At 39.1% G+C, this 144,179-nt stretch overlaps 2 protein-coding genes, 1 long non-coding RNA gene and 2 pseudogenes across 4 annotated transcripts in view; 3 read left to right on the top strand and 2 right to left on the bottom strand.

The window, feature by feature from the left end:
* Window positions 1-67,894: 67,894 nt before the first annotated feature.
* LOC148696331 (uncharacterized) lies at window positions 67,895-72,816 on the bottom strand. The gene is made up of 2 exons (XR_015963626.1): window positions 68,051-72,816; window positions 67,895-67,942 (listed from the first exon to the last, which is right to left on the bottom strand). It is a non-coding gene; the product is annotated as an uncharacterized LOC148696331 (long non-coding RNA).
* A 386-nt stretch (window positions 72,817-73,202) lies between these two features.
* On the bottom strand, window positions 73,203-108,485 carry LOC148696330 (uncharacterized; annotated as a pseudogene). Its single transcript, XR_015963278.1, has 4 exons — window positions 108,201-108,485; window positions 76,593-78,956; window positions 75,899-76,487; window positions 73,203-75,436 (listed from the first exon to the last, which is right to left on the bottom strand). The product of XR_015963278.1 is annotated as an uncharacterized LOC148696330 (transcript).
* A 17,902-nt stretch (window positions 108,486-126,387) lies between these two features.
* Window positions 126,388-130,203, top strand: LOC137711622 (protein cornichon homolog 4). Its single transcript, XM_068450878.2, has 4 exons — window positions 126,388-126,730; window positions 127,934-128,115; window positions 129,533-129,655; window positions 129,755-130,203. The coding sequence occupies exons 1-4, from the start codon at window positions 126,659-126,661 to the stop codon at window positions 129,786-129,788; spliced, it is 411 nt and encodes a 136-aa protein (XP_068306979.2). The 5' UTR covers window positions 126,388-126,658; the 3' UTR covers window positions 129,789-130,203.
* A 2,405-nt stretch (window positions 130,204-132,608) lies between these two features.
* LOC148696329 (uncharacterized) lies at window positions 132,609-133,244 on the top strand (annotated as a pseudogene).
* A 9,609-nt stretch (window positions 133,245-142,853) lies between these two features.
* Window positions 142,854-144,179, top strand: part of LOC137709758 (general transcription and DNA repair factor IIH subunit TFB5) — a 1,598-nt gene continuing 272 nt past the window's right edge. The window contains exons 1-3 of the mRNA XM_068448736.2: window positions 142,854-143,028; window positions 143,380-143,442; window positions 143,965-144,179. The exon at window positions 143,965-144,179 is cut by the window's right edge and continues 272 nt beyond it. Coding sequence (XP_068304837.1) covers window positions 143,408-143,442; window positions 143,965-144,142 — 213 coding nt within the window. The 5' untranslated portion in view covers window positions 142,854-143,028; window positions 143,380-143,407 and the 3' untranslated portion in view covers window positions 144,143-144,179. The remainder of the gene's footprint in view (window positions 143,029-143,379; window positions 143,443-143,964) is intronic.

The following is a 144,179-nucleotide window of genomic DNA, read 5'->3' as shown; positions in this document are numbered from 1 at the left end:
CACTGATATTGACGCAGCCGAGCTTCCCTTCTCTTTTGAGGACCTCGGATATTTGTGATACCATTTCGAAGTCTTTTCAGTCGTCTCCCTTTTCGGCCTTACGACCGATGAAATAGAATGTGTCACATGATTAGATGCTTACCTTGACACCAGAGATGCCCATATCATGTATCAGGAGCAAGCTCATGTCACAACACAAATCTCAGTCTCGGTTTCGATTTCAAATGAACCCGAGACCGATGAACGGAACGAGAAAACTCATGTAGGAACATGCTCCGGCGACAACCGAGGAAGGAGAAACTGATACTCCCCATGCAAATCCAGAAGAAGAGGATCCATAAGAAGAAAAAGATCACGACCCGATGGGCCCTTCCGTCTTTGACAACATGGAAATCAGTATGGTCCATGTCTTATCTGCCAATTTTCAGCCAACCGCGTCCCAACCAAATTCCTTGGACGGCGACGTAGTTGTTGAGGAAACCACGCAAGGCAACTTTGTGGCTGTTGAGGAAATCGAGCTCACAATGAAGGAAGATAAGCTCAAAGCGGTTCTCGTCAAATTTTTTCCTCGCTCGTCATTGGTTAATCTCCATTATTTGAAGTTGTTGTATGTTACAACTCATATCGAGGGGTATCCAGTTTCCAAAATCTTTGTCGACTGCGTCACAACGGTCAATATCATGCCTCATGAAGGCACTATGTTGCTCTAACAAAGAACTTATTCCATCAGGGATCACCATGAGTAGTTTCGTTTGCGACAAGTTCCAGACCAATGGGGTACTTCCGTTAGAAGTGTAGTTTCGTTTGAGACAAGTTCCAGACCAATGGGGTACTTCCGTTAGAAGTAAATATCGTAGGTCGCAATCACATAACCTCGTACTTCATAGTCGATTCAAAGACTAAATATAATGCTTTGTGATGCGATATTTATACGCACACAAACTAAACCCTATTTGTGACAATTGTAGTAATGATGTAAGTAGGGATCGTTCTAACCGGGGATTAACTAGGGATGCTAAACACTTGACTCAAATAAATAAAACTAACTTTTAAAACACTAAGACAAACTAAAAGACTCAAAACAAGTTCAAAAGACTCCAAATACTTAAAAACATAAAATAAGACAAATCAAATGATTAAGACTTAACAAAATAGGGGGGGATTGTGGTTGGACGAGATTAAATTAAATGGACAGAATATAATTAAAGGCAAAATGTAAATATGAATGTGATGAAAATATGGATGATGGAATAGCCAAGGGGTTCTTCTCCACACATGTTACACTTGCATACAATATTGATTCTCAGTTGGTCTTTCGATAAGTTGTGAAACTCAACACCCCGGGTTAATTAGGTCCGCTTAAATTAACCGTCAAGTTCTCCTTAAGTCAATGAATTGGATGGGTTAGCGCAACGCAATTCACCACATTCTCCAAAAGTTCTTTACGTGAAAAGCACAATAAAGATACAATCAAAGATCATTAAGCATTATGAAAACTATAAGTATTGACGAGGCATTCGTTATTATGGAATACGCATGAAACTTATGCCAAGAATTCGTTTAACACGATTGTTTATAAGCAACCTCCACTACTTGTGAATATAAGTTCATAACGATTAGGTGAAATTCACTTATATTCTAGCGTCATATTTATGCATGAAAATTAAGCGCGCATTCTTAATAAACATTCATAAATAAGTTATCAATCAAACGGTTAAACAAATTGAATCCACAACTTATGAAATTCCAACGAAAGTTAATCAATTCATATTGCAAATATAAACATAGTTTCGAATCACCCCCTAGCTAAAGGGGGTTTAGTTCCTCATAACTTTGAAATCAAAGAAACACCTAAACATTCCAACAACTCAAACTTGAATTGTATGAACGTTTAGGCCCTCTTATCTTCCATTCCTCATACGTACAAAACAAAGAGAATTAAATTATAACTTTGAAATCAAAGAAACACCCAAACATTCCAACAACTCAAACTTGAATTGTATGAACGTTTAGGCACTCTTCTCTTCCTCTTCGTTGTGGCACAAGGTCTAAGGAGATGTTTAGGGCTTTAGGTGTATGTGGAATGGAGTAGGGAGTGGTTGGAGATGGAAGAATGAAGAGAAAATATGCAGAAAATGAAGGGATATGCACGGCAAGAATGGAGGATTTTGTGTTGTATGTTGTGTATGAAAAAATGAGATCTTCCATGAATGAATGAATGCAAGGGTATTTATAGGAGTAATGGAGGGAACATAACAGCTAGGAGGTGGGTGGAAATGTGGCTGCATGTTTGGTGAATGATTATGAGTGAATGCATGTGACTTGTGGCTGCAAAGAGAAGGAGAAAAGCTGGAATTGCATGTGGAGTGTGCTGAAATGAGAATAGGCCACGGCATGGAGTGTGGGATTAATTGAATTGTGGTGCAATGATGAAGAATGCATGTGGAATGGATGCAATGATGAAGAATGAAAGTTGGAAAGCTGCAGCAATGTGTGTGTGTGCTGGAAATGATGGAAAGGCACGGCAAAGAGTTGTTTTGGGGTTTAAATGGTGCTGTTTTGTATGCCAAGGAATGTCTGATGAATGATGAAGTTTTGCATGTGCTTAATGATTAAAGGGTGAGAGGATGCAGCTGCAATAATGTAGAATGAAAGCTGGAAGTTTGAATGGGGAATGCACATGCAAACAGCTAGGAAAAGTTGTGGATTAGATTAGAAATGTCAAGGTTATGCACGGCAAAGGGTGAATGGGAAGAGAAATGGGAGTGCATGTGGTTTTATGGTTGAATGATTAAAGGGACATGTGGGGTGTAAATGCATGTGGCTTGTTTGTGGTGAGTTGGAATTAGGGGGAAATGCATGTGAATTGATGGAAAGGGATTGGGAATGCACGGCACAAAGGATGGAAAAAGGGTTGAGTGGTGTGTGTAATTGCATGTGTTGAATTGGAATGTGGTTGAATTAAAGAATGGGAGTGCATGTGCAAGGTTGTTGTTGTGATAAGTGATAAGTGATAGGTGTATGGTTATGATAAGGAGATGAGTGTATGGTTATGATAAGGATATGAATGAATGATATGTTAAGTGATAAATGAATGGAAGTGATAATTGAATGATATGTTAAGTGAATGATTATAATAAGTGAATGATATGATAAGTGAATGCTTTAAGTGTTTAAAATAGGGAACAAAGCCCTTCCTTGCATGGCAAGGAAGGGAGACACAAGGAAACACACGACAATGTCCTAAGGTTGCAAGGAATGTTGTTTTTGTGTTCTAAAATGTGTAGGAGTCTTCAATGATGCTTAAACATGAGGTCTTTTAGGATTAACTTTCCTACTTCAAGTCTTTAATTTCGTCCATCCTCTTGGCTCCAAGCATATGATATCCATTCCAATCTCTAATTTGCTCCAAAAGGCTCCAAAAGGCATCCTTTTGCATACCTTGCCCTTAGAACCTGAAAACACACAAAAGAAGCATAAAGGACTAAAATAACTAGAGAAACATAACGTAAATGCACGAGAACAAGCCATTTAAGTCGCATGAATATACTCCTATCAAATACCCCCACACTTATCTTTTGCTAGTCCTCGAGCAAAACAGAAAGAAAAACAAAACAAAACAAAACAAAACAAAACAAGTAAAACACAACCTAAACCTTCCAACAACTGTCTTAGGGATTTCCAATGCACATGACACGTTAAAAATCATCATTCCCACAGATTTTAGTCATCTTCACACTTAAGTACATTCTTAATCATAGTCACCATATACTAGTTCACAATTAAGCATTTAAAACCATGTTTTGAATGTAGTAACATGCCTTAGAGAATTTGCTCAATTCCTTACAAGATATGCACTCGATTTTCACTCAGATTTTCTAACTACACACCCTAATCTAGTCATATGTGAGAAGATTGATGTAAGCATAAAAACGAACACTCACATATATGTATCATAAAGAGAGCAATTTCTGGAGTTAATAAGCATGTTTAGGTATGATCTCATGAATGGAATGCTACTACTTAGATGCAAGAACCAGTGACACCATATGCTCATATCAATTCCAAACTCCACATTATTGAACACATAACGATCAAGATAGAAGTCAAAGGGGTGTAACGGGGCTAGGGTATTGGCTAACAATGAAAGGTGAAGGATAAACAAACATTCTTAAAGCAATAGTGAGCAAAGTATTTGAATTAGGCACTTAGAATTCCCTTTAGAACGCAAAAATCAACTTTGAACACCCAAGGGAAAGTCACACAAAACTTAGGGCCATATTCAACTTTTTGGACCCTTTCTTCAACCATCAACGCTCGTGAGTTCATTCTTACTTATTTTCACTCCTTTTTTTTTTTTTTTTTTTTTTTTTTCTTTTCTTCTTCTTTTTCTTTTGAATCTCGAAACATACATATAAACGTAAGAACAAACTTTTACTCCCCCACACTCATTTTCTTGCATAATGTAACTCAAAAGGAATTCATTTAAGTCATGCTCACTATACTTTAAGAACAAGGGTATAGGAAAGTCCTACTCTAGGCTAGGTAAGGGGTGATGTGGTTAGCAAAGAAAATAGGCTAAACGAGGCTCAACGGGGTTAAAACTAATATATACAAAATATGGGAAGTAAGGCTATTTGGCTATGGTGGCAACTACACAACTTCATCTTGATATATGTTATGCAATTCAATGTCATGCTTTGAATGAAACGGATATAAGTTCTAGCATTTAGTTCTATCATGATACAATTGCATTCTAAGTAGCAGCCAAGCAAGGAATAATGAGATCATGCAACAACTTTTAGAAAACAAAGAATCACATAAAATAACTCTCCAAAGAACGTAATGGCTCGAGTCTCACAGGGTTGTAGCATTTGTTTGAGTTCCTTCCTTCAAGCATGTTACAAAAACGAATTTTTCTTTTATGATTGCATGTGAAGTCATACATTATAACCATAACCAAGCATATACCAAGAGTAAATCAAACTTTTCTCTATGTTTATAACTCTTTTTAACCGTCATGCAATTACAAACCAAATCCTCATCATAACGTTGGAAGGTTCCCTAAGACACAAACACACAAAAACGACTCAAAACACTCTTTTTAAGCTTTTCAAAACATTTTTTTCAAATTTTTATGTGATTTTCGGAGTTATAAAAACAAACATACTAAAACACTCTAAAACAACTTAAAAACATCTTAAAACAGTAAGGAACAACATTTGAAGTTATGGGTGATAAAATCCCACGAATTTGCATCAAATATACTTTAGTTACCCCCCCACACTTAAATCAAACATTGTCCTCAATGTTTTAAGCATAGATTCACACAAAACATAAGTAAACACACAAAAAGCAATTCAACATACTAAACGCAACTAAACATACTAAACATGGCAGAATGTAATTAACAAAGAGAAGAGTTTAGAGACGCAAATCTGGTTATGGAGTGTAAGTTCCATCTTCTCCTTGGTAATTGCATTGAGGCTTTGATCTTTGTGATTCCACAGGCTTACTCTTGAACTGGTTTCTGCCCATCGTTGATTTTCCTTTGTGCTACTTCTTGAACTGGGCAGCAGGATGGTTCTTTTGGTTTCCCCCGAAGGTCTGAGCTTCCTCGTTTGGTCTGTTTCTTTGTTCAATCTTTCCAATTCGTATCGAAAAGGGTTGGAGGATAACTCAGCCTAAGTTTGTCTCCACATGCTTCAATGTATCATTTTCACTTGCCTTACTCGCTCCCCTTTGCAGAAGTGGTCCCTTCTCTGGAAGTGTATCAACCGTTGAAGATGACTACTCGAGAGCAACGCTAGGTAAGCAATCAGGAACAGATTCCAGGCAGTTGGCTCCAGATCGGAAGACTGACTCCAAGTGCCGGCTGATTGCTTCTTTCACTTTGCCATGCGAGTAAGAACAAGGACAAAGAAAAGGACAGGGAAAGAGCATGATATGAGATACTTTTGCTTTAGACCTTGATGATATGAGATACCTTTGCTTTTGAAGAAACGGTGAATGAAGCAGAACATGTATTTGTTGTGGTTGTCTCCACATGCTTCGATCGACCGTTTCCTTCTGCTTCATTTGTACTCCAGGTTTCTGGTATCTTCTTTGGGGGAGAAAAAATTGAGTATTTCAAGAGGCTTTGTTGGGAGTGCGCCTTCAGAGGTGAGAGAGAGTTGGGCATTTTCTTCAGGTTTGCCTTGCCATAAAAGACGAAGGTCGACATATATAGAGATAATATCAAGTGGTGGTACTGTTCTTTTACCCTTGTCGACAAATGTCTCTTCGATATCAGAACGACGCCTCTTCGATTTCTGAGCAGGCGCCCCTTCGATTTCTGAACGACGCGTAGTAGTGCGGATGCGGCTCCTTTTGACAAAGCTGCACGCGTTTTCTGAAAAGCAGAGAAAGCGTCGCCGAACTTTGCGCTTGTCGGCTAAAGATGTGTAGTTGCGGTGATGGCCTCCACGTGTTGTCTGAAAAGCCGAGAAAGCGTTGACTAAATTACGCCGGAAATTCCGGCTTTTTGAATCGGTGGACGCGTCGCCTTGGCTTTTTTATTGAGCTATCGATCACCACAACAAACACACTCTGAAGATTTCCCATTCTTGAAAATCAACTCCGGCCCTTTGAAATTTAACTCCATCCCTTCTCTTTGATCACTTTTGAAAAATGGCAAACTCATCGAACCTTAGCTTGGAATTGAGCCTTAGCAGTGATACGGGCGCGCCGCGTCAAGGTAACGTATGGCGCCCTTCTTTCTTTTCTTCTAACGGTCCTCTCACAGGTGAAGACTCCGTGATGCAGGACGCCACAACAGCTACAATAGTAGCTAGGAACCTCCTCACTCCGAAAGATAGTAGGCTGCTGTCAGGACGGTCCGATGAGTTGGCCGTTCAAGAGTCCCTCGCACTTAGTGTTCAGTGTGCGAGTTCTGTGTCCAACATGGGCCAACGCCTGCTTGCCCGCTCCCGTCAGGTGGAATCATTGATGGCAGAGGTGGAAAGTCTTAAGCAAGAGATCCAGCAGCTTAAGTACGAGAATAGAAGTTTGCATGTGCTTGCAAATAACTATTCGTCGGGCATGAAGAGGAAGCTTGATGAACTGCAAGAGTCTGAAGGTCGGATTCAAAGTGACCGTCAAAGGTTTTCGTCTTTCCTCCAGAGGCACCTTTTTCCTGGATCATCGAGCGCTTGGCCAAGTATTGAGGCCTGGAATGCTCTAGCTCCGATGCCTCCCGCTTCTCTGCCTTCCGCTCTGATGCCTTCCGCTTCGATGCCTTCCGCTCCGATGCCTTCCGCTCCGACGCCTTCCGCTCCGACGCCTTCTGCTCCGACGCCTCGTAGTGGGGCTTCACGTAAACATCCTTTGTGAAGGCTCCATCTTTTTTTTTTTTTTTAATCAAATCGGAGATCAATGGACAACTTTATTTTATTCAGTGTATTGGGTTGCCTCCCAAGTAGCGCTTGCTTTAACGTCTTCTAGCCGGACAATACCTCCGTTCAAGCTTGACTAGGTTCCACGGCATGGAGGGGTACCTCCTCCACGACATGCTCCTCAAATATCTCGTAATAGGGCTTCAATCGATGCCCATTCACTTTGAATTCTTGCTGCGTCCTTGAACTTTTGATTTGCACTGCACCATGAGGGAAACATTAGTGACAATAAAAGGACCAACCCATTTGGAACGCAACTTACCCGGAAACAACCGAAGGCGAGAATTGAACAACAACACTTTCTGCCCAATAGAGAACGTCTTGGCACGAATCATCTTGTCATGAAATGCCTTTGTTTTCTCCTTGTAAATCCGGGCATTCTCATATGCTTCATTTCGGATTTCATCAAGCTCACATAATTGAAGCTTCCTATGTAAACCTGCGGCATCAAGGTCCATACTGAACGTTTTGACGGCCCAATGTGCACGATGCTCTAGTTCGACGGGAAGATGGCATGGCTTCCCATAGATGAGCCGAAAAGGTGACATCCCAATGGGGGTTTTGTAGGCAGTGCGATACGCCCACAATGCATCGTTTAAGCGCAAACTCCAATCCTTCCTTGTAGGCCCCACGGTCTTCTCAAGAATCTGCTTGATTTCCCTATTCGAAACCTCGGCTTGCCCGCTCGTTTGAGGATGATAAGGTGTGGCCACCTTATGTGTGACATTGTATTTCTTGAGCAACGCCTCGATGGTTCGATTACAAAAATGGGAACCTCCATCACTGATTAGCACTCGTGGCATTCCAAACCTTGCAAAAATGTTAGTTTTCACAAAATCTGCAACCACTCGAGAATCATTAGTTCGGGTGGCTTTTGCTTCCACCCATTTCGACACATAGTCCACAGCAAGCAATATATAAAGAAACCCATGTGACGAAAGAAAGGGACCCATAAAATCAATACCCCAAACATCAAAGATTTCAACACTAAAAATGGGGGTTTGCGGCATTTGCTGTTTAGGACCAATATTGCCCGTTCTTTGGCATCTATCACAAGACATGCAAAATGTTCTAGCATCCCTAAAGATGGTAGGCCAATAGAAACCACATTCTAACACCTTAAGTGCTGTTCTTTGAGTGCCAAAGTGTCCCCCACAAGCATAAGTGTGACAAAAGGTTAGAATAGCATTAAACTCAGAATCGTGCACACACCTACGTATAACTTGGTCAGGGCAATATTTCCATAAATACGGGTCATCCCACACATAAAACCGTGCCTCTTTCTTCAATTTATCACATTGGTGTTTAAGTAATTCACTAGGAACATGTTTAGACACCAAATAATTCACCAAATCAGCATACCAAGGTTCACTTACCTTGACGGACATCAGTTGCTCATCTGGGAACGTCTCTATGATAGGCACGGCATCCTCCTCATGCACCATACGGCTCAAGTGGTCAGCCACCACGTTTTCACTTCCTTTCTTGTCCCGGATTTCGATATCGAACTCTTGGAGAAGAAGCATCCAACGAATGAGTCGTGGTTTGGCCTCCTTCTTGGTGAACAAATACTTCAATGCTGCATGGTCAGTATAAATAATAACTTTAGTACCAAGCAAATAAGAACGAAATTTATCTAAAGCAAATACAACAGCAAGAAGTTCTTTTTCAGTGGTAGAATAATTCAATTGTGCATCATTTAAAGTCCGAGAGGCATAATAGATAACATGCGGCCTCTTTTCCTTCCTTTGCCCCAAAACAGCTCCTAATGCATAATCGGAGGCATCGCACATAAGCTCGAAAGGTAGGCTCCAATCCGGTGGAACAATGATGGGTGCCGTGGTCAACAACTCCTTAAGTAGGTTGAATGATGCCGTGCACTCCTTGGTGAATTCAAACGTTACGTCTTTTTGTAGGAGACGGCAAAGAGGTTGTGCAACCTTTGAGAAATCCTTGATAAACCTACGATAGAATCCTGCATGGCCAAGAAAAGAACGAACCTCTCTAACCGAAGTTGGAGAGGGTAAGTGACGTACAAGATCTATTTTCGACTTATCAACCTCAATACCGTTTTTAGAGACTATATGACCTAAAACTATGCCTTGTTTAACCATAAAATGACATTTTTCCCAATTCAAAACAAGGCTAGTTTCCATGCATCTTTTCAAGATTAAAGTAAGATTATGCAATTATCAAATGAGTCCCCAAAAACACTAAAATCGTCCATAAATACTTCAATTATTTTTTCAACATAATCGGAGAATATACTTACCATGCATCGTTGGAAAGTGGCCGGTGCATTGCATAAACCAAACGGCATACGACGATATGCAAAAGTACCAAATGGACAAGTAAAGGTGGTCTTTTCTTGATCATCCGGCGCTATGACAATTTGATTATATCCTGAATAACCATCAAGAAAGCAATAAAAAGAATGACCGGCTAACCTTTCAAGCATTTGATCGATGAATGGCAAAGGGAAGTAATCTTTCCTTGTTGCCGCATTTAGCTTCCTATAGTCAATGTACACCCTCCAACCGGTTTGAATGCGTGTAGGCACAAGTTCATCTTCTTCATTTTTCACCACCGTGACTCCGGACTTCTTGGGAACCACTTGGACCGGTGAAACCCAACAACTATCCGAGATGGGATAGATGACGCCACAATCAAGCAATTTGATGATTTCCTTCTTCACTACTTCCATCATTGGTGGGTTGAGTCGACGTTGGGCTTCCCTTGATGGTTTGGCGCCTTATTCCATGAGAATTCGATGCATGCATGTGGTAGGACTTATACCCTTGATGTCGGCCAAAGTCCACCCTATGGCCGTCTTGTGCTCTTTGAGAACCCTCACCAACTTCTCCTCCTCTTGTGCCGTGAGTGATGAAGCAATAATGACGGGCAATGTGTCTTGCTCGCCCAAAAACACATACTTCAAGTGATTTGGCAACGGTTTGAGCTCAAGTGTAGGTGGTTGTTCTATAGAAGGAAACAACTTATTAGTTGAAATTGGAATTGAAATTGGAATAGGGGACTTACCTTGGAGCCGTGGCAATGACTCTAGGGCTGCCACGGTCTCAATTACATCTTCATCAAAGGCCACGGCATGGGTGTTCAATTGTGTGCCGTGGTTTGTTATGGTGACATCCATGTGATCCTTCATTTCTATGCCATTTGTAATGACCGTTTCAAGTGCATCGCCATGTAATTGATCAAAGTGTGCCTGCGCCAAAGAATCAAGATATCAATAGAGAAACATGAGTGATCATCATTAGGAAATCTCATAGTTTCTGAAATATTAAAATCAATCACTTCCCCATCGAATTCCATTGTTAAAGTGCCTTTAAACACGTCTATCTTAGTTCGGGCCGTCTTCATGAATGGCCTCCCAAGAAGAATCGGCAAGGATGGAGCATGGGTGGTTTCCTCCATTTCAAGGACATAGAAATCCGCCGGGAAGATCAAATCATTCACCTGCACTAAGACATCTTCCAATACGCCCTTTGGATAGGCATTAGATCTATCGGCCAACTGAATAATCACACCATCATTTTTCAATTCACCAAGGTTCATTGAAGCATAAATAGAGTATGGCATGACGTTAATTGAAGCTCCTAAGTCTAACATAGCATGTTCGAACTTAGTTTGACCAATAATACAAGGGATTGTAAAGCTACCTGGATCTTTGCACTTTGGTGGTAACTTTCTTTGTAAAACAGCGGAAACGTTCTCACTTACCCTTACTACCTCTTTATGTGACGCCCTTTTCCTTGTAGTGCACAATTCCTTCAAGAACTTAGCGTATTTGGGCACTTGCTTTATGGCATCTAGGAGCGGGATATTGACTTGAACTTTCCGAAAGGTCTCTAGAATGTCCTTCTCGGCTTCTTCCTTCTTTGATTGCCTAAACCTGCCAGGAAAGGGCACGTTTAGTGGAATAGAACTTGTCAAAGTCGAGTTTGGACTTACCTTAGGTGTGTTGGACAGTTTTGGCACAATAGGGGGCTGCGGCAAAGTTTCTTTCACCCTTGCCGTGGCCTTTATTGCTTGTTCCTCCTCTTCTTGCAGTAACATGTCCTCTTCTTGACTTGTTTTGGATGGCCTTGAGGTGGTTCCGACCTCCTTACCACTTCTCAACATGATTGCCTTGGCAGATTCGAACCCTCCCTTTGGATTGACAATGGTTGAGCTGGGGAGCTTGCCTTTGTCTCGGAATTGTCCTACAAACTCCGCAATTTGCCCAATTTGTTTCTCCAAGTGATCCACCCTTTTGTCTTGGTTTTGCATGGCTTTGGTTTGATTCTCTTGCCCCTGAGACAAATTGGTAAGTAATTTAAGAAGTGTTTCATTTTCCAACGACGTACCTTGATTGTTTTGGGCAGGTTGTGCTTGGTTTGGATTGGGGCCGAATGGCTTGGTGTAGAACCCCGGGGGTTGTTGTCTAAAACCTCCTTGTTGGTGAGGTTGTTGAGGCTCCCTCCACTTGAAGTTTGGATGGTCTCTCCAACCCGGATTGTATGTATTGGAATATGGATCATTCCTTGGTTGATTTTGGCTTGGAAATCCAATGGCGTTTGCACTCTCCCACCCACCATTCTCAATCAATTGAGGGCACTTTTCCGAATGATGACCTTGAATAGAACATACGCCACATACAATCGGTCCTTGTATCTTCATTCCTTCGGCCATCTGAGACATAATAGAAGTAAGATTAGCTAACTGAGATTGAATATCGGATTGAGAACTTACCTCATTCAAGTGTTGCCGTGGGGGGTCCCTTTGCCCAAGTCCTTCATATTGTTGTGCATTTAGAGCACGGTTTGCAATTAGGGTCTTGGCTGCCATAGGTGTTTTGTCCACCAATGCACCTCCCGCCGAAGCATCGAGCATTTGCCTTTCAATGGGAAGAAGGCCCTCATAGAAGTATTGAAGGAGAAGCTCCTCCTTCATTTGATGTTGAGGACATGATGCAACAAGGGCTTTAAAACGCTCGTAGTATGCCGGAAAAGATTCTCCTTGACTTTGTTGGATTCCGCTAATTTTCTTCCTCAAGAGAATGACTTTTGAATAGGGAAGAACTTCTCCAAGAAGGCTCTCTTCATGCTTTCCCAAGAAGTAACGGTCCTGGGTGCCAATTCATAAAGCCAATCCTTAGCCTTTTCCACAAGAGAGAATGGAAAAGCCTTCATCATCAGAATGTTCCCATCGACATTTATGGGTGTCATGCTCGAACAAACAACCTCGAACTCCTTCAGATGCTTGTTGGGATCTTCCATGGAAAGCCCATGGTATTTCGGAATGTGGTGCAACAAGCTTGACTTCAATTCGAATTCATCGGTCTTGCCTTGGGCAGCCGCGGGGTATTGAATGCAAAGAGGGGCTGCATTGGCCAAACCTGAGGCAGAAAGCTCTTTAATGGTTCGATTGTCCACTGCCATGGTTGGTACTTCCTTTTTAACCCAATCCGTGGCTTCCTCTTCTACTTCAGGTTCGGGACTAGGAGGATTAGACTCTTGCAATTTCTTGTTCCTTCTCAAAGTCCTCTCGAAATCACCGTCAAAGTCGGAGATATGCTCACGAACAGGTTGTGAGCTACGGGTCATAAACTAGTACCTACACACAAGAGTAAACAAGATAAGTAATCAACTTAATAGACTTGGCAAAAAAAAACAAAACACATACACACGGTGCAAAAAAAAAAAAAAAAAAAATTAAAACAAAACAGAAACTAAACAATTTAAACAAGACTCAAGATAAGGGATTAGCAAATTTGCCAATCCCCGGCAACGGCGCCAAAATTTGATGCGATATTTATACGCACACAAACTAAACCCTATTTGTGACAATTGTAGTAATGATGTAAGTAGGGATCGTTCTAACCGGGGATTAACTAGGGATGCTAAACACTTGACTCAAATAAATAAAACTAACTTTTAAAACACTAAGACAAACTAAAAGACTCAAAACAAGTTCAAAAGACTCCAAATACTTAAAAACATAAAATAAGACAAATCAAATGATTAAGACTTAACAAAATAGGGGGGGGGGATTGTGGTTGGACGAGATTAAATTAAATGGACAGAATATAATTAAAGGCAAAATGTAAATATGAATGTGATGAAAATATGGATGATGGAATAGCCAAGGGGTTCTTCTCCACACATGTTACACTTGCATACAATATTGATTCTCAATTGGTCTTTCGATAAGTTGTGAAACTCAACACCCCGGGTTAATTAGGTCCGCTTAAATTAACCGTCAAGTTCTCCTTAAGTCAATGAATTGGATGGGTTAGCGCAACGCAATTCACCACATTCTCCAAAAGTTCTTTACGTGAAAAGCACAATAAAGATACAATCAAAGATCATTAAGCATTATGAAAACTATAAGTATTGACGAGGCATTCGTTACTATGGAATACGCATGAAACTTATGCCAAGAATTCGTTTAACACGATTGTTTATAAGCAACCTCCACTACTTGTGAATATAAGTTCATAACGATTAGGTGAAATTCACTTATATTCTAGCGTCATATTTATGCATGAAAATTAAGCGCGCATTCTTAATAAACATTCATAAATAAGTTATCAATCAAACGGTTAAACAAATTGAATCCACAACTTATGAAATTCCAACGAAAGTTAATCAATTCATATTGCAAATATAAACATAGTTTCGAATCACCCCCTAGCTAAAGGGGGTTTAGTTCCTCATAACTTTGAAATCAAAGAAACACCTAAACATTCCAACAACTCAAACTTGAATTGTATGAACGTTTAGGCCCTCTTATCTTCCATTCCTCATACGTACAAAACAAAGAGAATTAAATTATAACTTTGAAATCAAAGAAACACCTAAACATTCCAACAACTCAAACTTGAATTGTATGAACGTTTAGGCACTCTTCTCTTCCTCTTCGTTGTGGCACAAGGTCTAAGGAGATGTTTAGGGCTTTAGGTGTATGTGGAATGGAGTAGGGAGTGGTTGGAGATGGAAGAATGAAGAGAAAATATGCAGAAAATGAAGGGATATGCACGGCAAGAATGGAGGATTTTGTGTTGTATGTTGTGTATGAAAAAATGAGATCTTCCATGAATGAATGAATGCAAGGGTATTTATAGGAGTAATGGAGGGAACATAACAGCTAGGAGGTGGGTGGAAATGTGGCTGCATGTTTGGTGAATGATTATGAGTGAATGCATGTGACTTGTGGCTGCAAAGAGAAGGAGAAAAGCTGGAATTGCATGTGGAGTGTGCTGAAATGAGAATAGGCCACGGCATGGAGTGTGGGATTAATTGAATTGTGGTGCAATGATGAAGAATGCATGTGGAATGGATGCAATGATGAAGAATGAAAGTTGGAAAGCTGCAGCAATGTGTGTGTGTGCTGGAAATGATGGAAAGGCACGGCAAAGAGTTGTTTTGGGGTTTAAATGGTGCTGTTTTGTATGCCAAGGAATGTGTGATGAATGATGAAGTTTTGCATGTGCTTAATGATTAAAGGGTGAGAGGATGCAGCTGCAATAATGTAGAATGAAAGCTGGAAGTTTGAATGGGGAATGCACATGCAAACAGTTAGGAAAAGTTGTGGATTAGATTAGAAATGTCAAGGTTATGCACGACAAAGGGTGAATGGGAAGAGAAATGGGAGTGCATGTGGTTTTATGGTTGAATGATTAAAGGGACATGTGGGGTGTAAATGCATGTGGCTTGTTTGTGGTGAGTTGGAATTAGGGGGAAATGCATGTGAATTGATGGAAAGGGATTGGGAATGCACGACACAAAGGATGGAAAAAGGGTTGAGTGGTGTGTGTAATTGCATGTGTTGAATTGGAATGTGGTTGAATTAAAGAATGGGAGTGCATGTGCAAGGTTGTTGTTGTGATAAGTGATAAGTGATAGGTGTATGGTTATGATAAGGAGATGAGTGTATGGTTATGATAAGGATGTGAATGAATGATATGTTAAGTGATAAATGAATGGAAGTGATAATTGAATGATATGTTAAGTGAATGATTATAATAAGTGAATGATATGATAAGTGAATGCTTTAAGTGTTTAAAATAGGGAACAAAGCCCTTCCTTGCATGGCAAGGAAGGGAGACACAAGGAAACACACGACAATGTCCTAAGGTTGCAAGGAATGTTGTTTTTGTGTTCTAAAATGCGTAGGAGTCTTCAATGATGCTTAAACATGAGGTCTTTTAGGATTAACTTTCCTACTTCAAGTCTTTAATTTCGTCCATCCTCTTGGCTCCAAGCATATGATATCCATTCCAATCTCTAATTTGCTCCAAAAGGCTCCAAAAGGCATCCTTTTGCATACCTTGCCCTTAGAACCTGAAAACACACAAAAGAAGCATAAAGGACTAAAATAACTAGAGAAACATAACGTAAATGCACGAGAACAAGCCATTTAAGTCGCATGAATATACTCCTATCACTTTGCTCGGTCGCGATTAGATCCATCAAACAGGTTGTATTCCATCATCTTGATATCAAGTCCTCATTTTCTGGGATAGAAAATCAGTCATGATTAATTCGGTCGATAATCAGCCGTTCGAAGCTAACATGATTCAGCATATTACTATGACATCCACGTCGACTACATCACCTTACACGGTTTCAACAATGACGGCTGATGTGGATTTCAGTTTAGAAAGCCATCGAGGTTGTTGTTGGAAATATGCCCTGAAAGTCAATCTTTGGAAGAAACCTTTCAGGACAATGAATTGATGTATATATGACTCTTATACATCGGAAGGCAAAGATACTAATTAGGACTATCTCAATGAACAAAATATGTCCTAAATAGTGAATCCATGGACAATGGATCGATGGAAGAAGTAACCTAATGATGTTAGATTACAGAGACCTTCTTCTCATAACCATCATGTCCAAAAAGGTTCCTGGTCATAGGATTGTCGGAGGGATACTGACAATCCATAGACCGGTACATACTATGTCCGCTTCAATTGGAAGGATGGAAAGTTTCATCCCATTCGTGTAGCGACACTAAGACAAGTATGTAGGTGCTCATTAAGGGAATGAGTTCACTGAACACAATCGAACGAGAGTACTTGCATGGAGGTCTACTCACATGTCAAGCAAGTAACTCTAATGGTTGGAATAATGTAAGTAATCCTTTGACCTGAGGCATCGTCGTTGTCTTGTGGTTAAGTACTTAATCTTTGATTATGTTAAAGTCATTCCGTTCGCTAGTGTCCAAGGCATCATTGGGGTTAAGCCACTTAGCCATGAAGGCAAGTGAATGCGCAACAAGGAATCTCTAATCCTCGATAAGAGATGATGAATACTCTAAGATATGATTCGGGAATCTTCGGCCGAAGTATCGAGCGTAATAAAGGAAAGCGTTCCTATACGTCTCAAAGGAATCATATAAGAAGGAATAATCACATTAGGGGTTTGACATTATAAATCCATACCCTAGTAATGTGATTGAGAGTATTGTTTTAGAGAAGGATCGAATTACATTGTAATTCCAACTGAATAGGTTCTCCGAATAACTTCTACATTAGCTTGGGTAGCCATGATATATGGTTAGATGTCACTCATGGCTTGTGAGTTCTTCTAGATGATTAAATGTAGTCATCAAAAGGAAGGTGAATTAAAAGTAAGTTTTAATTCACTAAGTGATTGGATAATCAATTGGATTGGTGCCAATCACCTCACTGCCTTGCTAATTAGAACCTAAAAGATTGTTCACCAATACACTCTTGTAGTGAGTAACTAATGGATGAAGGAAATAATTAATTGGATTAATTAAGTGTTTTGATTAATTTAGAAAGTCTAAAGAAATCATAAAAGCGATAAAGATCGTTTTGGGCTTAAAGAAACGTTCGGGTTTAATTAGGCCCATTGGGCCAAAACCCATTGGGCTTTTATTCAAGCATTGGATGACTTGAAATAATTAAAAGCCCAAAGCCCAAACCAAACACATATGGCCGGCCACCAAGGGAGAGATAGGTTAAAATGTTGACTTGTTTCTTTTGTCTATAAAAGGAACTTTATAACACAAAGTTCATTAGGGGTTTGATGTGTTCTAAAAACAACAAAAGAGAAAAGAAAAGCTCTTTCTCTTGAACACAAAGGGCCGGCCACCAAGGGGGTGATTTAACTAATCATCTATACACCCTTTTGGTTATTCATTCATCTTTCTCATTACAAAGTGGGTGAGGATCTTTAGAGGTTTTCATATCTTTGGAAACTTGAAGAGAACCTAGGAGCACTTACTTTACAAAGTGGAGGAAGCGAGGAGGGAGGCTAGGCTCAAGGAGTTTGAGGAGCAAAGATCTTAAAGGTGGTCCATCCTTGGTCTAAGATCTAGATCAAGAGGTATAAAACTAAACCTCTAGTTTGTTCTTCTTCTAAATTTTGTTTTGATGCATCTTATATAAACCTATGCATCTTGAAGGGGATTTGCATGACTATAGCTTTGATAAAATGTATGACATGCTTCCGTTGCTTTCGTATATAAATTTTGAATTGTATATGCATGCTAGTCACTAGAAATCCCACATGAATCTCATAGATTTCCCTTCAGTTGGCGTCAAGACTGTGCACCAGGATTCGGTGAAACTCGGGTTGGTTGACCTCATCATTGAACCCAATGTTTAACACTAAACAGGCCGAGTGACGGGCCGCGGTTTCATCTACCATGGAACGACTACTGGTCCACTAGTATACTATTTCCAAAATCGAATTTAGGTGTAAACCTCGTGGAGTTTCTCGCCGAATGAGATAATGGTCCTTTTCTTTCCTTTGACAGTCCAAGCTGCCCCGGCCAAGCTCAAAGACAATCGGCCCCAAGTCAAAGACCCATTAGAGAAAATAAATGTTGGAACGGCCGATGACCCTCGGCCATTATTTATTAGTTCTTTGTTACCCCAACCCATGAGAATCGACCTTTGTAAGCTACTAAATGAATTTAAAGAATTTTTTTCTTGGAGTTACCATGAGATGCCTGGTCTAAATCGAACTCTCATCAAGCATGAATTATGCATCAAAGCTAGTTATAAGCCTTTTTGCCAACCCCCTCAACGATTCTCGTCCGAAGTACAACTCGGCATAAAAGATGAACTAGTTCGACTTTTAAAAGCTGGGTTTATTAGGACCACTCGATACATCGAATGGTTGGCGAATATCGTTCCGGTGTTAAAGAAAAGCGGCGCTTTACGCATTTGCATCGATTTTCGTAATTTGAATTTGGCAACTCCTAAAGATGAATATCCAATGCCAATTTCAAATTTATTAATTGATGCTGCAACTAATCATGAAATGTTGTCCTTCATGGACGGCCATGCTGGTTACAACCAGATTTTTATCGCTGAAGTAGATGTTCACAAAACTGATTTTGGTTACCTAGGGGCATTCGGAACCTACGAATGGGTAGTTATGCCATTCGGCCTTAAAAATGCTGGTGCCACATACCAACATGCTATGAATGCCATCTTTCATGACTTTATTGGCATGGTCATAGAAATGTATATCGACGATGTGGTAGTTAAATCAAAGTGCCACCGAACGCATCTAGATGATCTTCAACAAGCTTTCCTTCGTATGAGCCGGCATAATCTAATAATAGACCCAGCCAAATGCCCCATCAAGGTGGACAAAAATAAAGCTCGCGCGATCATTGACGCTCTACCTCCGACGACCAAGAAGCAACTCCAATCTTTACTTGGCAAGATAAATTTTCTTTGTCGTTTCATAGCTAATTTGGCAGGGAAAATGAAGGCATTCTCTACACTTTTGAAACTTAAGGATTCAGACAAATTTGAGTGGCGGGAAGACCATCAAGTGACTTTTACACAAATCAAGGTTTCCCTTACAACTACACCTGTGCTCGTACCGCCTCGGCATGGTAAACCTCTTAAGCTATACATTTTAGCGGTCGAGGAGTCCATTGGTTGCCTCCTTGCACAAGACAACGATGTCAGCCGTGAGCATGCCATATTTTATCTCAGTCAGAATCTTAACTTACCTGAAATCAATTATTTAGCCGTAAAAAAACTTTGCTTGGCTTTGTTCTTTGCTGCGTCTAAACTCTGGCATTACATGCTCCATTTCGTCACTCAGGTCATCGCCCAAACCGATGTTATTTGGTATATACTCACTCGACCAATGGTCAAAGGCCAAATTGGAAAATGGACAATGGCACTGTCCGAACTTAGTTTTCAATACATGCCACAGAAAGCAGTCAAAGGGCAAGCACTAGTCGATTTCTTGGCTCAACATCCTTCTCCATATGGTTTCAGGGGCACTAACGTCGAAATCGGCATGGTGGAAACACATGATAATTATTGGATGATGTACTTTGATGGCTCCAATACTTCAGCCTCGGTGAGCGTTGGGATCATCGTTCAATCCCCACATAGACACTGCTGGTATTTCTCTCTCAAGCTCGATTTTGATTGTACAAATAATCAGGCCGAATACGAAGTTCTTATTATCGACCTCAATGTCCTTCATGATTTGAGGGTAGCCAGCGTACTTGTCCTCGGTGATTTTGAACTTGTGATTAACCAACTCAATGGAACTTTCTGTTGCATGAGTTGTACTCTGGCATCCTATCACATGGTTGCCAGCTATTTGGTTGAGTCATTAACTGGTATCATGTTCAAACACATCTCCTGTGGTCAAAACACTAATGCAGACGAACTGGCTCAAATAGCCTCTGGAGCATAACTTTTGGGAGGCATGCTAGGCCGGGCGATACCTGTAACATGACTATTGCACCTGGCCTTGGTTAATCAACAAGTTCTCTAACACGACCACGTAATCTATACACGAGTGATATCTTTACCTTGGTTGTTAAAATGAGAAGATCTTGTAGACGTGTGTGTTGTCGAGACATTACCAGACAACTCAAGAAGGTCAATCATGCGATAAATTTCGTGTTGTATTAGAACGAGTTGTGCCGGAAAGGTGAGGATGGGTTATTGTTATTATGCCTCGCCCCGCAGGAAGCTGCCCAACCAATTACAGAAGTACTCGAAGGAATTTACGGGGCTCATAATTCTGGACGAAATATGTTGTTGTGGCTTCAACGACACAACCATTTTTGGCTGAGTATATTGAAAGATTGTATCGAGTACGCACAAGGATGTCTAGATTGTCAAATCCAAGGGCCTATACAAAAAGTCTCAGCCGAATTACTTCACTCGGTCACCAAACCTTAGCCGTTCAAAGAATGGGCCATGGACGTAATTAGCAAAAGTACACTGTCTTCCAGATGAGCAAAGCATGCATGGATACTCGTAGCAACTGATTATTTCACCAAATGGGTCGAGGCAAAGTCATACGCCGAGTTAACCTTGAGAGAGGTTTGTAGTTTTGTGGAGGAAAATATTGTGACAAGATTTAGTGCACCAGAATCGATCATAATTGACAATGGCACAATCTTCACAATCGATAGGTTCCAAGAATATACGGCGAACCTGAAAATCCGACTCGAACAATCCACACCGTATTACCCACAAGAAAATGGTCAAGCTGAAGTAAGTAATAAAGTTTTGATCGGCATTCTCGAAAAATTAATAAAAGAAAAGCCTGGCATGTGGCATTTGAAGTTAAACGAGGCTTTATGGGCATATCGTACTTCACTCCGATCAGCAACAGGGACGACCCCATATGCATTGACCTACGGGCATGACGCAATGCTACTAGTCAAACTAAGAATAAATTTGTTGTGAGTAGTCGAGCAAAGCAGTTTGCGTAGTATCGAATATAATTAGGCCAAGAGGCAAGAGTTAGAGGGTTTAGAGGAAGCTTGGCTTAATGCTTACAATTTATTGGTAGCATAGAAAATGATTGTCGAACGAGCTTATAATCGACGGGTTCGACAAAAGACGTTCGGCGAAGGTGAGCTAATTTAGCAAATTGTATTACCAGCAGGAACTAAAGATCCCAAATTCGGAAAATGGTCGCCGAACTGGGAAAGACTGTTCATCATCCATAAAGTTCTTAGCAAGGGGGCATACCATCTTAAAGACTGAACCGGTCTAATTCATAAACTACCAATCAATGGGAAATTTTTAAAGAAATACTATCCAGTCACTTGGGAGATGCGAGAATAAAAAGATCATTTCATTAACTTTGCAAAATGGCGTACAAGTGAAATTACAAAGAATTCCAACAGTTGATTACAAAAACCAAAATCCTAAGGAGATGAAGGAAGGTAGGCTTCAAGGGCGGCCTTTAATTCTAACCACCTTACTTCACCCATTGTAACCTCAGCTTGCCGAGTCCTCTTGTCCATCTTCAACTACTCGATCCGCTTTGCGCAAGCTGCGTATTCACTCAAACAAGGTTTGCTCAACTCAAAGTCCTTTGTAAGCTCAGAAGCAATTACGAACCTTCAATTTTGGAGTTCGGCAATTAGACGGTCTAGGTCTGCCAGTTGGTCTTTCTTCACCTTTATTGCTTCAACCTTTGGATGAAGAGCTTCTTGAGCAACCATTACAGCCTTAAAGTCGTCTTCTGCAAGAAAAGCTCTCTCGAAGATATTAACGTATTCTCGGGTTCGTTCCAAAACAGAAGATAGACGAATGACAGCTTCATTGCTCAGTAAGCCATCGGCTACAAGGTTGTTCAAAGATTCTCCTAATGAGTTGATGCCTTTGCACCTGAGGATTTGAGAAGATGAGAGACAGAAGCTCCTGCAGCTTGATAAGGGCATTTGGTTCGACCATTGATGTTAAAGGATCGATTGTTGTAGTAGAAGGACTGGCCATCCCCGAGGAGCTGGAAAGGAGAGCGTTGAGCTTGACTTCCCATGAAGGTTGCACAAAAAGGAAGTTAGTAAAGAAAAATCCAAAAGAATAACAGATAAGGAAGTCATGATAGACCTGCAAAGAGGAAACCTCGGCCATGTTTTCTGGTTCTTTGCTCAAACCTAGAAAACTTAATGGCCGATCCTAGGGTTTAAGAGAGCCTCTTAATTCACATGGCCAATGGAGGCTATCTACATTCGATGGCCACTGAGGTGGCCAAGAAATATAAATAACACCCTTTGGTGCGTAAAATCGTCTGTGAAATAAACAATCAGGCACCTGTCATTTTGATGTTTACTCTTGGTTTAGAATTTTAAAGTAGAAAGTTAATGAAAAGATGATGAAGGTTCTTACAAAAGCCGAAGTGACCTATTGTGCAGGAATGCCGAAGTTCTGATCCTGAGGATGAATTGGCATCTCTGTCGTCGCTTTTGGCGGAACCTGTGGTACCTCTTCATGGCTCGCACTCACCTCAGTAGCTGGAGGGTTAACTTGGCCAGTCGCTTCGACCACCGGTTGAGTATTGGTGGATGGCGGTGCAAGCGGTTGGGGCCTTCTCACTAATTAAGACCCATCGTCTTCATCCTCCTAAAAAAAAAAATTTAGACAATCAACTTTAAGTAGGAAAACATTATAAATTTATACAACTTCTTCCAGGATGACTGTTGCTGGTTCCTTTGGATTAGGGGGAGATTCTTTTTAACCACGCAAGTCGCTTCCTCCGGTGGCAACTGTCGGGCTAACTTCAGCCTAAGCAGTGGCTGGTGTTGACATTACAGGCTATTCGACAGCCATATTGATGGCCGGCTTAATCATCGGATCTCGCTGCACCATGGTCGAGACCTCAATGACAGGAGGAGGGAGAGAAACACCAGGAGCAGTTGCTCTCGTAGTTTGACTAGAGATAACGTGAATCTCCCGCTCCACTTTCTTAGCCAATTTCTTGACGTATTTTTTGGGCTAGGGAGCGTCTCCTGCTGTCTCGGTTTCTGGGCGAGGTATTTTGCTTGGCGGAGCCGGCATAGCAGTTATCGTCTTTTTCACAGGAGGGGCAAGTTTCCTCTTAGTTGCAGCCATTGCCACCAACTCGGCCCGTTTTAGGGTACAACCACCTAGAGACACTGACCTAAAGTCACAATGAGTCTCATAAGAAATAAATAGGAAGAATAAAGAGGAAGGCTACATACCTTGGGCCGTTTCTTTGGATTTTAGAGCAGGGATTTTCTTCGGACGGCCGTCAAATATTTTTTTTACAAGTTCTTTGGCCAGTGTTTGGAAGAAGTCCTTGGTGTAAGTATCCCACCTTTCGGTGAAAGTGTTGGTACACCAGGATTATGAGGTCTTTGGTTGAAGATAAAATTTTGTGCGCCGCTCGGTGAACTCTTTCTCGGCCATTTTGCATTCCTTTTCGAGGAACCAGAAAAGCACTATCGGCTCAAAAAGGAGCGAGATGCAAGGAGTGGTAGGGGCACCCATGGAGATAACCCAATTGGCGAGCCAAAAAATCAGCATGATAAACTTCCCAACTGCCTCTCCAGGCTTCGCAACCATAGGGCAAGTCATGAGTCACGATGATTGACCTCTAGGACTCCCGAAGATCAGTATCCTTAGCTGTTTCCCATGTCGATTGTGGGAGAATGATGGAAGATAGGTATGTCCAGCAACAACAGATTTGAAATTCATCGTCAGATAATTCTTCTAGGCTGAAGAAATATCTAAAAATGTCTTTGGCCGAGTGAGTAGGTATGGGGCATAAAGCCAACTCCAGACCCATAGCTTCAGAGTGGCTAAAGTTTAGGATTTCAAGCTGTAATGACAGGAAGTAAACTTACAGCTAGAGCTGGAAGGCCCATAGTGGCCATTTTGGTAGGCGTCAATTTTTCCCAAGGTTGCTTCGGCCAAGCACCAGGTAAGGTTGGCAAGGACGGTTGGACTAAAAGCCAGGAGGTGACTGCTCGATAGAGCCTTGGCGACAGGCATGTTCTCGGCTAAGCATTTATTCAACTTGGCACAAAAGATATATTTGTTGTACCAGTAGAATAAGAAGGCCCCGTGTTCGCCCTTTTTAAGGCTTTCCCTTTCTGAGCTGGCAAAGTGGGTGATCAAAGTGTTATAGTTGAAAAAGTTCTTATACAAATTTTGCACTTCTTCTTTCGACGGTCTTTGGTCTCCGTTCATTAGGGCTTCAACGACACGTTCTTCAAAGAGTGTCTTTAAGTCCAAGTTGAATTTATACCCAGCAAAAGAAGTATCGACCAATAGGCCAGTTGGAGAGAAGTCAAGTATAACGGTCATGTCCAAAATTGTTGGACTAAAGGGGTTGAGTGGGAGAATCATTGTGTTGGTGGCCGAGCACCAGAAGCTCAATACGGCCATCACGAGCTCTTGGTCCAGGCTCATCTCGATGCTCGAGAGTTTGATGGCATAAAAAATGCCGAGAGCCCTCCATTCGTCGCCAAAATATGGCTTCATCCGATGACTCAGGTAGCCTAGGCTTAAGTGGTTGAGGGCCAAACGCCTTGGGTCCTGGCCGGTTCCCATTTCAGCTAGTCGTACCTTCGGAACAAAGGATTTAGACAATGTTCCGCTAGCATTTCGATGATTTCTTTTGGAACATCGTCCTTGAATAATGGGCCAAGGGTTTGGTGGGAGGCATTTGGCTTATCTTCAAATCGAATGGCTCATCTTCCCACTTTGGCTCATCTTCAAATCGAATGGTTTTGATTGCATTCCTTGACTAATTTGGTAATAAAAATGTCGGTGGCCATTGGAGAAGATGAAGGAAAATGTTGGTTTTTTAGGTTTGAGAACAAATGGTGGAGAGATTTGAAAGCAAAATGGCAAAAATATTTAAGAGTCTTCAGAGCATAAAAGTTGAATGAGGAAAGTTGAATATTTATAGGCATTTTGGTGGGGAGGGGGGAAGATCAACAGTGTAGTATTTAAAATGAAAGATAAAAGCAATTAGAGGATTTGGTAATCATGACGAATGTTCAAAGAATCCAGGTGAAGAGACCTAAAAACTCGTAGATTGAGGATGCACGATTGCGTGTGGTAGCAGATTTAATGGTGACAGGATATTTTGATGGTTGCGTGGTTCATTTATCATTATTGAAGACTGACGAATGAGTTGAGGAATCGTCACGTGGTAGAGCATCTGACAGATTGAGATCATGCAATCGTGCTTCATAAATGCACTTGAGTGGATAGAGTATTTAAGATGTTTCGTTCTTTCAAAGATATGTTAAAGGTTTGATTTCAATTCTTCAAGGTCAAGGCTCGGCCAGAAGTTTTCAAGCAGAAGACCTCAAAAGTGAAGGGGCAATGTTTGGGCCGAAAATAACATTTTTGGGTCGAGCTTAGGTTTATGCTCGGGCCAATGCTTTTCGAAAAGTATTATGGGCCGTCTAGCTGTCATTAGCCATTAAATCAGGTCGACCGAGTCCTATTGTGAGAGGGATTGATTTGGATAAAGGCGAAGAAATCGAATCCTGGTATAACAAAGGGTTTCGGTGATGGAGGCGTTGAGAGCACAGAAATGAATTTGATTTATTATATAGCTTGGTTCATAAACCTATTGCGACTAGGATTGGCTGAATCCTAATCAGATTAGATTGGGGAGTTTTTGTCTGGATACATCTCTAGTTCGTCCAGGCGTAGGTTCGCTGCTATAAATAAAGAGTCGCAGGCAACAGTCAAAGGTCTCAAATTCAACACACAAACTGCCCAGCGCAAACTCTCGCTCTACGCGAAACCTCTTAACAACCTTGAGATTTTTATCTTCTTTTTCCCACTGACACATCTTTAGTTGTGAAGGCAACCGGTGAACATCTTAAGTTTCGATAAACAACATTGTTACTGTAGAATCAGTCGACCGCAGAGCACCTTCAGTTTGGATAAATAGCACTGCGTCGAAGCCGGCTGATTACTTATCCAAGTCTCGGCTGACAGGATTTTTGAGTCTTTGTTGGTAGAGGTCATCTCATTAGCCTTCTTGGCGAAGTAAGGTGTTACAAGTTATTGGGCTTGGCACATTGAATGCTGAATTGTTTATGATTGGATATTCACAAGTAAGTTTTAGAGTTTGGCATTCTGACAGCCGAACGACATTCACCATTAAGACATACATCTCTTTTGAGTACTTGTGTCCATATAGTTTGGTGCCAGTTCGACGTGCTTATACTCTTATGAATATAATCACCGTGATCGAACCCGGCACCAACGATTCATGAACTTCACAGGACTAGCAATCTTGTCTGCCTGCGCGCCACGTAGGCTTGGTAGTTTTTAGGGTAAACAGTACTATACCCAAATTTACATTAGCTACTTTGATTATAATTATTTCTTGTCCTTCATTGTGTAGACACTTCAAGCACAAGCTTCGTATAATGCCAAAACCAAAAACAAAAACAAATCATTCACCCGGTGGGAATGTTGGAATATTGTCAAAGATTGAAGTTGTCATGAACAACACCCTTCTACACTCTACGCCCGATCATGTTGGAATAAAGTACTTTATATTGTTTCCAATTTATTGAATTTAGTACTTTATTTAAACTAAGAGTATTTATTTAATTTGGTAATTTACTTAAACTAAGAGAATCCTTATTCAAAGGACATAAACACACCAAATAAAATTACATAAACATACCAAATAAAAATAAAAAATAAAAAAAAATAAAAAACCTTACTAAATGAACTTAAAAAACACACCATATAAAATTAAATAAACACACCAAATAAAACAAACACACTAAATGAACTTAAGTATCTTGAGCTTGTTTTAATTCTCACTAGTGCTCTATCAAGTCAATTTGCCGAGCATTGTGCATATACGGGTCCTGAAGTGCAGTATATCGTTGAATGAGCCTTTCATTGTAATGTCCATCCCTTTCTAATGGCTCATGTTGCATGGGTTCTTAGGTGGCGTCATGAGCACAATATATTTGTGTTCTACAATTGTTCATCGTGTCTAGCTCATATTCATCAACGGCATCATAATCGTACTCATCTTCCACAATCATGTTATGAAGAATGATGCACGTCATCATGATGGATCGAAACAACTCTAAATCAAACATTCTGGTAGCACCCCTGACAATCATCCAACGAGCTTGGAGGATTTCAAAACAATGCTCCACATCCTTTATACACCCTTATTGACAGCTTTCAAAGTGTTTTTCCTTTGCATTCCGCGGACGTGGCACTTTTTTGACAAACAATGACCACCTTGGGTAGATGTTGTCTACTAGGTAGTATGGCCCGTGGTACTTATGTCCATTGACCCAGTACTTGACTCTTGGTGCTTTTCCTTGCAGGACATCGTTGAACACTGGGGATTGGACAAGGACATTGAGGTCATTTTGAGCCTCCGGAACACCAAAAAAAGCATGCCAATTCCATGTATCAAATGAAGCCACCACCTCCAAAATGATACTTTTTGCTCCTTTTTTGTCCTCATAAGCTCATTGCCATCCACTTGGTCTGCAGAAGCTCCATATGCACTGTTACGGACAAAATAATCGTCCAAGAGATCCGTACCTCATCGTTGCCTGCTTCTATCAAGGTTTGTGATAGGAGCATATTTATGCGACTTAGTTAGCTTGTTTTCTTACATTTATGTTGTTAGTTCTTAGTTATTTTAGTATTTTGAGCTATTTTCGTGTGTTTGTAGGTTCAATTGGCTAAAGTGACAAGAAAGTGCAATTTGGAGCATTTTGGAGCAGTTTTGGGCTTGGAATGGTTAGCATATGCTTGGAGCAAGGTGGATGGACGAAATTGAAGACCAAAGGAGGATAGGAATCTGCTAAAGAGATGGAAGAAATTAATTCAAGACTTGGAAGAAAAGGAATCAACCATAAGAAGGAAACATGAGTCAAACTTCCTTGTTTTGACTTAGTCAATCCTAATATTTCCTACTTATGTTCCTGATAGGAGCATATTCATGCGACTTAAATGGCTTGTTCTCGTGCATTTACGTTATGTTTCTCTAGTTATTTTAGTCCTTTATGCTTCTTTTGTGTGTTTTCAGGTTCTAAGGGCTTAGGGAGCAAGAAAGTGCATTTTGAGGCTATTTGGGGCACTTTTGGGCATGGATTGGATAGCTTAATCATGGAGCAAAGAGGATGGACGAAATTGAAGCCTTGTATGCTCTTTGGGGACATAAAACAAAGGGCCTAGCCCAATCAAACAAATCCTTTGAGCCATGGAAAACCTCTAGCCCAAATCAAACATTCTATGCCATGCAAACCAACCTATTTTAGGCCCATTCTATGTACTTAAACCCTAGCCCTTTAAACTAGCCATATTATGATTTATTCACTTCCATACTCTTCTTTATTCCACATGCATTCACACACATGCACATCATTCGCTCACATTTCCTAGCCATGCATCACTTTAACCCACATTTTCACCCATTTACACACACATGCACTCACATGCATTCACATGCATTTCAAGCACCAAACATTCTTCTTTGCCGTGCCTTTCCCTTCCACTTTCCAACCCTTCCAAATGCAACTTCATTAACACATGCATTCATTATTCATTCACCTTGCATTCCCTTTACATTTCAACCCACATGCACATTTAATCATTCAAACATGCAGCCACATAATCATTCACCCTATCCATTCTATGTCACAAAACAATGTCACATGCACCATTCAGCCATTCACTCTAATTCAACCTAACTTTTCTCTAAACCGTAACCAACCACTCTATTCTATCACCCTAGTTTCATTAATAAACACGCACCATCCAATCCTCTTCCATGTGCAACCATAATTTACACCCCATTCATTCACAAACCATGCAGCCAACACATTCTTTCTCAACATCATTGCCGTGCATAATTCATTACCTTTCCACATGCAATTTCAGCCACATGCATTCCCCTCATAACCTAGTTGTCACTCCAATTCATTACACATGCACTTTAATCATTCAATCACACCATTCCATCCATCCATTCAGCCACATTTTCACCAACAACAAGCATCATTGCCGTGCCTTTCCAGATTTCCAGCATCCCATAATCATTCACACCCCTTTCTCCACATTCCAAACCTTGTGCCGTGTATCCCCTTCATCATTCTAGCATTCCACCTAATTCACATGCCTTCATTCATTCTTTATTCCACTTACACTCATCATCACACACCTTAGCAATCAACACATGCAATCACATGCATCACAACCACAAAGAACCATCCTGAAAACACATTGCCGTGGCCTACTCACAATTCCAGCATCTTCACATGTCTTTCTAGCTTTCCCTTTCATTTCCACCACTCATTCTTCATCATTTCAGCCACCTACATGCATTAATTATTAAACTCTTCATCATTGCATCCAGAAAATGAGCAAGAAAGCTTCCCAAACACATGCATACACACACCATTTCCAGCACACACATGCAAATCCAACATCAAAAACTGTCATTGCCGTGGGATCCTTGTGCTTTCCAGCTTTCCTAGCTATTTTCCACCACATTCCAGCACATGCATGCTTAAACAAACAGCCATATGTTCCCTCCACTACTCCTATAAATACCCTTGCATTCATTCATTCAATTCACATCTCATTTTTCATAGACAACACACCACCAAACTTCCTTTGCCGTGGCTTCCCATCTCTCCCTTATAATCCAAACACCATTCCTCTTCCATTTCAATCATTCCCCAATCCATTCAACACACCAACAACATCCCTTAGACCTTATGCTACAATAAAGAGGAAGAGAATAGGGCCTAAACGTTCATACAATTCAAGTTTGAGTTGTTGGAATGTTTAGGTGTTTCTTTGATTTCAATGTTTAATTTTAATTCTCTTTGTTTTGTATGAGGAACTAAACCCCCCCTTGGCTAGGGGGGGATTCGAAATATATGTTTATGCTTGCATTTTGATTTGATTACTTCTAATTGCGTTTCATAAGTTGTGGATTCAATTTGTTTAACCGTTTGATTGATAACTTATTTATGTATGTTTATTGAGAATGCGCGCTTAATTTTCATGCATGAATATGACGCTAGAATATAAGTGAGTTTCACCTAATAGTTACGAACTTATATTCACAAGTAGTGGAGGTTGCTTATAAACAATCGCGTTAAACGAATTCTTGGCATAAGTTTCATGCGTATTCCATAGTAACGAATGCCTCGTCAACACTTATAGTTTTCATGATGCTTAATGATCTTTGATTGTATCTTTATTGTGCTTTTCACGTAAAGGACTTTTGGAGAATGTTGTGAATTGCTTTGCGCTAACCCATCCAATTCATTAACTTAAGGAAAACTTGACGGTTAATTTAAGCGGACCTAATTGACCCGGGGCGTTGAGAATTAATGATTTATTGAAATGCAATTGGAAATCGTTTTATTATGCAAGTATAACATATGTGGAGATGAACCCCGTAGCTAACTTTCCATCCATTTGTTCCTTCTTTTCTTGTTTCTGTTTTCATGTTTAATTTAACTTGTTATTCAATTATGTTAAACATGTGAAACTAATTTCTTTTTAGTTAGAGGCGAATTTGAAGCCATGGACATATGTTGGTTATGATTTGATTTACTCCAGTTATGAATTCATGAACTTTAGATGTGGGTTACTTTTCTGTTTTGATTAAGAACTTGTTTATGTATGTGGGTTGAGGGTCGACACTTAATTTGCATGTCTAAACTTGATGCTAGGATATAAGGGAATTTCACCTAATCGTTATGAAATTATATTCATGAGTAGTAAAGATCGCTAGTCACGATTGTGTTTAGTAAACCCTAGGCTGGATTAACATGCGTATTCCATAGTTATGAATGCCTAGTCGATGTTTATGATTTCCGTTGAACTTAATGATCTTTGTTGAATGTCTCTATCATGCGTATTCCATGGTTAGGGACTTTGATTAGGAATAATTTGGTTGTAATGCGTATCCCATTCAATCCAATGAATCTAGGGAAATCTGAAAGTTAGTTTAAGCGAACCTAATTAACTTGGAGCATTGTCATTCAACGTTTGTTGAAGTCATAACTGGGAGTCAATTTATATGCTTATGTTCATGTGTGGATAAGGAACCCTCTAACTAGTTGTTCATCATTCTATTTCATTAATTTCGTTTTTAGAATCTGTTTTAATTCCAAGTTTCTGCTTTAGTTTAAATTCATCCAAAACCAATCCCCCATTTATTTTAAAGTGTTAGATTAGTTAGAAATACATTCATATTGTTATTTTACATTTTTGAGTCAAATCCAAGTGATTAACAATCCCTCCTAATCCCCGGTCCAGAACGATCCCTACTTATACATATACTACAATTTGACGAAAAGAGGGTTTAATTTGTGTGCGTATAAATCTCGCATCAGTTCCATCTATCAAAGGGGTTCCTAATCAATTTAGGACACTTAAATATAAGTTCTAGAAGCCTTAATCCCAGTCAAAGAGTCCTTGCCGCACCAAGTCTACCTTTCCCTTTCCTTGCCGTGCAAGGAAGTTCCTTTTCCTTCCCTTTGGATGCTGACGCAAGTCCCTTTCCCTTTTTCCCTTAGGATTCTGGCTTTAATTCTCCTTTTCCTTGTGGATTTGGGGTCCAATTCTTTCCCAAAACATTTAATTAAAGTTATGATCATTTCCCTAAAATATATACCTTGTGCCGCACTTATTCACACATTTATACAATCACATACACAATTCAGCCATTCTCTACACACACCCCCATCCGCATCCTTCCATTCAGCCATCATCCATACCACCTAACATCCATCCACCACAACCTAATTTAACACCCATTCACCCTTGTGCCGCAGCACAGAAGAATGAGAGAAGACCCCTTGGAGCTGTGCTTGCCATTCAAGATTGTTGGATTGTTGGAGTGTTTCTAGGTGTATTCAATCTCTGTTTTCAATGTTTAATTTATATTTTCTTTGTTTTGCTGTGAACATGAGAGGCTAAACTTGTTTTAGCTAGAGAAGACTTTGAAACCATGGTTATATTTGTGATATGAATTGATTAATTCCAGTTGTGATTTGATAAATTGTGAAAGCAATTTACTTAACCGTTTGATTAAGAACTTATTCTTGTATGTTGATTAAGGGTGCACACTTAGTTTGCATGCATGAATTTGATGCTAGAATATAAGGGAATTTCACATAATCGTTACAAACTTATATTCACAAGTAGTAAAGGTTGCTTACCACAATCATGTTAAGTTAAATTCCTGGCATAAGTATCATGATGTCATAGTTACAAATGCCTTGTCAATGCTTATGATTTTCACAAAGCTTAATGATCTTTGTTTGTGTCTCTATTATGCAGTTCATGTAGGGAACTTGGGAAGAATAATTTGGTTGCCGATGCATCGTCCATCGAATTCAATGACTTAAGGAAAATTTAAGGGTTAATTAGTGATGTCACGGTTAATCTGGGGTGTTAAGGTTCATGGTTATTGAAAAAGCAACTGGAAATCAATTTGTATTCAAGTGTGTCATGTGTGGAAAAGGACCCTCTAGCTAGCTAATTATCCATCCATTTACCCAATTTCGTATTAAACTTTGTTTAAGTCTTTAAGTTACTTGTTTTTACTTTAAATTCGTCAAAAACCCAATCCCCTCTACTTTGTTGTGTCAAATTAGTTAGAATCTATCCTATTGTGTGTTTTTAAGTGTTTTGAGTCAAAACTAATTCAATTTTTGTCCAAAGTAAGTACTAGAGTCTAGTTTGAGTCTATTTGATTGTTTTGTGCTGTTTTGAGTCCTTTTAGTTTGCTTTGAGAGTCATATAAGTTTAGTTAAGAGTCAAATTTAGCTACAATCTATCCAATTTGTATTTTTAAGTGCTTTGGGTCAAGTTAAAGTTAGAATTCATACAAAGTAAGTCCTAGTGTCTAGTTTGAGTCTTTTTTATTGTTTTGCGCTGTTTTGAGTCTCTTTAGTTTGTTTTGAGTCATATAGGTGTAGTTAAATGTTTTCTAGCCTAGTTTTATGTTTTAAAGTCAGTTTTAAATAGATTAGCAATCCCTCCTAATCCCGGCCTAGAACAATCCCTACTTGCATCTTTACAACAATTGTCAACAAGAGAGTTTAATTTGAGTGCTAGTTTACATCACATCGGTTTGCAGAATGGCTGGGCCTGTAGATCTGAGCCACAGCTTGGATGACTCGACGAGAATGTGAGGCTCTTTGGCTTCTTACTTCGTCATCTCTCATTCTACGCTCCTCATCCTCATCCTTTTCCATCACATTTTTGCCCACCTGAAGATTGGACATTGATTCCCCTTGCTTAAACAATTATTTCTCTTGCTCATCGATTTTGCATAACATCCTTAAAGAAGACATTGTAAGAAGGAAGCAGAAACTATGAATAATGATAGAGATATTGATTTTGGTGTGTGATTTCTTAGGATGCATGGTAGGTTATATGGAGGAAAAAGAAAGGATTAGATTGTAGATAATGTCATGTGGCATGTCGTCATTCGTTAAAAATCTGATCAAAATCTATCCTTAAAGATTGCAAACAGATTGTGACACGTGGCGCGACGTGATTCGTTGAAAATCTTATCGAAAATCTATCCTTAATGATTCTAAAAAGGTAACGACACGTGGAACGTCGACATTGGATAAATATCTTATCGAAATCTATCACCAAAAATTGTCTTATCGGACAATGACACGTGGCGCAATGAGAACGATTAAAAATCTTATCCGAAATTACAAATAAAATTATTTTGTATTATTTTATAAAATAAAAAATACTAATATTTTATTGCCTATTGTCATGGCTATTCAGTGTATGGATGGACAGGCAAAAGGCAGTTACTGTTCATTGGAGGCTATTTAATAGTGACTTGCCCTAGGGCGCCTTTGCAACACTGGAGTTGCTCTAAGGCAATCCTTGAAAAGTTAAAGGTATAACTTTTGTTCCTTTTAAGTATGAAATTACTCTTGAAGTTCATTTTCTTCAATACTTGCACTGATTCTTTACTTGCTCTCTTGAAATAGGACACTAGAGGCGAATGGACCATATAGCCCAAACAGCGCATCTTTCTCCTCGTCGAGCCAAGCCTTCATAGGTATAATTCTTCTCCATCTTTAGTTAGGTTGTGATTTCTCAAATTTCAGAATTAACCAACACTTTTGTTTTTCTCTAAGCAAAGGTTGGAGCACATGTGCCTTTAATCGGGCAGAGCTCAGCTTCCATCTCTCCAACTCCTACTCCGGCGATAGTGGTGACTCTCACTTCCCAGTTCAATCTAAGGACTGGGGAGATGCTTCACTATGTTGAGGATGACAACACCTCAGTAAGCTCTTTTCTCCTTAAGTTCTTCTAAAATCTCCTCCAGATGATTCCTTAACTTGTATTTATCACTATATTTTTCTTTTTTCAGTCCCTGAGATCCTTGTGGTTTCAGAAGTGACTAGCCCGCAAGCTTCTCAGGCAAGTCTGCCGACTTCTTCCAAGGTTGTAGTAACAATAGAAGTGCCTCATCCTCCCGCTCAAGTTCCACCATTGGTATAAAAGTATTCCTACTTTTGCCTTTTCTTTAGTTTAAATATGAACTGAGATTCTAACTTCTTCCTTTCCTTATAAAACAGGCTTTTGGTGACAGCTTGGGTAGCTCTCCTCCCCTTTCATCAAGCAAGGTTGACCCTCCTCAGCCATCGAAAGCTACATCACCACCTCCGCCTATTCCTGAAGCTCCAAGCTCAACTCAGGTATACCATATTTTTTTCTCAGGTTTTGCTTTAGTTTCAATTGTAGACCATCCTCCTAACTCACTAGCCCGCAGCGCACAAGGCAACTTTTCCTGGGCCTCCTAAGGCTTCCAGGGTCACTTGGATTCCTATCCCTGGACTGAAGAAGACCAACACTGCTGCTACCCTTGCCTCTTCTACTTCTTGCCCTCTTGTTCCAATTCCAACCAAAGCTACCTCAGGGGTTATTGGAGTGATGCCCCTATCACTTGCATCCATACCAGCCACGACCTCCTTGCTCAAACTTGTTAGAGAGTTCGAGCAAATTAGGATCAAGCTGAGGTCCTTAAGATGCCATTCTGAATCCTAGCTTCTCCAAAATGCACACAAAGTATTTAGGGAGTAGATGTGAAGTCCTTTTACAGCTTCCTTCAACCTAAAAGCCTTCCAAGATGTTGAGAAGGCTTTGATTGAGCTATACAAAGCTCATCAAATGTCAAAAGCTCAATTTGAATCCTTCCTCAACTTCTTCGAGAATTTGAGGGCACCGAGGAATCGACACAAGAGGGCTGAAAGGCAATCCAATTTGACATACAAACTCATCCATCCATGCATGTGCATCCTCTGGTAGTATTAACTCAGGCACCTTCTCTACTATTGTTATGTTAAAGTTGAGTAATTGTCTTGGCATTTGACAACGTTTATCTTCCAATAAATGTGGGGGTATCCCCTTCTTAGGGGAGAAGGTCCTAAAACAAAGAGGTTTTGGTCTCCAACCTGGTGTAAACATCATCACTACACTTTCTTGAGTTCTCCTCAGCATTCTGTACTTGGTGGATCGGGATTGAGAACTTAGAGTAGTTCTTGGTTGTCGAGCCTCCTTTAGTAGAGGATCGGCCCTTACATTTGGCCCCCTGCTTGCTTTTATCATTGTACTGCTCCATGTCCTTTTTTTTAGCCATTACCTACTATTTTCAAGGCTGCTCAGGCACTTTGTCTACCTGCTAGGCCTCGTCTCAAAGTGCAAGCTTCTCTGCCAGAGTTAGATCTTCTTTCATGATTAACTCTCCAAACAGTGGATGGTCTACTAGGAGTCATTTTTGGAAGGCTGTGCTTGCTATCGAGTTGTTGCATCTAACTATCTTTGCCTTCTCTGCTTTGAACCTCTTCACCTAGTCGCGGAGCAACTCCTTTGGGTTTTTGTTCACATTGAACAAGTGGTCGGACTTTTTCTTGATCGAGTGGTAGGATGAGTATTCTTTGGTGAAAACTAGGGAAAGATCATCAAAACTCCGGATAGATTGTGGCGGTAGGGTGTGAAACCAATCTTAAGCCTTGCCTTGTAAAGTGGTGGCAAATATCTTGCACATAAAAGCATCATTGTTTCGATAAAGAACCCTCGTGCTTCGATAATGCTTCAAATGCCTCTCTGGGACTTCATCTGATTTGAAGGATGTGAAATGTGGCATGCTATACTTGCGTGGAGGCTCGACCTCCTGAATCTCATTCGTGAAGGGTGACCTGTTCATATTGGTCATGTCCCATCGTAGCACTTCATGGGTTACTTCATTGAGTTGAAATCACGCAATCACTCATTCAAGAGCCTCTCTACTTCTTCCTGAATTTGCTTTTGCTGGGGCAGCGAAGCTCTCAGCTGCCCCTAGTCTTTACCTGCTTGTTTAGGCTACTCTTTTATACATTCGGCTCATCTATGCCGAAGTTACGGTGCACGTGGTATGTTTCTGGCAAACAAGTGATTTCCTCGTAGGCTGCCAGTTGAACTTGAGCTGAATTGAATGACTGTTTCTCTTCTTTGGTCGTGTTGCCTACTCCAATGTGAGGTGGATGATGCTCTTTGCGAGCTTAGCCGCAAATAAACATTTTGCCTGGAAGGTTGCTCATGTTGATTATCAGAGTATGACCTTAACCGTGAGTGTATGCTCGTCTGTGGGCCTAAACGAGGATGCACCCTCTGGAAGTATACGCTATCTCGGGGGCCTAGTCGAGAGTGTACACTGCCGAAACACTCGGTTTGTGGCTGGTCAAGCGGCTGCTTGCCGAGACGCTACTAGAAAGGTTCTTTGTCTGCCTTTGTCCTACTTCTGGACACCTCATCTAGGGCACGTTGCATCTTGGTGCACTGCAAGAACTGATTCACCAAGGTCGTCTGCTGTGCGAGGTCGCTCGTCAACTCTATGACTTGTCGTGACAAGTGTTGTTCGCCATTTGGGTTGGAAAAGCTTAGACAGAATGCATCTCCTTGAGTAGTGGAAGTGTGGTAGACTTCGGGCTCGAGATTTGAGTTAGGAAATGTCAAATCTGCAGAGAAATGTGGTGAAAATGCTCTTAGTTCAATTGTCGGCCCTGAAATCTGAAGTCGAGATGCTTGGATTGCTCTTGGACTGGTTTAGGCTGCTTGGGACACCACGGGAGTGGGTTGGGCCACGAGAGTAGGCTGGATTGCTTGCGGTACATGAAACTTGGAACGGTGTGGTCTGGCCTTGTGGTGCATTGGGTTCGAGCTGGCCTTGGGCCCATGAGACTTGAGCTGGGATTTAGGCCTCTTTGCGCTGGGCCAAGTTAAACTCTTTTATGGCGTAGGCTTGTGTGACTTGGAAAGGCGCAGGGCGTTGAGCCTCTTTTGGCATAGCTTGGGCCTGCATTTCTTAGGTCGTGCGCTGTGCTTGCTGCCCATTGTAGGCTTAGGCTGCGCCAAGAGTTGCCGTGGTGGCTGCTGTGGTGGCTGCCATGGTGGTGCCTCGTGGGGGTAGTGCCTCTCCACTCATCGCCGTGTTAAGCCTCGTAGATAGTCATGGTCGAAATCCTTGAACGTAGGAAGTTTCGTTCGTGGTGGTTTTTGAGTTCTAAGTCATTGTACTTTTCTTCTACGTTTTATCAAAGAATTTTAATAAATAAAAATTCCAAGAATAAAAATGTATGAAAAATCTACAAATAAGGGTGTGGCTAGCCCTATTTGGAGAAATAGGAACGGGCCACTTATGGTGGTGATTTAAGTGTAATTGTAATCAATTAGGCAATTAATCAATGAATTGGGTAATTAATCAATTAATTAGCTAATTAATCCTAATTTGAAAAGATAATTTGGGGGTTACCTTGTGAAAAGATAATTGATGAAATAGGTTATGAATAAATCCCTTTTTGATCACCTTTAACCTTGATTGAACCGTTATTGTATGCTGCTTGCTTGTGGGAGTCCCGGTGCGTATCAAGGTTAATTTTGTCTTTTTATCCAAAAATTCACATGTCGCCTCTATAATTTTCTTAATTATTTTTGGCTACACATAAATAATCCAAAAAAGATCAACAAGCATAATATCGAGATGGATACATCTTCAAAACATTAGACGACAGCATCCAATATGATCGAAGGAAAATCCACACCGTCCATTCCATTGCCAGAATGGTTGAACCCAATAAGGTTCAACATCGATAACGAAACCACAATTGTCCATGCTTACCTTGGCATGCTTCATTCCGGAAATCCAAAAATCCCAACTCTATACGAACTCTGACAGCACCAAGTTTTGAGGTTTGGGAAGTCTCGTTAGAGTCGTCAATGGAGTCTAAAGACGAGTGGCAGACCGTTAGTTAAATAAAGAAGAAAAGGTCTACTAAACGTCTTTTTTCCACAAAATTGACGATGTGATTAAAAGGAAAAGCTCGAAGCAGGCCACCTTTAAAGGATGGAAAAGAAATGAAAAAGAAAAGTCAGAGGAAATCCAGAGTCTCCAAAGAAGAGGAGTACAAACAGCCTTTTAGAGCACCAATAACTCTTAACGACTACCTTATGCCGAAATTCTTCAAAAGTAAAGGAGATAAGGAAGAAATCAAAGATTGTCTCATGACCTTACGTTAAATCCTTGACGATAATGAGGTAGACGAAACAAGCCTTCGTCCTAAACAATGGATTCTATCTGCAGATAAGAGAAGGGATAAAGAGGTAGTCGATTCAAGTAATCACTCTGAAAAAACAAATGCAAGACAGGTTTCAGCCACTACCACAATGGAGCATGCGGTGAAAGTACCAGTTTCAGCCACGAAGACAAAAAAACATGCAAGGGAAGTACTGGAGTCCCAAAATGGTGAATAGGATATTGTCAGCTATCGCATTCCAGCTCTTCTCAGCATATAGGACGCCTTGCAAATGTCAAAGAAGCTTAGGAATGCACTCATCATGGCATTGACAAGACCCATCTCAAGGCTCCTCACGTCCTCGTTGCTAGATTTGCAACACATTCGGCAAGGTACAGGTTTGCCCATTAACCGTATTGGTTCCTCAACCCTCTCCCATAATAATATTTCTTTCAAGCTTAATGATGTTCTTCATTGTTCGGATGCTTCTACTTCCGTGTTGTCTGCTAATCATTTTATGTTGGAGAATAATTGTCATATTACATTGTTTCCAACTTGTTTCTCTATTTAGGATATGGAGATGGGGACGATTCTCTTTTCGGGCAAGAGTAGCAATGATTTTTTGATAGAAGCATATTTATGCGACTTTGTTATCTTATTTCTTTGCATTTACTTCGTTAATTTCCATTTATTTTGATAGTTTATGTTATTTTTGTATTATTGTAGGTCCAGTTGGTAAAAATGACAATAAATAGTCAAATGGAGCAATTTGGAGCAGTCTTGGACTTGGGTTGGATAGCATGCGTGGATAGCATATGGGTTGGACATTTTTGGTGTTTAAATAGTGTTAGACATGTGCTAAACTTTGGAGAAATTAAAGTTGAGGTTTGGAAGACAAGGAATCACACAAGAAAAATGAATCCTAGTTGGAGAGGAACCTTATCTTATCTTATCTTATCCAACCTTATCTTATCTTATCCAAACCTTATCCTACTTTATCTTATCTCCAGCTACAAGGAGGAATTCTTATCACATTCCAACACTTCCTATTTGATTCTAGGAGTCCTAAAATAATTCAAACAACCTAATCTTTTTTCTCTTGGGATTCAACTGTGCCTTTACCGTATATATACACATTATTGCCGCAAATAAGAGAAGAGAAGTGTGCCATGCCTACCATTCATGCATTGAAGTCGCTGGAATTTTCGGAGTTCTTTCTATATTTGTTTTAAGTTTCAATGTTTATTTTAGATTGCTTTTCAGTTATGATGAACATGTGTAACTAAGTTTCTTTTTGGCTAGAGGTGAATTCGAAGCTATGATCATATGTTTTATATTAATTGATTACATCCAATTATTGTTTCGTAAGACATGAATGCAATTTACTTATCTGCTTTATAAAGAACTTATTCTTATATATTTATTAAGGGTGCACACTTAATTTGCATGCAGGGATTTGATACTAGAATATAAGGGAATTTCACCTAATCGTTATGAACTTATATTTGTAAGTAGTAAAAGTCACTAGTCATGATTGAGTTAAGTAAATTCTTGGTAGGAGTATCATGCTTTTCATAGTTATGAATGTTTTGTCAATGCTTATGATTTTCATAGAACTTAATGATCTTTGAGATGTATCTCTATCATGCTTTTCATAGTTAGGGAACTTGAGAAGAATAATTTGGTTGCATCGCTAAGTCCAATTCAATGAACTTAGGAAAATCTGAGAGTTAATTAGTGTTGTTCACAGTTAATTCGGGGCATTGTCATTCATGCTTTATAGGAAGAAAAACTAGAAATCAATTTGTATGCATATGATTCATGTGTGGAGAAGAATCCTTTAGCTATCCTTTCATCCATATTTCATTCACAACTTAATTTACTTGCTGCCCTTTACTTTTGTTTTAATTAAATTCGTCCAAAATCTCCCCCCTCATGGTTTTAATGTTAGTTTAACTTAGTTTTCAGTTTATAAGTTTAGTTTGTGTTGATTAACATCCTTTTTAATCCTCGGAATATAACGATCCCTGCTTATTCATACTACGATTGCATAATTTATAGGGTTTAATTTGTGTGTTAGTTTCTATCACATCATTTTTATCCCTTTTCATCTTCATCACCATTTGCTCATTGTCATGCTGCATTCCTTGGTGCTCGTGTTGGTAGTGATGTATGGCACTCTCGTCTGGGCCATCCATCTTCTCCGATTTTGAAGTTACTTTTCTCTAGGCATCCGAATAAATTGCCCGTTTCTGGCAACCAAACGCTTAATAACTTTGTGTCATTCTTGCCCACTGGGAAAAAGTATTAAGTTACCTTTTTTTTGCATCTTTGTCTGTTACGTATGCTCTTCTTGAGCTTATTCACTCCAACGTTTGGAGTGCATCTAATAAATCAGTTAGTGGTTTTCAATATTATGTCTTATTTGTTGATAATTTCTCTTGTTATTCTTGGATTTATCCCATGAAATTAAAGTATGAAGTTTTTCATATTTTTACTCACTTTAAAGCCTTGGTTGAAAATCAATTCTCCACTAAAATTAAGATGTTTCAGTCCGATGGTGGGGGCAAATACATTAGCCACCAATTCAAGAATTTTTTACTTAAACATGGCATTCATCATTGTCTCTCATGCCTTCACCATCCTAAGCAAAATGGTTTGGCGGAACGGAAACACAGTCACATTGTCGACACTGGGCTTACTTTAATGGCCCATGCATTGACACCTCCTGCCTATCGGGCTGAGGCCATGCATACCACAATTTATCTTATCAATTGGCTCCCCTCTAAGGTATTTGGTCTTATGTCACCTTATCAAAAGTTGTTTCATAAGGAACCTAATTATAGCTTTTTGAAGACCTTTAGGAGTGCCTGTTTTCCCTACTTTAGCCATATAATACTAATAAACTTAAATTTCGTTCTACTAAGTGTATTTCTTGGTTACTCTCTCAATCATCAAGGTTATCGATGCTTAGGCATCTCTACCAATGTATCTTTTTATCACGCCATGTTATGTTTGATGAAGGTTCTTTTCCTTTCAAGGAGATCTTTGGCTATTTTCCTCGATCCTCACATGCCCCGTCTCCTCCTGCTTTAGAAATCACTGGGCCTTTCCCGAGTGCCCCCCGCCAATCCAGCAGCCAACTGGTGGTTGTGTCCCCTACTTTTGGAGACTCATCAACCCAGCCCATCACAACAGGCCCTGCAGGTCTATTGTCGTGAGCCTCACTAACAGGTTCTTTCTTTTGCAAAAGCTGCAACCCAACCTGCAGCTCCTATGCCCATGCCCACAGCTGCCACTGCATCATCATCTGCAACTTCACTTGTTGCGCCTCCTAAGGCCCCATCTGCTGCTGAGCCTACATGTTTTAGTCAAGCCAAAAAATTCTCGGAATGGCGTACTGCAATAGCTAATGTATTTAATGCACTTCAATATGCCGATACTTAGACTCTAGTTCCTCGTACTGCATCTACGAATATTTTTCCAAACAAATAGGTGTTTCGTATTAAACAAAATTTTGATGGCACTATTCAGCAGTACAAGGCTCGTTTGGTCGCCAATGGCTTTCATCAGCAACTGGGCCTTGATTATGATGAAACTTTTAGTCATGCTGTGAATCACACTAGTATTCAGTTATTTTTGGCTCTTTCAGTTCAGTTTAAATGGCCTATTTAGCAGTTGGATGTTCAGAATGCTTTTCTCAATGGTTCTTTGTCTGATAAGGTCTATATGCACCAACCTCGTGGCATTGTCGATCCACAGTTTTCTAATCACGTGTGCTGCCTCCGTCATTCTTTATATGGCCTCAAGCAGGTGCCCCATGCCTAGTTCCAGTGTTTTTCCACTCATTTGAAAGATTTGGTTTTCGTCCATTTATAGCGGATCACTCGCTTTTTACTTAAATTCATGGCACTACTTGCATTTATCTATTAATTTATGTTGATGATATTTTGGTCACCGAGAACAATCCCTCTTACATTGTCACACTCATTAAGAATTTGGGTCTACAGTTTTCTATGAAAGACCTTGGGTCGGTCCATTTTTTTAGGCATAGAGGTGGTCTGCACTCTATCTGGTCTCTCTCTTTCCTAACACAAATATATCACTGACCTCCTTCACTGCACCAAAATGCATGGTGCCAAACCGGTCCCTACCTCTGCCGTCAGTAGGCAACAACTTAGCATTCAAGATGATGACCCTCTGCCGGATTCTACCAATTACCGTAATGTTGTCGGCACCCTCCAATACTTGACTCTCACTCATCCCGACATCAACTTTACGGTCAATCAAGTATGCCAATTTCTTCACCAACCGACTTCCACCTATTGGGCTACTGTCAAATGAATTCTTTGTTACCTTGTTGGCACTGCTAATCACGGTATTACCTACAAGCCTAGTTCACTTCGTTTTACAGCCTTTTCTAATGCTGATTATGTCGAGGATCCCGATGATCGGCATTTAATCGGAGGCTATTGTTTGTATGTGGGTTCCAATCTTGTCTTATGGAGTGCAAAGAAGCAAAATAAGGTCTCTCGTTCTAGCACTGAACTCGAGTATCATCAACTTGCCATTGTCGTTGAAGGAAAATTTATGTCCTAGCTAAGAACATGTAAAGAACATTTGAATACATAGGCAAACTATTAACAAATTAAAGTAGGCATGCATCCAAAAACAATTCATAAAACCCATGACTTTCAAAGCCTAGTATATGGTGAACCATAAGACTCTTTAACAATATTAAAGAGAATAAGAATTTAGAGATTCTTTACCCTTGAAGCTCATCCTTGATTGCACAAGGGATTCACCCAAGTGGAGGGCCTTCAAGTCACCTCCTTGCTCCTTGGATCTTCCTTGTGATTTCCTCCCTTTTAGTGCTTCTTTTCTTCTTTGAGGATTTGAGGATTTGTTCTCCAAAACACCAAAGGTTTGGTGTCTCTAAGTCTCCACACCAAAGATGTAGTGTGAAGATGAAATGGATGACTTAGGGAAGAATAGATTGCTAGATGTTCCTCCCCTAAGTGGCCGGCCTCTATGTAGAAAATGAGAGAATATGTTTCACCCAAATTCAATTAGAAAACCCTAATGTCAAACAAAGCTATAATGTTGATTTTATACTTCATTTCATGTGAGTGGCAAACTTGTAATTAATACAAGTTTGCTACCCCTCACCCTTATGGCCGGCCATATGTTGTTATTGGGCTTAATTGCCCATTTTGTTTTAGTTGTCATACAACTTAAACATAATGGGCCTTGTGGACCAAAACGTTTTTGTGCCCCGAAGCCCAAAACTAACTTAAACGCCCAATACGAACGTTTCGTATAATTAATTAACTATTTAATTAATCTTGACCATTCTTCAATTAAACCATTTAATTGCTTATCCATTTCATATAATTTCTTCACTTATATCCTTACTTGGTGTACGATCCATTAGGTTCCAATTAGCGAGGTAGTGGGCGATGTTACTCTTAACGATCGATTGTGAATTGAAACCACATTTCAATTCTCCCTTAAAATTAGTGTTTGCTAATCTTTAGGGCTTCCACAAACCATGGGTGAGGCCTAGCAGCATGTCATGGTTACCCAAGCTAAGTAGAAGTGGTTGGAGAACCTATCCAGTTACAACTACAATGCAATACGGTCCTTCTCTAATACAATACTCTTAATCACATTGTTTAAGTGATAGTTTGTTTCATGTCTACAATCCAATGTGATACTTCTCTATATGATTCAATTGAATAAGATTTGGAACAAGCTTCCTTAGTCATATTCATATGCTTTGGCCAAAGACTCTCGAATCATATCTTAGAGTATTCTCCTTCCACCATGGAAGGTTAGAGATCCCTTGTTGTGCATTCATATGCCTACATGACTAGATAGCTTGACCCCAACAATGCCGTGGACACTCCAATGGAATGTCGTTGACATAATCAAAGATCAAGGACCTAACCACTAGACATCAATGATGCCTCAGGTTAAAGGACTACTTTGCATATTGCAACTATCGAGTTCTCACATGACATGTATGTTCGAACTCTCATTTTGATCGTTGTTCAGTGTACTCGATTACTCTTTCGAGCACCTATGTGTTTGCCTTAGTGTCCAACACCAAATGACTTGAGACTAGTTCATACTCACGCTTGAGTCGACATAACACATACTAACCTTAGCGGATTGTCAATGCCCAATTGGCAATCCTATGGCTAGGAATGTTTTAGGAATGAACATAAGAGAAAGGTCTCGTTAATTTAACTAACTTAAATCACTTGTCTCTTAGATCAAATACATTCCTTGGATTCCCTTATTGCTTAAACACAAGATACTATAAATAGTGATTAACAATAAGCTTTGCCCTCTATTAAACATATAAAAGTTTAACACAATAAGTATTCCAAAAAGCTATTACATCAAATGAGTGGCTTTGTGGGCATACTTCCAACAATCTCCCACTTGCACTCAAAGCCATCTTCCCATGTATCTAATACCCATCTTTTCCATATGACGGTCAAGCTGGATTTGAGACATTGGCTTTGTCAGTGGATCTGCTACGTTATCGGCTGAAGCAACTTTGAGGATGTTGATTTTCCCCTCGGCAGCATATCTTCTAATGATATTAAAGCGCCTGTCAAAATGCTTGTTCTTTTGATGTGCCCTGGGTTCCTTGGCTTGAGCTATCGCCCCACTATTATCACAGTACAAAGTTACTGGTGATGTAATGGTTGGAACCACTCCAAGTTCAGTAATGAACTTTTTCATCCAGAACGCTTCTTTGCCGGCTTTAGCTGCAGCGACATATTCAGCCTCTGTCGTGGAATCGGCAATTACACTTTGTTTCTTGCTTTTCCAGCTGACAGCCCCACCATTCAGAGTGAATACATATCCGGAGTTGGAACTTCTATCATCGACGTCAGATTGGAAATCTGCGTCTGTATAGCCTTCCACTCGCAACTCTGTCGCTCCTCCATAAACGAGGAACATGTCCTTAGTTCTTCTTAAGTACTTAAGGACCGTCTTGACAGCTGCCCAGTGTTCTAATCCTGGGTTAGATTGATATCGACTAGTAATGCTCACAGCATATACGATATCAGGCCTTGTGCATATCATGGCATACATAAGACTTCCTATGGCGGAAGCATAAGGAATCATATTCATATGCCGTATCTCTTCAGGAGTCTTAGGTCCCATGGACTTAGAAAGATGAATTCCATGTCCTACAGGAAGAATACCTTTCTTAGATTGCTCCATCTGGAACCTACTTAGCACCTTATCAATGTACATAGATTGGGATAATCCAATTAATTTTCTAGATCTATCACGATAGAGCTTTATCCCAAGTACATAAGATGCATCTCCTAAATCTTTCATGTGGAAGGTTTTGGACAACCACACTTTTACAGAAGAAAGTACTGCAGTGTCATTCCCGAATAGTAATATGTCATCTACATATAACACTAGGAATACAACTGCTTCCCCAACGACTTTTTGATAAACACAATTGTCGTCTTCGTTTTGAATAAAACCAAACGATTTGATTTCAGTATCAAAACGAATATTCCAGCTCCTGGAGGCTTGCTTAAGTCCATAAATGGACCTCTGAAGCTTGCATACCTTAGTCTTTTCAGACTTGGACACGAAACCTTCGGGTTGAGCCATATAAAGCTCTTCCTCTAGGTAGCCGTTCAGAAAGGCTGTCTTCACGTCCATTTGCCAGATTTCATAATCATGGTACGCAGCTATAGCAAGCAAAATCCGAATGGACTTAATCATGGCTACAGGAGAGAAAGTTTATTCATAGTCAATCCCTTCTCGTTGCCTGTAACCTTTGGCTACTAGTCTAGCCTTATAAGTCTCCACGTTCCCATCAACACCTATCTTCCTCTTGAATACCCATTTATTTCCAACAGGTACTATACCTTCTGGAGGGTCTACAAGAGTCCAGACCTGATTTTCATACATGGAATCCATCTCGGATTTCATGGCCTCATGCCATCTCTTTGAATCAATGTCAGACATTGCTTCAGTGTAGTCCCTAGGGTCCTCCTTTGTGTCATTGTCACTTAGAAGGTGCAATTCCGCAAATTCATTGTCTAAGCCATACCTCTTAGGTGGCTTACTAACCCGTTCAGATCTACGTGGAGCTAGGGGTTCAGGAACAGGGTTGTCAACATGTCGTGTGCTTGTTTGTGGTTCATCATTAATCTCATTAATTTCCATCGTTTTACTTATAGTTCCTTTGAGAACAAATTGTTCCTCAAGAAACATAGTTGTTCTGGCGACAAAGACTTTCTGGTCGTCAGGATGGTAGAACTCATATCCCATAGTTTCTCTAGGATATCCCACAAAATAGCACCTTACTAATCTCACTTCAAGCTTAGTAGCTTCAAGCTTCTTGACATATGCTTCACAACCCCAAATCTTAATATGCTTAAGACTTGGCTATCTTCCATGCCATATCTCATAGGGCGTTTGTGAAACTGATTTGGAAGGTACTCTATTAAGCAAGTAAGCTGCTGTATATAGAGCGTATCCCCAGAATGTTACTGGTAGATCAGCGGAACTCATCATAGAACGAACCATGTTCATCAAGGTTCGATTTCTCCTTTCAGAAACTCCATTAAGTTGTGGAGTTCCCGGTGGAGTCCACTGTGATATTATTCCACACTCTTTGAGATAATCTAGGAACTCATTACTCAGATATTCACCCCCTCGATCTGATCTTAGGATCTTTATCTGTTTCCCAGTTTGCTTCTTAACTTCATTCTTGAATTCTTTGAACCTTTCAAAAGATTCTGACTTGTACTTCATAAGATACACATAGCCAAATCGAGAGTGATCGTCGGTGAATGTGATATAGTAGGAAAAGCCTCATTTCGACGTAGTAGACATAGGTCCACATACGTCAGTGTGGATTAACCCTAGAATTTCAGTGGCACGCTCTCCTTTCCCAGTGAATGGAGATTTGGTCATCTTCCCTTTCAAGCAACATTCACAAGTACCCATCTGGTCATTACCTAACGGGCGGAAATATCCGTCTTTCGACATCTTGCAAATCTTATCAAGGTTCACATGTCCAAGTTTAAGATGCCACATCTTTTCTTGATTAACTTCTTCTTTAGCCCTTTTGGGTTTTGAGGTATTCCCGCTTTCAATACAGTGCAAACCACTATTCGTCTCTTGGTGAAAAAGTCCCTCTATCATATTACCGTGAGAGATGAGAGATAATACGACCGTTCAAGTATAAAGTGCAACTCATTTTGTCAAACAATACTGAGTGCCCATCTCGTAAAAGCTTAGAGATAGAAATCAAATTCTTTATACATGAAGGAAAATATAAACAATTTTTAAGTTCCAAGACTTCCCCAGAGGGTAGTTTAAGCATATAGGTGCCTATTGCTTTTGCAGAGATTTTAGTGCCGTTCCCAACTCGCATAACTATCTCCCCATTGCGCAGTGTCTTGCTCTCTGCTAGTGATGCGAGAATTATACGCACACAAATTAAACCCTCTTTTTATCAATTGTAGTAAGTATGTAAGTAGGGATCGTTCTGGACCGGGGATTAGGAGGGATTGTTAATCACTTGGATTTGACTCAAAAACGTAAAAACACAATATAAAACACTATACTAGACTCAAAGAATGCAAAACTAAACTTTAAAACACTAAGACAAACCAAAGACTCAAAATGCTTTAAAAACACAAGCTAAATTGATTTCTAACTAAATTGAACAATAAAGTAAAGGGGGATTGAGTTTTGGACGAAATTAAACTAAATGCACAGATTGTAAATTAAAGCAGAATGTAAATATGAATGTGATGGAATTTAATGGATGGGAAGCTAGCTAAGGGGTTCATCTCCATACATGTTATACTTGCATACAAGATGATTTTTGGTTGGTCTTTCGATGAGTTATGAAACTCAACACCCCGGGTTAATTAGGTCCGCTTAAATTAACCGTCAAGTTTTCCTTAAGTTAATGAATTGGATGATTGCATGCGACAACCCAAAGCATTTCCCACAAGTTCCCTACATGAATTGCATAATAGAGATACAAGCAAGAATCATTAAGCATCATGAAAACTATAAGTGTTGACGAGGCATTCGTTACTATGATTGCATGAAACTTATGCCAAGAATTCATTTAACGCGATTGTTTATAAGCAACCTCCACTACTTGTGAATATAAGTTCATAACTATTAGGTGAAACTCACTTATATTCTAGCGTCATATTCATGCATGAAAATTAAGCGTGCACTCTCAATAAACATACATAAATAAGTTATCAATCAAACGGTTAAACAAATTGAATCCACAACTTATGAAATTCCAACCAAAGGTAATCAATTCATATCGCAAGCATAAACATATATTTCGAATCCCCCCCTAGCCAAGGGGGGTTTAGTTCTTCATACGTACAAAACAAAGAGAATTGAAATTAAACATTGAATTCAAAGGAAAAGAAACACCTAAACATTCCAACAACTCAAACTTGAATTGTATGAACGTTTAGGCCCGCTTCTCTTCCTCTTTGTTGTAGCACAAGGTCTATGGATAGGTTTTGGGGTGGTAGTTGTATGGAGGAATGGAGTGAGGAGTGGTGGAAATGGAAGTGATGGTGTTTGGATTGGTAGGAACTCACGGCACAAGGGGGAGTCTTTGGTAAATTTCTCAATATGGAAGAGTGAATCTTTGTGGCTGCAATGGATGCTTATTTATAGGTGAATGAAGGAAGAAAAAAGGGAATATTGCAGCTAGGAGGGAATGAATGATTATGGGTGCATGTGATTGGAATAATGAAGGGGGAATGCATGTGCAAAACAACTAGGAAAAGTTGTGGAAAGCTAGAAATGGGATGGGAGTGTGCACGGCAAGGATTTGTGTTGGGTGATAGGTGCATGTGTTGGCTGATTTGTGGTGCAATGATGAAGAGTTGCATGTGGAATAATGATTAAAGAGTGAGGGGATGCACGACAAAGTGTTTGTGTTAGGTGAATGGCTGAAATAATGAAATGGAATGCTGGAAAGGGTATGAAAGTGCACGGCAATGGTGGGTTGTGTATGTGATTGGGTGCATGTGTTGATGGTTTATGGAGATGCATGTGGATTAAAGGAATGCATGTGCAATGACAGCTAGGTTAAATGATTAAAGGGTGCATGTGGGTTGGAAATGCATGTGGATTGAAGTGGAATGATAATGAGTGCATGTGGGTGAATATGCATGTGCTTTGACAGCTAGGTTGAATTAATTAAAGGGAGTGCATGTGGCTTGGCTGGAATGAATGGAATGCAATCTGAAATGGGATGGAGTGGACGGCAAGGTTGGAGAATGAATGTGTGATGGTGTGATTGAATGATTAAAGTGCATGAGGGTGGAAATGCATGTGGAATAGGTTGGAAAGTGGTGGGTTATGCACGGCAAAGATGGGAATTGTTTTGGTGAATGGCTAAAATATGGATGGAATGGATGGAATTAGGCACGGACGGCACAAAAGGACTAATTTCTGTGGTTGGCACGGCATAAGGGGATTGTCTCCTTTGGTCTTCAATTTCGTCCATCCTCTTGGCTCCAAGCATATGATATCCATTCCAATCTCTAATTTGCTCCAAAATGCTCCAAAAGGCATCCTTTTGCATACTTTGCCCTTAGAACCTGAAAACACACAAAAGAAGCATAAAGGACTAAAATAACTAAAGAAACATAACGTAAATGCACGAGAACAAGCCATTTAAGTCGCATGAATATGCTCCTATCAGCTAGTCCCTGCATCGTATTACAGATATGTTGACTAGCGCCTGAATCAAATATCCAGGAATTGGAGCTCACTGTAAAAGCACTTTCTATGACCGAAATAGTCTCTTCAAAAGTTCGTGTCATAAGGCTCGCAATGCGCACCCTGTATTTCTTCTTCCAACGTTCATCCTTTCCACAATGAAAGCATGTTCCTTTGGATTTCTTTGCCTTCTTCTTATGTAACCTTTACCTTGTTTTTGCATTCTCACTCCCACTGTCCTTTTTGAAACATTTTTCAAATTTACAGCACATGTCAATGATCTCGTTAAAAGTATGATCGAATCTTATTCACTTTATAGTTTACAATAAACTTAGTGAAATCATCCGAGAGATATGCAAGGAAAAAATCTTGGGCCGTTTTGTCAAGTATAATGGTGGGTAGTTTTTTAGGCATGTCGTTAACTACATAACATAACAGAAATCGTATTAGATTGTTGATTAACTACTTGATTGGGTCTTGAATCAAATAGTACCACCCACTATTTTTGGCAAATTCCATATCCCTCAATAGAATCCGAGAGTTATGTTGAACTCTTAGCGGGGTATGGGAGACTCACCATTACCAAGCCCACCTCACGATGATACGATATCGGTTAGCAAAAATAATGATGAGAGAATAACACTTTACTCATTTACAACTCTTGTAATTACCCATCTAGTTTGGCCTCTAGAGAATGTGGCCTCACGATGATACGATATCGGCACCATTGCACTTAGTTAAGTTATTCCCACCATGCTTAGTTCATGAAGGGGTTCAAGAATAGCCTCACAATGATATGATATCGGCCATCCTCGTTGCCTACACTTACCTCATCATATGTTTATGGACTCCTCCTGAGTGTAAGCATGCACTTTGTACTCCCCCATGATAGGGTGAAGCCGGTGTACAAGTCACAAACGATTAGAGCCCACCACGGTGGAAGGCCTACGAAGAAATGTTCAAAACATCTCTCGTTTATCAACTTAATATTCGTTTGTTGAGGGAGTAGTTTTGGGCTACATCAAAATCATTTTAATCATATTAAAAGAACATGGCCCTATCATAACTATTGGTCCAAGTTAATATGATTTAGTAGCATATAATACTCCCACTGTTTCGTTGAAACAAGCGAGACTATATGGAACTACTAACGAACGCATTGCATCCTCATATGGACTATATAGTCATATTAGGTTTTAGGATGATTATGAACCGTTTGATTTGATCCAACACGAGCCTTGTGTTGGACCTTGGGTTTAAGGTAGATAGTTGTTGATTTTAGTTACGCGTTTAATCCAATTAAACCGTTATTTCCTATTGGGCGTTGGACCCAACTATTCCAATTTGCATACATATAAACAAAGAGGAATACATGAAATAATAAGAAGGGCTTATGCCCTTTTACAACACAAATAATGGGCTTATGCCCTTTACAACAAATTGAAGGACTTATGCCCAATACAACAACTTGAATTAATCAAATTACATTCAAATCTACATTACTTAAAACCCAAGCATTCATAATGTAAATCGGCCAATCACATAGCTCAATTATCGAGGCCTTTGGTTCATAATCACCCTTTTCTTAATTAACTAAATTAACTAAGAAAGCAACTTTAAACAACTGGTTTTTGGATCCATAGAATTGATTTAAATGGAACTAAATATAATGAAAATCAAATTCTCATTAAAGAGACAAAACAATTTTTTGTTCTCATTTTGTTTTGGGCCAAAAACAATGACCACAACAATTTGGGTCACTTTGTTAAAACAAAAACTTTTGGGGTCAAAATGCAAATACACAAAAGTATCAAAACTTTATATAATTGCACAAAAGTCCCTCCAACACCTTTTACCAAAGGTGGCCGGCCATAGTGTTGAAAAATTGAAAAAAAATCTAAAGTTTTGTAAGTGGTTTTTGGTAGGTGAGACAAAGGTGACTTTGATGGTTTGTAAGAAAATGTTTTTTTTTTTTTTTTTTTTTTTTATAAAACTTTAAAATTCTTTTAGTCACATCTCACCAATAACTATCACCCACCATTTGAAAAACAAAACTTTATGAAAAACATAAAACTTTTGAATCAAAACTTCAAAACTTTTTGTTCTTGGTAAGAACTTCAAGAAATATGAAGAACATACATGAAAACTCATAATAGCTCCATGGATGTTTTCTTTCACCAAAAACTCAAATTTTCACAACTCAAAAGAGGGTTAATATCCTAGGGTACTTAGGGGGTTCCAAAAAGCACTTTAAAACCATTTTAACAAGCCTAACATGAACCCAAAAAAATCACCCTTTGGATTTGGCCGAAAATCCCAAAATACTTGGCACCAAATTTTAGTTCCAATATTCATGCTTATATGAACTACATCTACAACATTTGAGATGCTAAATTTTCAAACAAAATTTATATTCAAAGCAAGAACAAAGCTTGTAACATTTACAACATTTAAATCACATATTATGAAAAATCACAAAACCCAAAAGGATCCACCATAAACTAGGCCTAGGCTCTGATACCACTTGAAGGAAAATTTATGTCCTAGCTAAGAACATGTAAAGAACATTTGAATACATAGGCAAACTATTAACAAATTAAAGTAGGCATGCATCCAAAAACAATTCATAAAACCCATGACTTTCAAAGCCTAGTATATGGTGAACCATAAGACTCTTTAACAATATTAAAGAGAATAAGAATTTAGAGATTCTTTACCCTTGAAGCTCATCCTTGATTGCACAAGGGATTCACCCAAGTGGAGGGCCTTCAAGTCACCTCCTTGCTCCTTGGATCTTCCTTGTGATTTTTCCCTTTTAGTGCTTCTTTTCTTGTTGTATCCCACATCGCCCGTGAGGGCGTGGTCTTTGGGCCTTATATGTACATGCCTGGTGGTACCCTTTGAGGAGGCCTTTTGGGGCTGCGGCCTGCAAAAACAAAACCGTGCGGTAGCCTGGTGTCTGCGACCTAGTCCAGGCCAGGAATGCCAAAGCGGACAATATCCTCAAGGCGGGAGACCGGGATGTGACAATTTGGTATCAGAGCCAGACTCACGGTCGTGGTGTGCCGACGAGGACGTCGGGCTCCCTAAGGGGGGTGGATTGTTGTATCCCACATCGCCCGTGAGGGCGTGGTCTTTGGGCCTTATATGTACATGCCTGGTGGTACCCTTTGAGGAGGCCTTTTGGGGCTGCGGCCTGCAAAAACAAAACCGTGCGGTAGCCTGGTGTCTGCGACCTAGTCCAGGCCAGGAATGCCAAAGCGGACAATATCCTCAAGGCGGGAGACCGGGATGTGACATTTCTTCTTTGAGGATTTGAGGATTTGTTCTCCAAAACACCAAAGGTTTGGTGTCTCTAAGTCTCCACACCAAAGATGTAGTGTGAAGATGAAATGGATGACTTAGGGAAGAATAGATTGCTAGATGTTCCTCCCCTAAGTGGCCGGCCTCTATGTAGAAAATGAGAGAATATGTTTCACCCAAATTCAATTAGAAAACCCTAATGTGAAACAAAGCTATAATGTTGATTTTATACTTCATTTCATGTGAGTGGCAAACTTGTAATTAATACAAGTTTGCTACCCTTCACCCTTATGGTCGGCCATATGTTGTTATTGGGCTTAATTGCCCATTTTGTTTTAGTTGTCATACAACTTAAACATAATGGGCCTTGTGGACCAAAACGTTTTTGTGCCCCGAAGCCCAAAACTAACTTAAACGCCCAATACGAACGTTTCGTATAATTAATTAACTATTTAATTAATCTTGACCATTCTTCAATTAAACCATTTAATTGCTTATCCATTTCATATAATTTCTTCACTTATATCCTTACTCGGTGTACGATCCATTAGGTTCCAATTAGCGAGGTAGTGGGCGATGTTACTCTTAACGATCGATTGTGAATTAAAACCACATTTCAATTCTCCCTTAAAATTAGTGTTTGCTAATCTTTAGGGCTTCCACAAACCATGGGTGAGGCCTAGCAGCATGTCATGGTTACCCAAGCTAAGTAGAAGTGGTTGGAGAACCTATCCAGTTACAACTACAATGCAATACGGTCATTCTCTAATACAATACTCTTAATCACATTGTTTAAGTGATAGTTTGTTTCATGTCTACTATCCAATGTGATACTTCTCTATATGATTCAATTGAATAAGATTTGGAACAAGCTTCCTTAGTCATATTCATATGCTTTGGCCAAAGACTCTCGAATCATATCTTAGAGTATTCTCCTTCCACCATGGAAGGTTAGAGATCCCTTGTTGTGCATTCATATGCCTACATGACTAGATAGCTTGACCCCAACAATGTCGTGGACACTCCAATGGAATGCCGTTGACATAATCAAAGATCAAGGACCTAACCATTAGACATCAATGATGCCTCAGGTCAAAGGACTACTTTGCATATTGCAACTATCGAGTTCTCACATGACATGTATGTTCGAACTCTCGTTTTGATCGTTGTTCAGTGTACTCGATTACTCTTTCGAGCACCTATGTGTTTGCCTTAGTGTCCAACACCAAATGACTTGAGACTAGTTCATACTCACGCTTGAGTCGACATAACACATACTAACCTTAGCGGATTGTCAATGCCCAATTGGCAATCGTATGGCTAGGAACGTTTTAGGAATGAACATAAGAGAAAGGTCTCGTTAATTTAACTAACTTAAATCACTTGTCTCTTAGATCAAATACATTCCTTGGATTCCCTTATTGCTTAAACACAAGATACTATAAATAGTGATTAACAATAAGCTTTGCCCTCTATTAAACATATAAAAGTTTAACACAATAAGTATTCCAAAAAGCTATTACATCAAATGAGTGGCTTTGTGGGCATACTTCCAACAGTCGTCGCCACCATTTCTTAGTTTTGTATGTTGTTTCGTGACCTTCAGTTACCTCTCCATTGCCGCACTCTATTTTGCGACAATATCAGTGCCATATCCCTTGCTTTTAACCCAGTGTTTCATGCTCGCACTCGACACATTGTGGTGGATTATCATTATGTTCGTGAGAAGGTTGTTCACAAGGAGCTTGATATCTTCACCAAGGGTCTTTCTCTTCCTCGTTTTAGACTTCGGGTTTCCAAGCTTCATGTACTTGATCGTACTCTCAGCATGCGGGGGCGTGAAAGATGGTATCTTCGTGATCTCTTGAGATTGTTTCCTATTTCATCATCATTTCCCAATTTCCTTGTATTATTAAAACATTCCCTTTATGTATTATTTGTATATTAATTATACTTGTAAATCAAGTCATTGTACACTATTTAAATCAATGATAATGCACCCTCCAAGGCATTCGAGGAATTGAGCCAAATTACCTTCTCTTACCTTTGCTATCTTTTCTGCAATTGCTGCTATGCATTATCTTTTATTCTACTATCTACACACATGTTCTCATCCAAAAGCATAGATAGAAAAACAGAGATTGTCGGAAAAATCACACAGCAGAAGAAAGAAAAAACAAAAGGCAAGAAGGAGATACACGGCAAAGACAAAAGCAAGTCAAAACAAAAAGAAAATAAGGGGACTTGAAGGTATAAATCTATTCATTTTTGGGTTTTTTTTTTTTTCCCTAGGTTGTTGTTTCACTTTGTAGAAAAGAAGTACTTTGCTTATCCCATTCCGTAGCAAAATAAAATAGAGATGCGCAATGCCATTAGATGCAGAAGCAGACCCAAAGTTTTCAAATCATTCGTGTCCGCTCTCTCACCGAAGCCTCTCAAATGTCCATCTCTTTGTCATTAAGATCTTGCGTCCTCTCGAGTTGCAACCCAACAGACCGCAACAAAACCACCACATTCTTCTACCGCCACTGTGATACCCAATGGAAACTTCAGCGAAATGCAGTGATTAGATCCAACCAAATTTCGAAAGGAAGAAGCAATTGCTTAGGTGCCCAAAGAAGTTTCGAAGCCGGTTCCTCCGTCTTTAATCCACTTCCTTCGTTATCAACCCATTATGCCCAATGATGGTTTCAAGGCTTGCCGAGATGCAAAGATGAGTTTGAACAAGGTAGTAGCAACCACTGCCTAACTTCCTCAGTGCCCACACAACCGCAACTTCAAAAGGTTTATGGAAACCTGATGTAGCTTCACTCTTCTCTGCCCATTCTCCAAGGTCTAGACAGCCACCCTTCATTCCTTTCTGCCCATCGAAAGTGCCATTTGTGAGCCCAATGACTACATCGTGCACTTTTGTCTCAGCCGACAACAACGGAAAGGGAGCAGCAAACTGGTGACCTTTGAAGACCGCAAGCCCACCGCAGTTTTGTCCTTACCTTTCTTAGATTCTCCTTTAACACGTACATTGCAACCCCTCATCCTTCTCAAAATGTAACAACAACCGCCAACATCAAACGGAAGCCCAAATAGAGGTAGCAGTTGTGTCATGTCTCCAGCCATCATCTCTGGTAGTCTTCCCGAATGAGCCTGTGCACTATGCATCTTAAAGGAGATGGATTTGGTGATGCAATGTCATAGAATGGTGGTCTTCTAGAAGGAGCCTGTGCACCATGCGACTTGAAGGAGATGGCTTTGGTGATGCAGTGTCACACAAAGACAAAAAAGGCCAGAAAAAGTCGGGTAAACGGAGGAGGGGGTCAACAAACAGGCAGCAACAGTAGCATCAACAAAGAAGATTCCTTCTAAGATATGGCAATGGCTCTAACACCACTCTATCGCTGCACCAATTCCTCTAAACAGCTACAACATGTCTAAGCTACTCAAGTACACAAGGAAAATGTGGCCCTGAAGCTGACGACGGTGTTAGCGTTCATAGCCTTTAGTATTGAATTTTATGAAGCTTTTGGGTTGTTTGGGAAGAGAACAAATTACAGAGAACATGCAGCACTAGTGCTGTGAGAGTGATGAAGGTTCTGGTTGCTATTCCATTCACCTCTAACCAAATTTAACCGTTAGAGAAGAGAGAAGAGAGATTCTTCTCTAACAACTTACAACAAGATCAAATCCTAGCCTTAGATTCTATCACCCTATGAGATGATTACACATGTTATAATCTATCACTTAAATCTTAAGCTAGAGAGAAAGAGAGGCCACTTGAACTATGATTCAACGGCTCTCATTACATTCAAATTAAGCCTTATAAAAATAGAATTCAAAAACTCTAACTTTGGCTCCAAGAAATCAGCTCAAAGAGGTTAAGCACCAACACTCCATTCTAACCCTTTAGCCGATTTTACCCCAAGTAGCTCTCTTAGGCAAGCAAATTGATCCTTTAGCAAGGCCTTGTGATGTGAGAATTACTTGACACTCAAATTAAACCCTCGTTTGACAATTGTAGTAGAATGGATAAGTGAGGGATCGTTCTAGACCGGGGATTAGGAGGGCTTGCTAAAACCTTCTAAATTGACTTAAAAACATAAAAACACAATATAAAACACTATTTAATTCTCGAAGAAAGCAAAACTAAAAATAAGAAAGATTAAGACTAAGACTTCAACGAAATAGGGGGGAATTGGATTTGGACGAATTTAAACTAAAATGAATACTTGGAAACAAAACAAATTGTAAATATGGATTTGACGGAAATGAATGGATGGGAAGCTAGCTAAGGGTTCTTTCTCTACACATGATATTTATGCATATGAATCAATTTCCAGTTATTCCTTCATTGAATTATGAACGACAATGCCCAAAATTAACCGTGACATCACTAGTTAACCCTCAAATTTTCCTTATATTATTGGATTGGATGGCATCATTCGACAACCCAAAACATTCTCAAAAGTTCCCTACATGTCATCATAATAGAGATACAATCGAAGATCATTAAGAATAATGAAAACCATAAGCATTGACAAAGCATTTGCAACTATGACATCATGTTACTCATGCTAAGAATTAAACTTAACGCGATCGTGACAAGCGACCTTCACTACTTTCAAGTATAAGTTAGTAACGATTATGTGAAACCTTCTTAAACTTTAGCCACATATTCATGCATGCTAATTAAGTGTCGACCCTCAATCAACAAACACAAATAAGTTAATCATCAAATAGTTAAGCCAATTGCATTCACGAATCAAGAGTTCATAACCGGAATTCATCAATTCATATCACATAAATAATCATGGTATTGAAATCACCCCTAGCCAAAAAGGGTTTAGTTCCTCATAACTTTGAAATCAAAGAAACACCTAAACATTCCAACAACTCAAACTTGAATTGTATGAACGTTTAGGCACTCTTCTCTTCCATTCCTCATATTACAAAACAAAGAGAATTGAATTTAAACATTGAAATCAAAGAAACGCATAAACATTCCAACAACTCAAACGTGAATTGTATGAACGTTTAGGCCATCTTCTCTTCGTCTTCGTTGTAGCACAAGGACTAAGGGATGTTGTTGGTGTGTTGAATGGATTGGGGGATTATGGAAATGGAAGAAATGGAGGAGAAAGGGAAGGGAATGGTGCAGAAAATGGAGAGACTCACGGCTAGGGAGAAGATGGAAGTGTTTGTGGTGTGTTGTGTATGAAAATGAGATTATTCCTAAATGAATGAATGCAAGGGTATTTATAGGAGGAGTGGAGGTGTAAATGGCTGTTTGTTTAATGTGTTTGTGTGGAGGAATGATGAGAAAACAGCTAGGACACATGTGAAAATCTGGAAAGCAAATGGAGTGCACGGCATTGATGTTGGAATTGCATGTGTGTGCTGAAAATAGTGTGTGTATGCATGTGTTTGGGAAGCTTTCTTGCTCATTTTCTGGATGCAATGATGAAGATATTAATAATTAATGCATGTAGGTGGCTGAAATGATGAAGAATGAGTGGTGGAAATGAAAGGGAAAGCTAGAAAAGCATGTGAAGATGCTGGAATTTCAAAGGGAACTCACGGCATTGAAGGTTTTGGTGCATGTGTTGGCTGTTTTGTGTTGTGAATTATGATGAATGCATGTGAGTTAAAGAGGGAGAATGTGATGAAATGATGAAGTAGGAAGGTGGAAATGCATGTGAGATGTTTGGAAAGGAAATGGGAACCCACGGCATTGAAGTTGTTTTGTTGATGTGTGAATGCATGTGACTTGTTTGTGGAATAAAGAATGAATGGTGGAAATGTGAGTGAATGATGTGCATGTGTGAGAATGCATGTGGAATTAAGAGGAGTATGGAAGTGAAATAAATGAATGATATGTTAAGTGATAAGTGAATGGTTTGATAAGTGATAAATGAATTAGTTTAAAGGGCTAGGGTTTAAGTACATAGAATGGGCCTAAAATAGGTTGGTTTGTATGGCATAATGTGTTTGATTGGGCTAGAGGTTTTCCATGGCTCAAAGGATTTGTTTGATTGGGCTAGGCCCTTTGTTTGATGTCCCCAAAGAGCATACAAGGCTTCAATTTCGTCCATCCTCTTTGCTCCATGATTAAGCTATCCAATTCATGCACAAAAATGCTCCAAATAGCCTCAAAATGCACTTTCTTGCTCCCTAAGCCCTTAGAACCTGAAAACACACAAAAGAAGCATAAAGGACTAAAATAACTAGAGAAACATAACGTAAATGCACGAGAACAAGCCATTTAAGTCGCATGAATATGCTCCTGTCAAACTCCCCCACACTTATCTTTTGCTAGTCCTCGAGCAAAACAGAATAAAAACAAGTAAACAAAACGACACTAAACACGTAAAACACAACCTACACCTTCCAACAATCGTTTCAGGGATTTCCAATGCACATGACAAGTTAAAAATCATTATTCCCACAGAATTTAGCCATCTTTACCCTTAAGTACATTCTTAATCATAGTTACCACATACTAGTTCGCAATTAAGCATTTAAAACCATGTTTTGAATGTAGTAACATGCCTTAGAGAATTTGCTCAATTCCTTTCAAGATATGCACTCAATTTTTACTCAGATTTTCTAACTACACACCCTAATCTAGTCATATGTGAGAAGATTGATGTAAACATGAAAACGACACTCACATATATGTATCACAAAGAACGCAATTTCTGGAGTTAATAATCAAGTTTAGATATGATCTCATGAATGGAATGCTACTACTTAGACGCGAGAACCAGTGACACCATATGCTCATACCAAGTTCAAACTCCACAAATTGAAACACATAACACTCAAGATTGAAGTCACGGGTTGTAATGGGGCTTGGGGCGTGTGGATAACAACGAAGGGATATGGAAAACAAAGGTTCTTAAAGAAATAGTGAGCAAGGCAATTGAATCAACTTAGAATTCACTTTTGAATGAAAACTCAACTTTGGAACAAAAAGGGAGACAATTTAGGGCCAGAATTGGTGTTTTGAGCCCTTTCTTCAATCACTCAAATTTTTTTTTTTTTTTTTTTTTTTTTTTGAAACTCAAAACATACTTAAGAACAAGCATTCCTTCCCCCACACTTATTTTCTTGCATAATGTAACTCAAAAGGAATTTATTTAAGTCATGCTCACTATCTTTTAAGAACAAGGGTAAGGACGGTCATATTCTAGGTTAGGTGAAGATAAAGTGGGTTAACAAAGAACATGGGTTAACATGGCTCAACGGGGGTAAAACTTACAACATATACGAAATATGGGAAGCGAGGCTATTTGGCTATGGTGGCAACTACACAACTTCATCTTGATATATATTATGCAAATCAATAACATGCTTTGAATGAAATGGGCATGAGTTCTAGCATTTGGAACTATATGATGAAACGCCTTCTAAGTAGTAACCAAGCAAAGAATAATGAGATCATGCAACGATTTTAGAAAACAAGAAATCACAGATTATACTCTCCAAAGAACGTTATAGGCTCAAGTCTCTCAGGGTTGTAGCATTTGTTTGAGTTCCTTCCTTCAGGCATGTTACAAAAACTAAATTTTCTTTTATGATTGCATGTGAAGTCATACATTATAACCATAACCAAGCATATACCAAGAGTAAATCAAACTTTTCTCTATGTTCATAACTCTTTTTAACAGTCATGCAATTACAAACCAAATCCTTATCATTGTGTTGGAAGGTATCCTAAGACACAAACACACACACAAAAACAACTTTAAAACAACTCTTTTTGGGTTTTTCAAAACAATTTTTCAAATTTTTATGGGATTTTCGAATTTTTAAGACAAAACACACTAAAACAGTTTTAAAACAGTGAGAAACAACATGTGAAGTGATAGGTGATAAAATCCAACGAATTTGCATCAAATATACTTAGTTACCCCCCCACACTTAAATCAAACATTGTCCTCAATGTTTTAAGCATAGATTCACACAAAGCATAAGTAAATACACAAAAAGCACTTAAACATACTAAACATGGCATAATGTAATTAACAAAGAGAAGAGTTTAGAGACGCAAATCTGGTTATAGAGTGTAAATTCCATCTTCTCCTTGGTAATTGCATTGAGGCTTTGATCTTTGTGATTCCACAGGCTTACTCTTGAACTGGTTTCTGCCCATCGTTGATTTTCCTTTGTGCTACTTCTTGAACTGGGCAGCAGGAATCTTTTGGTCTCCTCCACTTGTTGATTTTCCTTTGTGCTACTGGGCTGGAGGATTCTTTTGGTCTTCCCCGAAGGTCTGAGCTTACCCCTTTGGTCTGTTTCTTTGTTCAATCTTTCCAATTCGTATTGAAAAGGGTTGGAGGATAACTCAGCCTATGTTTGTCTCCACATGCTTCAATGTATCATTTTCACTTGCCTTACTCGCTCCCCTTTGCAGAAGTGGTCCCTTCTCCGGAAGTGTATCAACCGTTGAAGATGACTACTCGAGAGCAACGCTAGGTAAGCAATCAGGAATAGATTCCAGGCAGTTGGCTCCAGATCGGAAGACTGACTCCAAGTGCCGGCTGATTGCTTCTTTTACTTTGCCATGCGAGTAAGAACAAGGACAAAGAAAAAGACAGGGAAAGAGCATGATATGAGATACTTTTGCTTTTGACCTTGATGATATGAGATACCTTTGCTTTTGAAGAAGCGGTGAATGAATCAGCACATGTATTTGTTGTGCTGTTTCCTCCTGGGTCATCTGTACTCCAGGCATCTGGTATCATCTTTGGGGAAGAAGAAAGAATTGAGTATTTCGAAAGGCTTTGCTGGGAGTGCGCCCTCAGAGGTGAGAGAGAGTTGGGCATTTTCTTCAGGTTTGCCCTGCCATAAAAGACGAAGGTCAACATATATAGAGATAATATCAAGTGGTGGTACTTTTTACCTTTGTCGACAAACGTTTTGATCCCGCAAATCCGGCTTTTTGAAATAATGGCGCCTCTTCGATCTCTGAACACGCCTCTTCGATTTCTGAGCAGGCGCCCCTTCGATTTCTGAACGACGCCCCTTTGCTTTCTGAACGACACGTGGTAGTGCAGATGCGGCTCCTTTTGACAAAGCTGCACGCGTCTTCTGAAAAGCTGAGAAAGCGTCGCCGAACTTTGCGCTTGTCGGCTAAAGATGTGTAGTTGCGATGATGGCCTCCACGTGTTGTCTGAAAAGAAGAACTCTTTTGACAAAGTTGAACACGTCTTCTGAAAAGCTGAGAAAGCGTCGCCTAAATTACGCCGGAAATTTCGGCTTTTTGAATCGGTGGACGCGTCGCTTTGGCTTTTTTATTGAGCTATCGATCATCACAACAAACACACTCTGAAGATTTCCCATTCTTGAAAATCGACTCCGGCCCTTTGAGAATTAACTCCATCCACCCCATCTCTTTGAACACTTTTGAAAAAAATGGCAAACTCATCGAACCTTAGCTTAGATTTGAGTCTCAGCAGCGATCCGGTTGCGCCCCGTCAAGGTAATGTATGGCGCCCTTCTTTTTTTTCTTCTAACGGTCCTCTTTCAGGTGAAGACTCTGTGATGCAGGACGCCACAACAGCTACAATAGTAGCTAGGAACCTCCTCACACCAAAAGATAGTAGGCTGCTGTCAGGACGGTCCGATGAGTTGGCCGTTCAAGAGTCCCTCGCACTTAGTGTTCAGTGTGCGAGCTCTGTGTCCAACATGGGCCTACGCCTGCTTGCTCGGTCCCGCCAAGTGGAATCGTTGATGGCAGAGGTGGAAAGTCTTAAGCAGGAAATCAAACAGCTTAAGTACGAGAATAGAAGTTTGCATGTGCTTGCAAATAACTATTCGGCGGGCATGAAGAGGAAGCTTGATGAGCTGCAAGAATCTGAGGGTCGAATTCACAATGACCGTCAAAGGCTTGCTTCTTATCTCCAGAGGCACCTTTTTCCTGGGTCATCCAGCGCTTGGCCAAGTATTGAGGCCTGGAATGCTCTAGCTCCGATGCCTCCCGCTCCGATGGCTTCCGCTCCGATGCCTCCCGCTTCTATGCCTCCCGCTTCTGCGCCTTCCGCTTCTGCGCCTCGTAGTGGGTCTTCACGCAAACAACCTTTGTGAAGACTCCATCTTTCTGCCATGTTTAGATACAATTGTAATTTATCGAAAAATCAATGAACAAGCTTTGTTTTATTTACTGTATTGGGTTGCCTCCCAAGTAGCGCTAAGACACAAACAAACACCAAAATGACTCAAATGACTCTAAAAACACATATTTTTGGGTTTTTCAAAAGAATTTTTTTTTTTTTTTTTTTTTTTAAATTTTTATCAAATTTTCGGAGTTTTATACCAAGACACTATAAAACACACTAAAACACTCTAAAAACGCTTAACACAGCAAGAAACAACATTCTAAGTGATAGGTGAATAAATCCCACGAAATTCATGCAAATACAAATTGTTTACCCCCCCCACACTTAAATCAAACTTTGTCCTCAATGTTTTAAGCAGAAAGTCACACCAGAGCAAGCAAATAAACAAATACGAGAAAGAAAGCAAAGTAAAGGCAGTAAAGAAAAAGAAAGGAATAAAAATAAGTCTCTTAAAGGGGTTTCCAAGTTCTTCTCTATTCGGATGCATGGGTTGCCTCCCATGAAGCGCTTTCTTTTACGTCTTTCAGCCGGACGAGTACCCTCTTTTAATCTTCATTTGAGCCCACGGAATGGAAAGGAATGTCTTCCACCACTTGCCCCACACCATGCTCGTAATATGGCTTCAACCGATGCCCATTCACCTTGAATTCTACGCCATTCCTTAAGCTTTTTATGTGGACTGCACCATAAGGTAAAACGTTAGTAACAACAAACGGGCCAATCCATTTAGAACGCAACTTACCAGGAAACAAACGTAGGCGAGAGTTGAAAAGTAACACTTTCTGCCCAACTGTGAAGGTCTTGGTTCGAATCATTTTATCATGGAATGCTTTGGTCTTGGCTTTGTACATCCGGGCATTCTCATAGGCTTCATTCCGAATCTCCTCAAGTTCATTCAATTGGAGCTTCCTATGAACTCCCGCTGCATCTATGTCCATGTTGAAAGTCTTCACGGCCCAATGTGCCTTGTGCTCTAACTCTACGGGCAAATGACATGGCTTACCATAGACGAGCCGAAAAGGTGACAACCCAATGGGTGTTTTGTACGCCGTACGATATGCCCACAGTGCATCATCTAAACGTAAGCTCCAATCCCTCCTTGTTGGTCCAACGGTCTTCTCCAAAATTTGTTTGATTTCTCGGTTAGACACCTCGGCTTGGCCATTTGTTTGAGGATGGTAAGGTGTGGAGACCTTATGGTTGACATGGTACTTTCTTAGCAACGCCTCAATGGTCCGATTGCAAAAGTGAGACCCTCCATCACTTATGATTACTCTCGGCATTCCAAACCTAGCAAGAATGTTAGTTTTCACGAAATCTGCAACCACCTTAGAATCGTTAATACGGGTGGCTTTTGCTTCCACCCATTTAGAAACATAATCAACAGCTAGCAAGATATAAGTGAAACCATAAGATGGAGGGAAAGGGCCCATGAAATCAATGCCCCAAACATCAAAAATTTCAACATTAAAGACAGGGGTTTGCGGCATTTGGTCCTTGGTACCTATGTTACCCATTCGTTGGCAACGATCACAAGACATACAAAAGGTTCTAGCATCCCTAAATATAGTCGGCAAATAAAAACCACACTCTAGAACCTTGAGGGCAGTGCGTTGTGTGCCAAAATGACCACCACATGCATATGTGTGACAAAAGCTTAGAATTGAGTGAAATTCAGAATCATGCACACATCTACGTACAATTTGATCTGAGCAATACTTCCACAAATAAGGGTCATCCCAAACATAGAAACGTGCATCATTTTTAAGCTTATCACGTTGGTGTTTGTTTAGTTCATTTGGAAATTGTTTAGCCACCAAGTAATTCACTAAATCTGCATACCATGGTTCAGCATACCATGGTTCACTTACCTCAATGGATAGCAGCTGCTCATCGGGAAAAGTTTCAGGGATAGGTACGGCATGTTCATGCTCCTCGTGGATCATTCGGCTTAAATGGTCAGCCACTACATTCTCGCTTCCTTTCTTATCCCGGATTTCAATATCAAATTCTTGAAGAAGAAGAATCCAACGGATAAGCCTCGGCTTTGCTTCCTTTTTCGTGAGCAAGTACCTCAAAGCTGCATGATCAGAATAAACGATTACTTTAGTACCAATTAAATATGAACGGAATTTATCTAAAGCAAAAACCACAGCTAGAAGTTCTTTTTCCGTCGTGGAGTAGTTCAATTGGGCATCATTGAGAGTCCGAGAGGCATATTATATGACATGCGGCCGCTTGTCTCTTCTTTGTCCTAGAACAGCTCCTAATGCATAGTCGGATGCATCGCACATGAGCTCGAACGGAAGGCTCCAATCTGGAGGTACAATAATGGGGGCCGAGACTAGCTTCTCCTTGAGTTGGTTAAATGCCGAATTACACTCTTCATCAAACTTGAATGGCACATCTTTTTGAAGCAATCGGCAAAGAGGGTTGGACATCTTGGAGAAGTCCTTGATAAAACGCCTATAGAACCCTGCATGGCCAAGAAACGAACGTACCTCTCTAACCGAAGTAGGAGAGGGTAAGTGACGTACAAGGTCTATTTTCGATTTATCTACTTCAATTCCTTTTTCTGAAACAATATGTCCTAAAACTATACCTTGTTTCACCATAAAGTGACATTTCTCCCAATTCAAGACAAGGTTAGTTTCAACACATCGTTTCAAAATTAAGATCAGATTATCCAAGCAATTATCAAATGAACTCCCAAATACACTGAAATCATCCATGAAAACCTCAATGATCTTTTCAACAAAATCGGAAAATATACTTACCATACACCTTTGGAAAGTGGCCGGTGCGTTGCATAAGCCAAATGGCATGCGACGATAAGCAAATGTTCCAAAGGGACATGTGAATGTGGTCTTCTCTTGATCATCCGGGGCTATCACAATTTGGTTATATCCAGAGTATCCATCAAGAAAACAGTAAAAAGCATGACCGGCTAACCTTTCGAGCATCTGGTCGATGAATGGCAAAGGAAAGTGATCTTTCCTAGTCATGGCATTTAGCTTCCGGTAATCGATACATACTCGCCATCCAGTCTGAATGCGTGATGTGATAATTACTTGACACTCAAATTAAACCCTCGTTTGACAATTGTAGTAGAATGGATAAGTGAGGGATCGTTCTAGACCGGGGATTAGGAGGGCTTGCTAAAACCTTCTAAATTGACTTAAAAACATAAAAACACAATATAAAACACTATTTAATGCTCGAAGAAAGCAAAACTAAAAATAAGAAAGATTAAGACTAAGACTTCAACGAAATAAGGGGGGGGGGAATTGGATTTGGACGAATTCAAACTAAAATGAATACTTGGAAACAAAACAAATTGTAAATATGGATTTGACGGAAATGAATGGATGGGAAGCTAGCTAAGGGTTCTTTCTCTACACATGATATTTATGCATATGAATCAATTTCCAGTTATTCCTTCATTGAATTATGAACGACAATGCCCCAAATTAACCGTGACATCACTAGTTAACCCTTAGATTTTCCTTATATTATTGGATTGGATGGCATCATTCGACAACCCAAAACATTCTCAAAAGTTCCCTACATGTCATCATAATAGAGATACAATCGAAGATCATTAAGAATAATGAAAACCATAAGCATTGACAAAGCATTTGTAACTATGACATCATGTTACTCATGCTAAGAATTAAACTTAACGCGATCGTGACAAGCGACCTTCACTACTTTCAAGTATAAGTTAGTAACGATTATGTGAAACCTTCTTAAACTTTAGCCACATATTCATGCATGCTAATTAAGTGTCGACCCTCAATCAACAAACACAAATAAGTTAATCATCAAATAGTTAAGCCAATTGCATTCACGAATCAAGAGTTCATAACCGGAATTCATCAATTCATATCACATAAGTAAACATGGTATTGAAATCACCCCTAGCCAAAAAGGGTTTAGTTCCTCATAACTTTGAAATCAAAGAAACACCTAAACATTCCAACAACTCAAACTTGAATTGTATGAACGTTTAGGCACTCTTCTCTTCCATTACAAAACAAAGAGAATTGAATTTAAACATTGAAATCAAAGAAACACGTAAACATTCCAACAACTCAAACGTGAATTGTATGAACGTTTAGGCCTTCTTCTCTTCGTCTTCGTTGTAGCACAAGGACTAAGGGATGTTGTTGGTGTGTTGAATGGATTGGGGGATTATGGAAATGGAAGAAATGGAGGAGAAAGGGAAGGGAATGGTGCAGAAAATGGAGAGACTCACGGCTAGGGAGAAGATGGAAGTGTTTGTGGTGTGTTGTGTATGAAAAATGAGATGTCCATGAATGAATGAATGCAAGGGTATTTATAGGAGTAGTGGAGGGAACATATGGCTATGTCATTTGTAGGTGAAGTAGGTGGATGTTGTAGGTGAAGTAGGTGGATGTTGTAGGTGAAGTGGATGTTGTAGGTGAAGTAGGTGGATGTTGTAGGTGAAGTAGGTGGATGTTGTAGGTGAAGTGGATGGATGTTGTAGGTGAAGTGGATGTTGTAGGTGAAGTAGGTGGATGTTGTAGGTGAAGTAGGTGGATGATATGTTAAGTGATAAGTGATAAGTGATATGATATGTGGTTATGATATGATAAGTGGTTAAGTGGTGATGATAAGTGATAAGTGCATGTGGGTTAACTAACGAAGGAAATGCATGTGCAATGACAATGTGTTAGAATGGATGTGTGTTATGCATGGCATGATTGGGATTAGGAAAGGTTTAAATGTCCTAAAACTAAAGAGAACAAGGTTCCAACACTTTGGCTCCAATTAGGTCTTCAATTTCGTCCAACACTTTGGCTTCAAGCATAAGCTATCCGTCCTTAGCCCAAAAGTGCTCCAAAAGTCTCCAAAATGCATCTTTTTGCTCCTTTAGCCCTTTCGACCTACAAACACACGAAAATAGCTTAAAGTACTAAAATAACTAAAGAAACATAACGTAAATGCACGAGAACAAGCCATTTAAGTCGCATGAAAATGCTCCTATCAAATACCCCCACACTTATCTTTGCTAGTCCTCGAGCAAAACAAAACAAAAGAAACCAGAAACAAAACAAAACGAACAAGTAAAACACAACCTAAACCTTCCAACAAACGTCTCAGGGATTTCCAAAGCATATGACAAGTTAAAAATCATTATTCCCACAGATTTTAGCCATTTTTACACTTAAGTACATTCTTACTCATAGTCACCACATACTAGTTCACAATTAAGCATTTAAAACCATGTTTTGAATGTAGTAACATGCCTTAGAGAATTCCCTCAATTCCTTACTAGAATGCACTATATTTTCACATAGATTTTCTGACTACACACCCTACACTAGTTATATGTGAGAAGATTGATGTAAACATGTAGACGAACACTCACATATGTTATAACAAGGAAAGCATTTTCTGAATTTACGATAACGACATGAATATGATCTCATGAATGGAATGCTACTACTTAGAATGAGAACCAGTGATTCCATAAGCTCATATCAATTCCAAACTCCACATTATTAAACACATAACGATCAAGATAGAAGTCAAAGGGGTGTAACGGGGCTAAAGGTGTTTGGCTAAAGAAGGTATATGGAAAACAAAGGTTCTCAAAGAAATAGCGAGCAAAGCATTTGAATTAACGTAGAAATCACTTTTGAATGAAAACTCAACTTTTGATCAAGGGGGAACAAGTTCTTTTTCCTTTCTTTCTTTTCTTTTCTGTTTTTCTTTTACATATATTTTTCACAATTTTTTTTTTTTTTTTTTTTTTTTTTTTTTTCAAAACATACATAAACGCTTAAGAACAAAACATTCTCTCCCCCACACTCATTTTCTTTCATAATGTACTCAAAAGGAATTCATTTAAGTCATGCTCACTATCTTTTAAGAACAATGGTACGGATGGTCCTAATCTAGGCTAGGTAAGGGTTGATGTGGTTAGCAAAGAAAATAGGTTAAGCGAGGCTCAACGGGGTTAAGACTTACAATATATACGAAATATGGGAAGTAAGGCTATTTGGCTATGGTGGCAACTACACAACTTCATCTTGATATATGTTATGCAATCAATATCATGCTTTGAATGAAACGGATATAAGTTCTAGCATTTAGTTCTATCATGATACAATTCCATTCTAAGTAGCAACCAAGCAAGGAATAATGAGATCATGCAACAACTTTAGAAAACAAAGAATCACAGAAAATAACTCTCCAAAGAAAGTAATGGCTCGAGTCTCACAGGGTTGTAGCGTTTGTTTGAGTTCCTTCCTTCAAGCATGTTACAAAAACGAATTTTTCTTTTATGATTGCATGTGAAGTCATACATTATAACCATAACCAAACATATACCAAGAGTAAATCAAACTTTCATCCATGTTTATAATTCTCTTTAACAGTCATGCAATTACAAACCAAATCCTCATCATTGTGTTGGAAGGTACCCTAAGACACAAACACACAAAAACGACTCAAAACACTCTTTTTAGGTTTTTCAAAACATGTTTTTCAAATTTTTATGTGATTTTCGGATTTATAAAAACAAAACATACTAAAACACTCTAAAACATCTTAAAAACACCTTAAAACAGTAAGGAACAACCTTTAAAGTTATGGGCGATAAAATCCCACGAATTTGCATTAACAACATTAGTTACCCCCACACTTAAATCAAACATTGTCCTCAATGTTTTTAAGCTTAAAATCATACAAAGCATAAGTAAACACACAAAAAGCATTTAAACATACTAAACATGGCAGAATGTAAATAACAAAGAGAAAAGTTTAGAGACGCAAATCTGGTTGTGGAATGTAAATTCCATCTTCTCCTTATTGATTTCATTGAGGCTTGATGTTGTTGATTCCACAGGGGCTCCTCCCATCGTTGATTTTCCTTTGTGCTACTCTTGAACTGGGCAGCAGGATTCTTTTGGTCTCCCCCGAAGGTCTGAGCTTACTCCTTTGGTCTGTTTCTTTGTTCAATCTTTCCAATTCGTATTGAAAAGGGTTGGAGGATAACTCAGCCTATGTTTGTCTCCACATGCTTCAATGTATCATTTTCACTTGCCTTACTCGCTCCTCTTTGCAGAAGTGGTCCCTTCTCTGGAAGTGTATCAACCGTTGAAGATGACTACTCGAGAGCAACGCTAGGTAAGCAATCAGGAATAGATTCCAGGCAGTTGGCTCCAGAACGGAAGACTGACTCCAAGTGCCGGCTGATTGCTTCTTTTACTTTGCCATGCGAGTAAGAACAAGGACAAAGAAAAAGACAGGGAAAGAGCATGATATGAGATACTTTTGCTTTTGACCTTGATGATATGAGATACCTTTGCTTTTGAAGAAGCGGTGAATGAATCAGCACATGTATTTGTTGTGCTGCTTCCTCCTGGGTCATATGTACTCCAGGCATTTGGTATCATCTTTGGGGAAGAAGAAAGAATTGAGTATTTCGAAAGGCTTTGCTGGGAGTGCGCCCTCAGAGGTGAGAGAGAGTTGGGCATTTTCTTCAGGTTTGCCCTGCCATAAAAGACGAAGGTCGACATATATAGAGATAATATCAAGTGGTGGTACTTTTTACCTTTGTCGACAAACGTTTTGATCCCGCAAATCCGGCTTTTTGAAATAATGGCGCCTCTTCGATCTCTGAACACGCCTCTTCGATTTCTGAGCAGGCGCCCCTTCGATTTCAGAACGACGCCCCTTCGCTTTCTGAACGACACGTGGTAGTGCAGATGCGGCTCCTTTTGACAAAGCTGCACGCGTCTTCTGAAAAGCTGAGAAAGCGTCGCCGAACTTTGCGCTTGTCGGCTAAAGATGTGTAGTTGCAATGATGGCCTCCACGTGTTGTCTGAAAAGAAGAACTCTTTTGACAAAGTTGAACACGTCTTCTGAAAAGCTGAGAAAGCGTCGCCTAAATTACGCCGGAAATTCCGGCTTTTTGAATCGGTGGACGCGTCGCCTTGGCTTCTTATTGAGGTATCGATCACCACAACAAACACACTCTGAAGATTTCCCATTCTTGAAAATTGACTCCGGCCAATTTTAACTTCATCCTCCCCTTCTCTTTGAACACTTTTGAAAATGGCAAACTCATCGAACCTTAGCTTGGAATTGAGCCTTAGCAGTGATACGGGCGCGCCGCGTCAAGGTAACGTATGGCGCCCTTCTTTCTTTTCTTCTAACGGTCCTCTCACAGGTGAAGACTCCGTGATGCAGGACGCCACAACAGCTACAATAGTAGCTAGGAACCTCCTCACTCCAAAAGATAGTAGGCTGCTGTCAGGACGGTCCGATGAGTTGGCCGTTCAAGAATCCCTCGCACTTAGTGTTCAGTGTGCGAGCTCTGTGTCCAATATGGGCCAACGCCTGCTTGCCCGCTCCCGTCAGGTGGAATCATTGATGGCAGAGGTGGAAAGTCTCAAGCAGGAGATCAAACTGCTTAAGTACGAGAATAGAAGTTTGCACGTGCTTGCCAACAACTATTCGACGGGTATGAAGAGGAAGCTTGATGAGCTACAAGAATCCAATGGTCGGATGCAAAGTGACCGTCAAAGGCTTGCGGCTTACTTCCAGAGGCACATTTTTCCGGGCTCATCCAGCGTTTGGCCAAGTATTGAGGCCTCTTCTTTGATGCCTCCCGCTCCGATACCTTCCTCCCCGATGCCTTCCGCTCCGATGCCTTCCGCTCCGATGCCTTCCGCTCCTAGAGTTTTGCCCAGTAGTGGGGCTTCAAGTAAACGCCCTTTGTGAAGGCTCCATCTTTCTTTGTTTAGCAGTGCCTATCAATAAACCAATCATTTTCTCAATGTTACAATCATAGACTCCCACAATTAATAAACAAACAAAAAATAACAACTAAACAACCTAACAAGGCAGAAACGAAATATCAACAAAGAGAAGAGTTTTTAGGAATCTGGAATTTGAGTGCTTTCTAAGTCTTCCTTTGTTGAATGCATGGGTTGCCTCCCAAGTAGCGCTAAGACACAAACAAAAATGACTCAAATGACTCTAAAAACACATATTTTTGGGTTTTTCAAAAGAATTTTTTTTTTTTTTTTTTTTTTTTTTTAATTTTTATCAAATTTTCGGAGTTTTATACCAAGACACTATAAAACATACCAAGACACTATAAAAACGCTTTAAACAGCAAGAAACAACATTCTAAGTGATAGGTGAATAAATCCCACGAAATTCATGCAAATACGAATTGTTTACCCCCCCCACACTTAAATCAAACTTTGTCCTCAATGTTTTAAACAGAAAGTCACAACAGAGCAAGCAAATAAACAAATACGAGAAAGAAAGCAAAGTAAAGGCAGTAAAGAAAAAGAAAGGAATAAAAATAAGTCTCTTAAAGGGGTTTCCAAGTTCTTCTCTATTCGGATGCATGGGTTGCCTCCCAAGTAGCGCTTTCTTTTACGTCTTTCAGCCGGACGAGTACCCTCTTTTAATCTTCATTTGAGCCCACGGAATGGAAAGGAATGTCTTCCACCACTTGCCCCACACCATGCTCATAATATGGCTTCAACCGATGCCCGTTCACCTTGAATTCTACGCCATTCCTTAAGCTTTTTATGTGGACTGCACCATAAGGTAAAACGTTAGTAACAACAAACGGGCCAATCCATTTAGAACGCAACTTACCAGGAAACAAACGTAGGCGAGAGTTGAAAAGTAACACTTTCTGCCCAACTGTGAAGGTCTTGGTTCGAATCATTTTATCATGGAATGCTTTGGTCTTGGCTTTGTACATCCGGGCATTCTCATAGGCTTCATTCCGAATCTCCTCAAGTTCATTCAATTGGAGCTTCCTATGAACTCCCGCTGCATCTTTGTCCATGTTGAAAGTCTTCACGGCCCAATGTGCCTTGTGCTCTAACTCTACGGGCAAATGACATGGCTTACCATAGACGAGCCGAAAAGGTGACATCCCAATGGGTGTTTTGTACGCCGTACGATATGCCCACAGTGCATCATCTAAACGTAAGCTCCAATCCCTCCTTGTTGGTCCAACGGTCTTCTCCAAAATTTGTTTGATTTCTCGGTTAGACACCTCGGCTTGGCCATTTGTTTGAGGATGGTAAGGTGTGGAGACCTTATGGTTGACATGGTACTTTCTTAGCAACGCCTCAATGGTCCGATTGCAAAAATGAGACCCTCCATCACTTATGATTACTCTCGGCATTCCAAACCTAGCAAAAATGTTAGTTTTCACGAAATCTGCAACCACCTTAGAATCGTTAGTACGGGTGGCTTTTGCTTCCACCCATTTAGAAACATAATCAACGGCTAGCAAGATATAAGTGAAACCATAAGATGGAGGGAAAGGGCCCATGAAATCAATGCCCCAAACATCAAAAATTTCAACATTAAAGACAGGGGTTTGCGGCATTTGGTCCTTGGTACCTATGTTACCCATTCGTTGGCAACGATCACAAGACATACAAAAGGTTCTAGCATCCCTAAATATAGTCGGCCAATAAAAACCACACTCTAGAACCTTGAGGGCAGTGCGTTGTGTGCCAAAATGACCACCACATGCATATGTGTGACAAAAGCTTAGAATTGAGTGAAATTCAGAATCATGCACACATCTACGTACAATTTGATCTGGGCAATACTTCCACAAATAAGGGTCATCCCAAACATAGAAACGTGCATCATTTTTAAGCTTATCACGTTGGTGCTTGTTTAGTTCATTTGGAAATTGTTTAGCCACCAAGTAATTCACTAAATCTGCATACCATGGTTCACTTACCTCAATGGATAGCAGCTGCTCATCGGGAAAAGTTTCAGGGATAGGTACGGCATGTTCATGCTCCTCGTGGATCATTCGGCTTAAATGGTCAGCCACTACATTCTCGCTTCCTTTCTTATCCCGGATTTCAATATCAAATTCTTGAAGAAGAAGAATCCAACGGATAAGCCTCGGCTTTGCTTCCTTTTTCGTGAGCAAGTACCTCAAAGCTGCATGATCAGAATAAACGATTACTTTAGTACCAATTAAATATGAACGGAATTTATCTAAAGCAAAAACCACAGCTAGAAGTTCTTTTTCCGTCGTGGAGTAGTTCAATTGGGCATCATTGAGAGTCCGAGAGGCATAGTATATGACATGCGGCCGCTTGTCTCTTCTTTGTCCTAGAACAGCTCCTAATGCATAGTCGGATGCATCGCACATGAGCTCGAACGGAAGGCTCCAATCTGGAGGTACAATAATGGGGGTCGAGACTAGCTTCTCCTTGAGTTGGTTAAATGCCGAATTACACTCTTCATCAAACTTGAATGGCACATCTTTTTGAAGCAATCGGCAAAGAGGGTTGGACATCTTGGAGAAGTCCTTGATAAAACGCCTATAGAACCCTGCATGGCCAAGAAACGAACGTACCTCTCTAACCGAAGTAGGAGAGGGTAAGTGACGTACAAGGTCTATTTTCGATTTATCTACTTCAATTCCTTTTTCTGAAACAATATGTCCTAAAACTATACCTTGTTTCACCATAAAGTGACATTTCTCCCAATTCAAGACAAGGTTAGTTTCAACACATCGTTTCAAAATTAAGATCAGATTATCCAAGCAATTATCAAATGAACTCCCAAATACACTGAAATCATCCATGAAAACCTCAATGATCTTTTCAACAAAATCGGAAAATATACTTACCATACACCTTTGGAAAGTGGCCGGTGCGTTGCATAAGCCAAATGGCATGCGACGATAAGCAAATGTTCCAAAGGGACATGTGAATGTGGTCTTCTCTTGATCATCCGGGGCTATCACAATTTGGTTATATCCAGAGTATCCATCAAGAAAACAGTAAAAAGCATGACCGGCTAACCTTTCGAGCATCTGGTCGATGAATGGCAAAGGAAAGTGATCTTTCCTAGTCATGGCATTTAGCTTCCGGTAATCGATACATACTCGCCATCCAGTCTGAATGCGTGTAGGCACGAGCTCATTCTCATCATTCTTGATAACAGTTACTCCGGACTTCTTGGGAACGACTTGAACTGGAGAGACCCAACGGCTATCGGAGATAGGGTAGATCACTCCGCAATCCAAAAGCTTGATTATTTCCTTCTTCACCACTTCCATCATCGGAGGGTTGAGACGGCGTTGAGCCTCTCGGGATGGCTTAGTCCCCTCCTCAAGAAGTATACGGTGCATGCATGTGGTAGGGCTTATTCCTTTAATGTCGGCCAAAGTCCACCCTATGGCCGTTTTGTGCTCTCGCAGCACCCTCACAAGCTTCTCCTCCTCCATTACCATGAGACTTGATGAAATGATGACGGGCAATGTTTCGCCTTCTCCCAAAAACACATACTTCAAATGGTCCGGCAACGGCTTAAGTTCAAGCGATGGTGCCTGAACAACAGAAGGTAGCATCTTAGTGGAAACTGAATTTGAAAGTGAGAGTGGAACCTTACCATATTGTTGTGGCAATGACTCAAGGGCTGCCACAACCTCAATTATTTCTTCACTAGAACCCATTGCAAAGAATTCCTCCTCCTTGCCGTGGCCTTGCATTGGCCCAAATCCTTCATTTTTGCGCTCTATGGCCTTAGTGATGGTTGTTTCCAGGGCGTCCTCGTTCAATTCTTCAAGGTATACCTGCGCCAAAGAATCGATAACATCAATGGAAAAACAAGAATGGTCATCAACGGGATATCTCATAGTTTCAGAAATATTAAAATCAATCACTTCCCCATCGAATTCCATTGTCAAGGTGCCTTTGTATACATCAATCTTCGTTCGGGCCGTCTTCATGAATGGCCTACCAAGGAGAATCGGCAAAGATGTAGAATGGGCTGAATCCTCCATGTCTAGGATGTAGAAATCAGCCGGAAAAATTAAATGGTTCACCTGCACAAGCACATCTTCCAAAACTCCTTTTGGATACGCGTTAGAACGATCGGCCAATTGTATAATTACACCATCTTGTTTTAATTCACCCAAATTCATAGATGCATAAATAGAATAAGGCATGACATTTATGGATGCACCTAAATCAAGCATGGCATGTTCAAAACGATTATGTCCAATCACACAAGGAATCGTGAAACTACCGGGGTCTTTGCACTTGGTAGGCAGTTTACGTTGCAAAACAGCGGACACATTCTCGCTTACCTTCACTACCTCTTTGTTTGCCCTTCTTCTCTTTGTATTGCATAGGTCCTTGAGGAATTTAGCATACTTTGGAACCTGTTTGATTGCATCGAGAAGCGGTATGTTCACTTGCACCTTCCGGAACGTTTCAAGAATGTCCTTCTCGCTTTCTTCCTTTTTTTCTTGCATGAACCTGCGAGGAAAAGGTACATTGGGCAGATTAGGACGTGAAGTACATGAATTTGAACTTAAATTACCTGATTTGGCCGAGTTAGGGTGATCTGCCTCAGGTTGTGTCGTCTCTTCATCTACTTTCTGGGTAGATTTGGGATTGTTTGGCTCGGTCCCAACTTCTTTTCCACCCCTTAGGGTGATGGCCTTGGCGGATTCGAATCCTCCCTTTGGATTGACTGTGGTTGAGCTAGGAAGCTTTCCTTGCTCTCTAATCTGTCCAAGGAACTCAGAAATCTGCCCTATTTGTTTCTTCATATCCATCATCTCCTTTTCGTTATTTTCTATCCGGTTGTTTTGATTTTGCAACCCCTGCGAAATAGAGGTTAGTAATTGCATAGCTTGATTACTTTCCAAAGACGTACCTGAATGAGATGATGCCGAAGGTTGTTGGGATTGTTGGGGTGCATACGGCTTGGAATAAAAACCAGGGGGGTTTGGCCTAAATCCTCCTTGTTGGGCAGCTTGTTGTGGCTCCCTCCATTTGAAGTTTGGATGGTCCCTCCATCCTGGATTATATGTGTTAGAATATGGATCGTTCCTTGGTTGGTTTTGATTCCCATAGCCCATGGCATTGGCAGATTCCCACCCACCATTCTCGATTAGTTGAGGGCACTTGTCGGATGGATGCCCTTGAATTGAGCACACGCCACAAACTTGGTGTTCTTGTGCTTTTGGACCAATCACAACCTGAGAAACAAGAGAAGTAAGATTAGCAAGTTGTGATTGAATTTCAGAAATAGCACTCACCTCATTTACACTTTGTTGCCGTGGTGCTTCCCTTTGGCCCACTCCTTCATATTGTTGGGCGTTGAGCGCTCGGTTGGCTATGAGATTCTTGGCATCCCTTGGTGTTTTGTCCACCAATGCTCCTCCCGCTGATGCATCAAGCATTTGACGTTCGATAGGAAGGAAGCCCTCATAGAAATATTGAAGGAGAAGTTCCTCCTTCATTTGATGTTGAGGACATGAAGCTACAAGGCCCTTGAAACGCTCATAATAAGCCGGGAATGTCTCACCATGATTCTGTTGAATACCACTAATTTTCTTCCGTAGGAGAATCACTCTCGAAGTAGGGAAGAATTTCTCCAAGAAAGCACACTTCATACTCTCCCACGAAGTCACAGTTCCCGGGGCTAGTTCGTAGAGCCAATCTTTGGCCTTGTCCATAAGTGAAAATGGAAAGGCCTTCATCTTCAATATACTCCCATCCACATTGACGGGGGTCATGCTCGAACAAACCACCTCGAACTCCTTCAAGTGTTTGTTGGGGTCTTCCATAGACAAGCCATGGAACTTCGGAATATGGTGTAACAAACTGGATTTGAGTTCAAATTCATCGGTCTTGCCTTGGGCAGCCGCGGGGTATTGAATGCAAAGAGGGTCTGCATTGGCCAAACCCGAGGCCGAAAGCTCTTTGATGGTTCTATTATCTGCTGCCATGGCTCGTTCTTCTTCAAAAATCTGATCCGTGGGCTTTTCTTCTACACCTACCGCGTCTTCTTCAAGCCCAGGTTGTGGTGGAGGTTGTGGTGGCTCTTGTTGACTCCTCGTTCTCCTCAAAGTGCGTTCAAAATCACCGTCAAAGTCGGAGATGTTCTCTATAATAGGCCGAGAGCTACGAGTCATACACAGTACCTAAAAAAAACAAGGAAACAAACAAACTAAGAATCTGACATAAGAATGCACGAAAAACAAAAAAATTATAAAAATAAAGACAAGGGATTAGCAAAGTTGCTAATCCCCGGCAACGGCGCCAAAATTTGATGTGATAATTACTTGACACTCAAATTAAACCCTCGTTTGACAATTGTAGTAGAATGGATAAGTGAGGGATCGTTCTAGACCGGGGATTAGGAGGGCTTGCTAAAACCTTCTAAATTGACTTAAAAACATAAAAACACAATATAAAACACTATTTAATGCTCGAAGAAAGCAAAACTAAAAATAAGAAAGATTAAGACTAAGACTTCAACGAAATAAGGGGGGGGGGGGAATTGGATTTGGACGAATTCAAAACTAAAATGAATACTTGGAAACAAAACAAATTGTAAATATGGATTTGACGGAAATGAATGGATGGGAAGCTAGCTAAGGGTTCTTTCTCTACACATGATATTTATGCATATGAATCAATTTCCAGTTATTCCTTCATTGAATTATGAACGACAATGCCCCAAATTAACCGTGACATCACTAGTTAACCCTTAGATTTTCCTTATATTATTGGATTGGATGGCATCATTCGACAACCCAAAACATTCTCAAAAGTTCCCTACATGTCATCATAATAGAGATACAATCGAAGATCATTAAGAATAATGAAAACCATAAGCATTGACAAAGCATTTGTAACTATGACATCATGTTACTCATGCTAAGAATTAAACTTAACGCGATCGTGACAAGCGACCTTCACTACTTTCAAGTATAAGTTAGTAACGATTATGTGAAACCTTCTTAAACTTTAGCCACATATTCATGCATGCTAATTAAGTGTCGACCCTCAATCAACAAACACAAATAAGTTAATCATCAAATAGTTAAGCCAATTGCATTCACGAATCAAGAGTTCATAACCGGAATTCATCAATTCATATCACATAAATAAACATGGTATTGAAATCACCCCTAGCCAAAAAGGGTTTAGTTCCTCATAACTTTGAAATCAAAGAAACACCTAAACATTCCAACAACTCAAACTTGAATTGTATGAACGTTTAGGCACTCTTCTCTTTGATAGGAGCATTTTCATGCGACTTAAATGGCTTGTTCTCGTGCATTTACGTTATGTTTCTTTAGTTATTTTAGTACTTTAAGCTATTTTCGTGTGTTTGTAGGTCGAAAGGGCTAAAGGAGCAAAAAGATGCATTTTGGAGACTTTTGGAGCACTTTTGGGCTAAGGACGGATAGCTTATGCTTGAAGCCAAAGTGTTGGACGAAATTGAAGACCTAATTGGAGCCAAAGTGTTGGAACCTTGTTCTCTTTAGTTTTAGGACATTTAAACCTTTCCTAATCCCAATCATGCCATGCATAACACACATCCATTCTAACACATTGTCATTACACATGCATTTCCTTCATTAGTTAACCCACATGCACTTATCACTTATCATCACCACATATCATATCACTTAATCACTTATCACTTATCATCACCACTTAACCACTTATCATATCATAACCACATATCATATCACTTATCACTTATCACTTAACATATCATCCACCTACTTCACCTACAACATCCACTTCACCTACAACATCCACCTACTTCACCTACAAATGACATAGCCATATGTTCCCTCCACTACTCCTATAAATACCCTTGCATTCATTCATTCATGGACATCTCATTTTCATACACAACACATTACAAACATATTCTCCCTTCCCTAGCCGTGAGCTTCCCATCTCTCCCCTTATAATCCAAACACCATTTTTCCATTCCACACTTCCATCCCCCAAACCAATTATCCCTAGACCTTATGCTATTGTGCCGCAACAAAGAAGGAGAAAGAAGAGAGGAGAAGCCTTGGACGTTTTGGCTATTCAAGCTTGGATTGTTGGAGCGTTTCTAGGTGTATTCAATCTTTGTTTTCAATGTTTAATTTATATTCTCTTTGTTTTGTTGTAAACATGAGGAGCTAAACTTGTTTTAGCTAGGGGAGACTTTGAAACCATGATTATATTTGCAATATGAATTGATTAATTCCAGTTGTGATTTCATAAATTGTGAATGCAATTTACTTAACCGTTTGATGGATAACTTATTCTTGTTTGTTGATTAAGGGTGCACACTTAGTTTGCATGCATGAATTTGGGGCTAGAATATAAGGGAGTTTCACATAATCGTTACAAACTTATATTCACAAGTAGTTAAGGTTGTTTTCACAATCATGTTAAGTAAATTCCTAGCATGAGTATCATGATGTCATAGTTACAAGTGCTTTGTCAATACTTATGATTTTCATAGAACGTAATGATCTTTGATTGTATCTCTATTATGATGTCATGTAGGGGACTTTTGAAGAATGCTTTGGGTTGTCGTATGATGTCATCCAATCCAATAACTTAAGGAAAATCTGAGGGTTAATTAGTGATGTCACGGTTAATCTAGGGTGTTGAGGTTCATGGTTTATCGAAAAGCAACTGGAAATCAATTTGTATGCAAGTGTGTCATGTGTGGAGAAGGACCCTCTAGCTAGCTAATCACCCATCCATATCCCCAAATTCGTCCAAAGTTTACTTAAGTCTTTTAGTTACTTGTTTTTCTTTTAAATTCGTCAAAAACCTAATCCCCTTTATTTAGTTGTGTCAAATCTGTCCTAATTGTGAGTTTGAGTGTTTTTGAGTCAAAACCAATTCTATTTTCGTCCAAGTCAAGTCCTAGAGTCTAAATTGAGTCTTTTTTTATTGTTTTGAGTTGTTTTGAGTCTTTTAAGTTTGTTTTGAGTCATACAAGTTTAGTTAAGAGTCTTTTGATTTTGTTTACGTGTTTTGAAGTATATTTTTACATCTTTGAGTCAGTTTTCATTAGATTAGCAATCCCTCCTAATCCCCGGCCAAGAACGATCCCTACTTGCACCTATACTACAATTTGACAAAAAGAGGGTTTAATTTGTGCGCGTATAAATCTCGCATCAAATTTTGGCGCCGTTGCCGGGGATTAGCAACTTTGCTAATCCCTTGGTTCTTTTTTTTTTTTTTTTTTGGTTTAGTTGTTTTCGTTTTAGTTTCTAACTTAGTGTTGTTTTCTTTGTTTGTTGTTACTTTTGATATTTGATTTAGTTCTCTTTCTTTGATTTTAGGTACTAGAGAAGTAAGATATGGATTTTGCTAGCATTCAAGCTCAATTGGCAAATCTTACTTCTAAATTGTTGCCATATGCCGAAAGGACCACAATGCAGAGTGTCCCTACATTTGGTGCTTCATATAGGCAAGGATTTCAAGCCAATCAATGTCCACAAAGAGATGGGAGGGATCATTCAAACTCTATATGGTGGGAAGATCAACAAGTTCAACGTGAAGCATATTGGCAACCATATGAGGAGTTCTATTCAAGACCTATGCAGCCACCACAACTTCATATGCAATATGCTCAATTAAATTCAAATTCGCCAATAGATTATATTCAAATTCTTAATGAAATAAATTCTTTGGCGCAGGGGTCACAAAATCAAGCCAAGGAGGCTCAACAAGAAGCATATTGGCAACCATATGAGGACTTCAATACAACACCTATGCAGCCACCACAACCTCCCCCACAACAATTCCAATCAAGTTCAAGTATGTCCATGGATAATGATAAAAATTTTCAATTACTAACCTCTTTGACGCAGGACGAACAAAATCAAGACAAGAAGTTGGGTAAATTGGACGAGCAATTTGGGCAGATTATGGAGTTCATGAAACAAATTCAAGAGCAAAGTGAACTTTCCAACTCAACTATTGAAAACTCGAAGGAAGATTTTGAAATCCATAATGCTATCACTTTGGGAAGTGCTATGGAGGTTGGAGCTGACCTAAAAATGTCCAAACATAGCCTAGAAGTGGATGAACAGCTGTTAATTGAGGAGGAGAAAGAAGACATGCACACGGCAAGGGTAGAACAACCCTTGCCGCAGCCCCCTAAGCCCTCTAAACCACCCACCACCAGTAAGGACGTCCCAATTCCATGTTATTCTGATGTTATTCCACCCAATGTCCCTTTTCCTAGCAGGTTTTTGATTCCCAACCAAGAAGAGAGTAAAAAGGACATCGTGGAAGCCTTCCCAAAGGAGCAAAATGCTATTCAAATTCTTGGTGCAACACAGCAAGTTTTAGATGGTGTTGAATTCTTCAAAGGACTTTGTACACCAAGAAGAATGATTCAAGAAAAGGTAGTGGCTGGAAAAGATGTAGAAGGCATCAAAGAGGACATATTTGAAACCACAATTCCCAAGGAAGTTGGATTTTATGACACAGGACAAGTCATAACTTTCGAAGGGGTGTTTATTCTGGAGTTCATTTTGGAGCACACAGGTAAGCCGCCTCCCCGAATTTCAATTTTCTTTTATACTAACATGTGGTTAATGATTCAGGCACCCAATCTGGAATTTAAACTATTATCGGATCATTTCAAGTATCACCGCCCATTCAAAGATAAATTCCATGCCGTTTGATTTTATTTATGTGTAAAAAAAAAAAAAAAAAAAAAAAAAAAAAAAAAAAAAAAGATACTAAACATGGAGAAAGGTGGAGCTTCACAAAGGTTGTTTACGTGAAGCCCCACTACGAGGCGCAGAAGCGGGAGGCATAGAAGCGGGAGGCATCGGAGCGGAAGCCATCGGAGCGGGAGGCATCGGAGCTAGAGCATTCCAGGCCTCAATACTTGGCCAAGCGCTGGATGACCCAGGAAAAAGGTGCCTCTGGAGATAAGACGCAAGCCTTTGACGGTCATTGTGAATTCGACCCTCAGATTCTTGCAGCTCATCAAGCTTCCTCTTCATGCCCGTCGAATAGTTGTTGGCAAGTACGTGCAAACTTCTATTCTCATGCTTAAGCAGTTTGATCTCCTGCTTGAGACTTTCCACCTCTGCCATCAATGATTCCACCTGACGGGAGCGGGCAAGCAGGCGTTGGCCCATGTTGGACACAGAACTCGCACACTGAACACTAAGTGCGAGGGACTCTTGAACGGCCAACTCATCGGACCGTCCTGACAGCAGCCTACTATCTTTTGGTGTGAGGAGGTTCCTAGCTACTATTGTAGCTGTTGTGGCGTCCTGCATCACAGAGTCTTCACCTGAAAGAGGACCGTTAGAAGATAAGAAAGAAGGGCGCCATACGTTACCTTGACGCGGCGCGCCCGTATCACTGCTAAGGCTCAATTCCAAGCTAAGGTTCGATGAGTTTGCCATTTTTCAAAAGTGTTCAAAGAGAAGAGATGGAGTTAAATTTCAAAGGGCCGGAGTCAATTTTCAAGAATGGGAAATCTTCAGAGTGTGTTTGTTGTGGTGATCGATAGCTCAATAAAAAAGCCAAGGCGACGCGTCCACCAATTCAAAAAGCCAGAATTTCCGGCGTAATTTAGGCGACGCTTTCTCGGCTTTTCAGAAGGCGCGTTCAACTTTGTCAAAAGATTTCTTCTTTTCAGACAACACGTGGAGGCCATCATCGCAACTACACATCTTTAGCCGACAAGCGCAAAGTTCGGCGACGCTTTCTCAGCTTTTCAGAAGACGCGTGCAGCTTTGTCAAAAGGAGCCGCATCTGCACTACCACGTGTCGTTCAGAAAGCGAAGGGGCGTCGTTCAGAAATCGAAGGGGCGCCTGCTCAGAAATCGAAGAGGCGTGTTCAGAGATCGAAGAGGCGCCATTATTTCAAAAAGCCGGATTTGCGGGATCAAAACGTTTGTCGACAAAGGTAAAAAGTACCACCACTTGATATTATCTCTATATATGTCGACCTTCGTCTTTTATGGCAGGGCAAACCTGAAGAAAATGCCCAACTCTCCCTCACCTCTGAGGGCGCACTCCCAGCAAAGCCTTTCGAAATACTCAATTCTTTCTTCTTCCCCAAAGATGATACCAGATGCCTGGAGTACATATGACCCAGGAGGAAGCAGCACAACAAATACATGTGCTGATTCATTCACCGCTTCTTCAAAAGCAAAGGTATCTCATATCATCAAGGTCAAAAGCAAAAGTATCTCATATCATGCTCTTTCCCTGTCTTTTTCTTTGTCCTTGTTCTTACTCGCATGGCAAAGTAAAAGAAGCAATCAGCCGGCACTTGGAGTCAGTCTTCCGATCTGGAGCCAACTGCCTGGAATCTATTCCTGATTGCTTACCTAGCGTTGCTCTCGAGTAGTCATCTTCAACGGTTGATACACTTCCGGAGAAGGGACCACTTCTGCAAAGGGGAGCGAGTAAGGCAAGTGAAAATGATACATTGAAGCATGTGGAGACAAACATAGGCTGAGTTATCCTCCAACCCTTTTCAATACGAATTGGAAAGATTGAACAAAGAAACAGACCAAAGGAGTAAGCTCAGACCTTCGGGGGAGACCAAAAGAATCCTGCTGCCCAGTTCAAGAGTAGCACAAAGGAAAATCAACGATGGGAGGAGCCCCTGTGGAATCAACAACATCAAGCCTCAATGAAATCAACAAGGAGAAGATGGAATTTACATTCCACAACCAGATTTGCGTCTCTAAACTCTTCTCTTTGTTATTTACATTCTGCCATGTTTAGTATGTTTAAATGCTTTTTGTGTGTTTACTTATGCTTTGTATGATTTTAAGCTTAAAACATTGAGGACAATGTTTGATTTAAGTGTAGGGGTAACTAATGTTGTTAATGCAAATTCGTGAGATTTTATCGCCCATAACTTTAAAGGTTGTTCCTTACTGTTTTAAGGTGTTTTTAAGATGTTTTAGAGTGTTTTAGTATGTTTTGTTTTTATAAATCCGAAAATCACATAAAAATTTGAAAAACATGTTTTGAAAAACCTAAAAAGAGTGTTTTGAGTCGTTTTTGTGTGTTTGTGTCTTAGGGTACCTTCCAACACAATGATGAGGATTTGGTTTGTAATTGCATGACTGTTAAAGAGAATTATAAACATGGATGAAAGTTTGATTTACTCTTGGTATATGTTTGGTTATGGTTATAATGTATGACTTCACATGCAATCATAAAAGAAAAATTCGTTTTTGTAACATGCTTGAAGGAAGGAACTCAAACAAACGCTACAACCCTGTGAGACTCGAGCCATTACTTTCTTTGGAGAGTTATTTTCTGTGATTCTTTGTTTTCTAAAGTTGTTGCATGATCTCATTATTCCTTGCTTGGTTGCTACTTAGAATGCAATTGTATCATGATAGAACTAAATGCTAGAACTTATATCCGTTTCATTCAAAGCATGATATTGATTGCATAACATATATCAAGATGAAGTTGTGTAGTTGCCACCATAGCCAAATAGCCTTACTTCCCATATTTCGTATATATTGTAAGTCTTAACCCCGTTGAGCCTCGTTTAACCTATTTTCTTTGCTAACCACATCAACCCTTACCTAGCCTAGATTAGGACCATCCGTACCCTTGTTCTTAAAAGATAGTGAGCATGACTTAAATGAATTCCTTTTGAGTACATTATGAAAGAAAATGAGTGTGGGGGAGAGAATGTTTTGTTCTTAAGCGTTTATGTATGTTTTGAGAAAAAAAAAAAAAAAAAAAAAAAAAAAAATTGTGAAAAATATATGTAAAAGAAAAACAGAAAAGAAAAGAAAGAAAGGAAAAAGAACTTGTTCCCCCTTGATCAAAAGTTGAGTTTTCATTCAAAAGTGATTTCTACGTTAATTCAAATGCTTTGCTCGCTATTTCTTTGAGAACCTTTGTTTTCCATATACCTTCTTTAGCCAAACACCTTTAGCCCCGTTACACCCCTTTGACTTCTATCTTGATCGTTATGTGTTTAATAATGTGGAGTTTGGAATTGATATGAGCTTATGGAATCACTGGTTCTCATTCTAAGTAGTAGCATTCCATTCATGAGATCATATTCATGTCGTTATCGTAAATTCAGAAAATGCTTTCCTTGTTATAACATATGTGAGTGTTCGTCTACATGTTTACATCAATCTTCTCACATATAACTAGTGTAGGGTGTGTAGTCAGAAAATCTATGTGAAAATAGAGTGCATTCTAGTAAGGAATTGAGGGAATTCTCTAAGGCATGTTACTACATTCAAAACATGGTTTTAAATGCTTAATTGTGAACTAGTATGTGGTGACTATGAGTAAGAATGTACTTAAGTGTAAAAATGGCTAAAATCTGTGGGAATAATGATTTTTAACTTGTCATGTGCTTTGGAAATCCCTGAGACGTTTGTTGGAAGGTTTAGGTTGTGTTTTACTTGTTCGTTTTGTTTTGTTTCTGGTTTCTTTTGTTTTGTTTTGCTTGAGGACTAGCAAAGATAAGTGTGGGGGTATTTGATAGGAGCATTTTCATGCGACTTAAATGGCTTGTTCTCGTGCATTTACGTTATGTTTCTTTAGTTATTTTAGTACTTTAAGCTATTTTCGTGTGTTTGTAGGTCGAAAGGGCTAAAGGAGCAAAAAGATGCATTTTGGAGACTTTTGGAGCACTTTTGGGCTAAGGACGGATAGCTTATGCTTGAAGCCAAAGTGTTGGACGAAATTGAAGACCTAATTGGAGCCAAAGTGTTGGAACCTTGTTCTCTTTAGTTTTAGGACATTTAAACCTTTCCTAATCCCAATCATGCCATGCATAACACACATCCATTCTAACACATTGTCATTACACATGCATTTCCTTCATTAGTTAACCCACATGCACTTATCACTTATCATCACCACATATCATATCACTTAATCACTTATCACTTATCATCACCACTTAACCACTTATCATATCATAACCACATATCATATCACTTATCACTTATCACTTAACATATCATCCACCTACTTCACCTACAACATCCACTTCACCTACAACATCCACCTACTTCACCTACAACATCCACCTACTTCACCTACAACATCCACTTCACCTACAACATCCACCTACTTCACCTACAAATGACATAGCCATATGTTCCCTCCACTACTCCTATAAATACCCTTGCATTCATTCATTCATGGACATCTCATTTTCATACACAACACATTACAAACATATTATCCCTTCCCTAGCCGTGAGCTTCCCATCTCTCCCCTTATAATCCAAACACCATTTTTCCATTCCACACTTCCATCCCCCAAACCAATTATCCCTAGACCTTATGCTATTGTGCCGCAACAAAGAAGGAGAAAGAAGAGAGGAGAAGCCTTGGACGTTTTGGCTATTCAAGCTTGGATTGTTGGAGCGTTTCTAGGTGTATTCAATCTTTGTTTTCAATGTTTAATTTATATTCTCTTTGTTTTGTTGTAAACATGAGGAGCTAAACTTGTTTTAGCTAGGGGAGACTTTGAAACCATGATTATATTTGCAATATGAATTGATTAATTCCAGTTGTGATTTCATAAATTGTGAATGCAATTTACTTAACCGTTTGATGGATAACTTATTCTTGTTTGTTGATTAAGGGTGCACACTTAGTTTGCATGCATGAATTTGGGGCTAGAATATAAGGGAGTTTCACATAATCGTTACAAACTTATATTCACAAGTAGTTAAGGTTGTTTTCACAATCATGTTAAGTAAATTCCTAGCATGAGTATCATGATGTCATAGTTACAAGTGCTTTGTCAATACTTATGATTTTCATAGAACGTAATGATCTTTGATTGTATCTCTATTATGATGTCATGTAGGGGACTTTTGAAGAATGCTTTGGGTTGTCGTATGATGTCATCCAATCCAATAACTTAAGGAAAATCTGAGGGTTAATTAGTGATGTCACGGTTAATCTAGGGTGTTGAGGTTCATGGTTTATCGAAAAGCAACTGGAAATCAATTTGTATGCAAGTGTGTCATGTGTGGAGAAGGACCCTCTAGCTAGCTAATCACCCATCCATATCCCCAAATTCGTCCAAAGTTTACTTAAGTCTTTTAGTTACTTGTTTTTCTTTTAAATTCGTCAAAAACCTAATCCCCTTTATTTAGTTGTGTCAAATCTGTCCTAATTGTGAGTTTGAGTGTTTTTGAGTCAAAACCAATTCTATTTTCGTCCAAGTCAAGTCCTAGAGTCTAAATTGAGTCTTTTTTTATTGTTTTGAGTTGTTTTGAGTCTTTTAAGTTTGTTTTGAGTCATACAAGTTTAGTTAAGAGTCTTTTGATTTTGTTTACGTGTTTTGAAGTATATTTTTACATCTTTGAGTCAGTTTTCATTAGATTAGCAATCCCTCCTAATCCCCGGCCAAGAACGATCCCTACTTGCACCTATACTACAATTTGACAAAAAGAGGGTTTAATTTGTGCGCGTATAAATCTCGCATCACTCTTCCATTACAAAACAAAGAGAATTGAATTTAAACATTGAAATCAAAGAAACACGTAAACATTCCAACAACTCAAACGTGAATTGTATGAACGTTTAGGCCTTCTTCTCTTCGTCTTCGTTGTAGCACAAGGACTAAGGGATGTTGTTGGTGTGTTGAATGGATTGGGGGATTATGGAAATGGAAGAAATGGAGGAGAAAGGGAAGGGAATGGTGCAGAAAATGGAGAGACTCACGGCTAGGGAGAAGATGGAAGTGTTTGTGGTGTGTTGTGTATGAAAAATGAGATGTCCATGAATGAATGAATGCAAGGGTATTTATAGGAGTAGTGGAGGGAACATATGGCTATGTCATTTGTAGGTGAAGTAGGTGGATGTTGTAGGTGAAGTAGGTGGATGTTGTAGGTGAAGTGGATGTTGTAGGTGAAGTAGGTGGATGTTGTAGGTGAAGTAGGTGGATGATATGTTAAGTGATAAGTGATAAGTGATGTGATATGTGGTTATGATATGATAAGTGGTTAAGTGGTGATGATAAGTGATAAGTGCATGTGGGTTAACTAATGAAGGAAATGCATGTGCAATGACAATGTGTTAGAATGGATGTGTGTTATGCATGGCATGATTGGGATTAGGAAAGGTTTAAATGTCCTAAAACTAAAGAGAACAAGGTTCCAACACTTTGGCTCCAATTAGGTCTTCAATTTCGTCCAACACTTTGGCTTCAAGCATAAGCTATCCGTCCTTAGCCCAAAAGTGCTCCAAAAGTCTCCAAAATGCATCTTTTTGCTCCTTTAGCCCTTTCGACCTACAAACACACGAAAATAGCTTAAAGTACTAAAATAACTAAAGAAACATAACGTAAATGCACGAGAACAAGCCATTTAAGTCGCATGAAAATGCTCCTATCAATGCGTGTAGGCACGAGCTCATTCTCATCATTCTTGATAACAGTTACTCCGGACTTCTTGGGAACGACTTGAACTGGAGAGACCCAACGGCTATCGGAGATAGGGTAGATCACTCCGCAATCCAAAAGCTTGATTATTTCTTTCTTCACCACTTCCATCATCGGAGGGTTGAGACGGCGTTGAGCCTCTCGAGTTGGTTTAGCCCCCTCCTCAAGAAGTATACGGTGCATGCATGTGGTAGGGCTTATTCCTTTAATGTCGGCCAAAGTCCACCCTATGGCCGTTTTGTGCTCTCGCAGCACCCTCACAAGCTTCTCCTCCTCCATTGCCGTGAGACTTGATGAAATGATGACGGGCAATGTTTCGCCTTTTCCCAAAAACACATACTTCAAATGGTCCGGCAACGGCTTAAGTTCAAGCGATGGTGCCTGAACAACAGAAGGTAGCATCTTAGTGGAAACTGAATTTGAAAGTGAGAGTGGAACCTTACCATATTGTTGTGGCAATGACTCAAGGGCTGCCACAACCTCAATTATTTCTTCACTAGAACCCATTGCAAAGAATTCCTCCTCCTTGCCGTGGCCTTGCATTGGCCCAAATCCTTCATTTTTGCGCTCTATGGCCTTAGTGATGGTTGTTTCCAGGGCGTCCTCGTTCAATTCTTCAAGGTATACCTGCGCCAAAGAATCGATAACATCAATGGAAAAACAAGAATGGTCATCAACGGGATATCTCATAGTTTCAGAAATATTAAAATCAATCACTTCCCCATCGAATTCCATTGTCAAGGTGTCTTTGTATACATCAATCTTCGTTCGGGCCGTCTTCATGAATGGCCTACCAAGGAGAATCGGCAAAGATGTAGAATGGGTTGAATCCTCCATGTCTAGGACGTAGAAATCAGCCGGAAAAATTAAATGGTTCACCTGCACAAGCACATCTTCCAAAACTCCTTTTGGATACGCGTTAGAACGATCGGCCAATTGTATAATTACACCATCTTGTTTTAATTCACCCAAATTCATAGATGCATAAATAGAATAAGGCATGACATTTATGGATGCACCTAAATCAAGCATGGCATGTTCAAAACGATTATGTCCAATCACACAAGGAATGGTGAAACTACCGGGGTCTTTGCACTTGGTAGGCAGTTTACGTTGCAAAACAGCGGACACATTCTCGCTTACCTTCACTACCTCTTTGTTTGCCCTTCTTCTCTTTGTATTGCATAGGTCCTTGAGGAATTTAGCATACTTTGGAACCTGTTTGATTGCATCGAGAAGCGGTATGTTCACTTGCACCTTCCGGAACGTTTCAAGAATGTCCTTCTCGCTTTCTTCCTTTTTTTCTTGCATGAACCTGCGAGGAAAAGGTACATTGGGCAGATTAGAACGTGAAGTATATGAATTTGAACTTAAATTACCTGATTTGGCCGAGTTAGGGTGATCTGCCTCAGGTTGTGTCGTCTCTTCATCTACTTTCTGGGCAGATTTGGGATTGTTTGGCTCGGTCCCAACTTCTTTTCCACCCCTTAGGGTGATGGCCTTGGCGGATTCGAATCCTCCCTTTGGATTGACTGTGGTTGAGCTAGGAAGCTTTCCTTGCTCTCTAATCTGTCCAAGGAACTCAGAAATCTGCCCTATTTGTTTCTTCATATCCGTCATCTCCTTCTCGTTATTTGCTATCCGGTTGTTTTGATTTTGCAACCCCTGCGAAATAGAGGTTAGTAATTGCATAGCTTGATCACTTTCCAAGGACGTACCTGAATGAGATGATGCCGAAGGTTGTTGGGGTTGTTGGGGTGCATACGGCTTGGAATAAAAACCAGGGGGGTTTGGCCTAAATCCTCCTTGTTGGGCAGCTTGTTGTGGCTCCCTCCATTTGAAGTTTGGATGGTCTCTCCAACCTGGATTATATGTGTTAGAATATGGATCGTTCCTTGGTTGGTTTTGATTCCCATAGCCCATGGCATTGGCAGATTCCCACCCACCATTCTCGATTAGTTGAGGGCACTTGTCGGATGGATGCCCTTGAATTGAGCACACGCCACAAACTTGGTGTTCTTGTGCTTTTGGACCAATCACAACCTGAGAAACAAGAGAAGTAAGATTAGCAAGTTGTGATTGAATTTCAGAAATAGCACTCACCTCATTTACACTTTGTTGTCGTGGGGCTTCCCTTTGACCCACTCCTTCATATTGTTGAGCGTTGAGCGCTCGGTTGGATATGAGAATCTTGGCATCCCTTGGTGTTTTGTCCACCAATGCTCCTCCCGCTGATGCATCAAGCATTTGACGTTCGATAGGAAGGAGGCCCTCATAGAAATATTGAAGGAGAAGTTCCTCCTTCATTTGATGTTGAGGACATGAAGCTACAAGGCCCTTGAAGCGCTCATAATAAGCCGGGAATGTCTCACCATGATTCTGTTGAATACCACTAATTTTCTTCCGTAGGAGAATCACTCTCGAAGTAGGGAAGAATTTCTCCAAGAAAGCACGCTTCATACTCTCCCACGAAGTCACAGTTCCCGGGGCTAGTTCGTAGAGCCAATCTTTGGCCTTGTCCATAAGTGAAAATGGAAAGGCCTTCATCTTCAATATACTCCCATCCACATTGACGGGGGTCATGCTCGAACAAACCACCTCGAACTCCTTCAAGTGTTTGTTGGGGTCTTCCATAGACAAGCCATGGAACTTCGGAATATGGTGTAACAAACTGGATTTGAGTTCAAATTCCTCAGTCTTCCCCTCTGCAGCCGTGGGGTATTGGATACAAAGAGGCAATGCATTATCCAAACCCGAGGCCGAAAGCTCCTTGATGGTTCTATTATCTGCTGCCATGGCTTGTTCTTCTTCAAAAGTCTGATCCGTGGGCTTTTCCTCTGCACCTACTTTGTCTTCTTCAAGCCCAGGTTGTGGTGGAGGTTGTGGTGGCTCTTGTTGACTCCTCGTTCTCCTCAAAGTGCGTTCAAAATCACCGTCAAAGTCGGAGATGTTCTCTATAATAGGCCGAGAGCTACGAGTCATACACAGTACCTAAAAAAAAAAAAAACAAGGAAACAAACAAACTAAGAATCTGAAATAAGAATGCACGAAAAAAAACAAAAAAAAAATATAAAAATAAAGACAAGGGACTAGCAAAGTTGCTAATCCCCGGCAACGGCGCCAAAATTTGATGTGAGAATTACTTGACACTCAAATTAAACCCTCGTTTGACAATTGTAGTAGAATGGATAAGTGAGGGATCGTTCTAGACCGGGGATTAGGAGGGCTTGCTAAAACCTTCTAAATTGACTTAAAAACATAAAAACACAATATAAAACACTATTTAATTCTCGAAGAAAGCAAAACTAAAAATAAGAAAGATTAAGACTAAGACTTCAACGAAATAGGGGGGAATTGGATTTGGACGAATTTAAACTAAAATGAATACTTGGAAACAAAACAAATTGTAAATATGGATTTGACGGAAATGAATGGATGGGAAGCTAGCTAAGGGTTCTTTCTCTACACATGATATTTATGCATATGAATCAATTTCCAGTTATTCCTTCATTGAATTATGAACGACAATGCCCCAAATTAACCGTGACATCACTAGTTAACCCTCAGATTTTCCTTATATTATTGGATTGGATGGCATCATTCGACAACCCAAAACATTCTCAAAAGTTCCCTACATGTCATCATAATAGAGATACAATCGAAGATCATTAAGAATAATGAAAACCATAAGCATTGACAAAGCATTTGCAACTATGATTGTGACAAAGAATAATGAAAACCATAAGCATTGAAAACCATAAGAATTGAAAACCATAAGCATTGAAAACCATAAGCATTGAAAACCATAAGAATAATGAAAACCATAAGCATTGACAAAGCATTTGCAACTCATGCTAAGAATTAAACTTAACGCGATCGTGACAAGCGACCTTCACTACTTTCAAGTATAAGTTAGTAACGATTATGTGAAACCTTCTTAAACTTTAGCCACATATTCATGCATGCTAATTAAGTGTCGACCCTCAATCAACAAACACAAATAAGTTAATCATCAAATAGTTAAGCCAATTGCATTCACGAATCAAGAGTTCATAACCGGAATTCATCAATTCATATCACATAAATAATCATGGTATTGAAATCACCCCTAGCCAAAAAGGGTTTAGTTCCTCATAACTTTGAAATCAAAGAAACACCTAAACATTCCAACAACTCAAACTTGAATTGTATGAACGTTTAGGCACTCTTCTCTTCCATTCCTCATATTACAAAACAAAGAGAATTGAATTTAAACATTGAAATCAAAGAAACGCATAAACATTCCAACAACTCAAACGTGAATTGTATGAACGTTTAGGCCCTCTTCTCTTCGTCTTCGTTGTAGCACAAGGACTAAGGGATGTTGTTGGTGTGTTGAATGGATTGGGGGATTATGGAAATGGAAGAAATGGAGGAGAAAGGGAAGGGAATGGTGCAGAAAATGGAGAGACTCACGGCTAGGGAGAAGATGGAAGTGTTTGTGGTGTGTTGTGTATGAAAATGAGATTATTCCTAAATGAATGAATGCAAGGGTATTTATAGGAGGAGTGGAGGTGTAAATGGCTGTTTGTTTAATGTGTTTGTGTGGAGGAATGATGAGAAAACAGCTAGGACACATGTGAAAATCTGGAAAGCAAATGGAGTGCACGGCATTGATGTTGGAATTGCATGTGTGTGCTGAAAATAGTGTGTGTATGCATGTGTTTGGGAAGCTTTCTTGCTCATTTTCTGGATGCAATGATGAAGATATTAATAATTAATGCATGTAGGTGGCTGAAATGATGAAGAATGAGTGGTGGAAATGAAAGGGAAAGCTAGAAAAGCATGTGAAGATGCTGGAATTTCAAAGGGAACTCACGGCATTGAAGGTTTTGGTGCATGTGTTGGCTGTTTTGTGTTGTGAATTATGATGAATGCATGTGAGTTAAAGAGGGAGAATGTGATGAAATGATGAAGTAGGAAGGTGGAAATGCATGTGAGATGTTTGGAAAGGAAATGGGAACCCACGGCATTGAAGTTGTTTTGTTGATGTGTGAATGCATGTGACTTGTTTGTGGAATAAAGAATGAATGGTGGAAATGTGAGTGAATGATGTGCATGTGTGAGAATGCATGTGGAATTAAGAGGAGTATGGAAGTGAAATAAATGAATGATATGTTAAGTGATAAGTGAATGGTTTGATAAGTGATAAATGAATTAGTTTAAAGGGCTAGGGTTTAAGTACATAGAATGGGCCTAAAATAGGTTGGTTTGTATGGCATAATGTGTTTGATTGGGCTAGAGGTTTTCCATGGCTCAAAGGATTTGTTTGATTGGGCTAGGCCCTTTGTTTGATGTCCCCAAAGAGCATACAAGGCTTCAATTTCGTCCATCCTCTTTGCTCCATGATTAAGCTATCCAATTCATGCACAAAAATGCTCCAAATAGCCTCAAAATGCACTTTCTTGCTCCCTAAGCCCTTAGAACCTGAAAACACACAAAAGAAGCATAAAGGACTAAAATAACTAGAGAAACATAACGTAAATGCACGAGAACAAGCCATTTAAGTCGCATGAATATGCTCCTATCACCTTGGTGAGTATGTCTGCAATTTGGTCTTCTGTTTTGCAATAAACTAGTTTAATTTCCTTTGCTTGGATGGCTTCTTTGATGAAATGGAATTTTATGCTGATATGCCTAGTTTTCTTGTGGAAAACTGGATTCTTTGCTATTGGTATAGCAAAAGTTTTGTCACACAAAATTGGTGTGCCTTCCATTTGTTCCTCACCAAAGTCTTCAAGCATAAATCTTAGCCATTTTACCTGTGATGTAACCTCTGCTGCACTCATATATTCTGCTTCTGCTGTTGACAAAGCCACTGTGTTCTGTTTGATTGAAGCCCACAAAAACACACCTAAGGCAAGTGAAAACACATACCCTGAGGTACTTCTCATGTCATCCACACTTCCAGTCGAGTTACTGTCACAGTACCCTATCAAAGTGGTTGTCTTCCATTTCACAAACTTAATTCCAAAGTCAAGAATACCCTGTATGTATCTTAATACCCTCTTGGCTATTCCCATATGTTTCTTTATGGGATAATGCATGAATCTAGCTAGAAGTAAACATTATATCTGGTCTTGTAACAATCAGGTATAACAAACTACATACAAGCTTTCTATATTCACTTTCATTTGCTGCCTCACTGCCATCCACCTTGCATAACTTTTCACTCACAGATTCACTGTCATCCACCTTGCATAACTTTTCACTCACAGAAGTGGTGTTCCCACAGACTTGCAATCTTTCATTCTAAACCTTTCAATAAGCTTCACTGCATACTTTGGACAAGGAAGTGATGAAGCAGTCCCAAATCAGTCATCTCATAGTGCCTCATCATGTCACTTTTGAATTGCAATTTTGGACAACTTCTAGTGTATATAATATCATCCACATAAAGTGAGACAATAATAATACTTGAGCCTTCACTAGTCTTAAACATATAGTGTTGCTTCACTTGAAATGTTCTTGAAACCTGCATTGTTGAAATATGAGTCTGTCTCATCATACCAGGCTCTTAGAGCCTACTTCAACCCATACAATGCTTTATACACCTTGGTTTCCTCATTTTCCTTCTTAAATCTTTGTGGCTGCTCTACATAAACCTCTTCCTTCAAAACTCCAAATCAGAAAGGCAAACTTTACATCTAGTTGATATAGGTTCCATTCCTTTTGTGCAGCATGTGCTATTAAGGTTCTAATAGTGTCTAACCTTACTACTGAGGCAAATGTTTAGTTGTAGTCTATCCCAAGCTTTTGGGAGTAGCCCTTTGCCACCAGTCTAGCCTTATTCTTTTGCACAGATCCATCCAGATTCAACTTAGTTTTATAGACCCATATAACACCAATGATTGGCTTGTCAAATGGTTTGTCAACTAGGTGCCATGTTGCACTGTGCCATGATGTCATCGATACTCCTCCATTTCTATGGTGTGTGGTCAATTGCTTGAGAGCCTCCAAAATCACTCTCACTCAGTGGAGTAACAACTTCATTCACTTGAGATGATGTGTCCAAGGATTGACTTGGCTCACAAGTCTCAATTTACTTCTGACCATCATTACAATCTATCATTTGATACATGATGATGCGAAAATAGTTAAGCACACAAATTAACCCTCTTGTTGTCAAATTGTAGTACGGGTGCAAGTAGGGATCGTTCTGGACCGGGGATTAGGAGGGCTTGCTAAAGCCTTCATCTTTAAGATGCTACCATCGACATTGACAGGGGTCATGCTTGAACAAACCACTTCAAATTCCTTCAAGTGCTTGTTAGGGTCTTCCATGGACAGCCCATGGAACTTTGGGACGTAGTGCCACAAGCTAGACTTCAATTCAAATTCCTCGGTCTTGCCTTGAGCTGCCATGGGATATTGAATACATAAGGGTGCGGCATTGTCCATTCCCGAGGCCGAAAGCTCCTTGATTGTTCGATTGTCAGCTACCATGATGGGTACTTCCTCAAAAGTCTCTGCCGTGCCCCTTCCTTCCTCTTCTAAAACTTCTTCTTCAAGGTCAGGTTCAAGGCTAGGTGGGTTGGGCTCTTGCTGGTTCTTTTGTCTTCTCAAAATCGTCGTCGAAGTACAAAATATTCGTATGAACAGGTTGGGAACTTCGAGTCATACACTAGTACCTAAAAACAATGAAACAAACAAATTAGTAACTAATGATAGAAAACAAACGAAAAATAAATAAAAAGAAATAACGAGGGATTAGCAAAGTTGCTAATCCCCGGCAACGGCGCCAAAATTTGATGCGAAAATAGTTAAGCACACAAATTAACCCTCTTGTTGTCAAATTGTAGTAAGGATGCAAGTAGGGATCGTTCTGGACCGGGGATTAGGAGGGCTTGCTAAAACCTCTAAACTGACTTAAAAACATAAAAACAAAGTTAAAAACGTTCACAAAGACTCAAAGGACTCGAAACAAGTTCAAAAGACTCAAAACTGCCTAAAAACACTAACTAGGCAGTTTCTGACTCTAAACACAATTTTGGACGAATTTAAGATTATAGGTTGATTCAAAACACAAACTAAACAGATTCTAAACACTATAGAACAAGAAAGTAAAGGGGGGTTTTGACTTGACGAAATTTGAAATAACAAAACAAGTTATAAAACTAGGCAGATTGTAAAACGAATTTTTGGAAACAAGATGATGGATGGATTAGTTAGAGGTCCATTCTCCACACATGACACATTTGTATATGAATCGATTTTCCAATTGCTTTTCACTGACTATGATGCTCAACACCCCAAGTTAACCATGATGCACTAATTAACCCTCAGATTTCCTTATGTCATTGAATTGGATGATGCATGCGACAATTCAAATTATTCTCCAACGGTCCTCAACATGAATGCATAGAAGAGATACAGTGAGAGATCATTATGCTTTATGAGAATCATAAGTGTTGACGAGGCAATAGTAACTATGAATGCATGATACTCTTGCCAAGAATTCAATTAACACAGTTGTGACTAGCAACCTTCACTACTCATGTTTATAAACTTGTGACGATTAGGTGAAACTCGTTTATAAACTAGCATCGAGTTCATGCATGAAAACTAAATATGCATCCTTAATCAACATACAAGAACAAGTTTTGAATAAAACAGATAATTGAATTGCAATCACAACTTAACAAATCACAATTGGAAGAAATCAATTCATATCTCAAACATGTTCATGACTTCAAACTTTCCCCTAACTAATTAGGGGTTTAGCCACTCATGATTACAGCAAACTCAGAAAGTAATAACAAAGTAAACATTGAAAACAAGAACGAAGTACACCTAAGAACGCCCTAATCTGCAAGCATGAAACGTTCAAGGCCTCCTTCCTCTCCTAATTGCTGCGGCACAAGAGGTTATTGTGAGTTTAGGGGATTATGGATGATGTAGAATGATGGATTTAGGGTTGGGATGGATGTAGGGGACGGCAAAGGTTGGTTTTGGGCAGAAAATATGGAGAATGGTGAATTATGGATGTGTTAGAGGGAAGGGATGAATTTCTGGCGTGAATGGTGAATGAATGAATTCCCCTGTGGCTGCAACAAGAATGTTTCTTTATAGGATTTCAGGAATTAAAACCCTAGGTTATATAGGTAAACAGAAATTAAGTCAAAAGCTTCTAGAAATTGGAAATCAAATCAGAAAATTAAAGGAAAGTGGTTAATAGGTGCGGCAATGGCATAAAACACAATAGGAATGTGTTTTAATGCAAGGAAATAGGAAAGAACTATCTCCCTTGCACGGCAAGGCTTGCATAGGAAATAAGTAAGTGTTTAATTCCCCAAATCCATTCTAAGAATCAGGAATTAAGTTAAATCCCTTTAGAATAGGTAATTGAAATCAGGAATTAAGGAGAAGGGCTAAGTCTTGCGGCAAAGGGAGGAAAAGAAGGGGAAAGTGCAATTAAACTTGCAGATTTTGAGTGAAAGGGAATGTATAGGTGCGGCTAAGACTTTTAAGAAAGGGATTGTGACATAATCTTGCAGATTTTGGGAGAGAAAAGGAAGGTAAGGTGCGGCACAATTTAGGACATGTCTAGGGCTTCTAGAACATGTGATTTAGGCAACCAACATTATTTAGAAACTTGCACAATTGGAAACCTTTCAAAAATAGAAACTCCTCATAATGGAAACTGGTTTCCAATTCTTGATTCCTCCTTCTTCCTTCGATTCTAGGCTCACTTGGTCTTCAATTTCGTCCAACACTATGGCTCCAAGCATAAGCTATCCATCTTTAGCCCAAAAGTGCTCCAAAAGACTCCAAAATGCACTTCTTTGCTCCATTAGCCTTTAGAACCTGAAAACATACGAAAATGACTTAAAAGACTTAAAGAACTAAGAAAACACAACGTAAATGCATGAGAACAAGCCAATTAAGTCGCATAAATATGCTCCTATCAAATTCCCCCACACTTAGCTTTTGCTAGTCCTCGAGCAAAACAAAACAAACAAAGGAACACGAAACGAGACAAAACGAACAAAACACAACCTAAACCTTCCAACATTTGCCTCAGGGATCTCCAATGCACATGACATGTTAAAAATCATCATTCCCACAGATTTTGGTCATCTTTACACTTGAGCATATACTTAATCACAGTCACCACTTACTAGTTCACAATTGATCGATTAAAACAACATTTTGAATGTAGTAACATGCCTTAGAGAATTCCCTCAAGTCCTTACTAGATATGCACTCAATTTTCACTCAGATTTTCTAACTACACTCCCTATACTAGTTATATGTGAGAAGATTAATGTAGATATGAAAACTAATACTCACATATGTTTTAACAAAGAAAGCACTTTTCTGGAGTTATAAGTGAATGTATGAATATGATCTCATGAAAGGAATGCTACTACTTAGATGCAAGAACCATTGACACCATATGCTCATATCAATTCCAAACTCCACATTATTGAACACATAACGATCAAGATTGAAGCATAAGGGTTGAAACGGGGCTAAAGGTGTTTGGCTAACAAAGAAGGGATATGGAAAACAAAGGTTCTTAAAGAAATAGTGAGCAAAGCATTTGAATCAACTTAGAATTCACTTTTGAATGAAAACTCAACTTTTGAACAAAAAGGGAAAATTTAGACAATTTAGGGCCATATTTGGTGTTTTGGACCCTTTCTTCAACATTCAACACTTAATCACTCATTCTTACATCTTTTCAAGCTCTTTTTCCTTTCTTTCTTTCTTTTCTTTTCTGTTTTTCTTTTTCATACGTTTTTCACAACTTTTTCTTTTCTTTTGAATCTCAAAACATACATATAAACTTAAGAGCAAACATTCCCTCCCCCACACTCATTTTCTTGCATAATGTAACTCAAAAGGAATTCATTTAAATCATGCTCACTATCTTTTAAGAACAAGGGTGTGGACTGTCCTAAACTAGGCTAGGTGAGGATAATGTGGGTTAACAAAGAATAAAGGCTAAACAAGGCTCAACGGGGTTAAAGCTTACAAAATATACGAAATATGGGAAGTAAGGCTATTTGGCTATGGTGGCAACTACACAACTTCATCTTGATATGTGTTATGCAACTCAATGTCATGCTTTGAATGAAACGGGTATAAGTTCTAGCATTTAGTTCTATCATGATACAATTGCATTCTAAGTAGCAACCAAGCAAGGAATAATGAGATGATGCAACTATAGAAAACAAAGAATCACAGATTATAACTCTCCAAAGAAGGTAATGGCTTGAGTTTCACAGGGATGTAACGTTATTATGAGTTCCTTCCTTCAAGCATGTTACAAAAACTGATTTTTCCTTTATGATTGCATGTGAATTCATAAATTATAACCACAACCAAGCATAACCCAAAGAGTCAATCAAACTTTCATCCATGTTTATAACTCTCTTTAACAGCCATGTAATTACAAACCGAATCCTTATCATTGTGTTGGAAGGTACCCTAAGACACAAACAAACACACAAAAACAACTCTTTTTGGGTTTTTCAAAACAATTTTTCAAATTTTTATATGATTTTCGGAGTTATAAAACAAAACACACTAAAACACTCCAAAACAGCTTAAAAACACTTTAAAACAGCAAGGCACAACACTTGAAGTTATGGGTGATAAAATCCCACGAATTTGCATCAAATATACTTAGTTACCCCCCCCCCCCACACTTAAATCAAACATTTTCCTCAATGTTTTAAACATAAATTCACATAAAACACAAGTAAACACACAAACAGCAACTAAACAACATAACATGGCAGATTAGAAACAACAACAAAGAGAAGGGTTTGAGGAATGCAAATCTGGAATTTGGGGGATTCCTAGGGCTTCCTTTGTTGAATGGATGGGTTGCCTCCCACATAGCGCTTGCTTTAACATCGTACAGCCGGACAAAGAACAGCTTCACTCCACTTTGGAACCCACGGCATGGAAAGGTGTTTCCTCCACAACATGCTCCACAAAGTTTTCATAGTATGGCTCAATGAATGGGAGGGGGTAGTGATCCTCCCTGATGGTGGTGTTTTGGTTTCGAAAGTCCATGTAAATGCTCCCACCACCTTTAAATCGGTTGGGCACCTGCACCAAAGAAGGTAACAACCTATTAATTGAAATGGGAATTGAAATTGGGATTGAAGACTTACAAACATATTATGGTGAAGGCTCAAAATCGGCAGCCCTATCAACAATGTCACCATGGCTACTTTCGGCCATATTGGGTGGTTGTAGGGCAATCACTCCAAGTTCTTCTCCAATGGTGGTTCTTGATACATCCTTCGTGATAAGTGTGGATCCTCTCGGCCCTATGTCCTTATGCACATCTATGACAAAACAAGAATGACTATTGTTAGGATTCTTAATAGAGTCATAAACATTGAATTTAATTATATCACCACCAAACTCCATTGTTAGTGCTCCCTTGGCCACATCAATCTTTGTTTGGGCTGTTTTCATGAACGGACGGCCTAGCAAGATTGGCAATGATGGAGCATGGCTCGAATCCTCCATTTCTAAGACATAAAAATCTGCAGGAAAGATGAGATGATTGACCTGCACTAAAACATCCTCAAGGACTCCCTTGGGATAAATATTAGAACAATCGGCCAATTGAATTACAACGCCATCTTGTTTTAACTCACCAAGGTTCATATATGCATAAATGGAATATGGCATGACATTAATAGAAGCACCTAAATCTAACATGCATTGTTCAAATCTAGTGTTTCCAATTATGCATGGGATAGTAAAGCTCCCTGGATCCTTACATTTTGGAAGTAACTTTCGTTGCAAAACCGCGGATACATTTTCACTTACTTTCACAACTTCTTTGTTTGAAATTCTTTTCCTAGTTGTGCATAACTCTTTTAAAAACTTTGCATACCTGGGCACTTGCTTAATGGCATCAAGTAAAGGAATGTTTACTTGGACCTTCCTAAACGTCTCAAGAATGTCTTTTTCATGCTCCTCATTCTTTGTTTGCAAAAATCTGTGAGGAAAAGGAACATTGGGTGGAATGGGGTTAGAATTAATCGAATTTGAACCCAACTTACCCTTGGTGGCCGAATTGGATGAGTTGGATGCATTAGGGTGCCTAGGTAGTTGCGGCAAGGGTGTTTGTACCCTTGCCGTGGGCTTGCTTGTATCCTCCTCCTCATGTTGCAGCTTCCCTTCTTCATTAGGACCTGTTTTGGATGGTTTGGATGTAATGCCAACTTCTTTTCCACTTCTCAAGGTGATTGCATTGGCCGTTTCGAACCCTCCCTTTGGGTTTGGAATGGTTGAGCTTGGGAGCTTGCCTTGGTCTCAGAATTGCCCTACAAACTCCGCAATCTGCCCAATTTGTTTCTCCAATTGATCCACCCTTTTGTCATTGTTTTGCATTGCCTTGGCTTGATTTTCTTGCCCCTGAGACAAGTTAGTTAGTAATTTAAGAAGTGTATCATTGTCTAAAGTGTTACCTAAACTTGTTTGGGCAGATTGTGGAGGTGCTTGTGCGGGTGCATATGGCTTGTTATAGAAGCCCGGGGGTTGTTGCCTAAAGCCTCCTTGTGATTGGGGTTGTTGTGGCTCCCTCCACTTGAAGTTTGGGTGATCTCTCCAACCGGGATTGTAGGTGTTGGAATATGGATCGTTCCTTGGTTGACTTTGGCTTTGAAATCCAGTTGCATTCGCGGTCTCCCATCCACCATTCTCAATAAGTTGAGGACACTTGTCAGAAACATGTCCTTGAATAAAACATACTCCACACACCATTGGTCCTTGGATCTTCATACCTTCGGCCATCTGAGACACAATAGAAGTAAGATTAGCTAATTGAGATTGAATATCGGATGAAGAACTTACCTCATTCACTTGTGGACGTGGGTTATCCCTTTGTCCCATGCCTTCGTATTGTTGTGCATTCAATGCACGGGTTGCAATGAGTGTCTTGGCTGTCATGGGTGTTTTATCGACCAAAGCTCCTCCCGCCGAGGCATCTAGCATTTGACGTTCGATTGGTAGAAGGCCTTCATAGAAATATTGAAGGAGCAACTCTTCCTTCATTTGATGCTGTGGACAAGAAACAAGTATTTTAAAACGTTCATAATAAGTAGGAAAGAATTCACCTTGCTTTTTTTATATGCCACTTATTTGTTTCCGCAAGAGAATGATTCTTGAAGTAGGGAAAAATTTCTCCAAGAACGCTCGTTTCATACTTTCCCAAGATGTCACTGTCCCTGGTGCTGGCTCAAATAACCAATCTTTAGCTTTGTCCATTAGAGAGAATGGAAAAGCCTTCATCTTTAAGATGCTACCATCGACATTGACAGGGGTCATGCTTGAACAAACCACTTCAAATTCCTTCAAGTGCTTGTTAGGGTCTTCCATGGACAGCCCATGGAACTTTGGGACGTGGTGCAACAAGCTAGACTTCAATTCAAATTCCTCAGTCTTGCCTTGAGCTGCCACGAGATATTAAATACATAAAGGTGCGGCATTGTCCATTCCCGAGGCCGAAAGCTCCTTGATTGTTCGATTGTCGGCTGCCATGATGGGTACTTCCTCAAAAGTCTCTGCCGTGCCCCTTCCTTCCTCTTCTAAAACTTCTTCTTCAAGGTCAGGTTCAAGGCTAGGTGGGTTGGGCTCTTGCTGGTTCTTTTGTCTTCTCAAAATCCTCTCAAAATCGTCGTCGAAGTACAAAATATTCTTATGAACAGGTTGGGAACTTCGAGTCATACACTAGTACCTAAAAACAATGAAACAAACAAATCAGTAACTAATGATAGAAAACAAACGAAAAATAAATAAAAAGAAATAACGAGGGATTAGCAAAGTTGCTAATCCCCGGCAACGGCGCCAAAATTTGATGCGAAAATAGTTAAGCACACAAATTAACCCTCTTGTTGTCAAATTGTAGTAAGGATGCAAGTAGGGATCGTTCTGGACCGGGGATTAGGAGGGCTTGCTAAAACCTCTAAACTGACTTAAAAACATAAAAACAAAGTTAAAAACGTTCACAAAGACTCAAAGGACTCGAAACAAGTTCAAAAGACTCAAAACTGCCTAAAAACACTAACTAGGCAGTTTCTGACTCTAAACACAATTTTGGACGAATTTAAGATTATAGGTTGATTCAAAACACAAACTAAACAGATTCTAAACACTATAGAACAAGAAAGTAAAGGGGGGTGTTGACTTGACGAAAATTGAAATAACAAAACAAGTTATAAAACTAGGCAGATTGTAAAACGAATTTTTGGAAACAAGATGATGGATGGATTAGTTAGAGGTCCATTCTCCACACATGACACATTTGTATATGAATCGATTTTCCAATTGCTTTTCACTGACTATGATGCTCAACACCCCAAGTTAACCATGATGCACTAATTAACCCTCAGATTTCCTTATGTCATTGAATTGGATGATGCATGCGACAATTCAAATTATTCTCCAACGGTCCTCAACATGAATGCATAGAAGAGATACAGTGAGAGATCATTATGCTTTATGAGAATCATAAGTGTTGACGAGGCAATTGTAACTATGAATGCATGATACTCTTGCCAAGAATTCAATTAACACGGTTGTGACTAGCAACCTTCACTACTCATGTTTATAAACTTGTGACGATTAGGTGAAACTCGTTTATAAACTAGCATCGAGTTCATGCATGAAAACTAAATATGCATCCTTAATCAACATACAAGAACAAGTTTTGAATAAAACAGATAATTGAATTGCAATCATAACTTAACAAATCACAATTGGAAGAAATCAATTCATATCTCAAACATGTTCATGGCTTCAAACTTTCCCCTAACTAATTAGGGGTTTAGCCACTCATGATTACAGCAAACTCAGAAAGTAATAACAAAGTAAACATTGAAAACAAGAACGAAGTACACCTAAGAACGCCCTAATCTGCAAGCATGAAACGTTCAAGGCCTCCTTCCTCTCCTAATTGCTGCGGCACAAGAGGTTATTGTGAGTTTAGGGGATTATGGATGATGTAGAATGATGGATTTAGGGTTGGGATGGATGTAGGGGACGGCAAAGGTTGGTTTTGGGCAGAAAATATGGAGAATGGTGAATTATGGATGTGTTAGAGGGAAGGGATGAATTTCTGGCGTGAATGGTGAATGAATGAATTCCCCTGTGGCTGCAACAAGAATGTTTCTTTATAGGATTTCAGGAATTAAAACCCTAGGTTATTTAGGTAAACAGAAATTAAGTCAAAAGCTTCTAGAAATAGGAAATCAAATCAGAAAATTAAAGGAAAGTGGTTAATAGGTGCGGCAATGGCATAAAACACAATAGGAATGTGTTTTAATGCAAGGAAATAGGAAAGAACTATCTCCCTTGCATGGCAAGGCTTGCATAGGAAATAAGTAAGTGTTTAATTCCCCAAATCCATTCTAAGAATCAGGAATTAAGTTAAATCCCTTTAGAATAGGTAATTGAAATCAGGAATTAAGGAGAAGGGCTAAGTCTTGCGGCAAAGGGAGGAAAAGAAGGGGAAAGTGCAATTAAACTTGCAGATTTTGAGTGAAAGGGAATGTATAGGTGCGGCTAAGACTTTTAAGAAAGGGATTGTGACATAATCTTGCAGATTTTGGGAGAGAAAAGGAAGGTAAGGTGCGGCACAATTTAGGACATGTCTAGGGCTTCTAGAACATGTGATTTAGGCAACCAACATTATTTAGAAACTTGCACAATTGGAAACCTTTCAAAAATAGAAACTCCTCATAATGGAAACTGGTTTCCAATTCTTGATTCCTCCTTCTTCCTTCGATTCTAGGCTCAATTGGTCTTCAATTTCGTCCAACACTATGGCTCCAAGCATAAGCTATCCATCTTTAGCCCAAAAGTGCTCCAAAAGACTCCAAAATGCACTTCTTTGCTCCATTAGCCCTTAGAACCTGAAAACATACGAAAATGACTTAAAAGACTTAAAGAACTAAGAAAACACAACGAAAATGCGTGAGAACAAGCCAATTAAGTCGCATAAATATGCTCCTATCACATGACAACCATAGAAACTCTCATTTCACTTTTCTATGTGTATTCCAACTCCATGAAACATCTTCATCAAAAGTAGCATCTCTGGACAGGATAATCTTTCTTGAAATTGGATCAAACAACTTGTACCCTTTATCATAAGTTCCATAGCCCGCAAAAATGCATTTGTGACTATTTTCTTCAAGGTTATGCCTTAATGTTGAAGGGATATGCACATAGCACAATGATCCAAAGATTCTTAGGTGTACAATACCTGGCTTTCTTCCATTGTATGCCTCAAATGAAGTCATCTTCTTTAAAGACTTGGAGGGACATCTGTTAAGTATGTAGACTGCAATGTTCATAGCCTCTGCCCAAAATGCATAAAGAGTACCCTTTTCATGCATCATAGACTTTGCCATTTCCACCACAGTCCTGTTCTTTCTCTCAGCAACTTCATTATGTTAAGGAGAGTATGCCATGGTTAACTCTCTCTGAACTCCAAGCTCATTGCAGTACTTGTCAAACTTAGTTGATAGAAACTCTGCACCCCTATCACTCCTAAGACATTTCACTTTATATCCACACTGCAGCTCAATCATTGCTTTAAACTTCTTGAAACATTCAAATGCACTCGATTTGTTCCTGATGAAGTATACCTATGACATTCTGGCACAATCATTAGTGAACAAAAGGAAGTACTTATTGCCAGAGATAGATTTAGTTTGCATTGGTCCACAGATGTCTGTATGAACCAAATCCATTGGAAATTTAGCTCTCCTAGTGGGTTCTGAGGGAAATGAATCTCTATGTTGCTTTTCTAGCATACAGCCTTCACATACAATAGAAGTCTTCTCCAATTTAGGCAGTCCATGAACCATTTCTTAGTCTTCAGGCAATTTGATGCTCCTATCATTTAGATGTCATAGCCCATTGTGCCATGTGCGCAAACAATGTGTCACATTTGCCTTCAAAACCAATTGATATGCAGGCATCATTGTAAGAGGGAAGCATCTGTTATTTGTCATCTGTAGTCTAACCACCAAGTTGTCAAGTGACCAACCATCGAAGATATTCACCATATTTCCTCCAAACAACAAATAATACCCATGCTCCATCATTTGTCCAACACTGAGAAGATTATCCTCAAGTCCAGGAACAAGCATCATTTCTTGAATGTGTTTTCTTCCCAGTTTAGTCTTTATCACTAGAGTTCCTTTTCCTACCACCTGAACAATTTCTCTAGTCCCCATTTTCACTCTAGAAGTCAAATTTCTCTAAATATTAACTAACAATCTCTTATCACTTGTCATGTGGTTACTACAACCACTATCAATGTACCATGAATGATTCACCTTCACATCAGTATTTACTTGCATGCATAGAACAAGGAACCAGTTTCTTCAGCTTGGTTTACATAGTTCACCTTCTGTATACCCTTATTTCCATTACAGTCTCTGAGTATATGCCCAAACTGAAGGATTATTTTGGAAGATGACATGTTCATTTAAGCAACATCATTAGCATGCAATTAACAAATTAAAGGCGGAATCATGCTAGCATGCACTTAAAAACAAAACATTACCCATGAATGTTCAAAGCCTAGTAAAATGGTGAACCAATAATCAACTCAAAACAAAGTGAGTTGAAATATATACCTTTGTAGATTCCTCTTTGTATTTAAACAAAGGCTAATCACCCAAAGAGAGGGCCTTCATTCCTTGCATCTTAGATCTATGGATTTGGATGGATGAAAAAGGTTTCTCCAAAGTTCCCAAAATTGAGAACCTCTAATGATTCATCACCAAGGCATAATGAAGAAGAAATGAGTGACCTTGGAGGAGTTTGATTGCTAGATGATCCCTCCAAGGTGGCCGAAATTTTAGAGAGAAAGGAGAGCTTGTGTTCTCATCCTTTCCCCAAAAACAACCCTTAATGAATTTTAGACTATAAAGTCCTTTATATAGTCCCTTCAAATAAGTGACCTAATGGACCAAAAGCCCTATTCTTCTAACATGGCCGGCTTATAGGGTTTATTGGGCTTTCAAGCCCTTTGTTTATTCAAGTTGTCATACAACTTGAGTTAATGGGCTTGACATTCAAATCCCATTGGGCCTTGCGGCCCAAAACTAACCCGAGGTCTTTAACGAACTTATTCGTTTGATTAATTAACATATTAATTAATCCTAGCCTTAGATAAATAATTAAACCATTTAATTATTCTTACTCATCTCCGTTGTTTCTTCAAACTCTACCTTACTCGGTGAACGATCCATTAGGTTCCTTTTAGCGAGGCAGTGGGCGATTAAAACTCTTTCTAATCGATTGTGAATTGAAACTTACTTTCAATTCTCCCGTTAGTGATAATACACTTTTAGGGCTTCCACAAACCATGGTTGACGCCTAGCAGCATGTCATGGTTACCCAAGCTAATCAGAAGAGGTGGAGAACCTATTCAGTTTTAGGATTACAAATGCAATACGGTCTTTCTCTAATACAATACTCTTGACCACATTGTTTGGTTTGATAGTTTATTCATGTCTACTATCCAATGTGAGTCTTGTGCTTATATGATTACCTTGAATGTGATTTGGAACACATTCCTAAATCTCATTCATACTTTGGCCAAAGATTCTTAATCATATCATAGAGTATTCTCCCTCAAACAGTTTGAAGGTTAGAGATCCCTTGTTGCGCATTCACTTGCCTCCATGGCTAAGTGGCTTAACCCCAACGATGCCGTGGACACCCTCCTGATGGAGTGACTTTGACATAATCAAAGTTTAAGGACCTAACCACAAGACAACTGTGATGCCTCAGGTCAAAAGACTAATTTGCATTATCCCAACCATGAGTTCTCATGTGACATGAATATGAGAACTCTTCGTTGATCGTGTTCAGTGAACTCATTCTCTATTGAGCACCTACGTACTTGTCTTGATGTCACATACACCAATGACTCGAGACTAGTCACTCTCCCTGAGAGAAGACATAGCACGTACTGATCTTAACGAACTATCAATGCCCAATTGACAATCCTATGATCAGGAACGTTTAGGATGTGTCAACGAAAGAATAGTCTCATGAATCTAACTTCTTTAGATCGCATTCTTCCAATCACATATTCCTTGGACTTATCGTTTAAGCATATAACATTTATATGAGACGGCTCAAACAATAATCTTTGCCCTTTACATTTAAACTACATTAGTTTAACTTTGTGAAATGTCCGTAAAGTATCATCATATGATTGGTTTTAGGGCACATTTCCAACACAAACTTCCCATAACCTGTGCATTTAGGTTTTCCTTCAAACCAGCACTTACCATAGTGCAATTTATCACAATGTTTACAAGTTGTTTTGTTTCCGTCATGAGAGACATTTGGTCTGGGAGTAAAATTGGGCTTATTATCCCATTTCTTGCCATTGGATTTCCAGTTTTTCTGAAACTTTTGATTTCTAGAATGACCTCAACCTTTAGGATTCTTGGCTCCAACATTTAGACTTGTAAAAGCCCTTTCTCTGGAATTTTCAGCATGTCTATCTAGTCTGAGTTCAAAACTTTTCAAAGAAGCTACAACCTCCTGAACCTCAAGAATTTCAAGGTCCTTGAAGTGTTCAATCACAAAGCAAATAGGGTCATACGATCTTAGCAGACTAATCAATAATTTTTGCACTATTCTTTCTCTAGATAGATCTTCACCATAACTCTTCATTTGATTCATTATATCAAATAGTCTAGTAAGATATGCAGATAAGGATTCACTATTTTTCATACGAGTATATTCATATTCTCGGTGCAAAACTTGTAATTTTACTCTCCTTAGTTGCTTGTCCCCTCTAAACTCTTGCTTCAGAATATGCCAAATGCCTTTTGAAGTCTCCTCATTCATGATTCTAGGGAAATTTTGATTTGAGACTGCCCCTTGGATCAACCTAAGTGTGCGAGCATCCTTCATCAGGATTTCAGTCATCGGAAGCTTTTCTACTTCAGCAATCTCACCCTTATTGGCTTCATCTTCGATCTCCTCATTCTCTTTCTTCCGATCTGAAGTATCGAAACCGTTTCAACAAAATCCCACAGTTCATGAGATTTCAAAATGGTTTTCATTCGAAAACTCTAGAACTCATAGTTTTCTCCATTGAAAACTAGAGTACGAAGCTCAGCGGTACTCGATCCTGCCATATTATACATTGGATTCAAGAAATCGGACATCCTCGATCGTCGAATGAGCTCAAACACAGCTCAAATCGATTCCAGTTTCTTTTCATAGATTCACGCCCAGTTTAGGCAATCGAAGCTAGCTCTAAGGCCATGTTAGCGTTCATAACTTTTAGTATTGAGTTTTATGAAGTTTTTAGATTGTTTCGGAAGAGGGAAAATTGCAAAGCAAATACAGTAATGGGGCTGCGAGAGTGATGAAGGTTCTGGTTGCTATTCCATTCACCTCTAACCAAATATAACTGTTAGAAGAGAGAGAAGAAAGATTCTTCTCTAACAACTTACAACAAGATCAAATTCTAGCCTTAGATTCTATCACCCTATGAGATGATTATAATGTCATAATCTATCACTTAAATCTTAGGCTAGAGAAAGAGGCCACTTGAACTATGATCCAACGACTCTCATTACATCCGAATTAAGCCTTATAAAAATAGAATTCAAAAACTCTAACTTTGGCTCCAAGAAATCAGCTCTAAGAGGTTAAGCACCAAAAGATGGCAGCGGCACGATTATGATCAAGCCCCTAGAGTTGCAGATCCCCGAAGGCAGCCGTGAAATCCCATTCGTCAAGAGCTTATAGATGAAAAATTGGTACTTCATTGTTGTGCCAATTCGCCGTCTTCAATCTGCGAGCCCAACATGCAGATTCGCAGGCCCTCCAGCTTGTACCTTCATATAACACACAGCTGTTACACCTCTCCTAAGAAGTTGGCAAATTTTGTGGCCTCCAAGAAACGGACAAAGTAGGAGCAGCCCTAACACTCTGTCTTCCTCTTCACCGATTCTAAATAAAAAAGCTGAGTCTCAAAATACAAGTGTTAGGAAAAAGCTTGATGCGCACTTTGCGCCATCCTTCAACCCTATGCTCAGCTTTCGTTTTGATCTATGCAGACTACCATATGCCAAAAAAAGCATGGCAATATAGGAATAATCTTGGTCGCCAAATCACACTGCATGAGTGTGAACATGCATTTTCAAAGAAAGCAGAGAGGCTATTGGGAGGGACTAATGCCCATGCACCACAAGCAAGATAAAAGAAAGAAAATGATAGAAGAAAAGCAAAGGAAAATATAAATCAGGAAGGAAGAAGAAAAGAAATCTCACCATGCTTTTCAAGGGATTATGCAAACTTCCGCATCCAAGATTTCAACGTCAAGGGTACCTACAATAAATCAAATCAGGAAAATAAAATGCAATCGTGAAGTGCCAATTCATTCCAAAATCAAAGAAAGAATGAAAAAAGCAATACCTGCCGTACCTTAAAGGCTACACTTTTCTGAAGAGGAACAAGCAAACTAAAAGTGGCGTGAAGGAAGTGTTGATGAACTTCACATTTTAAAGGCAAAGAATAGATAAGAAAAAAAGGAGTTCGAAGCAAATAAAGATTCCTATCAATGATCACATCCAAAAAGGATATTCGAGTAAAACTCCTAAAGGAAATTCTAAGACTTTTGGGGAGATTTGACCAACAAAATACGGATAATCAACTTCCCTGTTAATCAGCCAACATAGGATAAATCCTGCAAAGATAGGAGTTTTTGCTACAAATAAAGTTCCAAATTAAATGGGAATGTAACTCCCCATGTGGAGACCAAAGAAAAGTTGCAGGTTCAATGATAGGAGCATATTTATGCGACTTTGTTAGCCTATTTCCTTGCATTTACTTAGTTAGTTTGTATTTATTAGAGTGTTTGAAGCTATTTTTGTGTGTTTGTAGGTTCAATTGGCAAAAGTGGCAAGAAAAGGCAATTTGGAGCATTTTAGAGCAGTTTTGGGCTTGGAATGGATAACACATGCATGGAGCAAGGTGGATGGATGAATTTGAAGTTCAAGAAGGGCTAAGAATATGCTAAAGAGATGGAAGAATTAATTCAAGATAAAGAAGATTTGGAGCTCAGCAAGAATGAATGAACATGAGCCAAACTACCTTATTTTGTCTTAGCCCAATCCTAATCCTACACTACCTAAGTTCCAGCTGCCAGGGGGATCCCTAATTATATTAGGACACCTAAATATATGATTCTAGAAGGCTTAATCCTATTCCTACAAGGGTGCCGCACCTATTCCTTCTAGAACACTCATTCCTTGCCGTGCACTCCATTCCTCTTTCCTCTAGGATCCTGCCGCATCGTTCTTTCCTTTTCCCTCTTGGATTCTACATTTAGTTAGCCTTTTTCCTTGTGGATTTGGATTGAAATCCTTCTCCAAAATTAATTAGGGCCATGCCCCTCTCCCTATAAATATATGTATTCTGCCGCACCGAAAAAGGGACACCACCCATCCATCACACACAATAGCCCAATTTTAGAGACAAACACCTTTGTGCCACAACTTTGCAAGGAAGAAGAGGATAGCTTGGAGTCGTACCTGCCATTCAAGACTTTTGGATTGTTGGAGCATTTCTAGGTGTATTCAATCTTCTGTTTTCAATGTTTAAATTTAATTATATTTGTTTAATTGAAAACATGTGGAACTAAATTCGTTTTAGTTAGAGGTGAATTCAAAGCCATGAACATATATGTCATATGAATTGATTTCCTCCAGTTATTGTTTCGTGAAACATGAATGTGATTTACTCATCTATTTGATTGATAACTTATTCTTGTATGTTGATTAAGGGTGCACACTTAGTTTGCATGCATGAATTTGATGCTAAAATATAAGGGAATTTCACCTAATCGTTAAGAACTTATATTTATAAGTAGTGGAAGTCACTGGTCATGATTGTGTTAAGTAAATCCATGGCAAGAGTATAATGCTTTTCATAGTTACAAATGCCTTGTCAATGCTTATGATTCTCATAGAACTTAATGATCTTTGATTTGTATCTCTATCATGTTGTTCATATAGGGAACTTGATTAGAATAATTTGATTGCGTCGCTGAGTCCAATTCAACGAAATTAGGGAAATCTGAGAGTTAATTTGTGCATTTCACAATTAATTTAGGGCATTATCATTCATGGTATATAAGAATAATAACTGGAAATCGATTTCTATGCATATGTGTCATGTGTGGAGAATGACCCTCTAGCTAGCCTATCACCCATCAATTCACTACAAATTTGTATCTTTTATTTAGTTTTTGTGACTTGTTTGTTTAAGTTTTAAATTCGTCAAAAAAAACCAATTCCCCTTTAATATTTCGTGTTTACTTAGCTAGGACCTGTTTAAATCTATTTTCATTAGTGTTTTGAGTCAAGTTAAATCAGAATTCTTCCAAAGTCACCCTTAGTTTCTGTTTTGAGTCAATTTGCTTGTTTTGTGCTGTTTTGAGTCATTCTAGTTTGTTTTGAGTCATTAAAGTCTAGTTTTCTGTTTTTGAGTCTAGTTTAGTGTTTTAGAGTTTAAAATTGAGAGATTAGCATCCCTTATAATCTCCGGCCTATAACAATCCCTACTTATTCATAATACAACTACATAAAAAGGGTTAAGTTTGTGTGCTATTTTATATCACATCATTCAACTTAAATTCAAGTGGGCCTAATAAACATGGGCCCCATGTGACGACCCGTCCCGAATTATAATATATTTTATCCTCAAGTGCGCTAAAATGACTATTTTGCCCTTGTGGGCCTTGTGACGTGGATGTATGTATATAGTCTCCAATCATTTTTCCATCGACGTGAGTAAGTGGTAGTCGACGTTACGAGAACGTGGATGCAAATTAGGGTCGAGTCGAGTACGTAGTGGAGATGTTGTAAAGGAATAAAGGAATAAAGGAATTGGGTTGGGTTTAATTGCATGAATCCAAAGTATGCAGCCCAAGGCTTGAGGCCAATTTAATATGGCCAACCCATGGCCACACATACACGCACACGTGCAACCTGCATTCTCTCTCTTTTCTCGAATTTTCTTCCCCGTCCGTACAACCGAGAGCATTCACCCTCAAATTAGACCAACACTATACGGATTGAACTTGGCATTTCCAGATTCTTACTCTTCTCGAACCCTAGAACACAGTGATACCTTTTGTTAAGCGGTTTGACTTCGAAAACCCGAGACTCTATAAGCTCTGGCGAGGGGTGTAATTTTTTCTGACATGATCGCGAAGGTTTTAGCTAGTTTTGGGACTTAATAAGGTACTATTCTTGCTCCACTAGCACTTTGGAACAATTTTAGAGCAGTTTTGATGTTGGGAAACTCGAGTTTATCCAGTTGCAGATTTGGCCGGACTATTGAAGAATTTTCAACCATATACCGTTAGTTTATGACTCTAAACAGGTAAGAACATGTTATACTCATTTACAGCTTCATTTTTGGTATAATTTTCATGAAATTTGGTTGAAAAACGAAGAAGATATTAAGGTTTAATAATTTTCCAGTTTCCGGCGACGCAAATGGCGATCGACGACGGAATCCGACAAACCATCGGAAAAGACAAAGCATGTTCCGTCAACTTTGACAGAATATTCTTAACGGCGTTAGGTATATTTAACAAAATATCTTATTATTTAACGGCATATTCCCTAACGGCATTAGGGTTATCGTCAACATGCCAGGTACGTGACCGCCCGTAGCCAACCCGTATGGCCGTGCCTTGGCCGGCGCATGGGACATTGAAAAATTATTCTAAAAATATAGGGATACTCGGGGTGTTAAGTAGGCCATGATAGTATATTCAAACACCCCAATTGAGCAACGTATGAGAAGCTATTTCATAGTGATGGTTATTTGCTTAAAATATAACATTAAAATAATTGTTTCACATATAGGTGGACGCGGCGCACCCGGATCACTGCTGAGACTCAAATCTAAGCAAATGTTAAATGGGTTAGCCATTTTCAAAGATGTTAAAAGAGAAGGGTTGGATGGAGTAAAATCTCAAAGGGCCGGAGACGATTTTCACGAATGGGCAATCTTCAAAGTGTGCATGTTAGATGTGATCGATACCACTATAAAAGGAGAGGCGACACAACCACCGAAAGCCGATTTTGAAGAGACACCACTCTTCACATCTTAAAAGCCGGATTTTCCTGCGTAAAGTTCGTCAACACTCTTCAGACACAATCTCAGCTTTTTAGATAACACGCGCAACTTTGTCAAAAGATCTCTGACAAAGTTGAAAACGCGTGGAGGTCATTATCCCAACTACACACTTTTGCCGACAAGCGTGGGTGACAAAGCCGCATCCGCACTACTACTTGCCATTAAAATTCCTATATACGTCAACATTTATGGCAAGGCATACATCCAAAAACGCATTACTTTTCTTCTCGGGCGAGAATGTAGCTGCAACCAAACCTCTCAACATGCTCAGTTTTCTTCTTCCCTTGAGAACACCTATTCAACCATTGATGTACCCCCAAAGAAGATACCAGATGCCTGGAGTACAGATGAGGCAGGATGAAACGGTAGATCGAAGCATGTGGAGACAAGCGCAACAAAAATATGTGCTGATTCATTCGCTGCTTCTTCAAAAGCAAAAGTATCTCATATCATCAAGGGCGAAAGCAAAGGTATCTCATATCATGCTCTTTCCCTGTCTTTTCCTTTGTCCTTGTTCTTACTCGCATGGCAAAGAGAAAGAGAGCAATCAGCCGGCACTTGGAGTCAGTCTTCCGTTCTGGAACCGACTACCTGGAATCTATTCCCTGGTTGCTTACCTAGCATTGCTCTCGAGTAGTCATCTTCAACGGTTGATACACTGCCAGAGAAGGCACCACATCTGCTTGGAGAACAGCTAAGACGAGTGACAATGAAACATCAATCTTGTGGATCGTCAGCAAACGCAACAACTGCATATGCTGAGTTATCCTCTAACCCTCTTCAATACGAATTGGAAAGATTGAACAAAGAAACAGGTCATCACCTCCACCTCGTACTTGCCTGCCATGTGTCCGAATCCTGAAACCGCTCATGGTCCTATTTTCACTCAAGATCAAACCTCGATGGCCCTTGAAGAAATCACAAGTCCAATTCAAAATCAAGTGTTCACCACCCTTGAATCAAATTCAACTCCAGATAAAAGGAGTAAGTTCAGACCTTCGAGGGAGACCAAAAGAATCCTCCAGCCCAGTTCAAGATTAAGCCTGTGGAAAATCAAAGATTGGAGGAAACCAGAAAATCTTCCAGTCAAACTCAAGATCAAGCCTCAATGCAATCACCAAGGAGAAGATGGAATTTACACTCCATAACCAGATTTGCGTCCCTAAACTCTTCCCTTTGTTAGTTACATTCTGCCATGTTTAGTATGTTTAGTTGCTGTTTATGTGTTTACTTTTGTTTGGTGTGATTTTAGGCTTAAAACATTGAGGACAATGTTTGATTGAAGTGTGGGGGGGTAACTAAGTAGTAACTAAGTATGTTGAGGCAAATTCGTGGGATTTTACCCATAACTTCCAATGTTGTTCCTTGCTGTTTTTAAGTGTTTTTAAGCTATTTTAGAGTGTTTTAGAGTGTGTTGACTTAAAAATCCGAAAATACCATAAAAATTTGAAAAAAAAAAAAATTGTTTTGAAAAACCCAAAAAGAGTTGTTTTTGTGTGTTTGTTTGTGTCGTAGGTCACCTTCCAACACAATGATGAGGATTTGGTTTTTAATTGCATGATACTGTGAAAGAGAGTTATAAACATGGATGGAAGTTTGATATATTCTTGGTTTATACTTGGTTATAGTTGTTGTTTATGAATTCATGTTTAAATTCCAAAAAAAAAAAAAAAAAAGAAGTTTTTGTAATATGCTTGAAGGAAGGAACTTAGAATAACATTACAACCCTGAGAGACTTGAGCTTTAAACATTCTTTGGAGAGTATTAATCTGTGATTCTTGTTTTCAAACTCGTTGCATGATCTCATTATTCTTGCTTGGTTGCTAATTAGAAGGCGTTTCATCATTTAGTTCCAAATGCTAGAACTTGCATCCATTCCATTCAAAGCATGATTGCATAATATATATCAAGATGAAGTGTGTAGTGAAGCCATCAACCAAACAGCCAACCCATGCACTATATATATATATATATATTGTAGGTCATAACCCCCATTGAGCCATTGTTAGCCTTTGTTCTTTGTTTACCCATATCATCCCCACCTAGCCTAGATTAGGACCACCCATACCCTTGTTCTTGAAGCATAGTAAGCATGACTTAGAGGGAATCCTTTCGAATATGCAAAACAACAAGTGTGGGGGAATTTGTGTGTGTGTGTTGATATGCCACGAAAAGAAATAAGGCATATATAAAAAAATAAAAAATAAAATAAAATTCGTGGAAAAAAGAAAAAAGAAAAGATAAGAAGAAGGACAAAGTTGTGAAAAGAAAGAAAAAGAGGATGAAATAAGTGAAAATAAGCTCACATGTTTGTGGTAGTTGAAGAAAGGGTCCAAAACGTTGAATATGGCCCTAAGAGTTGTGTGAATTTTCCCCTTCTGTGTTTAAGTGAGTTTCTGCAATCATAAGTGATTCTAAGTGTCAAATATCATTACTTTGCTTGCTATTGCTTAAAGAACGATTGTTATCCTTACCTTTCATTGTTAGCCAATCACCCTTACCCCGTTACAATCCTTATGCTTCAATCTTGATCATTATGTTTTCAATAATGTGGAGTTTGGAATTGATGTAAGCATATGATGTCCCTGGTTCTCGCATCTAATTGGTAGCATTCCTTTCATGAGATCTTATTCATATACATTCCAGAAAAGTGCTTTCCTTGTTATAAACATATGTGAGTGTTTAGTTTCATATTTACATCAATCTTCTCACATATACTTAGTGTAAGGTGTGTAATCAGAAAGTCGGTGTGAAAATAAGAGAGTATCTTGTAAGGAATTAAGTGATTTCTCTAAGGCATGATACTACATTCAAATGTTGTTTTAAATTGATTAAATGAGAACTAGTAAGGAGTGATTATGATTACGTATGTGCCTAAGCATAAGGATGACTAAAATCTATGCGAGTAATGTTCTTGAACATGTCATGTGCATTAAGAACCCCTGAGACCATTGTTGGAAGGTTTAGGTTTTGTTTTGTTTTTCTGTTTTGCTCGAGGACTAGCAAAAGCTAAGTGTGGGGGAATTTGATAGGAGTATATTTAGGCAACTTAGTTGGCTTGTTCTTGTGCATTTACGTTGTTATTTCTTAGTTTCTTTAAGTCTTTTAAGTTATTTTCGTATGTTTTCAGGTTCTAAGGGCTAAAGGAGCAAAGAAGTGCATTTTGGAGCCTTTTGGAGCACTTTTGGGCTAAGGATGGATAGCTTATGCATGGAGCCAAAGTGTTGGAAGAAATTGAAGGCCTTGTATGCACTTTAGGACACAAAACAATGGCCCTAGCCCAATTACACACCATTGTCGTAGCCTTCCCCCTCCATAACCACCAATTCTAGCCATCTTCCACATATTCTCCCTTTTGTGCCGTGCATTCCCCTTCCAATTACACCTTTCCAACTTCATCATTCAGCCACATGCTCTCCCATTCATTCACTCTTTAATCATATTCCCTAGCTGTTTTTCCATTCATTCCCTTCATCATTCAGCCACATGCTCTCCCATTCATTCACTCTTTAATCATATTCCCTAGCTGTTTTTCCATTCATTCCCTTCATTATTTCAGCCACATGCACTCTTAATCATAGAGCCACATGCACTCTTAATCATTCAGCCACATTCTCTCCCATTCTCTCCCTATAAAACCGTGCATCCCATCACCTATAACCAACAATCCTTGGTGCCGTGCATTCCCCTTCCATTTTCCAGCATTTCCCCCATCCTGGCAGCAGCACTCCAACCATTCCTCACTCCATTCCACACATCCACATACCTTTCCACCACCTTCCAACCATCAAACACTCATCCACACCCAACCTACACCCCTTGCCGTGCCTCTACACCCCCCAAAACCCATTCTACATCATCAAAACAGCCCAGAAACCATCACTATCCAATCTGCCGCAAGCAAGGGAAAGGAGACAGTTTCACACAATTGTTTGGCTCTTCATTCTGAGTTGTTGAACAATTATAGGTGTATTCTATCTTATATTTCAATGTCTAATTCATGTAATCTTTGTTTTGCCTTGAGAATGATTGGCTAAATTCGTTTTGGCTAAGGGTGTATTCGAAACCATGATTATATATGTGAAATAAGTTGATTACTTCCAGTTATCGTTGCATAAGTCGTGAATACAATTTGCTTAACCGTTTGATTTAGAACTTATTCTTGTATGTTGATTGAGAGTGCACGCTTAATTTGCATGCTTGAATTTGGTGCTAGGATATAAGTTTGTTTCACCTAATCGTTATGAATTTATATTCACATGTAGTGAAGGTCGCTAGTCACGATCATGTTAAGTAGATTCCTGGCAAGAGTTTCATGCTTTTCATAGTTACAAATGCCTCGTCGATGCTTATGATTTCCAAAGATCGTAATGATTCTAACTTGTATCTTTATCATGTTGTTCATATAGAGAACTTGTTAGGAATAATTTGTTTGTGATGCATATTCATCCAATTCAATGATTCTAGGGAAATCTAAAGGTTAATTTAAGCGGACCTAATTAACTTGGAGTGTCGAGGTTCATAACTTATTGAATTGATAACTGGAAGTTGATTTACGTTGCATATATTTCATGTGTGGAAAAGAACCCCTTAGCTATTCCATCATCCATTGGTCTATCACAATTTGTCTTACAATCTGTTTTCTTTACAATCTGTCCATTTAATTTAATTTCGTCCAAACACAATCCCCCCATATTTTGTTAAGTCTTAGTCATTACAATCTATCTTATTTTGTGTTTTTAAGTATTTGGAGTCTTGTGGACTTGTTTTGAGTTTTTGTTAAGTGAGTTAAGTGTTTTAAAGGTTAGTTTTATTTATTGGAGTCAGTTTAAAGTGTTTAGCACCCCTAGTTAATCCCCGGTCAGAACGATCCCTACTTACATCATTACTACAATTGTCACAAATAGGGTTTAATTTGTGTGTCACATTCGTATCGCATCAAAAACCCAAAGAACAAATCCTGCATAAAAACACTCTTGACAAGAACAAGTGAAAAGGTTATCATGGGTAAAGCATTTGCAAGGAACATAAATTGTAACATTGTAAATGATTGCAACACAAATTTTTCTCCCCCATTTTGTAATGGCAAAGACAAAGGATGTAAATGGAATGGCATGCTAATCTAACAAAATTGGATAAATGACTAAGCACATGCAAAGAATATCCAACAATCAAGATTAAGCCCAAGGTACAATTCTCGGTACCAACAATTCCGAGCATAAAAACATGTCAAAGTAATCTGTTCAAGTCACCCAACAAAACCAAGCACACCCATTAATCCAAAAAAGTTGGAGTTTCAAATTACAACTTAAGCACAAATGTCTAATAACTGACCAAAAAATTGCTCTCTCCCATACAAGTGCTCTCCTGCGATACTAACTCATAACCACTCACTCCCCCATAAGCTCAAAACTCCTCGAAGGAATAAGTCTTGGCAGTTTTGTCAACATCATCTTCGTCATCCGAGTAGGTAAACCTCACATGTTTTGCCTTGGGGATTGGAGGAGAGGGAAATTAATGAAATTCATGAGAGATCCCCTTACCCTTGGCAGCATAGATGGCAGCCATTTTGCAAGAACAGCACCAAAATGACTAGATGTGGTAGCAGAGAAATAAGAAGCAGATGGTGGGGCCACAAGATGTTGAGGTATAAACTTAGAAGGGCGCAGAGAAGGCTCAAGCACAAAGCAGGGTGGTTCATTGATGATTGAGAGGAACAAATCAAAGACTATGAAAAAGACGAGTGACTCATGTGAAGTGATGATACAGTTTAACCCATTGAAAATTGGAACTCAACAAATTATTTTCGAAATAGATATTAAGCTCAGACTCAAGACGGCAATCTTTCTTCCCTGAGAAACATTAGGTGGAAGAGGCGGATAAGGATCACCATGAGCAACAGCACACATCACGTTGCTCAAATCAATAAGACCTTTGTCCAAATCCTTTGTGGACCAAGGATAAACATCATCAGGATGAGATAGAACACTAACACACTAACAGAATAAAATAATAAGACATAAGTGAATTGTAGAGCCTCTTTGTTGCTTACTAGGAAGCTTTGTTTTGGACAGAACAGACATAAAGATTAAGTACCCAAACGGAACATCTGACAAACTCAACATTGCATATAGCACTTTGGCCGACTCTAAAGTGGAATTTCCATTATTAGAAGTACCCAGAATGTGTCTCTGAAGGAAATCAGACCAATTCCTATAGAAAAACTTAAGTCGAGACTTAGATGCTTAACCTTTTGACAAAGGAATGGATATATCTAGATAGGTTTCACGATGATAAGTTTTCCTGTCGTAATGACAAGTGATGAGGTTAAAATTATACATATCAGCAGCGCATAAGGGTTCAAGACCTAGGACCTCACATATAACCAAGGAATCAAATAAAACATACACTCCATGCATATAAACTTGGCCACCAAACTTAGGAAACTTGGAAGGGATATTAGCATAAAACTCTTGACCATTGACAGATTGAAGACAAAATGAGGTGAGTGTACCTTGTGTAAGTTATAACAGTTCATGAGGTTGTCAAAGAGAATGGCATCGAGAATAGTTAGATCATCCCAAATGATCATACGTTCAAGAATAACTTTCCAAGCTGCTATAATTTGAAGAAATTTTTCGCGCGAGTGGTGGGAAAGTAGGAGGATATTCATTGGAGGTTTTGTCCACAACATCTCTTGCAATTTGAGAGCGAGTTTTCCGGCGAGGGAGAAGAGATTGAGAACTGGAGTGGCAGAGTGACTCTCGATTTGAAGACATGATCGACAAACATTTTCGGTGACAGTTGATCGGAGTTTGAGAAATGAGAGGGTACAAGGATGAAGAAAAACAGCACAAATTAGGGTGAATATAAAAACCCAATGAGGTTAGAAGAAGTTATAGCCTAGGATAATGTGAAGTTAATCTGGGCCGTAGAGATGACACAAACAGTTGAGATGGGAAGGTTAAAACACTAAGTACAAAGATAGAAATACCCCAAATGAACACCTCTTTTCTGATAAGTACCAGCGACAGGATAGAAAAAACAAACACCTATTTTGAAAACAATTTAGTGCCAAAAGCAATGGCCAGAAAGAATACCACACTCAAGACCAATAGATAACACAAGAGATGAGCACATTCTTGGCACCATTAAGCTACAGCTAATCATACGTTTCTCACAGAGAACACAAATAAACATAGCTCCAATATCTTTGCTTCCAAACAAAAAAAAAAAAAACAGAGCTAAACTCAATTAAGTACTTGAAAGGAAATATGCTATGCAGTATTATAGATATAGGTCTTCAAAGTTATACATGGACAGAAAAACAGAGCTAAACTCAATTAAGTACTTGAAAGGAAATATGCTATGTAGTATTATAGATATAGGTCTTCAAAGTTATACATGGACAAAAAAACATAGATTAATACAAGTTTATATTGCATCCATGATGTGTCAAGGTATAGGAATAGGATTGGAGATAGTCATCTTTAAATCAAAACTTCATTCCACTAAGCTCAAGATTAATATAAAGGCTAACTGAGCTTTTAATAATCCATTAAGTTCAAGAAACAACACTTGGAACATAAATATAGGAAATGAGCATTATCTAGTTTTAAAACACAAGTCTCATCAAACATAGAGTTATACATGGAAGACTAGTATAGACTTCTTTTACAGATGCAACAAAAGTAGCAACTCTTTCTTCATCTTTTGATGACTTGTCAGAACAGACAAAATCATGATCTTCATTGTCACTCCATATAGCCATCATGGCTTTGTCACGCTTCTAACTGGACATTCTGTTGTTTGTACACTCAACAACACAATGTCATATTCCACCACATTCGAAACATGGTCCAGGTACACTTGAAGATGACTTGTCTCTTCTACTAACAAACCTTCCTAATTTCTGTCTAAAAGTCAACTTTTCAGGATCTTGACCCAAGTGATTATTTGATGACTCCCCAAACTTTTTAACTTCTTTTCCTTTGTTCTTGAAAATCCTTCAAAATTGTTTAACAAATAAGGCAAGATCATTAGCAAAAGATTGATCACATGATTTATTTATAGCTTGAGATTTGTCAACACTTTGAAGAGCAACCTCTTTTTTCTTATTGGAATCACCTTCATCCATGTCCAGCTTCATCTCATAGGTGATGAGTTTGCCAACCAATTTTCCAAGTTTAATCTCATTCAGGTCTTGAAATTCTTGTATAGCAGCTTTCTTTGCTTGAAATATCTTAGGTAAGGTCCTTAAGATCTTTTGAACAATTGTCTCATCAATAGGTTTTCCCAACCCCAATGCCTCATTAGTCAACATTTCAACTTTCTCATAAAAGACTGAGAAGGTCTCAAACTCCAACATTCTTAAATCTTCAAACTTTGAAAGAATCATTTGGAATTTAAGATCCCTCACTTGTTTGTCACCTTCATGTAGAATTTTCAATTTGTCCTATGCTTTTTTTGCGATGGTGCAATAACAAATATGTGCAAACTGAGTTGTCAAGATAGCAAAGACAATGACATTCCATGCTTTTCTGTTAGCCATAACTAAAGTAATCTCCCCTTAAGTCCACTCACCTTTGGCCTTTACCACAAATTCTCCATCGACAGTCCACCAATGAACCTTCCATTCAAATCTACAATAATTAAATCATGTGCTTCCAGAAAGATATGAAACTTGTCGCTCCATGCAGCATAGTTTGTTCCATCAAAGAACGGAGAAGAGTTTCAAGATCCAGCAACACTATGACGTTCCATTGCGAGATTCCACCCAATGCCAGTAGCTCCCAAAGATCACTCTACATATATCTAGAGCAAGGCTCTAATACCAATTGAAATCGGTACGCAGAATATCCTGCAATTAAAAATCTATATATGTGTTTGTCTGACTAAATCAACACCAATCGACTAAGATTAGATATGTTAGTTTACCAACAACGGAAGTAGTCAATTTAAAACTTGGTTTACTGAAGTGTTCCTAGCTAACTAAGATCCAGTTCAGTGCACATTTTAACTCTGACAAGCTTAGTTGCAAATAATGATGGATGCATATCACAAACAAAGAAAAAGATAAGTAAACTAGAATAGCAATAAATTGCACTAGGAGTTTTTGGCCAGAAAACCCACCTCTGGGTTAAAAAATCGAAGACTCTCATTGAGTCCAATCCACTAGTGTAAACAAGATTCTTACAAAGTACCATGCAAAGCTCAATTTCTAGACCCGTGATGCGTTGAAGTTTGCAAAAGTCAAGGATTTTCAAGATGTATTTATTTAAGGTAACTCCGTCTCATTATTGACTCCATTTTGACCAAGCGCAAAACATCTTGGCAATTGAAGACTATTATTGAGGACATCACCTTATTGGCACGATATCTTCTTCTCTACCTTGGGCTCATGTCTTGTGGGCACTGAATTTTCTAATTGATGTCAATACTAGAGTTGGACACTTATATATGGGATAGGTCCTTACCCACTATTCTTAGAAATGCTTTTCTTTTTTATTGTACCAGAAACGGTTGTACTCAAGGTTTCTCTTTGAATAAATTTTCTTTCTATTAAAAACAAATGTGTTATTAATATTTTTATTAAAAAGTGAGTAAACAAATAGGGCAATGAGTTGGGTTTAGCAGCTCTCTTTGTTTAAATTGTTTTGTTAAGTGGTATTCTTCTTCACTTGTAAGTGAGAAGTCTTAGATTCGATTCTCGTCAAAGGTGAATTTGAACCATATTATTGTTAGCCCATTGTGAAGCCACTCAATACAATAGTCTGATGGTATTCATTTTCACTTGTAAGTGAGAAGTCTTAGTTTGAATCTGGTGAGTGACGAATTTAATATCAAATTAAGTTGTTTATTATGCGATTTAGCCGAATTTTTTTATTTTAGTGTAAAATATATGGTTGTGCTAAAAATACACCTGCATGAATGGGTATTATCGGTCTTTGATTATGAAAAAAATAAATGCACCGCGTTAGCTTTACAGTCTTGACCACCGAATCCTCAGTCTCCTCTTCCGACCGTCCGAAAGAACAAAAAAGTTCCGCTCCGATCCTTTCACACCCACAGCAAAAGCCACAGACCCAACCAGCCGCGCGAACTGCGCACCATGCGCCTCTGTTAGCACATCTCAGACTGTGGGGCTGCTATCGTGCGCACATAGAATCGAAGTTAGAAGTCAGGACTGAGAGAGGAAGAGAAGGCAGTGAGCATGGGAGATCTCTACGTTTGGCTCATCTCCTTCTTCTTCCTCATTGCCCTGCTCGCCCTTGTTGTTTTCCAGGTCAAATCCTCCCTAGAAAACTCCCTTTCAATTTCAATCGATTTATCTGTTTAATCTCGATTTTTTCACACTTTTATGAGCTCATTCTTTTAATTTCAATTTGATAATTTAGATTTACTTCTGAAAAGAAGAAATTTTATACCTTGATCATCAAAATGTTCTTTTAGTTTAAAGGGTCTCTGTATGTATATGAAAATGTGTGCTTTTGGCAGTCTCTTTATATTTTGGCTATAAAAGAATGAAGAAATTAGCTGTTTATGCTAGATGTGATTGAAATACATTTTCCCTTTTGGGTAAATTGTGTGTGTCGTGTAGCACGTTAGTTTCTCTGCTTATTTCGAGCTTAATCGTGCATTGCAATGGCTTATTTTGAGTTTAATCGTGCATTGCTAAGGCTTATTTCAAGCTTAATCGTCATTGCTATGGCTTACTTCGAGTTTAATTGTGCATTGCTATGGCTTATTTCGTAGCATTCTTCACTAGTCAACAGTAAAATGCTTTTTCTTTCCTTAGGTAGGATGCTTAGAGTGCCTTTTCATTTTAGTTCGTTTACGTTTTTATTCTTTTGTAATGGTGTTCAGTTGCCTGCCCCTTAGTTTCGTTTTGTTTCTTATGGTGTTGGGATGAAGTTTTCCCAGATTCATGGGACCAGAGATTGGAATTGTTTAACCAAAATGTACGAACAACAGAAACATTTATCAAACTGAAACTGTCCCCAAAGTTTTTTCTTTTGGAAAAGGAAAAAAAATGACATCTTGGGTTGAAAAAAAATGACATCTTTGGAACCAAAAGTTTGTGGTTTTTACCCTTTAACCGTGGTAGTTACTAGTTAAGGTTTTCTTGTGCTGCCTGTTTTTGTCCTTCCATTTTACAGTTTTACTGGACTTGGATTGGTAACCCCATTATGTTAAATTTTACAGTAGCTTGTTGTGGTGCTTAATCACTAATTAATCTTGGATTGGTGATGGTAATGCTATGGCTCAGAGATCAACTGTTTTGAAATTGAATTGGCTGGTGTTAAGATTATGCTGGGACAAAGATGTAACTACATTTTTTTGTGGTTGGAAGTGTGTTGGAAAGTATATTTAATATATGGTTGGTTTTTATATATGCTATAGCATCCTTGTGGCATAATGCTATTGCTACTCTTGTATTGTTTAGCGATATAAAACATGAAATTTAACACTTCCAAAATTGTTGCAGCTGATGTGCCTCGCAGATCTTGAGTTTGATTATATCAACCCTTATGACTCTTCAAATCGGATAAACAGAGTGATTTTGCCAGAGTATATTACAGAAGGAGTTTTGTGTGCTTTCTTTCTTATAACAGGGCATTGGTGCATGTCACTGTTTTGTGGTCCATACCTCTATTATAATGTGAAACTGTAAGTTCTCTTGCATTCCATATATTCTAATGCTATGCGTTGTGATTATTGTAAAGTTGGAACCTAAGCAACGATAAGGAAAAGTGGAAGCTAGGATTACCAAAATCAAGAAATATGCAAAAGTAATAGTCGATAGAAAATCAAACAAAAAGGGAAATAATCCTTGAGATGAACGACAAGATAAACACTCAGAAGATAGAGTTGAATCACCTGGGGTGGAGGGCTGGGTAGGCAGCTATATCACAAGTTTTTCGGCTAGAAAGTTAAAGTCATGTACTTTTGTTCCAAATTTGTAGACATCTAAGCACGCCCTTATATATAAATATGTGACAGTGGGGTTGGGGTGGAAAATTTCGTACAAATGATGCATAATATTCTATTAAGATAAATATTAGAACGCTTCTCCAAGGCTTCAAACTCTATTGTTGATATTTGGATGCATTTGGACCTTTTCACTTCTTCAATTGAGACATGTCATCTCTTTACACACAAAAATATGACCTTTAATGCTTTTGAATAGGAATTAATGATGAAAAATAGAAAATATTAAAAGTCTTGTAAAACAAAATGGCACATGTTATGTGAAGAAGTGAAAAGTGTTAGCTATCCCACATCGGTGGTGGAAGTCAAATATAATGACTTTAAATAGGATTACCCCACTCTAACTAATACCAAGGCTTTTTGTGATAAAACCCCACGCTTGACGGATTGGATAGGTGGTAATTACCAAGTTGGGGAGTATCGGTGTCGTTAGAGTGGGGCACCTCAAGCCCGTCAATCTAAATTCCAACGTGGTATCAGAGGGCCCTGATTACGAGCCCGTGCAAGCCAAAGTGCTTGTCACCAGGAAGTGTGGGCTTGGAAATAAGCCTGGACTCTTAACATAGAGCCGGCATCCGCCTGGAAGGAGTGAAAATAAGTTTGGACTCCATTGGAGCCAACCTCTGAGTTTCAATTGCCGATGTGTGGATCTCCACATGTGAACCACTAAATGAAGTCTCGCGCGAGGGAGCGTGATAGCTATCCCACATCAGTGGGGGAAGTCAAATATAATGACTTTAAATAGGATTACCCCACTCTATCTAATACCGAGGTTTTTCTGATAAGACCTCACACTTGACGGATGGGGCAGGTGGTAATTACCAATTTGAGGACAATATCGTTGTCGTTAGAGTGGGGCCCTCGGGTCCATCGATCTAAAATTCCAACAAAAAGGTCCAAATGCAAAGGTTGCTAGCATTTATCGTACATGGAAATGGTATGGTATGTTGCTCGTTGATGAGACTTAAACCCTATTTCCATGGACCATATGATGTAGCCATGATTTATGGACCAATTTTTCTTTTATTACAGTGATCGTGTCTTGGTGTTGTTAGCTGTTTTGTTTTCTGACTAAACATCCTGCTGTTTTGATTAGGTATATGAGAAAGAATCACCTGGTAGATGTTACTGAGATATTCAATATGCTCCACAAAGAAAAGAAGATCCGGCTTTTCAAACTCTTTTATCTTGTCGTCCTCCTGTTTCTCTCGATATTCTGGTACGGTTTCTCAGACATTTGCACTTATTCTTTGAGTGGTTCTTTTTCTTTCTGTTAATTACCGCTTTGTTACATCTCTGGCTCATACATTTGTTGTAGGATGATTCTAACTGCATTGGAAGACCATGAATAATTGGGGGACAATGGCTGCCTCAGCGGAAATATTCAGATTCGGAAACAATTGCCCTGTCTGCACGGTTGCTACTAATTGCTGCTCCTTTTCATGATTTACTGCCACTAAATTACAAATGATGTAATTTGTGGGAGATTGGATCGTAAATTAATTTGGTACAGTACTCTGACATTTTCGTATAACACTTCTGTAAGTTTGAGGGATTTAGGGTTGTGTTTTATAGATTTGCAGGTTCAAGCAATCTAAAACTCTTAGGGTGGTATTTTGATGTTTGCAAAGAAGAGGTGGTGTATGTACGGTGATGAACAACCTGTACTCCCACGCATTGCAAGGTGATGCATCGCTACATTTCTGTCCAATTTAGCTTCTATTTACTTGTATTTCATCCATGATCAATTTTCCAAGTTTACATCAAGCCTTAAGTAGTCCAAAAAAAAAAAAAAAAAAAGTAGTGTTATTTGGTGTCTGCTTTGATTTTATGTTTTAGGTCGTGTGGTTCAGGATTCACAGGAGTATAGTTGAATTCTGTGTTCCTCATAGTCCTTCTCTGTCACTACTGTAAAGTTTTTTCCTGTCCTTTCGCCGAAATTGAGTGTTTGACGTTCGGTTTGTTGTGTATCTTTACGAGTTAATGTTGATTAGTGTCTTAGGCCTCCATGATATTGTTTGTTCAAAAGAGAGAAGAAAAAAAAAAAAACCAAAAACAAAAACAAACAAAATTGATGACCTAGGCGATATTTTAGCTCCACTCGGACGCCAATTTCACTTCTTTCCTTCAATTACAAGGTTCGATTTGTTGTGTATGTGACTGATTAATGTTGATTAGGGTGTAATTCAGTGATCAAAAAGGTTCGATTTGCGTTCTAATTCAATTGATGACAGCTCCTATTAATTAGGGTTGGGCATCAAACCGACTCAACTGGCCAAACTAGTTTATCCGAACTATTTTGGTTGGTTCGGTTCGGTTTTCAGCAAGAAGAAAAGTTAGATAATTGAAAAGTTGAACCAAACCGATTTATTTTGGTTTGGTTACTTTTGAAACCAATCAAAATATCGACTATAGATTTTTTTATTAATAATTATATTGTTGCAGTCATATTTGGAATATGACTGTGATTGTGTAAATCCTAAAGTATCTAGGGATATCTTTTATATTCCTTTTAATAATCTTTAGGTAAGGATTTTACCTATCATACTATTATAAGTAACGGCATAATGGGATGATACAACACACACCACACAATCAAATCTCTCTCTTCTCTCTCTCACTATCACTGGCCTCCCTCTCTCTATTCCCCTAGAATAGCTCAATTTAAATAGGCTTGCAACACATTATCAACACGCTCTTGCCAGAAGCTAAGGAACTAAAGGATCATAGGAGGAGGCTCTCTTCTACCAAATTCAAAGGCTTTTATTTGTTTTCTGCCAATCAGGTACACTTAAAATAAAGGAAGATATTTGAAACGTCCACGAAGCATGAAAACATTCCCTATGATGCATGAACCCCTCTATGTTTATATTTTCCTTCCGATATATATATATTGTATATGTTTCATATATCTGTCAATATATATATATATATATATATATATATATATATATATGCTTTATGCATTACACAATTATATTACTATGGGGAATTTTTGAGTCAAAGCATATAAATAAATTAAAAGCAATTTGGGTTTTTCAAACCCTAGAAAATTCGAAAAACAAAAACAAAACTGGGATATTTTTTTGCAGCACCGTGACACCATGTTGGACCACCACGCTGGCCTGGAGCCTAGCTACGTGGGGAAATGATGTTGTATTGACACCTGGACAAGGCACACAGCCCTTTGGGCTCGCTGCCTTATTGGAAACCAACCAGGCTTCAGCCTGGGTTGCATAACCTACGGGGCTGAAGCCCTGATCCAACCCGAGTCCATAACCCATAAGCCTTTGGCTTGTTGGACTTGTTGGGCGTGTTACCGCCCTGACACCTATGTACCTCAGCCAGCCCTACAGGCTGGGCTTGTCCCATGGTCCAAAGACCTGACCCCAACTTTGGTTGGGCCTTGCGTGTGCTGACCCACAAGCCAACTTCAGCTGGGCTTGCTCCCACGCACCCTTTGGCCCAAAAACGCCAGCAACTTGCTGCTGGGCCACCCAATCCCTCGGCCTATGCCCTGCAACCACATGTGGGCTGCTTAGCAGCCAAACTCGAGGCCCAAAAGCCTCTAGGGCTTTGCTCTACTCACGGCACCCAAGCTTAAATGCTATTAGGCTATGGTTTTTTGAATCCAATGCTAATTTTTGGCATTTTAAATAATTTTAACCTGAATGTTATTATTATTTTTGCTTCCACGATCGACCCCACTTGGTCCCAATCTATTGAATTAATTAAAAATAACCTACAGTCCATTAATCTGATAATTAATCCAAAATTATTGACCCGAAGATCACTTTTGGACATTATCGATTCAATAATTTATTTGTATACTTTGAACCGTTGACATCTTTTCGTAGTCCCAAAGCTCTCACCCTTGAGTTCTTGAAGAAACTCAAATCTATTACACTTCATTCAGCATATTGCATTATGTGTTTCTTCCAGGAACCTCTCCTTTATGAAGTAATCATTCATAAAACTAAATTGAACCTGTAGTTTCATATTTAGTGCCTTTGAAACCTGAAGTTTGCATTCAAAATTTACCACATGAAACCTGTAGCTTTCATGCATAAATTAAACCAATACATGTCCATAGAACCTGAATATTCTACGATGTATGTCTATGGATTACTATATGACTAACCATGTTTTGTTGTACCCTCCGTTTTAGGGATATGTCGAACTTGAACAAGCTCGATTTCACCACTTTGGAAGTATCTGGAAGAAACTACCTGAAGTGGATTCAAGACATGAAGTTCCATCCTACTGCAAAGGGTATTAGAGCAGCCATCGAGGCACCTACCGATGACAAACTTGTCGACGAAGCTCAGAAAGCTACTGCAATGATCTTCATTTGAAGACACATCCTTGAGGCTCTACAAACCAAGTGCCTCGCTAAGGAGGACCCACACACCCTCTGGCTTTCCCTAGCTGACCGTTTCGATCACTAAAAAGGCATCTACTTGCCTGAAGCAAGACACGAATGGCAGCATCTTTGCTTCCAAGACTTTAAGTCAGTGAATGAATACAACTCTGAAGTTTGTAGAATCCGATCACTTTTGAAGTTCTGTAAAGTGGAACTAATCGAATCAGATCTCCTTGAGAAGACCTATTCAACCTTCCATGCCACCAATATTGTCTTGCAGCAACAATATAGGGCACATAAATTCATCAAATTTTCGGATTTGACCTCTGTTTTACTTCTCGCTGAAAAGCAGAACTAGCTTTTGATGAAGAATCATCAAGCTCGACCCACTGGCTCGAACGTCGCACCTAAAGCGCATGTAACCAATTTTAGGAGCCATAAATGACGCAAGAATTGTCGTGGCCGTGGAAATGGGTGGCAAGCCCAACCACGGGCCTAAGGTCAACAAAATCAAGGGCCGCCCAAGGGAGGAAATTTGACCTAGAAGTGCCAACCCCTTGCACTGATAGGAGCATATTCATGCGACTTAAATGGCTTGTTCTCGTGCATTTACGTTATGTTTCTTTAGTTATTTTAGTACTTTAAGCTATTTTCGTGTGTTTGTAGGTCCAAAGGGCTAAAGGAGCAAAAAGATGCATTTTGGAGACTTTTGGAGCACTTTTGGGCTAAGGATGGATAGCTTATGCTTGGAGCCAAAGTGTTGGACGAAATTGAAGACCTAATTGAAGACCAAAGTTTTGAAACCTTGTTCCCTTTAGTTTTAGGACATTTAAAACCATTCATATTCTCCCATAGCCATGACTTCCCCTTCTTTCCAACATAATTCACATGCATTTCAGATTGCATTCCCATTCTTTAATTCAACCAACACAACCATGCACTCCACATGCATTTCCACCCTTACAAGACCCTAATCATTCATCCACACAATCTGCCATCATTCACACAAACACCATCATTGCCATGCATTCCATTCCATCTCCCATTTCAGATTGCATTTCATTCATTCCAATTAAGCCACATGCACTCCCATCCATTTCATCATTGCACCAACAACAACATTGCACATGCACTCCCTTTAATTAATTAACCCACATGCACCCTTTATTCTTTCATCATTCCAGCCACTCCACATCCCTCACCAAGAAATCATTCAACACATGCATCCATAATCATTTCTCCACACCAAAACCGTGCACATGCATTCCCCTTGTGCAATTCCATCATTCCACACCTCCATGGCAGCCACCAACCAACCTAGCTGTCATGTTTCCCCTTTAATCATTCAAACATTCACCCACATGCATTTCTAACCCACATGCACCCTAGATTCTAATCAGCCATTCACATTTAATCATTCATTCCCATCAGATTTCTAGCATATTCACATGCATCCACCTTTCTCCCATCAGATTTCCAACATTGCACATGCATTCCCCTTACAATTTCAGCCATCCTAGCTGTTTTGCACATGCATTCACTTAACCTAGCTGTCATGTTCCCTCTCCCATCCATTCATCTCCCTATAAAAACCATACACACTTCACACAACATGCATTCATTCTCATTCACTCTTCCATATTCCAGAAATTCGTCAAAACCTCTCCACACCCTTGCAGCAGCCACCAAAACACTTTTCTCCACCATCCTTCCATTTCCACCACTCCCCAAACCATTCACACCATCAAACTATCCCTAGACCTTGTGTTACAACAACGAGGAAGAGAAGAGTGCCTAAACGTTCATACAATTCAAGTTTGAGTTGTTGGAATGTTTAGGTGTTTCTTTGATTTCAAGGTTTAATGTCAATACTCTTTGTTTGTACGAATGAGGAATGGAAGATAAGAGGGCCTAAACGTTCATGCAATTCAAGTTTGAGTTGTTGGAATGTTTAGGTGTTTCTTTGATTCTCTTTGTTTTGTACCATGAGGAACTAAACCCCCCTTGGTTAGGGGGTGATTCGAATATATGTTTATGCTTGCATTTTGATTTGAATACTTCTAATTGCGTTTCATAAGTTGTGGATTCAATTCGTTTAACTGTTTGATTGATAACTTATTTATGTATGTTCATTGAGAGTGCACACTTAATTTTCATGCATGAATATGACGCTAGAATATAAGTGAGTTTCACCTAATCGTTATGAACTTATATTCACAAGTAGTGGAGGTTGCTTATAAACAATCGCGTTAAACGAATTCTTGGCATAAGTTGCCTCGTCAACACTTATAATTTTCATAGAGCGTAATGATTCTTGCTTGTATCTCTTCTATGCATTCATGTTGAGGACTTGTGGGGAATGTTTTGAATTGTTGTATGCGCTAACCCATCCAATTCAATAACGTTAGGAAGATTTGAAGGTTAATTAGTGCATCACGGTTAACCCGGGGTGTTGAGTTTCATGGTTTATTGAAATGCAATTGGAAATCATTTTATTATGCAAGTATAACATGTATGGAGATGAACCCCTTAGCCATTCTATCATCCATTCATTCCATTCCATCAAATTCGTTTTACAATCTGTTTAGTTTATTAACTTGTTTTGTTATTTCAATTTTCGTATAAATCTAAATCCCCCTTTACTTTAATGTCCAATTGAGTTAGAAATCAATTTAGTTTGTGTTTATGAGTGTTTTGATTCATTTTATTTCCCAATTTCGTCCAAATTCACCAAAGTGCTCAAAACTGCCCAGAAAGTTATTTTAAGGCAGTTTTGAGTGTTTTGGGTGATGTTTGAGTCTTTTGGTTTGTTTTAATGTTTTAAAGTTTAGTTTTGCATTCTTTGAGTCTAGTATAGTGTTTCATATTGTTATTTTACGTTTTTGAGTCAAATCCAAGTGATTAACAATCCCTCCTAATCCCCGGTCCAGAACGATCCCTACTTATACATATACTACAATTTGACGAAAAGAGGGTTTAATTTGTGTGCGTATAAATCTCGCATCATGCACCTAAGGTCCCAAACTTCAAGAACAAGCGAAAAACTACCGTTCAATCGGCTTCCACTAAAATGGACATGTGCTACCACTGTGGATCATAGGATCATTGGTCACGCATATGCCGAGCTACCCCCGAGGCTATTGCCAAGTATCATTCCTGTTGTGAGTCTAACTTTGCGCATGTGGATCATCCCGAAGATGTTACTACATCTATGAAGATATCAAATTTTCAGGAGGCATCAACTCCTATAGACGAATAAAGTTTAGACATGTTTTTAGGGTGTTTTACCTCTAATGGCCGAACCCCCTAATAGGTGCATTATTTATCATGTTTTCATATCATTTATCCCTATGTTTTGTTAAGGAATTAGTCTTAAAAGAGCCTTATTACTTTCCTTTTCTCAGTTTCAACCAAGCTGCGCACTTAGAACGTTTTTGGTGATAATTCAACTTTCCGGAGAAGTTTTGATGCAAGGCCAATTGGAGAAGGAAGCTAAGAGGCGGAAGATCTTTGTGTCCAAATTTTGTAATTTTTCATGGAGCCAAACGTTCCAGTTTTACTAATCAATCTCGCAGAAGTAACTTTCCCGTCAGATCTGCGCAGCTGGAGGAGAATGAAGATTTGGAGGCTTTCCCGATTTTTCCTAGAGGTGTGCAATATATGCTTGGAAAGATAAGAGATAAAGCTACATTTTTCATATTTTTACAGAATTTTTCAGAAGATAAATCGACCCAAAATCTGGCGTGCAAGACAGATGTCGTGTTTGCCAAGTCAAGGACTCTTTCCTAGGAGTTTGTGTAGTTTGTGTCATTAATTATTTAGGAGTTTGTTATCTTTTAGGATAGCTTTTATCAAAAAATTTAGGATTTTATTAGAATAAATAGAGTGTCATAGGCTATCTTAAAGGGGGGAACGAACTACACAAGAAATTCATCAAAAGTGAAAGAGGATAATTTAGCGTGCTTTTACCATTCTTTTCCGGGTTTTATCTTCCATGACTTCTTTTGTGATTTTTATTATGATTATGTGTAACTAAAATACTTTTCTAAGGTTTATGATGAAGCCATGACATGATTATTTCCGAAGTATCTTGGTTATTATTATTCGATTACATGCCATGTTTAGTTCTTAATCTTTGTGCTTAATCTATTCTAGTTTCGAATGTTCTTGTGACTAGCCATCATTGTTGACTTGTTTCTAGATATTTAGATAAATCTGAGAGGATAACCAATATCATTTAGGTTTATTGGAACTAAGATTAAGAAGAGTGGACAAACTAGTGAGGATGACCAATATCAAACTAGTCCTACTTGGTTGACATTATTCTTCAGTGCTTAATGGGTTTTTATGTGTTTAACTGTATGCCTAACCAATAGGATATAGTTATCACATATAGACACACGAGTTGATACCTGACCAAGGATTAATTCATATCTTAGAAAGAACAACCTTAAATGTTGGCATGGTAATTGGATAGTAATCGGCTTGAAGAAAAGGGGATATGATTGATATTGGTGGATTCATGACCTTAGGTTTTCATCACATTAATTTCTTTCAAATTTTCATTCGTTGCGTGTTTTCGTTATTCATATTCCTTGTTTAATTTTAAGTTGAAGTTTTTATTATTTTTAACAATCAATTAGTCAATCATTCATTTCCTAGTTTAGTTAAGTTTCACATAATCAACTGGTTGAATTGGTATTAAAAGCAATCTCTGTGGGATCGACCTCGTATTTGCATTTATTTCTACAACTAATTCGTGCACTTGCAAGTTTAATTTGGTTTAAATTAATCTATTATTTGGGTTTGTTTAAATATACATCAAGTTTTTGGCGCCGTTGCCGGGGATTGCCCCTTAATCCCAACTCGGCTTGTCGATTACACTTTACTTAATTGATTTTATTTTATGTTATTTACTTTTATTTTTACCTTTGTTTTTGTTCTTTATCTTGTTTTTATTTTCATATTAAAAAAAAAATTCGCTAATCGCATAAATCTTTAATTGTCAATTAGACTTTTCCTTGTTTGACTATTAGTGTTTGGTTATCAATGTCCGGTAGATACCTTCTTCTTTTGGCTTTTAGTTTTCCCTTACCACCCCGAGTCTTTTAGTGTTCCAATTGGAATTTTGTTTCCACCATAACCCATCAGCAGATTCTCTGCGTTACATCTGAAAGCGTATTACTGAAATCACTCTTTGGTTCTTCATAGGTGAATGGTCGATGCTCGTTCCTCAGAAAGTCAGCTTGTGGAATTCGAACCAGAAATTGAACAAAAACTCAAGCAAATTCGCAAGGAACAAAGGGAACAAAGAGAAGAGAAGGCTAAGGAGAAGAGCGAACAGGAAGAGATGGCTGGCCATTTTAACCCTATATATATGAAGTTCCTATAGAGATTTAGAACACACAGAAGAGAGCAATTGAGAGATTTTTAGAGAGTTTTAAAGGTGCACCGCAGCAAGGAGAAGGAAGGAAGGGAGAAGCCTTTGTGCCGTGCCTATGCCCAAGCTTTTGGGAGTGCTAGAGCATCTCTGGGGTGTCTTCTATCCTTGTTTTAGTTTTACAATTATGTTGATTTCGTTGTTAATTTCTGCAATTATGTGAAACTAAACTCGTTTTAGCTAGAGGTGGATTCAAAGCCATGAACATATGTGTGATATGAATTGATTTCCTCGAGTTATTGTTTCGTAAAACATGAATGCAATTTACTTATCTGTTTGATTGATAATTTATTCTTGTATGTTGATTAAGGGTGCACACTTAGTTTGCATGCATGAATTTGATGCTAAAATATAAGGAAATTTCACCTAATCGTTATAAACTTATATTTATAACTAGTGGAAGTCACTAGTCATGATTGTGTCAAGTAAATCCATGTTAGGAGTATCATGCAGTTCATAGTTATGAATGTCTTGCCAATGCTTATGATTTTCACAAAGTTTAATGATCTTTGATTGTATCTCTATTATGATGTTCATGTAGGGAACTATTAAAGAATAATTTGGTTGCCGATGCGTTATCCATCCAATTCAATGACCTTAGGAAAATCTGAAAGTCAATTTGTGCTTCTCACGATTAATTTGGGGCATTGTCATTCATGGTTTAAAGGAATAATAACTGGAAATCGATTTGTGTTGCATATGTGTCATGTGTGGAGAATGACCCTTTAGCTAGCCTTTCACCTTTAAAACATCCAATTTCGTGTCTAATCTATTTAGTTTATGCAATCTGTTTAGTTTAATTAATTTCATCCAAAACCAATCCCCCTTTAATATTTTGTGTTTGAACTTAGTTAGAATCTGTTTAAGTCTATTTATATTAGTGTTTTGAGTCAAGTTAAGTTTAAAATTCGTCCAAATACCTCTTTAGCTCTTATTTGTGTTAGTTTAGTTTCAATTCGTCAGAATATGTCCCTATTTAGTATTTGGAGTCTTTTTAGTTTAATTTTCGTCCAAATCACTTTCTAGTACCTGTTTTGAGTCAATTTAACTTAGTTTGTGTGTTTTGAGTTTATTTATCTTGTTTTGAGTTGCTAGAGTCTAGTTCTGTTTTTGGGTCTAGTTTAGTGTTTTAGAGTTTAAATTGTGTAGATTAGCATCCCTTCTAATCCCCGGCCTAGAACGATCCCTACTTACACATACTACAATTATAGGGTTTAATTTGTGTGCTATTATATATCACATCACGCTACCTAATCAGTTTGGTAGTTTCCGAAAAACTGAATATGCATCTTATGGATGTGGTAACTGTGTATCTCTATATGGATCTAGATACATAAATCTACATGAAAGTTCCAGAATGACTTCCATTAACTGGTTCAAATAGTTATAGATCACGGAACACTATCTCTATTAGATTGAAGAGATCACTATACGGATTGAAACAATCCGGGCGGATGTGGTATAACCGTTTAAGTGAATATTTGACAAGTCGGGATTAAGTGAACATCGAATTATGCCCATGTGTGTTCATAAAGGAGTCAAATTCCGGATTTGCAATCGTTGCAGTTTATGTCGACGACATAAACCTTATCGGAACTCCCGCAAAGCTTGAGGAAATTGTCGCGCACTTGAAATCAGAATTTCGGATGAAAGATCTTGGGAAAACTTCATATTGCCTCAGCCTGGAGATCGAGCATTGTTCACATGGAATCCTAGTACATCAATCGAACTATACCCTAAAGGTGTTGCGATGTTTTAATGAGGATAAAGTGAAGCCTTCAAGTACACCTATGGTCATTCGAATTGTAGATGCTAAACGAGATCCATTCCATCCAAAGGAGGATGAGGAAGAGATTTTGGAACCCAAAGTTCCATACCTAAGTGCAATTGGGGCTTTATTGTACTTGGCTCAATGCACTAGACCCGACATCTCATTCGCTGTTAATCATTTGGCTAGAGACAGCAATGCACCCACACGTAGACACTAGAATGGTGTTAAAGATAGTTTCCTCTACCTCAAGGATACTACGGATTTGGGCTTGTTCTATACCTGCGAATCTTCAAGAGTTGTCACCCCCCTCGGTTCTTGGATTGATTCCCACCTTGTTAGTTACACAGATATTGGATATTTGTCTGACCCACTTAGCTAACGTTCGCAAACGGGCTATATCTTTACCGTTGGAGACACCGCTATATCTTGGAGGTCTACCAAGCAAACGCTAGTTGCGACTTCTTCGAACCATGCTGAGATTCTTGCCTTGCATGAAGCATCACGTGTGTGCTTTTGGTTGAGAATAGTTATGTAGCATATTCAAAGCATTAGTGGCGTCACTTCCATCGTTGACCTTCCTACGACGATCTTTGAAGACAATGTAGCATGTATCGAGCAGTTAAAGAAAGGAAATATCAAGGGAGACAACACCAAGCACATAACGCCGAAGTTCTTTTATTCTCACCAGCAACAACAGCATCAAAACATTGAAGTCAAGAAAATCTGTTCCCAGGACAACCTAGCCGATCTCTTCACCAAGTCATTGCCCAAGTCTACTTTTCAAAAGCTCGTCCAAGGAATCGGTATGCGTAAATTATCTGAATTGAATTGCTTGTAGTTCTCTTATTTGGAAGTTATGTCTAACTCAGGGGGAGTATCCTGAAGCATACTCACTTGATCTTAATGTACTATTTTTCCTACAATTAGGAGCATTTTTCCCACTGGGTTTTTGCTACCTAACGTGGTTTTGATGGGGCACCCATCATGAGATGATCATACTCCGTTAAGTTGACTACTTTCATCCTGTTTGACGTTTGTTTTAGACATTATGCATACTTCTCACTTTTCTCCTTAGCCTATGGGTTTTTCTCCCACCTTGAGTTTTACCATAGTAAGGTTTTGTGAGTTTTACTACCAATGCATACTTTCTTTTAAAATGTGAAACTCACATTAGCCTGTTGTGTTGCCGACTTCATCAACTATTCTACCTTATCTATAAAAGATCTGATGCGATGTTTGTTTGAGTATTTACACACTAAAGGGGAGTGTTGCTATCATATTTAGAATAGGAATTTGATTGTGTAAATCCTAGTGTATTTAGAGATATCTTTTATATTCCTTTTAGTTGTCTAATTCCTATTAGAGTTGTAATCCTAAAAGGGTCCTACTACCATTAATAAAGGCACAATAGGGTGATACAACACACACCTCACAATCAAATCTCTCTCTTCTCTCTCTCATTACCGCCGGCCTCCCCCTCTCTATTCCCCTAGAATAGCTCAGTTAAATAGGCCTATAATATATATTTGTTTTACAATGCCCACATACTATACGTTATTAGGAGGTCTTTTGTAGACATATTATTAGTTGTAACATGATGAAATTTTTGTAAGCGTCAACACATTAATGACTATCAACAATTAGGAGAATTCTTTTGTATTTTATGTTTACGTGAGATGTAACAAATAAACATTTGCTAGCACATTATTTTGTTTAATTGAAACTTAGTCGTGGTTGACTTGATGAAATATGTATGTTCCCAAAAAAATATAATCCAATAGAAATCTGTGAAATGCATGGATGTTTAGAAAACTAGAACTCTTGAGATATTGAGCATTTTATGTTGACATGTAATAGGCTTAAACCAGCCAAACCAAACCGACTAACAATAGTATGGTTTAGTTTCAATAATGGTATTAGTCAAAGCCAAATCAAACGAAACTGTTGATTGCTAATTAATTTAGCTATACTTTTTGTGCCAAACCAAACGAAATCCAACTGCACCCACCATTCAACGCCAATTTCATTTCTTTTGTTCTTTTAATTACTAATTTTTGCATCACCATGATAATTTCATGTAAAAAGGACATAAGTTTACGTGTTTACCTTGCAAACAGAGGCAAAAATGAGAGTGACTAAAACACAAATATGGGAGAACAACTTCATAACACAAGGACATGCAGGAAAATACATACAAATGTTCTTTTTTTCACACAAGACGTCATTATAATTGTAAATAAAGAGCAAGTAATAGGTTGTCACGATAGATAAAGTGTTCATTTTAACTCATGGTAGCCTGAATTCAAACTCTTCAGTCTAATAGTGCAAGTGAGAGACCACATAGTAATATGGTCTAACGATGTTTTTCTTCACTTGTAAGCAAGAAGTTTGAAGTTTGATTCTCGTCAAATGTGAATTTGAACCACATTATTGCTAGCCCATTATGAGGCTAAGCTCATTCCTACCCGATCTTGTAATGTAGATAATATGGTTTTTTTTTTTTTTTTTTTTTAAATAGTGTAAGTGAGAGGTTTTAAGTTCAATTCTCGTCAAAGGTAAAGTTAAACCACATTATTATGGCAAGCTAATTGAAAGACTTAGCTCACTCCTCATCCGGTCACCCCCTTAGTTTCGCTAATATCGTTTGTTTAAAAAGAAAAAGTGTAAGTTTTATTTTTTTTTTGAAAAAACATATTATCTACATTAAAGGAGAGGGTACGCATTTGACGAGATCTTTCATTTCTAAATGAAAATGAATACCACTAGCCTTTTTAGTGTGAATAGTGCAATAATAGAATTGGTACTAAAAATGTTGCGCGGGTGAGTCATTGCTGATAATAAATAAATTTAATGGAAAAACAAAGAACGGAAATCGGGATGGTTCGGCTGCGATTCCGAAGAGAAGGAAAACACGTGAGGAGCATAAAATAGAAGAGTGAGCGCTAAATACAGTGTGATCGGGCGAGACCTTGCCGGGACAGACAGATACAAAATCTCCGAACACCTCTGCAACAGAAGGTTGGCAATCTTAATGTCTTCACCTTAAAAAATGGAGCTTTTTGACCAAAAAATAAAAAAATGGAGCTTGTTTCCTGCTGAATGCTTGTCGATCTTGTTTATTATTCCATTTTTAAGCTTCGGTGTTTTTGGGATTTTGGGGTTCCCCGAAAGATTCCCTTTTTGTGGAATTGGGTTTGGTACTTTGGCTCATTGATTGATTTATATGCTGGATTGCATCTTGTATCGTAAAATAATTAATTAATTCAGGCAGTGTGTTGTGGATTTAATCTTTCTTTTAATTATGTTATGTATTTAGGGTTAAGAATATAATCCAAGTATTTTCTCGTATCTTGGCTTTTGTTGCTGCAGTTAAGAATCTTGAGGTTTCTGATGCAAGATGGTGAACGCTGTTAAAGGACTGTTCATCTCTTGGTAAGATACTACTTGTACCAATTCTGTGTTGCGCTTCTATTAGTTTTGCGGAATTTGGCATGGTTTTCAAAGATATTAGGTTGCCGTTCCTCCTCGCCTTCGTATATTTCGAATACTACTTCTATTCAATGGATACAACGACAAGTTTAAAATCTTGTCTTGCATACGTTGGCACTCGGCAGTTCTCTGTCTTTTGGGTCTTAGGTTTGATTTGTTTCTGTTGGTAGCTACAACGGAGTGTCCGATCATCACAGATTCACAATAGTTTTTTTGAGTTCAAAGCGAGTGCATGGATTTAAAGCTTCCGACTTCTGTACATTATATGATCATACAAAGCGCAATCCACAAATAGATTTTGATTCATTCAGTGAAGCAATTTCCGGAGAGTTTGTATCTTCAGGCTTTTAGTATCTGTTAATCCAGCTGCTGAGTTCACCATCCTTAAAGAATAGTTTTAGTTGCTTCTTTAACCATCTCATGCTCTTGCCTTTTTCTGAAAGCATTTGTGCTTCTCTTGTACAGTGACATACCGATGGCGCAATTCATCATCAATTACGACAATTCACTGCCCGCTTCACAGAGATTCATAATACACGTCTTGGATAGCACTCACCTTTTTGTGCAGCCCCATGCTGCCGAGATGATAAGAAGCGCCATTGCAGAATTCAGAGATCAGAATTCATATGAGAAGCCTACTTGAGTGCTTTGGAGACCAAATGTTTGATTCATCGTTCATA

This window comes from Pyrus communis, chromosome 6 (genome assembly GCF_041283825.1).
Source record: "Pyrus communis isolate YQ-2024b chromosome 6, ASM4128382v1, whole genome shotgun sequence".
NCBI classification, from domain to species: domain Eukaryota; kingdom Viridiplantae; phylum Streptophyta; class Magnoliopsida; order Rosales; family Rosaceae; genus Pyrus; species Pyrus communis.
This window is presented reverse-complemented; position numbering and strand designations above follow the sequence as displayed.

Coding starts and splice junctions, on each gene's coding strand:
- LOC137711622 (XM_068450878.2), top strand. CDS start 126,659: ATGGGAGATCTCTACGTTTGGCTCATCTCCTTCTTCTTCCTCATTGCC. Junction 126,731..127,933: donor TCGCCCTTGTTGTTTTCCAG/GTCAAATCCTCC, acceptor AAATTGTTGCAG/CTGATGTGCCTCGCAGATCT. Junction 129,656..129,754: donor CTGTTTCTCTCGATATTCTG/GTACGGTTTCTC, acceptor CATTTGTTGTAG/GATGATTCTAACTGCATTGG.